General features: G+C 44.6%; 2 protein-coding genes across 2 annotated transcripts; both read left to right on the forward strand.

Moving 5' to 3' along the window:
- Positions 1 to 33016: 33016 nt before the first annotated feature.
- LOC141173162 (nicotinamide N-methyltransferase-like) lies at positions 33017 to 82507 on the forward strand. The gene is made up of 4 exons (XM_073657799.1): positions 33017 to 33165; positions 37695 to 37870; positions 75926 to 76136; positions 81322 to 82507. Exons 2-4 carry the CDS (start codon positions 37771 to 37773, stop codon positions 81743 to 81745), a joined length of 735 nt encoding a protein of 244 aa, XP_073513900.1. The 5' UTR covers positions 33017 to 33165; positions 37695 to 37770; the 3' UTR covers positions 81746 to 82507.
- A 43401-nt stretch (positions 82508 to 125908) lies between these two features.
- LOC141205027 (nicotinamide N-methyltransferase-like) lies at positions 125909 to 127334 on the forward strand. Its single transcript, XM_073664065.1, has 3 exons — positions 125909 to 126023; positions 126499 to 126631; positions 126911 to 127334. The coding sequence occupies exons 1-3, from the start codon at positions 125909 to 125911 to the stop codon at positions 127332 to 127334; spliced, it is 672 nt and encodes a 223-aa protein (XP_073520166.1).
- The last annotated feature ends 16845 nt before the right edge of the window (positions 127335 to 144179 follow it).

Raw genomic sequence — 144179 nt, forward strand, 5'->3', positions numbered from 1 at the left:
TGCGCATCCAGAAGTACCAAGTCCTTGTTGTGTTGGTAGCGAGGTAAGAATCATGCTTCCTTCCTCTGCCCTCTCCCTCCAACCTCGCACAACAGAAATGTGATCAAGGTCTCCCTCATCTGATGAGTCTTCCATGCCCATCGCCAGTTCGTCCTCCACTTCTTCCTCGGCTCCTGCACCTTCCTCAACAGTTTGGCTGCTACCATGCGCCCTGGTTAATCCCTCTCCCCCACCCTCCCATGCCTGCCGCCTTGGTGCTGCCAACCGTCTGGACCTTGGAGATGTTATCCCTTCCGCATACGACTCCTCCTCTACTTCCTCCACCTCCTCTTGTCCCACCACCTGACTCTGAATTCTGTTTAATGTGTGCTCCAGCATGTAAATCACCGGAATAGTCATGCTGATAATGGCATCGTCGTCAGCACTAAACATCTTCGTCGCCATTTCAAAACTGTGCAGAAGGGTGTGTGGCGCCCCTGAGGGTTCAGTCGCCACAGAGTTACTGCATCTCACCCAGAGGTGTGGTATCTCACCCTCAGGTAAGGAAGGCGTATGGCTCGGGACCCTGACTCCTGCATCCAACACATACCCGCAGTGGGGGTAGGGCGAGATTGCTCCTAAGGGAGAGCACAGTCCCAGGTCCCTAGCTGGTTTGAGGGTCCTATGTAGTGGGTGCTTAGGGGAGCACATGACAAGAAGAGTATAAATAGGAAACCATCTTAGAAAGAGCAAGCCAGACAGAGGAGGAAAAGTGACAGGAGCAGAGACTAGGCATGAGCTCTGCTCCGGAGGCGGGCCTAGCCTGGGACGCCCAGGACTGAAGGAGAGAAGAGAGGAGTGGGAGCTGGAAGGCTCCAGGAACCGAAGGGACCCTACGGCTACGGGCCGTGCAGAAGGCCACCCGTACTCCCGCTGCTACCAGGAGGTAGAGGGGTCAGGCCAGATAAGGGAAACCGGTCCCTCAACTAGCGGAGAAACAGCAAGGCTCAACTAGAAACCAGAGGCTGCTGCATTTCATGTACTGCAGGCCAAAGTCCACACCAGTCTCACTAAGAAGGTAGCCACATAGGACCCAGGGGACGGAACACACGTCACCCGCCAAGGCCCGAGGATACCGGATAGAAGTGTCACTGGGTGTGAGGTGAAGGGAGAAGGCCAGAGAAAGGACACACAGAAGGGAGTCCTGCTAAGTACTCCGGAGCTATCTGGGGGTGGACTGAGCCCCTCACTGAGTATGCACAGCACGACAGGGGAGATTGCTCTGGTACCTGTAATCTGGACTACAACAACTGTGAGTAATATTTTGAGACGGCATCACACGGACTCTGTGTTCATTACTAACTCCCTGCACTACAACGACCATCATCCACCCACTCTGCCCTGAAGCTACACTCTTCCTGTGGTGAGTAATAATACCGTTGCTGCAAAACCACCAGCTTCAGAGGACTGTTCCGCAGCGACGGCCCCTTTGGCCACACTCCACAGGTGGCATAGTCAGACATTATAAAATCCATATATACAAATTACCCTTGGATTGACCGCCCTGGGTCACGGACTGGGTCACCGCCACAGTGACTACAACCCCCAGCGTCTACCGGCCCGGCTCAGGGTACCCCATGGCCCAGGGGGCGCGTCAACTTCATAGGTCCCTGATCTGAGACCACTCCTGCAGCGTGATTTGCCCCACCTCTGGATCTCATTGGCCCAGGCTATAAGTCAGAACGTATTGCACCAGGGCTTGTCGGTGCTGCCACAGTCGCTGCAACATGTGCAGAGTTGAATTCCACCGTGTCGGCACATCGCATTTCAGCCGGTGAACTGGCAGGCCCAACGACTTCTGTAGAGATGTAAGTCGTTGAACTGCGGGATGCGAACGGCGGAAGTGAGCACACAGCGACCGTGCCCTCTGCAGAAGGCCATCTAGTCCGGGATAGTGGGCTAAAAATTGCTGGACAACCAGGTTCAACACGTGAGCCATACAAGGCACGTGTGTGACATTGCCCCGGCGAAGTGCCGCACCCAGGTTTGCAGCATTGTCGCACATGGCCTTCCCTGGTTGCAGGTCCAGTGGAGACAACCTTTCATGAAACTGGGTCTCCAGAGCTGACCACAACTCCTCAGCTGTGGGACTCACATTTCCCAGACATTTCAAAGTAAACACTGATGCCCTTGAGCCCTGCTGCCAGCATAGTAAGGAGGTGTGCAGGATTCCTTCTGCGCAGTTAGAAAGCAGGTGGCATTACCAGACAGGCTTTGGGTGCAGGTGGAGGACCGAGAGGAGGTTGAGGAGGCAGAAGCAGTGGAGGAACTTCGAGAAAAAGAGGATTGACGCACAACTCCTGGGGACGGTAAGACTTGGACAGCAGCCCCTTGTCCTGCTGTCACCATAGTTACCCAGTGCCCAGTCAGCGACATGTAACGCCCCTGTCCATGCCTTCTCGTCCAAGTGTCTGTGGTGAAGTGCACCCTGTCACACACAGAGTTTCTCAAAGCAGCGGTGATGTTGTGTGCGACATGCTAGTGGAGCGCAGGCACACCTTTCTTTGAGAAGTAGTGCCGACTTGGAATCTGGTACTGGGGCACTGTGACGGACATAAGGTCTTGAAAATCCTCTGTGTCCTCCAGGTGGAAAGGCAGCATTTCTGTAGCCAACAGCTTGCAGATGGTGAAATTCAACCTCTTAGCTTTCTCATGGCTAGGAGGAAATGGTCTTTTACTTTTCCACATCTGAGGGACCGAGGGCTGGCTGTTGTGCTTAGACAGGGTTGAGTAGGGTGTCCCCGGCAAACTGCTGGTCTGTGAGGAAGATGCAGGCGGACATGTTAGGTTGCCTTGATCCAAAGGTGGTGCTCTCGATGTCGGAGAGCGCTCAACACTAGCAGGTGTTTCCACTTCCCAATGAACTGACGACCTGCCAATCACACTGGCTGTTGCGGGTAAAGAGGTGGCAGGTCTGCGTCCAAAAACATGTGTGACTGCTGTCCCCCCAGTCACAGAGGATGAAGAGGCTGCGGATGCACAAGATGGGGCAGACGGTGGTTGGCCCAGCCGGCTAGGCCGCATTGTAGCACAGTGAGCTTCCCACTGCAACTTATGCTTCATATCCATGTGACGGTACATGCATGAAGTACTCAAACTATGGATTTTTTGGCCTCTACTTAGCTTTTGCTGACAAATATTACAGATAACACGAGTTGGGTCATCCTTATCGATCTGAATAAATGCCCAGGCAATGCAAGGCTTAGAGCCCATGTGACCTGAAGAGCCACTACAACTTGTGGTCAGAGGCAGAGTTGTGGTTGAGGATGCAGTTGTTGACGTGCTTCCAGTACTCCGTCTCTGTTCAGGAAGGCGCAACCTAACCTCGTCGTCAATAGCATCTGTGATGCCCCGCTGCGCTTGGTATCACAGATCCTAGAAGAGTGCATTGATGGAATCCTCCACAAGAGGCCCCCATAAACATTCACACATCTCCACCTTCCACCTCAGACCAGCAGAGGGAGCCCGTTAGGGATATAAATAGGGAAAGTGAAGCTAGGCAGTTCAGTTCCTCTGAAGAGTTCCTGCAGTAGAGAAGCCTAAGAGAGGTCAGTCTGCAGTGGAGCTCAGTCTAGTCTAGAGAACGCAGTTAATAGTTCAGCAGTGGAGCACGAGGCTCCTGCTTGCTAGATTCAGGGAGCCCAGATAGAGCTTAAGGTGTGCCGGTGCCGTAAGATCAGTGAAGCGCGGCAAACTGCCGTTAGTGTGTATAGCCTAGTGAGGGCCCGAGTAGGCCGAAGGCGAGTGGCGAGTTAGTACATAAGGGGCAGAGGAGCTTAACCAGCTCACCCCGAAGCATTTACCGGACACAGGATCCGAGCTTACAGGTATCTCTATGACCCAGTAAGGCATAACCGGAATCCCTGGAGAACTACAAGTCCCAGGATCGCTAAGGTGCTGATATGTAACAGAGCCAGGAGACGCTTAGGCCCCGCATACTGGGAGCGTGAACTCCAAGAGAAGGCCCTACCACAAGGTCAGCCAGTGCAGGACAGAGACAAAGTTAGGCCTAGCTCCAGGCAGGTCAGAAACTTACTACGCAGAGGCAAGAAACAGGAGGCCCTACACCCGCTCATTGGGGAGGATCCTGATATGCACCCTTCACCCTACAGTGCTCCGGGATGTGCCTGAATTTCCACCAGTAAAAGGTACTGAAGTGACTACCGTGTCCGTTCCCGTTCTTGCTCTGACCCAGCTGGGTCTCGCCTGTCCTGCATTCCCCCTGCATACGCTGCCCTGAGACCTAGGTCCACCTGTGGGGAGCTATACCATCGAGCTGCCTTATCACCGGCCTCAGGGGACTGCTGCAGCGCTGGTGCTTGTCACCAGATACCACAGGTGGCGTCATGAACTCTTATAAAATTAACAATTATCCACCCTTTTAAAGAGAGACCCCAGGGTACGGGCCAGGGAGCCGACCACCGCGACATCCCCAAGGCCAGACAAATGCCCGGGTACCGAGTCATCCCCATCCCCAGGGCTAGTCACATCCTCCTCCACCTCCTCTGCTGACCTCATCGACTGGCTGACTGTGGGTTGACAGTAAGTGGGATCTCCAACCTCGTCATCATCACCCTGTGTGTTATCACACCCGTCGTCCTCAGAGCCAACCTCTTCCTGCCCTGACCGAAAAGTCAAGTTGTCGCTCCAATCAGGTATTTGAGTCTCATCATCGTCTTCATCATTGTCTCCACCAACAGGAGTTACAGTTTGGGAACAAGGGTCTACATTATGCTCAGAACCTTCTTCATCTGGTCCTGGATCCGACTTATAAAGATTCTGGGCATCAGATCAGATCATTTCCTCATCTGGATTAACAGAAGCTCTGGAGCAGACCTCCGTTTCCCAGGCTATAGTATGAGTAAACAGCTGTGCAGACTCAACCATCTGTGCTACCCCATACTCAGACGGGCAGCTGGAGACTTGGGAGCTGTGAGGAAGCAAGTGCGATTGGGGTGACACCTCTGAGGACTGGAGTATTTGTGATGTTGAAATTGAGGTGATGGAGAGCCCACTTGAAGGAACACTTGATATCCGTTGAAGCACCTGCTGTTTTTGTGCCTCATTTAGAATTTGTAGCGATGGGCGTGTCCGTAAGAATGGGATCGTATCACATTGTCCACGAAAAGAAGTCGACATCTTAGTTTGGCTGGAAGATGGTCTTTCTTCTGCAGATGTTACTCCCTCCCCCACCGTGGGGGGCCTCGACCCACCGGCGGACAGGCACCAGTATTGGGATAGGGGGGCTGGCCGTCAGGGTCCACCGCGGCTCTGGCACAAACCCGGCGACACAGAGGCGGCACGGGCAGGAACGGACTGGCCGTGTCGGCTTCTCACTTTTTGGATTTTAGAAGGGCATGACATGCCTATATCTGTGTCTCCCCCTCCTTTTACTCCTCCACCTCTTTTCTTTTCGCATGACTATATGTACTTGTCACTTTTCCATGTGTTAGTTGTGTCTTCTGAGCAGTTTGTCAGCTTTTGGACACCTTTGAAGGTGTTTTCTATGTGTTTCTATGTGTTTTTGTTTGCCTGCCATTGGTTTTAACGGTGTTCGAAGGTGTTCGACGAACAGTTCGACGAACAGTTCGGCGAACACACGGGTGTTCGACGAACCGAACCGAACTCGAACACTACGGGGGTGGCTCAACACTACTCAGGACGGAGCCATGTAATCATCATACTGCAGCGTACAGCAGAGCAGACAGTGCGGAATATCACAGTACCTGGAATATAGAGGGAGAAGATACACACTGAGTACAGCAGGGAGGACATCTTTGTGACTAGCAGCGATCACTGGAGGTAAGGTGATCTGCTGATATATCAAGATGAACAAAGATATAACCAATGATTTATTTATGTAAAACAGAAGAAATGCAAACGATTTCCTTCCTGTACCTTAATTTACAAGTATGGCATTTATTTCTGTAGCTTATATAGTGACAACATATTCTGCAGTGTTGCACATATATGTATATATGTATATGTATTATGTATATATATATATATATACATATATATATTGTACTTATTGAGGCTGTCAATCTGAATTCATTATCTAAGATACATACACATTCAAATTATGTGAATCACATTTCTATGAAACTATCCAAATGTTTTTAAAGCGTGGGTGAAATCCAAGCTAATTCAGATAGGACATGCAGGCATCATGTAGAGTTAGCCCTTGCTACCTGCCTCTGGTGGTTTAAGTTTCTGTTTTGTACAAGATTGCACAGATGACTGAGTGACCAAGTTATTCAGAATTAGTGATCTCTGTAACTATTCTTGAAATGGTTGTTCACTACTGGACAATTCCTTATTATTTGCTCTGGTGCCCATCAAAAAAGAAAAACACTTGATATCTACTTCCCAGAGTGGCACCGTTCCTGTAATGTCGATATCACGCAAATCCTATTGCTGGCTTTTGCTGAATTCTATTGACTCAAACTGATGATGTCACTGTCAGAGGTAACAGACTAATATAAAAGTTGTGCAAAAAATATGTAGTCCGAGACATGATCACTTTGTGAGGCACTAACTAAATTAATCCTTTTTTCTTTCTTTCAGCAATATAGTGGTCTGCTTCTGCATGAATGTGTAATTGAAATATAGCAACCACTGATACAGCAAGCAGCAGCCGCCTGCTGTCCTTTCACTATCTCTGTCCATATCAATAGAAGCACCATTCCAGCATTTTTTTATTTTACTGATAGAGTGGTGCTTCTAATGTAAGGTCCCTGCACCTGCTCTTCAACTCATTCTCCGGTGTCTTCACCTTCTTTTGCCACCACTCCCTCGGTCTGCGGCAGTTTTTGACTTGCTGGATCGAGCCGGAGGTCACTTTTGAATATAAGTCTATGAAGACCTCATTCTGAATCTCATAGACTTACATTGAGAGCTTGTGACGTAATTTCTGACTTCCGGACATTCAGAAGTTGCGGTCATCGCGGGACCGGAGCAGAGCCAAAAGAAGGTGAAGACGCCGGATAAAACCAGGGGCAGGGATCTTACTTTAGAAGCACCACTTCAATGCAGAAAAAAAGAAAATGGTGGAGCGGTGCTTTAAATCTATGTGTTATTCTATTTTCAGTATGTATGGAATTTCTTTTTAGTCTCCCTCCCTAGCTCTTTGGCTAAGATGAAAGTGTCGAACTGTAACGTCCTTTCACTGTCCAGATTTACCACAAAATGGTGGCTGCATTTTCTGCTTTAACTGTTTTACAGGCTATGATAATCTCTCCTGACTAGCTTTACTATACCATGTGATGTGATAGCGATAAAGCATTATGAGAAAGCCTGTCAGTGATACTTTTGTCGCTGATTTAATTTTCTGCAACGTGTAAAATGTTAATGGTCATTTTTGGCAACGTGTGCTTAGAGAATCACAAACTGTTCAGATTCAACAGTTTCTGCAAATTCCTAGAGATTTAAAACAAATAAGATTTGCATTGAATCAATTTGCTCATCTCTATTTATAAAATGTGTGAGAATATGACTTTTATCTGCTCACTATATATAAATCTCAGCAGGTAAAGGAAGTTTTTGTGCAGCTCTATGTCACTGTGTGAGAAGTAATGGTAATTCTGCTCGTAGTAATGTTCTGCTTCGTCATTTCACTTATGCTAAAAGTAACATCATATGTTCTGTTTCTGAACTTAGAAATCTATTAACAATCATACTGTTCTTGCCCAATAGATAGAAAATCATGGAGTTCTTCTGGTCTACTTGATTACTAGAAAGACATCACAAGTAAGACAGCTTTAGGCTTCCTTATCTTACTAATCAATTTGCTTTCTCCACTTGAGCAGGTGATATTTCATGAGCTGACGGAGTGACAGAATGTATATGGCTTGTTTTCCATCAGCATAGCCTGCAAACTGCAATTTATTGATCCTCCAGCAACATGAAAAAGAAATCACACGAAATGCCCACATATAGGAATCGCTACCACTATGACCATCATCACAGCTTTCAGGCACTGTTGAGCCTCAACTGACTACAAAACAAGCAGATTTTGCACCCGAGGATTTTTTAGTTGCAAGTCACCTGCACTGTGTTGCACCGAGGCCAACACCATTCTCTTCAGAAGATATCTTCTCCTTATCTCCCCTGTCTTGCTCCTAGGTCTTATCCACCACAGATTCATCATCATCAACATCATCACCCCTGATTTGGCTGACAGTTTCCTCTTTGTGATTAATGGCATGAGCTCCTTTCCTCCTGCTTGAGTCTTATCTTGAGCTATTCCTTGGTTTAGAGTGCTACTACTTCTGCTAATTCCCCTATCAGCACAGCTCAAATAGTGAGCAACACATCTTGCTATTAGAATTGTGTTCTTCATCTCCATTCGCCCTATGTCATTTAAGTATAAAAGCTGACTGTTTCTTCCAATAAATCCAATGGAAAAAGTTGTTCTAGGATATGTGTTCCTTAGCCCTTGGGGTGATGTGAGTTAAAGAAGTATTAGGAAGATCAAAAACACTTATCATTTACGGAATGGAATTTGACATTCAGAGGTGGACTTGCTGGTGTGTTTTGGATCATTGTACTGCTGCATAACCCAAATGCGCTTCAGCTTGAGGCCACGAACAGATGGTTGGATATTTTCCTTCAGGATTTTTTGGTAGACCGCAATATTCATGGTTCCATTTACCAAAACAAGTCTTCCAGGTCCTGAAGCAGCAAAACAGTCTATTCTTCATAAAGTGTTACCGATCATCAAGTAGTTTTCTGGCAAAACTGAGATAAACCTTTAAATTCATTTTGCTCAGCAGTGGTTTTTGTCTTGGAACTCTGCCATGCATGCCAATTTTGCCCAGTTTCTTTTTTATGGTGGAGTCATGAACACTGACCTTAAGTGAAGCAAGTGAGGTGTCACGCAAGGTGTGTGAAAGACTAAGTGCAACACAAAGAGAAGGGGGAAAGGGAGCCCAGACTCTAGGGAAAGGGGGGAGTGGAGACCTCCTAGGATGATCTGATATCACCCTGTCTCCACTAACGTCCCTATATTGGTTCCTCACCAATTGCCTCATGCGTACCTAAATCCTGTATTTCCCTAGTGCTTGGCCCTGTATAGGGAAGGGGGGTGAGTACTAGTCGATCCCCACTACCGACTAAAGACAACCAGGTAGACAAACACGGGGGGAAAGTAGCTTAGCTTCAGCCAACTTCTGAGAAATAACTCCAAACATCCTCCTAGCACCACAGAGGAAGATAGCAGTCTGAGAGCTCCAAGCATGGAAGCATGTGAGTCTCACCAACACCTTCCTGCTGCAAAGTGAAACTATTTAATTTAGCTGCTGGGTCCTAGAGTGAAACAGCTAAGAAGGTGTCTGTAGTGCCAAACGAAGAGATCTTCTGTAACCAACTGCAGGGCGACTGTCTGTCACATCAGACACACTCGTGACATGAGGTCTGCAAGTTTTTGGATGTTGCTGTGGGGTGTGTTTTGACCTCTTGGATGTGCTCTTGGGTAATTTTGGTCAGCCGGACACTCCTGGGAGGGTTTACCACTGATCCATATTTTCGCCATTTGTGGATAATGTCTCTCTGAGTATTGCTGGAGTCCCAAAGCTTTAGAAATGGCTTCATAATATTCTCCAGACTGATAGATCTCAATTACTTTGTTTATCATTTTACATTTCATTTGGATCGCAGCATGATGTCTAGCTTTTGAGGATCTTTTGTTCTTCTTCGCTTTGTCAGGCAGGTCCTATTTAAGTGATTAATTGACTAAGAACAGGTGTGCCAGTAATTAGGCCAATGTGTGTCTAGAGAAATTGAACTCAGATTCCCAAAGATGTGATAAACCACAGTTAATTTATATTTTTAGGGGGGGACATTGACTTTTTCACACAGGGCCCTGTAAGTTTGGATTTCTTTTTCCCTTAATAATAAAGCCCTTCATTTAAAAACTGCATTTTTAGTTTACTTGTGTAATCTTTGTGTAATATTTAAATTTGTTGGGTGATTTGAAACATTTAAATGTGACAAACATGCAAAAGAATAAGAAATCAGGAAGGGGGCAAACATTTTTTCAAATCACTGAAAATGTGAATATCTTAATGTAAACATTTGTTGTATGTACCTGAAATTACACAGCTCCATCAAGTAAAATACAAAAAAGTTACACGTTATAAAATGGCAAAAATACATATTTTTTATAAAGTTCTGAAATGTTTTAACTCTTAACTAGTGTTGAGCCACCCCCGTAGTGTTGAGGTTCGGTTCGGTTCGCCGAACTGTTCGTCGGACTGTTCGTCGAACACCTTCGAACACCGTTAAAACCAATGGCAGGCAAACAAAAACACATAGAAATACATTGAAAACACCTTCAAAGGTGTCCAAAAGCTGACAAACTGCTCAGAAGACACAACTAGCACATGGAAAAGTGACAAGTACATATAGTCATACGAAAAGAAAAGAGGTGGAGGAGTAAAAGGAGGGGGAGACACAGATATAGGCATGTCATGCCCTTCTAAAACCAAAAAAGTGCGAAGCCGACATGGCCAGTCCGTTCCTGCCCATGCGACCTCCGTGTCGCCGGGTTTGTGCCAGAGCTGCGGTGGACCCTGACGGCCAGCCCCCCTCTCCCAATACTGGTGCCTGTCCGCTGGTGGGTCGAGCGAGCCCCCCTGTGGTGGAGGCAGGTCTAAGCTTTTTCATTTAAATTGTCTCTCTAATTTGAATGAATACACTTTAAATCCTTTTACAAGGATCTATTGGAGGGCAAGTCTCATGCCATCAGCCGCGTAATTCCAGCTCCAGTAGCGTCCACTAAAGCTGCTGCAGTTAAAAAGCTTTTATAAGGATCGAGATTGGCGGTCCACATCAAGGCGTCCTACCGCCAGTCCCAGCCCCTATGCCTTGGGGTGTCTCTCCGATGCTCTTCCCTGAGTGTCCCAGGGGCCAGAACCATTTCCTTTGAAAAAATTAAGTGTCCAAACTACAGGTGGTGTAGCTTGCTTAACAGCTGGGATAATCCGCTGACTAGCAGACACTGCTACTAGGCGCAAACTATTTCCTGGGCTAGATGCAGTTAAAAATTTGTAATTAGATACTCTCGTTGGATGCTGAGAAAGCACTCCATGGAGTCTCCTGGCACGCCATATATTATTCCCTTAAAAAGCTTGGGGTAGGGGTCTAGGGGACCCTTTTATAGGCAAAATCACGGCCCTGTATCGCAATACGTCACCTACGCTGAAGATAAATGGAACATTTTCATCACCTTTCAAAATCACCAATGGGACAAGGCAGGGATGTCCTCTGTCCCCTCTCTTATACATCCTAGTGACGGAGCACCTGCTCTCATCAATTCGCCATAACACCAATATTAGGTGGATTGAGGTGGGAGGCACCGAGTACAAGGGCTCTGCATTTGCTGATGATGTCCTAGTGTAACGGGTCTGGGAGGCGGAACCTCTGAGCTACTATACAAGGGAGCGGTCCTTGTAAGGGAGCGGGTGGCGACCAGGGAAGACGGGCTGGAAGTCTCAGCAGGTGAACGGGACAGTCTCTGAGTGAATGGGACAGTCTGAGTGAACGGACTGGAGGACACGGCAAGTGACCGGGGCAGTCTCTAGGTATAGGGTTGGTACGACCTGTGGCGGCTGAAGATAGACGTGAGCTCCCAGGTGAGCAGGCGAGAGTCTCTGGATGAACGGGTGGTCACAGCATGTGACGGCGGAGCCTCCAGGAAGACCAGCGGACAGGCGACAGATGAGCGCTCCCAGGTGAGCGGGCAGAAGTCTCTGGACAGGCGGGTGGTCACAGCACGTGACGGCCGAGCCTCCGGGTAGGCAAGCAGACAGGTAGCAGATGAGCGCTCCCAGGTGAGCGGGCAGAAGTCTCTGGACAGGCAGATGGTCACAGCACGTGACGGCGGAGCCTCCAGGTAGGCTAGCAGGCAGGTAGCAGATGTGCACTCCCAGGTGAGCGGGCAAGCTGGTCCATAGACAGACTGACAGGAGTTGGAAGGCAGACCGTCGGACCTCAGGCAAGCAGGCAGGTAGCTGATGTGCGCTCCCAGGTGAGCGGGCAGGCTGGTCCTTAGACAGTCCTTAGTAAGGCAGACCGTCGGACCTCAGACTAGCAGGCAGGTAGCAAGAAATCAGGCAGGAATCTGGCAGGTAACTGGCAGGTAACTGGCAACGGGACCTGAGGGCTGAAGCACAGGTGAGACACAGGTGCAAACAACATTGCTAGGGCACCTCCATTTTGGAGGAGGTGCCTTATATACGGTAAAGTCCTCCGGCCATTGGCCGGGGACTCCTTAGGACGGCGCGCGCGGCCCCTTTAAGAGGGAGGGAGGGCGCGCGCGCGCGCCCTAAGCACAGTGGCCGGGAAGGAGCGCGCGCTGCCAGCAGAGCGGGAGAGGGACGCCGGGGACGCAGCAGAGCGGTGAGGGGAACAGCGTCCCTGCCTAGCAGAGGGCAGGGACACCGGCACTACAGTACCCCCCCCTTTAGGCCCCCCCTTTTTTAGGCCAGATAGAAATTTAGCTAGGATGAGAGGGGCATGGATGTTCTCCCGGGGCTCCCACGTTCTCTCCTCAGGACCAAACCCCTTCCAATCTACCAGAAAAAAGGTCTTTCCTCTTACCCTTTTGGTGGCAAGAATGTTCTCTACCTCAAACTCGTCCTCAGCAGAAACCGGAGCAGGAGGCGTACCTGTAGACTTGGAAAAAGAGTTAAGCACTACGGGTTTGAGGAGAGATACATGGAAGGAGTTAGGGATCCGTAAGTTGGCCGGGAGTTTCAATTTATAGGCCACCGGGTTGATCTGACTGATGACCTCCAGAGGGCCGATGAACCGAGGCCCTAACTTGTAAGAAGGTATCTTGAGTCGAACATATTTAGATGAGAGCCAGACTTTATCTCCTGGACGAAATTGTGGAGGATCCAGGCGTTTTTTGTCAGCGTGTCTTTTCATACGCTCGGATGACAGAAGGAGTGCGGACCGGGTACTCTCCCATATGGAGGAAAATTTGCTAACGAGAGATTCTGCAGCCGGGTTGTCCACAGAGGTGGAGACAGGAAAAGGAATCCGAGGATGCTGACCAAAGACTACAAAAAACGGGGATTTGGAGGAGGATTCGCTCTCGTGATTATTATAAGAGAACTCGGCCCATGGTAGGAGATCCACCCAGTCAGAATGGTGGGCATTAACGAAGTGCCGGAGGTAACTGGTCAGGTTCTGATTGATCCGCTCCACTTGACCATTGGACTGTGGGTGGTAAGCGGAAGAGAAGTCCAGGGTGACATCTAGCAGTTTACAAGTGGCTCTCCAGAAACGTGAGGTGAACTGTACCCCACGATCCGACACGATGTGGAGGGGCAGGCCATGAAGACGGAAAATGTGGCGGATAAAGTCTTTAGCCAGCTCGGGTGCAGACGGAAGGCCTGGCAGGGGAATAAAGTGAGCCATCTTGGAAAAGCGGTCAGCGACCACCCAAATGACCGTACAACCGGCAGAGACGGGGAGATCAGTTATGAAGTCCATAGCAATATGCTGCCAGGGGGCAGCAGGCACAGGAAGCGGAAGGAGGCGTCCGGCTGGCAGATGTCTCGGGACTTTGTTGCGGGCGCAGGACACACAGGCAGAAACAAAGTCTATTACGTCCTTGTGCAGGGTAGGCCACCAATAGTGCCGGACAATAAGCAGGAGGGTCTTTTTCTGACCGGCGTGGCCAGCTAGCTTAGACGAATGGCCCCAGTGTAGGATCTTCTCCCGATCAGGTACTGAAACAAACGTCTTACCGGGAGGGAGACGATTTAGACTCACGGGAGCCACCTGCATTACTCTGGCGGGATCGATGATATGTTTAGGTTCCTCCTCGAGATCGGACACCAGAAAGGATCGGGACAAGGCATCTGCTTTGACGTTTTTGTCAGCCGGGCGAAAATGAAGAACAAAATCAAAGCGAGCAAAAAACAAGGACCACCGGGCTTGGCGCGGGTTAAGTCTCTGGGCATGCTGGAGGTAAGCCAAGTTCTTGTGGTCAGTGTAAATTATTACCGGATGAAGAGCCCCCTCGAGTAGGTAACGCCACCCCTCCAACGCCAGCTTGATGGCCAATAACTCTCGGTCTCCTATGGAATAGTTGCGCTCAGAAGAGGAGAAGAGTTTGGAGAAGAAGCCACAAGTTACCATTCTCCCGGAAGATGATTTTTGAGTAAGTACCGCTCCGGCTCCAGAGGAGGAGGCGTCAACTTCCAGGAAGAACTGCTTGTTGCCGTCCGGGCGATGCAGCACCGGGGCGGAAGAGAAGGCCTGTTTTAGGGAAAGAAAGGCCTCCTCTGCTTCGGGCGGCCACTCTTTGGGATTAGTACCCTTACGGGTGAGCGCGGAAATTGGGGCAGTCCGGGAAGAAAAGTGTGGTATGAAGAGGCGGTAGTAGTTGGCGAAGCCCAGGAATCGCTGAATGGCCTTCAACCCCTCCGGTCGGGGCCATTTCTCGATGGCAGACAGTTTCTCAGGATCCATTTGTAGGCCGGTCTGAGAGATAATGTAGCCCAGAAACGGAAGCGAGGTCTGCTCAAAGAGGCACTTCTCATATTTAGCGTAGAGATGGTTCTGCCTGAGCCTGAGCAGGACCTGACGAACGTCCCTCCGGTGAGTCTGGAGATCCGGAGAGAAGACCAAGATGTCGTCCAGGTACACCACTACGCAGGAGTAGAGAAGGTCCCGAAAGATGTCATTGACCAACTCTTGAAAGACGGCAGGAGCGTTACAGAGGCCAAAGGGCATTACCAGATATTCATAGTGGCCGTCCCGGGTGTTGAATGCCGTCTTCCATTCATCCCCCTGACGGATACGAACCAGGTTGTACGCCCCACGGAGGTCTAGTTTGGTGAAGATTCTAGCCCCCCTCAGACGATCAAATAACTCCGGAATGAGCGGAAGGGGGTACTTATTCTTCACCGTGATCTGGTTAAGGCCTCTATAGTCTATACAGGGACGGAGAGAGCCGTCCTTCTTTTTGACGAAAAAGAAGCCTGCTCCCGCCGGGGAGGTAGATTTCCGGATGAATCCCCTGGCCAGATTCTCCTCAATATATTCGGACATCGAGCGGGTCTCTGCAGCGGATAATGGATAAATACGCCCACGGGGAGGAGAAGTACCAGGTAACAAGTCGATAAGGCAGTCGTATGGTCTATGAGGGGGTAGTGTCTCTGCTTCCTTTTTATTAAAGACATCAGCATAAGACCAATAAGGGATCGGAAGTCCAGGTAGATTAGCTGGGGTAGGAGAAGGACGGACGGGATGGACGGGAACCAGACAGGTCTTATGGCAGCCCTGTCCCCAGCGAAGGACTTCTCCGGTCTGCCAGTCAAGAACGGGTGCATGTCTCTGGAGCCAAGGTAGACCTAGCAGGAGGGCGTGAGAGAGTCCAGGCAGAACATGGAAGGAGATACTTTCAGAATGCAGCATTCCCACCTGCAGAGTAATGGATTCGGTGATGAGTTGGATGGGGCATGGTAAGAGCCCCCCATCCACGGCAGCAACAGACAAGGGTACAGCCAGGGGTTTGGTGGGGATGCGGTATTTCTCTACCAGGGACTGTGAGATAAGATTCCCGGCTGCTCCAGAGTCAAGTTGGGCTAGTTCGAAATAACGGTTCTCCCTGTAGACGATTGAAACTGACAACAGCAGGGATGGAGAGGATTTATTCTTGTCTAGGTGGACCTCTCTGAGCGAACCTAGACACAGGCATTTCCCGACCTCTCTGGGCAGGCACGGATCCGGTGCTCCTTACTGCCACAGTAGAAGCAGGTCCCCTCGGCACGGCGTAAGTCCTGACGGGTCTTGACCATCTTGGTCTGGTCGACCTGCATAGGCTCAGGAGGGTGTACCTGGTTAGAGACAGAAGGAGTGACGGGTTTCTGAAAAGTAGGAGCTAGACGTGGTAATCTCCTCTCACGGGTGACCTCTCTGGCACGCTCCTGGAACCGTAGATCAATCCGGGTGGCAAGAGTTATTAAATCATCGAGAGTGGTAGGAATGTCCCGACCGGCAAGCTCATCTTTAAGACGGCCGGACAGACCCTCCCAGAAGACGGAAACCAGAGCGTCGTTGTCCCAGGCCAGCTCCGAGGCAAGGGTACGGAACCGTATGGCATATTGGCCCACGGTGAGACTCTCCTGACGGAGGCGTAGCAGAGATGATGCGGATGAGGTCTTCCGTCCGGGTTCGTCGAAGACTTTCCGGAAAGCCGAGAGAAAAGCAGGCAAGTTGGATACCAGGGGGTCTCCTCTCTCCCATAGAGGATTTAGCCAGGCCAGGGCCTCCCCGGTGAGATGGGACATGATGAATGCAATTTTGGCCCGGTCGGAGTTAAACTGGTGAGATAATAGTTCAAAGTGCAGGGTGCACTGATTTATGAAGCCCCGAGCCTGGGCGGAGTCGCCTCCGAAGCGAGGAGGTGCAGAAAGCCGGGGTCCGGGGTAAGATAACATGGTATTAGTGGGCAGTGGAGCTGCCGGATTGCGAGACATGGCACTGGCGGAGGTTGCTGGTGGAGCAGTCAGAGTGTCCAGGCGAGTATTGACATTCCGCAGGTGACCCAGAATGGACTCCTGTTGGGACCTTTGACGGGACAGTTCATGACACAGGTCCGAGAGCGAGGGAGCTTGGGTGCCACCGGGTTCCATGGCCCGAGCAAACTGTAATGGGTCTGGGAGGCGGAACCTCTGAGCTACTATACAAGGGAGCGGTCCTTGTAAGGGAGCGGGTGGCGACCAGGGAAGACGGGCTGGAAGTCTCAGCAGGTGAACGGGACAGTCTCTGAGTGAACGGGACAGTCTGAGTGAACGGACTGGAGGACACGGCAAGTGACCGGGGCAGTCTCTAGGTATAGGGTTGGTACGACCTGTGGCGGCTGAAGATAGACGTGAGCTCCCAGGTGAGCAGGCGAGAGTCTCTGGATGAACGGGTGGTCACAGCATGTGACGGCGGAGCCTCCAGGAAGACCAGCGGACAGGCGACAGATGAGCGCTCCCAGGTGAGCGGGCAGAAGTCTCTGGACAGGCGGGTGGTCACAGCACGTGACGGCCGAGCCTCCGGGTAGGCAAGCAGACAGGTAGCAGATGAGCGCTCCCAGGTGAGCGGGCAGAAGTCTCTGGACAGGCAGGTGGTCACAGCACGTGACGGCGGAGCCTCCAGGTAGGCTAGCAGGCAGGTAGCAGATGTGCGCTCCCAGGTGAGCGGGCAAGCTGGTCCATAGACAGACTGACAGGAGTTGGAAGGCAGACCGTCGGACCTCAGGCAAGCAGGCAGGTAGCTGATGTGCGCTCCCAGGTGAGCGGGCAGGCTGGTCCTTAGACAGACTGACAGGATTAGTAAGGCAGACCGTCGGACCTCAGACTAGCAGGCAGGTAGCAAGAAATCAGGCAGGAATCTGGCAGGTAACTGGCAGGTAACTGGCAACGGGACCTGAGGGCTGAAGCACAGGTGAGACACAGGTGCAAACAACATTGCTCGGGCACCTCCATTTTGGAGGAGGTGCCTTATATACGGTAAAGTCCTCCGGCCATTGGCCGGGGACTCCTTAGGACGGCGCGCGCGGCCACTTTAAGAGGGAGGGAGGGCGCGCGCGCGCGCCCTAAGCACAGTGGCCGGGAAGGAGCGCGCGCTGCCAGCAGAGCGGGAGAGGGACGCCGGGGATGCAGCAGAGCGGTGAGGGGAACAGCGTCCCTGCCTAGCAGAGGGCAGGGACGCCGGCACTACACCTAGTATATATCACTCAATCACATAAATCCATCCCTGCTGTTATGGCTGAAATAGATCACTTTGTTACATGGTCAAATTTTAAATTCAATGCAGCGAAGTCTGAGGCCCTCGATGTCTCCCTCCCCAAATCCATACAGGATTCCATCCAGTCCAACTTTCCCTTTGCCTGGCCCTCACAGGGTATCAAATACTTAGGAATTCGTATTCACAGAGACCTCTCCCATCTATGTTATCTTAATTTATCCAGATTGGAAGCCCAAAAAGAGCAAGGGTCCAGTGACACAGTCATTTCTTCAATGTTTACTTGGAGATACTCCTGTACCATTGTCTCTAGGTGTTGACTATGTATCAGACTTCTTGTCTCCTGTGGCCTTGCAAAGGATGGGCTAAAAAAGTGGTGAAATGACTCCGCAAAATTGATGTTACCAGCAGATACTGTGTTTCTGTTACGGTTTGAGTGCTGAACACTCGACGGTCCCACGGTTGGCAAGTTGGAACTGTGAGATTCACTACGTGCACCACTGGTGTTTTGTGGAAAAGCACATGTAAGATTCTGCAACAGTCTCTGCTGATACTCTTGCATGCGTGCATCCCTTTCTATGGCAGGAATAATTTCTGCAAATTTACTTTTGCTCCGGGGAACTAACAGTGTGGCAACCCAGTAGTCAGGATTATTTCTAATTCTCACAATTCGAGGGTCATGTTGCAGGTAGTGCAGCAAGAAGGCACTCATGTGTCTTGCGCATCCAGGAGCACCAAGTCCCTGTTGTGTTGGTGGCGAGGTAACAATCATGCTTCCTTCCTCTGTCCTCTCCCCCCAACATCGCGCAACAGAAATGAGATCAAGGTGTCCCTCATCTGATGAGTCTTCCATCAGTTCGTCCTCCACTTCTTCCTGGGCTCCTGCACCTTCCTCACTAGTTTGGCTGCTACCATGCGCCCTGGTAAAACCATCTCCCCCACCCTCACATGCCTGCCGCCTTGGTGCTGCCGACCGTCTGGACCTTGCAGATGTTAGCCCTTCCGCATACAACTCCTCCTCCTCTACTTCCTCCACCTCCTCTTGTGCCACCACCTGACTCCGAATTCTGTTTAACATGTGCTCCAGCATGTAAATCACCGGAATAGTCATGCTGATAATGGCATCGTCAGCACTAAACATCTTCGTCGCCATTTCAAAACTGTGCAGAAGGGTGCATAGGTCCCTGATCTGAGACCACTCCTCCAGAGTGATTTTCCCCACCTCTGGATCTCGTTGGCCCAAGCTATACGTCAGAACGTATTGCACCAGGGCTTGTCGGTGCTGCCACAGTCGCTGCAACATGTGCAGAGTTGAATTCCACCGGGTAGGCACATCGCACTTTAGCCGGTGAAGTGGCAGGCCCAACGACTTCTGTAGAGATGTAAGTCGCTGAGCTGCAGGATGCGAACGGCGGAAGTGAGCACACAGCGACCGTGCACTCTGCAGAAGGCCATCTAGTCCAGGATAGTGGGCTAAAAATTGCTGGACAACCAGGTTCAACACGTGAGCCATACAAGGCACGTGTGTGACATTGCCCCGGCGAAGGGCCGCACCCAGGTTTGCAGCATTGTCGCAAACGGCCTTCCCTGGTTTCAGGTCCAGTGGAGACAACCATTCATGAAACTGGTTCTCCAGAGCTGACCACAACTCCTCAGCTGTGTGACTCACATTTCCCAGACATTTCAAAGTAAAAACCGCCTGATTACGTTGAGCCCTGCTGCCAGCATATTAAGGAGGTGTGCAGGATCCCTTCTGCGCAGTTAGAAAGCTTGTGGCATGACCAGACAGGCTTTGGGTGCAGGTGGAGGACCGAGAGGAGGTTAAGGAGGCAGAAGCAGTGGAGGAACTTTGAGATAAAGAGGATTGACGCACAACTCGTGGGGATGGCAAGACTTGGACAGCAGCCCCTTGACCTGCTGTCACCATAGTTACCCAGTGCCCAGTCAGCGACATGTAATGCCCCTGTCCATGCCTACTCGTCCAAGTGTCTGTGGTGAAATGCACCCTGTCACACACAGAGTTTCTCAAAGAAGCGGTGATGTTGTGTGCGACATGCTGGTGGAGCGCAGGCACACCTTTCTTTGAGAAGTAGTCCCGACTGGGCATCTGATACTGGGGCACTGCGACGGACATAAGGTCTCAAAAATCCTCTGTGTCCACCAGGCAGAAAGGAAGCATTTCTGTAGCCAAGAGCTTGCAGATGGAGAAATTCAACCTCTTAGCTTTCTCTTGGCTAGGAGGAAATGGTCTTTTACTTGTCCACATCTGAGGGACCGAGGGCTGGCTGTTGTGCTTAGACAGGGTTGAGAAGGGTGTCCCCAGCAAACTGCCGGTCTGTGAGGAAGATGCAGGCGGACATGTTAGGTTGCCTTGATCCAAAGGTGGTGCTATCGATGTCGGACAGCGCTGAACACCAGCTGGTGTTTCCACCTCCAAAGAAAATGATGACCTGCCAATCACGCTGGCTGTTGCGGGCAAATAGGTGGCAGGTCTGCGTCCCAAAACAGGTGTGACTGCTGTCCCCCCAGACACAGAGGATGAAGATGCCGCGGATGCACAAGATGTGGCAGACGGTGGTTGGCCCAGCCGGCTAGGCCACATTGTAGCACAGTGAGCTTCCCACTGCAACTTATGCTTCATATCCATGTGTCGGTTCATGCATGAAGTACTCAAACTATGTATTTTTTGGCCTCTACTTAGCTTTTGCTGACAAATGTTACAGATAACACGAGTTGGGTCATCTTTATCGATCTGAAAAAATGCCCAGGCTATGCAAGGCTTTGCACCCATGTGACCTGAAGAGCCACCACGACTTGTGGTCAGAGGCAGAGTTGTGTTTGAGGATGCAGTTGTTGACGTGCTTCCAGTACTACGTCTCTGTCCAGGAAGGCGCAACCTGACCTCGTCATCACTAGCATCCTCCTCCACCTCCTCTGCTGACCTCATCTCTTGGCTGAATGTGGGTTGACAGTAAGTGGGATCTCCAACCTCATCATCATCACCCTGTGTGTTATCACACCCGTCGTCCTCAGAGCCAACCTGTTCCTGCCCTGACAAAAAACTAAAGTTGTCGCTCCAATCAGGTATTTGAGTCTCATCATCGTCTTCCTCATTGTCTCCACCAACAGGAGTTACAGTTTGGGAATGAGGGTCTACATTATGGTCAGAACCTTCTGCGTCTGGTCCTGGATCCGACTCATAAAGATTCTGGGCAACAGTGCAGATCATTTCCTCATCTGGATTCACAGAAGCTCTGGAGCCGACCTCTGATTCCCAGAGTATGAGTAAACTGCTCTGCAGACTCAACCATCTGTTCTACCCCATACTCAGATGGGCAGCTGGAGACTTGGGAGCTGTGAGGAAGCAAGTGCGATTGGGGTGACACCTCTGAGGACTGGAGTATTTGTGATGTTGAAGTTGAGGTGGAGGAGAGCCCACTTAAAGGAGCACTTGATATCCGTTGAAGCACCTGCTGTTTTTGTGCCTCATCTGGAATTTGTAGCGATTGGCATGGCCGTAAGAAAGGGATCTTATCACATTGTCCGCTAAAAGAAGTAGACATCTTAGTTTGGATGGAAGATGGTCTTTCTTCTGCAGATGTTACTGTTGCTTTAACACCTACCCCACGGACACAACCTTTTTTTCCCTTCCCAACACGCCTATTCCCCTTTCCACCAGCAGCAGGCCTTTTTCCACTAATTTTGGTGGATAGCTAATTCACAACTCTGGAGTTGTTTGCACAAAAAACAATGGATGGGAACCGAGCAGAACTGAGTGGCCAAACTGTGGTATTAGCCCTAAAGTATTGGCTGGGTTAGATGCAGATAAAAATTATATTGAATTTGCAACCTGATGGAGGTCAGTATAGATGGACTAATAGAACAAATCCCACACACTGCTACAAGCTGAAATATTATTTCAGAGCTAGATGCAGAAAAAAATTATATTGAATTTGCAACCTGGTGGAGCTTAGTATAGATGGACTAATAGAACAAGTCCCACACACTGCTGCTAGCTGAAATATTTTTTCAGAGCTAGATGCAGAAAAAAATTATATTGAATTTGCAACCTGATGGAGGTCAGTATAGATGGACTAATAGAACAAGTCCCACACACTGCTACAAGCTGAAATATTTTTTCAGAGCTAGATGCAGAAAAAAATTACATTGAATTTGCAACCTGATGGAGGTCAGTATAGATGGACTAATAGAACAAGTCCCACACACTGCTAGAAGCCTAAATATTTTTTCAGAGCTAGATGCAGAAAAAAATTATATTGAATTTGCAACCTGATGGAGGTCAGTATAGATGGACTAATAGATCAAGTCCCACACACTGCTACAAGCTGAAATATTTTTTCAGAGCTAAATGCAGAAAAAAATTATATTGAATTTGCAACCTGATGGAGGTCAGAATAGATGGACTAATAGAACAAGTCACACACACTGCTAGAAGCCGAAATATTTTTTCAGAGCTAGATGCAGAAAAAAATTATATTGAATTTGTAACCTGATGGAGGTCAGTATAGATGGACTAATAGAACAAGTCCCACGCACTGCTAGAAGCCAAAATATTTTTTCAGAGCTAGATGCAGAAAAAAATTATATTGAATTTGCAACCTGATGGAGGTCAGTGTAGATGGACTAATAGAACAAGTCCCACACACTGCTAGAAGCCAAAATATTTTTTCAGAGCTAGATGCAGAAAAAAATTATATTGAATTTGCAACCTGATGGAGGTCAGTATAGATAGGTTAATAGAACAAATCCCACACACTGCTAGAAGCCAAAATATTTTTTCAGAGCTAGATGCAGAAAAAAATTATATTGAATTTGCAACCTGATGGAGGTCAGTATAAATGGACTAATAGAACAAGTCCCACACACTGCTACAAGCTGAAATATTTTTTCACAGCTAGTTGCAGAAAAAAATTATATTGAATTTGCAACCTGATGGAGGTGGTCAGTATAGATGGACTAATAGAACAAGTCCCACACACTGCTAGAAGCCAAAATATTTTTTCATAGCTAGATGCAGAAAAAAATTATATTGAATTTGCAACCTGGTGGAGGTTAGTATAGATGGACTAATAGAACAAGTCCCACACACTGCTACAAGCTGAAATATTTTTTCAGAGCTAGATGCAGAAAAAAATTATATTGAATTTGCAACCTGATGGAGGTCAGTATATATGGACTAATAGACCAAGTCCCACACACTGTTAGAAGCCGAAATATTATTTCAGAGCTAGATGCAGAAAAAAATTATATTGAGTTTGCATCCTGATGGAGGTCAGTATAGATGGACTAATCGAACAAGTCTCACACAATGCTAGAAGCCTAAATATTTTTTCAGAGCTATATGCAGAAAAAAATTATATTGAATTTGCAACCTGATGGAGGTTAGTATAGATGGACTAATAGAACAAGTCCCACACACTGCTAGAAGCCTAAATATTTTTTCAGAGCTCTATGCAGAGAAAAATTATATTGAATTTGCAACCTTGTGGAGGTTAGTATAGATGGACTAATAGAATGATGCTATGCCCAAAAGGTTTTACTTCACTAGGTGCAGTTAAAAAAATTTGTATTCTATACACAGGTGGTGTAGCTTGCAACACAGATAGGAAACTCCACTGACTAACACACTCTGCAATAGGCCAAAAAGGATTTGCTTTGCTAGATTTAGCCAAATGCTGTGAAGAAAACTTACACAGCACTGGCACAGACCTGCCTGGCAAAAAGTGATAGGAACTGATGTAACCTAGCCCTGAAAAGGACTGCAATTACAATTAGTCTTTACTCCCAACCTATCTATTTAGGAGCACAGACCTGCCTGATAAAAGTCGTAGGAAATGATGTAACCTAGTCCTTAAAAGGACTGCAATCACAACTCTTCCCTACTCCCAAGCTATCTGTAGATTTGTGCGAAAATTGGCTTGAAATTAACAAACTATAGCGCACACAGCAACAGCGTTGCTGTCTAACACGCAGCTGCAGCAGTGAGAAAATGGTGGCGATGGGGAAAATGGCTGGGTCTTATAGGGCAAGGACATGTGACATACACTGCCAATGACACATGCCCTTGCTTGTGTGAAAAAAAGCAGTTCGCTCCGTGTGTGCGCTGCTGATAGGCTGACAGACTGCACCGCCCCACTGTAAATGCGGGGAAGAGAAAAAAAAATGGAGATCGTCATTATTTCTGCAGAGATCCATCCCCTGCCCCTCCCCCGCCCCGCTGTACACTCAAACTGCGTATTAACATTAATTTTCAGCATTACTGAGAAAAAATCCAGTTATGATTTTGGTGCACGAACAGTTATCGAACATAACCTCGAACAGCCAAATTTTTTTCAAATCGTTCGTGTTCTCCGAACGGCTCGAACACCGCCCAAAACAGCTCGAATTTGAGATTGGCGAACAGTTCGAGTCGAACACCGCTCATCTCTACTTTTAACTGCTAAATTGTAAAATTCAAACATTAAGTTTAGAAACAACTTAATCGAGCTGATCTGAAGGACCATCTTGCCAAGTCATTATTACCGCAAGTTAAAGCCACAAATTGAGGTTTTATTTCACCACTTCACCGCACTTGGAATTCTTTCACCTTTTCTTCAGTACCTAATGGTAAACTGAATGGTGTTATTCAAAACAATAACTCATCCAACAAAAATTAAGCCCACATACACCTATGTCAAAGTTAGAAAAAAAGTTATGACTTGTGTGGAATAAGCGGATAATAAACTTGAAAGAACAAAATTGAATAAACACCTGGATTTAAAGAGAATTTGTCAATAGGATAAGCTCTCCTAAGACGTTGATTTGGGCATGTAGGACATAGTAAGTTAAATAAAATTATACCTTGATATTTGCAATTCGATTTTTTATTCCAGAGTAATCCCCATTTTTCATAATATGTATGTTAACAGTTACAGTCTATTGGCGGGGCACAGATCTCCCTGAGGATCTGCCCCCAGAGCTTATTTTATATGAAAGAGGGTGTTACTCTGTTACTAGCATGAGACTTGTAATAACTGACAGTTTGCTCTCTTGATCTACATGTCTTACACTGGTAATGTCCTCTTTCATATAAAATTAACTTTGTAGGCAGATTCTCAGAGAGATCTTTGTCCAGCCCATAGATCTTAACAGCTCAATAACATATTTAAAAAAAAATGTGGATTTCTCTGGAATAAGACATCGGATAGCAGATATCAATGTATCATTTTATTCAAATTCTATGACCTACATTCCCATATAGACAGCTTAGGAGAGTTGATCCTGCTGACATAATCCTATTAAAGGTTTGATTTTGGATACAATTTATTTCTGATGTCTCTTTCTCTAGAATGATAACTTTGCTAAGGCTCCTTGGAATACTAATATTGATATAGGGCTAATAGTGCAGAGACATTTTTAGAAAAGTTGTTGGAAAGGCAGTTTCTTTTGTGCAGGGGAAGAAATTATACAGTGGTGGCCAAAAGTATTGGCACCCATGCAATTCTGTCAGATCATACTCAGTTTCTTCCTGAAAATGATTGCAATCACAAATTCTTTGGTATTATTATCTTCATTTAATTTGATTGCAAGGAAAAAACCCAAAAGAGAATGAAGCAAAAATCAAATCATTGATCATTTCACACAAAACTCCAATAATGGGCCAGACAAAAGTATTGGCACCCTCAGCCTAATACTTGGTTGCACAACCTTTAGCCAAAATAACTGCGAACAACCGCTTCCGGTAACCATGAATGAGTTTCTTACAATGCTCTGCTGGAATTATAGACATTCTTCTTTGGCAAAATGCTCCAGGTCCCTGATATTTGAAGGGTGCCTTCTCCAAACTGCCATTTTGAGATCTCTCCACAGGTGTTCTATGGGATTCAGGTCTGGACTCATTGCTGGCACCTTAGAAGTCTCCAGTGCTTTCTCTCAAACCATTTTATAGTGCTTTTGGAAGTGTGTTTTGAGTCATTGTCCTGCTGGAAGACCCATGACCTCTGAGGGAGACCCAGCTTTCTCACACTGGGCCCCACATTATGCTGCAAAATTTGTTGGTAGTCTTCAGACTTCATAATGCCATGCACAAAGTCAAGCAGTCCAGTGCCAGAGGCAGCAAAGCAACCCCAAAACATCAGGGAACCTCCGCCATGTTTGACTGTAGGGACCGTGTTCTTTTTTTTTAATGCCTCTTTTTTTTTTCCTGCATACTCTATGTTGAAGCTTTTTGCCAAAAAGATCTACTTTTGTCTCATCTGACCAGAGAACATTCTTCCAAAACGTTTAAGGCTTTCTCAGGTAAGTTTTGGCAAACTCCAGCCTGGCTTTTTTATGTATCGGGATAAGAAGTGGGGTCTTCCTGGGTATCCTACCATACAGTCCCTTTTCATTCAGACGCCGACGGATAGTATGGGTTGACACTGTTGTACCCTCGGACTGCAGGGCAGTTTGAACTTGTTTGGATGTTAGTCGAGGTTCTTTATCCATCATCCGCAAAATCTTGCGTTGAAATCTCTCGTCAATTTTTCTTTTCCATCCACATCTAGGGAGGTTAGCCACAGTGGCATGGGCTTTACACTTCTTGATGACACTGCGCATGGAAGACACAGGAACATTCAGGTCTTTGGAGATGGACTTGTAGCCTTGAGATTGCTCATGCTTCCTCATAATTTGGTTTCTCAAGTCCTCAGACAGTTCTTTGGTCTTCTTTCTTTTCTCCATGCTCAATGTGGTACTCACAAGGACACAGGACAGAGGTTGAGTCAACTTAAATCCATGTTAACTGGCTGCAAGTGTGATTTAGTTATTGCCAACACCTGTTAGGTGCCACAGGTAAGTTACAGGTGCTGTTAATTACACGAATTAGATTTTTCAAACAGTGCCAATACTTTTGTCCACCCCCTATTTTAGGTTTGGTGTGGAATTGTATCCAATTTGGCTTTAGGACAATTCTTTTTGTGTTTTTTCATTGAAGACAAATTAAATGAAGATAATAATACCAAAGAATTTGTGATTGCAATCATTTTCAGGAAGAAACTGTGTATTATCTGACAGAATTGCAGGGGTGCCAATACTTTTGGCCAGCACTGTATACAGTAGCTTAGAGATCTGTTTCTGAAAAATTTGCATATAAGGTAGAAAGCAACTCTGGGGAAATGAAGAGAAGTTTATATTTGGATAAAAAGAAGACTATAAATGGTTAACTATAATATGAATGGTTGGATCTCTCTTTAAATTATATAATGCTTAATATAAGATAAATTATATATGCCTTTGGTTTTCTATTTTTCCTGTTTTGGATACATTCCAAATTGAATTCTTTGTGTTGTTATTACATAAGACCTGTATTAAAAATACCAGATTTACTATCTTGCTTACCGAAGCCTACAGTATATGTCTTAAAGAATATTTATAACTTTGAAAAAGGATAAAACAAAGTTGTAGCCTAAGGTTAACAAATTCTTAGGCGTTGCTTACTTTGGCATTCTGTTTTCAGAGTATTTTCAGGAAGAGATCTGATTTCTATTTTTATGTTTACTAAGTTGCTCAATCAACTGCGTATACTGTATTTGCTCTGTAAGCATTTCATGAAGAAAATCTATTTCTGACAAATGTTAATCTTAAAGAGTTCCTTGCTGGTGGAAGGAGTTGATTTTCTATATTTTTCTATATTTTTTTAGGTGGGATTCTAAAATTGATAGATTATTTGGATGACCGATAAAGTTAGAAGTCTCAGTGGTCGAATTTCTATTGGTTATTCATCCATCAAGTCAATAAACAGAATAAGTACAAGCCACTCTGCTAATCCGGTCCCAAGAACTCAAATTTATAGCCTGGGTCTAAGAGGTAAGGTCTCTCTTTATGAAACCTTATAGGCCATGTAATGCCTAATTGGGAATTTAATTATGCAAATAGCCTCTTTGGAGAAAAAGTGAGCTTGAATTCTAGTGCCACTTGTTGGATGCAGCAATCCTACAAGTCCATATCAATCCTTAAATGAGCCTTGTCACATGACTTAGGATTAGTAGCCAAATGAGACACTCCAGTGGTAGCCTCATGTTTCAGGATGTTAACTCTCATCAGTGCAAAGCAGGAGATCTGATTTGACTAAAGAGAGGTCTCTCACATAGGGTCTAATATGGAATGTTTCTTCTTATGGCTTATGGAGAGTGCCAAGTACGTGTTACGAGACTTGTAGGCCATGTAATGGTCCTCTGGGATTTTAAATATGCAAATAGCTATTTTGGAAGGAAAGAAGACTTGAACTCTAATGCACTTATTGGCAGCAATCCTAAAAGTCAGTATCGACCCTTTAACAAGCCTTGCCATATGACTTAAGATGAGAAGCCAAACCAGACACTACATTTGCTCACGTGTTTTGGGATGTTTGCCCTCATCAATGCAAGCAGGAATTCTTATTTGGCTTGGAGAGAGTCCTTTAACATGGTGTCCAAGGGGGACCATTTTTCCTTATGGAGAGTGCAAAGCTGGCATAAGGAGACATATAGGCTACTTCCAATAGCTGGAACTTCAGTTGTAGTCCTCTTTCCCTCTAAAAAAGCTATTTATATTTTTAAGTTCCTAGAGAAGCATTGCCTGGCCTATAATTCTCCTTACACTGGCTTGGCATTCTGCCTAAGAAGAAGCATTCCCCCTTAGACCCCGTATTAGACGTCTCTCACCTAACCAAATTGGATCTCCTGCTATACGCAGATGAGGAGTAAACATCCCAAAACATGTGTCATTGAATGGAGTGTCTGATTTTGCTTCTTATCCTAAGTCAAGTGGCAAGGCTCTTTATAGGGATGATATTGACTTCTAGAATTGTTACTTCCAATCGATGCCATTAGAGTTTAATCCGTTTTCCCTCTGAAATGGATATTTGTACTTTTACCTCATACATGGATCTGTCCTTTGCTGCACAGGCTTACCAGTTGTTTCCATTGAGAAGCATCTGGCTAGTAGGCTGAATTCAGGAAGAGCTGAGTGTCAATATTTTAGGTAAGAACAAGAAGGGTAGATACAATGTGAGAATTGGATTCCAAATGTGTAGTTAGGCAATAGTCGGGTTCCATGGAAGAACGAAGTTTTGGAGTTTTATATGAATTAAAGATATGTAGAATCATCCAGGAAAGTTTGGCTATTCCGCAAAGTTTTTCTTTGATGATCTTTTTTGTCCTTGATGTTCTAAGGCTAAAGTGCCCTCTTTGAAAAATAATTGATAATATAAGAATATCCTTGACAATTTGTAATTCCATAAATCACTTTGAGACAATTTATAATTACGTAAATCACTTTGAAAAGTTGCAATATGTATGTGCAACAAGGAGCTGCGCAAAACATTTTGCAATTTTTGGCATTTTCACCCCATTTTAAAATGTAATATTTCTGGCATAAAGAACGCCACAGCTCACCATGAGATAGGTGAACTGTTTCGTCATGTTTCTGGTGGAGCTGGGGTGGGAGAGGACCATGACACAACAGCTAGCCTAACTTATGGTGAGCTGTGGCGCTCTTTAAGCCAGAAATATTTCTCCAGGTCCTTACTAGAGTAAGATTTGTAGAGTAGCTACAGAAGGTGGACGGCATTTGTTAGAAGCGTGCGCCTCTTAATCAATCAGGAGTGTCTGACTTCAGCCTGATCCTTCATTAAGACCAGAATGAACATCATCTGTCTTGATGAATAGGGGCCCTAGTCTTTAACCCTTATCTGTCCAGGAGATTTAATTTTTTTTAAGCTTTAGTCTTTTCCTTCCTTTCTTACAAAAGTATTTTTTATCTTTCCATCAACATATCTGCATGAGGGGTTCTTTTTTGCAGGACAAGTTGTACTTTTGAATGACACCATCCATTTTATCATGTGAGGTACTGGAAAGTTGGGAAAAAAATTTGAAGCACAACAAAACAACGAAAAAAGCGCAATTTTTTAATGTACAGCGCTTATCATACTGTGATAATGACCTGATAATATGATTCTCCTGGTTAGTATGATTACGGCAATACTATACATGGATAATTTTTTTATATTTATGTGCTGAAAAAAAATTGTGAAAATGTATAAAAAAAAAATTCACTTGTGTCGCCATTTTTCAAGAGTGTTATAACCCATAACATTTTACATTTTCAGGTGATGGAGCTGTGTGAGAGCTTGTTTCTTGGGACCTAAACTGACATTTTTATTGATGCTTTAGGGTAGATACAATACTTTAATTGCCTGTTATTGAATTTTATTGCACATTTGAGGTGGCTGAAAAGCAGCAATTCTGCCATTTATTGTAGATTTATTTTTCCCATTACAGCATTTACAGACTGAGTAAATGAATTTTACATTTTGATAGATTAGACTTTTATGGATGTAGAGATATCTCACATACATACATACACACACACACACACATATATATATATAGATAGAAAAAATATAAAGAGGCAGCACTCCAAGAAATTTTTGAAAAAAAATGGACTTTAATGAGCCCAAAGGCGACGTTTCGGTTCGCAGAACCTTTCTCAAGCCATATATATATACAGTACAGACCAAAAGTTTGGACACACCTTCTCATTTAAAGATTTTTCTGTATTTTCATGACTATGAAAATTGTACATTCACACTGAAGGCATCAAAGCTATGAATTAACACATGTGGAATTATATACTTAACAAAAAAGTGTGAAACAACTGAAAATATGTCTTATATTCTAGGTTCTTCAAAGTAGCCACCTTTTGCATTGATGACTGCTTTGCACACTCTTGGCATTCTCTTGATGAGCTTCAAGAGGTAGTCACCGGAAATGGCTGACTTTGGTCTTGATAAAACACAGTGGACCTACACCAGCAGATGACATGACCCCAAACCATCACTGATAGTGGAAACTTCACACTAGATCTCAAGCAGCTTGGATTGTTGCCTCTCCACTCTTCCTCTAGACTCTGGGACCTTGATTTCCAAATGAAATGCAACATTTACTTTTATCTGTAAACAACACCTTGGACCACTGACAACAGTCCAGGTCTTTTTCTACTTGGCCCAGGTAAGATGCTTCTGGCATTGTCTATTGGTCATGAGTGGCTTGACATAAGGAATGCGACACTTGTAGCCCATGTCCTGGATATGTCTGTGTGTGGTGGCTCTTGAAGCAATGACTCCAGCAGCAGTCCACTTCTTGTTAATCTCCCCCAAATTTTTGAATGGCCTTTTCTTAACAATCCTTTCAAGGCTGATGTTATCCTGGTTGCTTGTGCACCTTATTCTACCACACTTTTTGCTTCCACTCAGCTTTCCATTAATATGCTTGTATACAGCACTCTGTGAACAGCCAGTTTCTTCAACAATGACCTTTTGTGACTTACCCTCCTTGTGGAGTGTGTCAATGACTGCCTTCTGGACATCTGTCAAGTCAGCAGTCTTCCCCATGATTGTGGAGCCTACTGAAACAGACTAAGGGACATTTTTAAACGCTTAGGAAGCCTTTGCAGGTGTTTTTTGTTAATTATTCTTATTTACTGAGATAATGACTATTGTGTTTTCGTTGACTGTAAGCCATAATCATCAACATTAACAGAAATAAACACTTAAAGAAAATAAAGAGAGGAGCGCAAATAGCGCTGTTACCAGATTAAGTTGTGAGAAAATAGAAAGAGGTTTGCTCACCTTTTTCAGTTGTGAAATGCACAACACATGTAGTAGGTATAAAAGAGGACTGCAGGCAGCCCTGAATCAACAAAGGGATTAACAACGAAAAGCCAGAGAGGACAGAGTGGTGCCAAATAAAAGCTCCTCCACACAATGATAAGGAATCAGAGGATTAATTAAAGTCCATCTTTTATTTAAGGCTAAAAAAACTACGCGCTTCGTGGACATCCTGTCCATTTCCTCAGGTATATAGCCAATGATTTATTTGGCACCATCTATTGTCTCCAGAAATAAACACTTGAACTAGATCACTCTGTAATGACTCTATATAATATACGAGTTTCACCTTTTGTATTGAAGAACTGAAATAAATTAACTTTTTGATGATATTCTAATTTTGTGAGAAGCACCTGTATATACTTTGTTATGAAGCACAGTCGCACGGGGTAGGGTACAGATGACAGTGGTCCTGCCACCAAGCTTTCTTAGAGGAGTCAGGACCTCTTGATAGTGTCAATGACATTGGCCAACTCTTCAGGTAGGCTACATGGTTTCTCCTTTTTCTATTAAATTTATGGATGTCCTAGGTGAGTTGATCTTGTGTGTTTGGTGAAGATCCTCCAAACATTGAAAGGAAGTAAAAAAAAATGTCAAAGTCTGCAGGTATGCAAAGGAATTTCGCATTGAATTTAAAGATGGCCACATTGTTTTGAGGGAAGCAATCATCGCTGCAAGACAGATTAAATTCAATCTTGATTGAGTTGCCTCCATCTAAAAATCACCAATTCTCTCAACGAATTGAGCTAGCCTTAAAAGGGTTGCCCCCTTTCTGAAAATCCTAGTCCCTGGGAACAATTTATTACAAAATAGAAACCACGCTTTACTTACAATCTTAAGATTTACTGGTGAGTCTTTGCAACTTCTACCGGTATCTGGTATTGGCTGCGGAGCTGATGTCACATTGACAGTGCAGCAGCCCATCAGTGAGCTCAGCGGCTTTGAGTGGAGTATTACGTCTACACTTGCAAAGTCGCAGAGCTCACTGATTGCTCTATGCTTATAGAATAATGTTAGCGCCTTAGCCAGTAGCAGACAGTGGAAGCAGCAGACTCACCGGTGAATCCCGGAAGGGTGATTAAAGGCCATTTTGTTTTTTTATAATAACCAGTGATTTTCTGAAAGGGAAAAACACTTTTAAAGAAGGGGAATTACTGGTGCAGTTTTGTTTCAGTTAATTGGGAACATTATTGTTCAACCTCTGAAGTCAAAGAACTGAGGAGTCATTCTCTAGAGGGGTCAATTTCTACCCTGTAGCACTTATTATTGAGGTGTGTAACTCCATACAATATTTAGTCATCTCAAATCATATTACAGGCCCTAAAATACAGTGTAAAATGGTCTGAAATGTTTCACCTAAAATTAAGATTATTTGCATCAATAAAGGAAATGCTGCTGAGACATCATTTTCTTGCAATATCACTTGGCATGGTCCTAGCATTACAATAAGTAGATGATAGGTTGTTAGACAGGCAGCGTCCTGTCTTCTGCATACCATTCTGCTCTGCTTGCTCTGACTTGCACCATTAACATCCCTAGTGTAATTGCTCGCCAAATGATACATCCCTGACTTCAGCTTCTCCCTATATATAATCTGTTAGTTTCCTGGAGAGGTTCAGTTGCTCTTCTGTTTGTTTATCCTGCAAGATTTATCGACAACCTTTTTCTGAGATTGGACATCCACTCCGGTAATATCATATATGTATTATAGGGAATTTGTCAGCAGGATTTCCCACTTCAATCCATTTAATTATTTCAAATTCTTCATTCAAGCGCTGATTTATCTGTAACTGATGAACAGACTATATATAAAGGTATTGGACTTGTCTTTGAAAGAGCTACATGCACATATAAATAGATTGTGGTGTGAAACTCTACTGACAGTTTCCCTTTAATAATTTTATGTGTATTCTTTTTTAAAATTTGCTGAATTCTGATTCTGCTGCCTCAACCTCATAGCATTCTCCATTTTAGAAGTTATTTGTGGGTTCATACTTTGCATGATCTGATGTCTTTTTTCACTCCTCCTTCTTTTATATATTCTGGTGCTCTTTTCATGTGCTGATGGTGGTTCTGGTGCTGAAGTCATGTACTGATAATGGTTCTGGTGCTGTATTCATGTAGAAATGAATATGCACAGGCAATAAGTGCACCCTCACATCCACTTATTTTCACTCTAGCTCGACAAACAACCCCTCTTTTTGACTGATTACTGTGACTTTATAGAGCCAAATAAGGGCTGAGATAGAGACAAAACAAGCGAATGGCAGGTTTGCACCTAAATGTTTAGCCACATCAAGGGACCACTGAGCACCTGTGCTTGACTTGAACAGTCTGTGTTGACAGACATGCTCTAAGGGTTTGGGTATGATCTAAATCGGAAGAATAACAGCCATGTACTCACCATGAATGTTTTACTTTCCATACAGAACAGGTAACAGGTGGATTTTTGAATCTCTGTCTAGTCGCAGTCTTGCTTTAGTTTTTTCAAAGTTTTGCTAACCTCTTGTGGACAAAATTGAGCATGCAATGGAAATAATTGGCAAAGAAATCCCATGAGTAATAAGCTTTAAACAATGTATAAAAATTCTTAAAAGCCTATCACGTCCAAACCCTTAAAGAGACTGTCTCATCTAGTATAATGGGTACAGTTGTTAAAACAAACAATTCTGCAATTTATCCTTTATTAAAAATCTTCTCTATTCCTAAGAATGGAGGGATTTTTAAATTTAAAGTATACTATTTATTGTCAAGTTACCATCCACCTTTTCAGCTTATTCTGCTGGCGCAAACTGTGACTTCTAAATGGGGCTTTCCCTGAAGAAACTGCTGAAACAATTTCTTTAAGGACTCATGCTGAAATACAATGCTGACAGGTGCAGGACAGTGGCTTTAAACCTCTGCTTTAAACCCAGTACATTTGACGTATTGGTTTGTCTAACATTAGGTCCCCATCTTTGATACAGGCTCAGGCGCTGAGCCTGCATCATTTACAGCAGATGCTGGCTATAATACATAGTAAGCACATGGCTTTAATAGCAGCAAGTAGAGCTTGACTCTTGAATTGCATTAAAAATATGTGAAACAGGAGGCCTGTGGTTCCATGCTCCCATCGGCCCCATCACAACATATTGGTCCTGATGCTGTAGTCATGTACTGATGAAGGTTCTGGTCATGTATTAAAGCACTAATGATAAATCTGATGATGTATTTCTGTACAGATGTTAGTTCTGGTGCTATTTTTGAGTTCTAATGGTGGTTCTGTTGATGTATTCATGTACTGATGACAATTCTGGTGCTGTAGTCATGTAGTAATAATGGTTCTGTATTCATGTACTGCTGATGGTTCTGATAATGTATTCATGTACTTGTGGTGGTTCTGTATTCTAATACTGATAATAGTTCTGTATTCATGTACTAATGATGGCTCTGATATTCATTTACTGGTGATGATTCTGGTGCTGTATTCTTTTACTGATGATGGTTCTAGTAATATATGCATGAATTTATAATGGTTCTTGTGATGGCAGTGAGTGTGTACGAACTGTGCCACAATTCAGGTTTATCCTGGAAGGGCATAACTAAGTGACTAACTGGTCTTCACTATCGCCTCTGATGGTGGGGATTGGCTTGGACCATTCAAGTAGTCACCAGTAGAGATGAGCGAACATGTTAGGAAAACGTTAGGCAATCTCAAAGTTGTCACGAACATTGCACATTTGGATTCGTGTTCAAATTTCCGATCATTTTGCTTTAAATCGGTAAAAGGCAGCCGAGCCCAAACCCCAACATCCATGGTTTCCAATGCTGTCACCTGCGTGACAGCACTGGAAACAGGGGATTTGATTGGCTGGAAATCTAATTAACACTGGTCACAGTGCTGCGAGACCACGCTGTCTGATGTCAGCATGATCCCACAGCTGTGACTGTGACCCGTGATAAAAAGCTTACTGTGGGTCACAGGCACCGGCTGATGAGACTACTTCTCCCATCAACTGGAGCCTGCTATCTCTGTTAACAGTGAGCGCAAGCGCTGCTGATGGGAAACGAAATCTGTGCTGAAAATAAAAAAAATAAAATTAATAAATATTTATTTAAATAAAAGGAAAAAACACATTATATTCACCTACACCTAATCAGCAATGCCATTGTCCCCTGTAAAAAATAAAAAAACACCATATATTCATCTTAATTCCTATTGCCTGATGCCCATGTCACCTGTAAAAAAATTAAAAATAATAAACCACCATAATCCTCACCTATCCGATGTAATCCATGTAATCCAGATTATCCCATGGCAATCAGATCATTGATAGAACAGTCACATCCGGAGATGTGACTACTCTATCTGGAAGCCGGCGATACACTGACAGGAGCGTCATCGCTACTGCAGTGTATAGCACTGAGCTGCTGTGAGAGAGGTCACACGAGTTCATCGCTGATGAACTCATGTGACTTCAGTTATGGCACCACTGCTGCTTCACAAACACCATACCAAGAGTGCCAGAATTGGTGCATCTTATGGATGCCCCATTTCTGGGTCAGCTGAGAACTGATGTTTTTAGCTTCGGAGGGGGGGCAATATCCATGGCCCCTTCCTATGCAATTATTATCAGCCCACCTCTCTCAGCCTAGCCTTTGCTGGTTATTAATCATAGGGGGAGGCCCATATCAATTTTTTTTGAGCCTCCCATTTGAATAACCAGTAAAGGCTAAGTATGCAGATGTGAGCTGATATTAATAACCTGGGAAGCTTCATGGGTTTTCCCCTATTCCCAACAATCCAGGTCTTTTTCTCCTTGGCCCAGGTAAGACGCTTCTGGTGTTGTCTGTTGGTCATGAGTGGCTTGAAACAAGGAATGTGACACTTGTAGCCCATGTCCTAGATACATGTGTGTGTGGTGGCTCTTGAAGCAATGACTCCAGCAGCAATCCACTCCTTGTGAATGTCCCCCAAATTTTTGAATTGCCTCTTCTTAACAATCCTTTCAAGACTGAAGTTATCCCGGTAGCTTGTGCACCTTTTTCTACCACACTTTTTGCTTCCACTCAACTTTCCATTAACATGCTTGGATACAGTACTCTGTGAACAGCCAGCTTCTTTCTTTCTTTCTATCAATGACTGCCTTCTGGACATCTGTCAAGTCAGCAGTCTTCCCCATGATTGTGGAGCCTACTGAAACAGATTAAGGGACCTTTTTAAATGCTTAGGAAGCCTCTGCAGGTGTTTTTTTGTTAATTGTTCTAATTTACTGAGATAATGACTTTTGTGTTTTCATTGGCTTTAAGCCATAATCATCAACATTAACAGAAATAAACACTTGAAATACATCACTGTTTCTAAAGACTCAATATATTATAGGAGTTTCACTTTTTGTATTGAAGAACTGATAATAAATTAACTTTTTGATGATATTCGAATTAAGTGAGAAGAACTTGTACTTAGTGATAGTAGTTCTAAGAAACTCCACAGATAACTAGAGATAAGTGAATTGAATTTGCCTAAAATTTTACAAATAAAAAATCAGTTTCATCAGAATCTAAATTGCATTGCAAATTGCTTCAGGCAATGCCAGTAAAATGGTGAGGGCCAGGAAGGGGTGAAAAAAAATCTTACAGTCAACTCTTCAACACCCGCCATACTCGTCCCTTTACTTCTGGTACTCAAATTGTCCCTTCTATTTTCCTTCTGGCCGGTCTTCCAGTAACTGTGCCCCATGCTGTCGGGTGGAGTAAAAGGCATGTAAATGACATGCATAAAGCCCCATGTGACCGTATGGACCGCAATGTACATCAATGATGAGAATCATGATCCACATGATGATGGGGGGCTTAGTGAACGTAAGACGAATTCAGGAATGACAGAAAATAAAATAACTCATTGGAGGATTAACGGCAACAGAACAGGCACAGGTAGCGCCAAAGAGAATTGAGCATAAGATTTTTATTGTACCCCTTATTAGCAAATATAATTTGCATAAGTTATATAATGTGATTAGAATTTTCTACCTCTTAAATGAATGAATCTACCCTAATCAAATTTCAGGAAATTTTCTCATCTCTACAAGTAACACATATCGATCTATCATAGTGAGTGCCAAACTCAATTCTGCTTCATCTGCAATTCTTCATAAATCCTACATAAATATATACACAAATTGAGTATTTATCATGGGAAAACCATCACGTAATAATAATAATAATCATTTTGTTCTAGAAAATCTGCAAAGAAGATGACTACAATGAATTCCTGCCTAACACTGTAATATCCTAAACATGAGATCAATACCAAGATGTACCTGGAAGAATACTTCTCTCAACATGTTCCATACTCCACTTATAAGGAGTCTACAATTAACATGCAGAGATGTTTCTATAAAGCATTTACCTCAGGTAAGTGAAGAAAACTGTATCTCACATAAAAAATGTATTTAATAGAGAGAATAATTTTTTTTAAAATTTTAATTCGTCAGGGTTGACAATTTTTTTCCATATAATTCCATATAATTTGAGCTACTCCAACTGTCCTAAAAAATGTATACAACACTCCTAGGTCTCCTAGGACTGTAACCAACCCTTTTCTATCTCTTTAACCCTTTCAACCCGAAGCCTGTTATGACCTTCCTGACCAGGCCAATTTTTTTAATTCTGACCAGTGTCACTTTCTGAGATGGTATTTTCATGACAAATTGTACTTCATGATAGTATTAAAATTTATTTGATATGACTTACATTCATTTGGCAAAAATTTTGTAAGTTTTGCAATTTTCAAACTTTTAATTTTTATGCCCTCAAATCAGAGTCATGCCACACAAAATAGTTCATAAATAACATTTCCCACGTTTACTTTACATCAGAACAATTTTGGAAACATTTTTTTTTTGTTAGGAAGTTATAAGGATTAAAAATTGACCAGCGTTTTCTCATTTTTACAATAATATTTACAAAACCATTTTTTTAGGGACTAGTGTTGAGCCACCCCCGTAGTGTTCGAGTTCGGTTCGGTTCGTCGAACACCCGTGTGTTCGCCGAACTGTTCGTCGAACTGTTCGTCGAACACCTTCGAACACCGTTAAAACCAATGGCAGGCAAACAAAAACACATAGAAACACATAGAAAACACCTTCAAAGGTGTCCAAAAGCTGACAAACTGCTCAGAAGACACAACTAAAACATGGAAAAGTGACAAGTACATATAGTCATGCGAAAAGAAAAGAGGTGGAGGAGTAAAAGGAGGGGAGACACAGATATAGGCAAGTCATGCCCTTCTAAAATCCAAAAAGTGAGAAGCCGACACGGCCAGTCCGCTCCTGCCCGTGCCACCTCCGTGTCGCCGGGTTTGTGCCAGAGCCACGGTGAACCCTGATGGCCAGCCCCCCTCTCCCAATACTGGTGCCTGTCCGCTGGTGGGTCGAGCGAGCCCCCCTGTGGTGGAGGCAGCTCTAAGCTTTTTAATTTAAATTGTCTCTCTAATTTGAATGAATACACTTTAAATCCATTTACAAGGATCTATTGGAGGGCAAGTCTCATGCCAGCAGCCGCGTAATTCCAGCTCCAGTAGCGTCCACTAAAGCTGCTGCAGTTAAAAAGCTTTTATAAGGATCGAGCTCGGCTGTCCACCGCAAGGCATCCTACTGCCAGTCCCAGTCCCTATGCCTTGGAGTGCCTCCTGATGCTCTTCACTGAGTATCCCGTGGTCCCGAAGCATTTCCTTTGAAAAAATTAAGTGTCCAAACTACAGGTGGTGTAGCTTGCTTAACAGCCGGGATAATCCGCTGACTAGCAGACACTGCTACTAGGCACAAAGTATTTCCTGGGCTAGATGCAGTTAAAAATTTGTAATTAGATACTCTCGTTGGATGCTGAGAAAGCATTCCATAGAGTCTCCTGGCACGCCATATATGATTCTCTTAAAAAGCTTGGGGTAGGGGTCTAGGGGACCCTTTTATAGCCAAAATCACGGCCCTGTATCGCAATACGTCACCTAGGCTGAAGATAAATGGAACTGTAGCACCCTGAGGGCTCGGTTGCTACAGAGGTATTGCACCTCACCCAGAGGTGTGATATCTCACTCTCAGGTAAGGATGTAGTGTGGATCAGGACCCGACACCTGCATGCATTACACCACATTGCCGTGGGGCAGGGCGACCAATATGCCCCTGAGATGGGCACGACAGTCCCTGTCCCTGGCTGGAGTGGGGGGAGGGAACACTGAGGAAGGGGAACCAGGTAGTGCAGGAGCAGGGAGGAAGCAGTTCCTGGGTGCATTGAGAAGGGAGTATAAAAGGTGGGCACCATCTTAGTTCAGTGCAGAGAAGTCAGAGCAGAAGTGGCAGGGAGCAGGGGCTCTGCATGAGCTCTGCTCCGGAGGCGGGCCTAGTAACAGAGGCCCAGGCCTGGAAGAGGGAGAAGGAAGGAAGAGGAGCGGAGAAGGCTCCAGGAACGAGGAACGAAGGGATCCCAGGGGTGCGGACGGGCGAGTCGCCACCGCACGCCCGAATCCACCTGCGTGGAGGGGTCAGGCCAAAGGGGGAGACCGGTCCCCGAAACTAGTGGAGGCAGGAAACGACCCTCAGCTAGAAACAGGAGGCTGTGACATTTTATGTGGCGCAGCCCCTCGCTACACCCGCTAGGAAGGCACCACATAGGGTCAGGGAAACTGGCGCCAAGTTTACCAAGAGGAGGCCCGAGGCAGCCGGACAGAAGGGTTGGTAAGAAAGGCCAGACAAAGGACACACAAAGGGGGTCCTGTGAAGTGCTCCAAAGTTATCTGGGAGTTGTCTGAGCCCCTCACCTGGTGAGCACAGTACGACGTGGGCAGCCATTACCTGCAGACGTGGTCTGGATAATAAGAACTGTGAGTAAAGGCCCTGGACTGCATCACTGACTCCGTGTCGTTACTGCTGCTGCCCTGCACCATCACCCCCATCCTCCGCATACACTGCCCTGAGGCTATACTCCTCCTGTGGGGAGTTATGCTACGCTCTGCTGCACCCACAACACCAGCCTCAGCGGTCTGCCCTGGAGCGGCGGTTCACTCTGACCGCAATCCACGGGTGGCGTAGTCGTACATTTAAACATCAAAACCACATAAATAGTTCCGCCACTGGTTTGACCGCCCTGAGCCACGGAACCGGGTCGCCGCCACGAAGACTACAACCACCAGCATCCACCAAAAAGGGTCCGGCTCCGGGTGTCCCAAGGCCCAGGGGGTGCGTCAGAACATTTTCAACACCTTTCACAATCACCAATGGGACAAGGCAGGGATGTCCTCTGTCCCCTCTCTTATACATCCTAGTGACGGAGCACCTGCTCTCATCAATTCGCCATAACCCCAATATTAGGTGGATTGAGGTGGGAGGCACCGAGTACAAGTGCTCTCTATTTGCTGATGATGTCCTAGTATATATCACTCAATCACATATATCCATCCATGCTGTTATGGATGAAATAGATCACTTTGTTACATGGTCAAATTTTAAAATCAATGCAGCGAAGTCTGAGGCCCTCGATGTCTCCCTCCCCAAATCCATATAGGATTCCATCCAGTCCAACTTTCCCTTTGCCTGGCCCTCACAGGGTATCAAATACTTAGGAATTCCTATTCATAGAGACCTCTCCCATCTATGTTATCTTAATTTTGGGCCCTTTATTGAACAACTCCATACAGACCACGGTTGGCAAGTTAGAACTGTAAGATTCACTACGTGAACCGCTGGTGTTTTGTGGAAAAGCACATGTACACTGCGTTCCAAATTATTATGCAAAAAGTGTTTAGGAGTGATAAGGGAAGAATTTGTTTGTTTGTCAGTTAAACTCATTGATGGTGATGTGTGTCAGGGCTCTTTATATCACTGTAAGCAATTGCAGACACCTGTGCTAATTAGTTTGGCAGGTGTGTCCAATGAAAGGCAAGACTACTTAAGAAGGCTCTCTCACATTATTAAGCAGCCTACATTTTCTGCCAAAATGGGAAAGAAAAAGGATGTGTCGGCTGCTGAGAAGCAACAAATTGTGGAGTGTTTAGGTCAAGGCATGACTACAATCAACATTGTGCGATGATCAGGATGAAGTGTCTTGGCAATCAAGAAGTATGTAGCTGATTCACAGTACACACGTAAGGGCAAATTGAGGACTCTTTCCTACAGGCAATTACGTCAGGTTGAAAGAGCAGCGGCAAAAAAGCCTTGTCATAGCAGCAGACAAGTTTTTGAAGCTGCTGGTGCCTCCAACGTCCCCCGAACAACAAGATGCAGGGTCCTTCAGAGGTTTGCAGCTGTGCATACGCCATCCTGTTGACCTCCTCTATCCACTTCACACAAGCAGAAACGGCTCCAGTGGGCCAAACATTACATGAAGACTGATTTCAAAACTGTTTTGTTCACGGATGAGTGCCGTGCAGCGCTCGATGGTCCAGATGGATGGAGTGGAGGATGGCTGGTTGATGGACACCCCACGCAAACATGGCTACAGCGCCAACAAGGAGGAGGTGGAGTAATGTTTTGGGCTGGAATCATGGGGAGAGAGATTGTCGGCCCCTTTAGGATCCCTGAAGGCGCTAAAGATGAACTCCATAATGTATGTGGATTTTCTCAAACAGCACTTCCTGCCATGGTTCAAGAAGAAGAACCGTGTATTTCACAGCAAGATCATTTTTTTGCATGATAATGCACCATCTCATGCTGCACATAAAACATCTGCATCTCTGGCTGATATGGGCATAAAAGGGGACAAACTTATGGTGTGACCCCCATGCTCCCCTGACCTCTACCCCATTCAGAACCTTTGGAGCATCATTAAAAGGAGTGTCTATGATGGCGGGAGGCAGTTCACATCTAAGCAACAGCTCTGGGAGGGTATTCTGTCCTCATGCAAAACAATTGAAGCAGAAACCATCCAAAACCTGACAAATTGAATGGACGAGAGAGTTCAGAAGCTCCTTTCGAACAAGGGGTCCTATGTGAAAATGTAACATCACCTAGAATAAAGTTTTGAGTTGAAAACTGTTTGATTTCAGTTTCTAACAATCTGCTAATGCTTATAATTTCAAAAATGACCATTTTTTTGGTCTTTATTAAAATGAAAAGGTTTATCGAAAAGTTTGGGGGATCTAAGAGTGTGGCAACCCAGTAGTCATGATTACTTCGAATTCTGACAATATGAGGGTCATGCTGCAGGTAGTGCAGCAAGAAGGCACTTATGTGTCTTGCGCATCTCGGAGCCCAAAAATTATTTTCCGGGCTAGATGCAGCTAAAAATTATTATTAATTTTAAATCTGGTGAAGCTTTAGTATAGATGGCCTAATAGGATCAGTGCTGCACACTGCTACAAAGCCCAAATTATTTTCCAGTCAAGATACAGATAAACATGATTAGTAATTTTAAATCTGGTGGAGCTTATTATAGATGGCCTAATAGAATCAGTGCTGCACACTGCTACAAAGCCCAAATTATTTTCCAGCCAAGATACAGATAAACATGATTAGTAATTTGAAAGCTTAAAACGGTTGGTAGGGTGATTTTAACCAATCATCAAGCTTTTACTCTCCCCAGGATGACACAGGGGTAGAAAAGTCGTTTCGGATCCATGATTTGTTCATCTTTATGAACGTGAGTCTGTCTACATTATCAGTGGAGAGCCGCGTGCGCTTATCTGTCAGCACACCACCAGCAGCGCTGAACACACGTTCAGACAGAACGCTGGCTGCGGGGCATGACAAGATCTCCAAGGCGTAAGTGGCTAGCTCCGGCCATTTATCCAGATTGGAAGCCCAAAAAGAGCAAGGGTCCAGTGACACAGTCATGGCTTCAATGTTTACTTGGAGATACTCCTGTACCATCGTCTCTAGGCGTTGACTATGTGTCAGACTTCTTGTCTCCTGTGGCCTTGCAAAGGATGGGCTAAAAAAGTGGTGAAATGATTCCACAAAATTGATGTTACCAGCAGATACTGTGGTTCTGTTACGGTTTGAGTGCTGAACACTTGACGGTCCCACGGTTGGCAAGTTGGAACTGTGAGATTCACTACATGCACCACTGGTATTTTGTGGAAAAGCACATGTAAGATTCTGCAACAGTCTCTGCTGATACTCCTGCATGCGTGCATCCCTTTCTATGGCAGGAATAATTTCTGCAAATTTACTTTTGTACCGGCGATCTAACAGTGTGGCAACCCAGTAGTCAGGATTATTTCTAATTCTCACAATTCGAGGGTCATGTTGCAGGTAGTGCAGCAAGAAGGCACTCATGTGTCTTGCGCATCTAGGAGCACCAAGTCCCTGTTGTGTTGGTGGCGAGGTAACAATCATGCTTCCTTCCTCTGTCCTCTCCCCCCAACCTCGCACAACAGAAATGTGATCAAGGTCTCCCTCATCTGATGAGTCTTCCATCAGTTCGTCCTCCACTTCTTCCTGGGCTCCTGCACCTTCCTCACTAGTTTGGCTGCTACCATGCGCCCTGGTAAAACCATCTCCCCCACCCTCACATGCCTGCCGCCTTGGTGCTGCCGACCGTCTGGACCTTGCAGATGTTAGCCCTTCCGCATACAACTCCTCCTCCTCTACTTCCTCCACCTCCTCTTGTACCACCACCTGACTCCGAATTCTGTTTAAAATGTGCTCCAGCATGTAAATCACCGGAATAGTCATGCTGATAATGGCATCGTCAGCACTAAACATCTTCGTCGCCATTTCAAAACTGTGCAGAAGGGTGCATAGGTCCCTGATCTGAGACCACTCCTCCAGCGTGATTTGCCCCACCTCTGGATCTCGTTGGCCCAGGCTATACGTCAGAACGTATTGCACCAGGGCTTGTCGGTGCTGCCACAGTCGCTGCAACATGTGCAGAGTTGAATTCCACCGGGTAGGCACATCGCATTTTAGCCGGTGAAGTGGTAGGCCCAACGACTTCTGTAGAGATGTAAGTCGCTGAGCTGCGGGATGCGAACGGCGGAAGTGAGCACACAGCGACCGTGCCCTCTGCAGAAGGCCATCTAGTCTGGGATAGTGGGCTAAAAATTGCTGGACAACCAGGTTCAACACAGGAGCCATACAAGGCACGTGTGTGACATTGCCCCGGCGAAGGGCCGCACCCAGGTTTGCAGCATTGTCGCACACGGCCTTCCCTGGTTTCAGGTCCAGTGGAGACAACCATTCATGAAATTGGTTCTCCAGAGCTGACCACAACTCCTCAGCTGTGTGACTCACATTTCCCAGACATTTCAATGTAAAAACCGCCTGATGACGTTGAGCCCTACTGCCAGCATAGTAAGGAGGTGTGCAGGATCCCTTCTGCGCAGTTAGAAAGCTTGTGGCATGACCAGACAGGCTTTGGGTGCAGGTGGAAGACCGAGAGGAGGTTGAGGAGGCAGAAGCAGTGGAGGAACTTTGACATAAAGAGGATTGACGCACAACTCGTGGGGACGGCAAGACTTGGACAGCAGCCCCTTGTCCTGCTGTCACCATAGTTACCCAGTGCCCAGTCAGCGACATGTAACGCCCCTGTCCATGCCTACTCGTCCAAGTGTCTGTGGTGAAATGCACCCTGTCACACACAGAGTTTCTCAAAGAAGCGGTGATGTTGTGTGCGACATGCTGGTGGAGCGCAGGCACACCTTTCTTTGAGAAGTAGTGCCGACTGGGCATCTGGTACTGGGGCACTGCGACGGACATAAGGTCTCGAAAATCCTCTGTGTCCACCAGGCGGAAAGGCAGCATTTCTGTAGCCAAGAGCTTGCAGATGGTGAAATTCAACCTCTTAGCTTTCTCATGGCTAGGAGGAAATGGTCTTTTACTTGTCCACATCTGAGGGACCGAGGGCTGGCTATTGTGCTTAGACGGGGTTGATAAGGGTGTCCCCGGCAAACTGCCGGTCTGTGAGGAAGATGCAGGCGGACATGTTAGGTTGCCTTGATCCAAAGGTGGTGCTATCGATGTCGGACAGCGCTCAACACCAGCTGGTGTTACCACCTCCAAAGAAAATGATGACCTGCCAATCACGCTGGCTGTTGCGGGTAAAGAGGTGGCAGGTCTGCGCCCCAAAACAGGTCTGACAGCTGTCCCCCCAGTCACAGAGGATGAAGAGGCCACGGATGCACAAGATATGACAGACGGTGGTTGGCCCGGCCGGCTAGTCCGCATTGTAGCACACTGAGCTTCCCACTGCAACTTATGCTTCATGTCCATGTGCCGGTTCATGCATGAAGTACTCAAACTATGTATTTTTTGGCCTCTACTTAGCTTTTGCTGACAAATGTTACAGATAACACGAGTTGGGACATCTTTATCGATCTGAAAAAATGCCCAGGCTATGCAAGGCTTAGCACCCATGCGACCTGAAGAGCCACCACGACTTGTGGTGAGAGGCAGAGTTCTGTTTGAGGATGCAGTTGTTGACGTGCTTCCAGTACTAAGTCTCTGTCCAGGAAGGCGCAACCTGACCTCGTCGTCACTAGCATCTTCCTCCACCTCCTCTGCTGACCTCATCTCTTGGCTGACTGTGGGTTGACAGTAAGTGGGATCTCCAACCTCATCATCATCACCCTGTGCGTTATCACACCCGTCGTCCTCAGAGCCAACCTGTTCCTGCCCTGACAAAAAACTAAAGTTGTCGCTCCAATCAGGTATTTGAGTCTTATCATCGTCTTCCTCATTGTCTCCACCAACAGGAGTTACAGTTTGGGAATGAGGGTCTACATTATGGTCAGAACCTTCTGCGTCTGGTCCTGGATCCGACTCATAAAGATTCTGGGCATCAGTGCAGATCATTTCCTCGTCTGGATTCACAGAAGCGCTGGAGTCGACCTCTGATTCCCAGGCTATAGTATGAGTAAACAGCTCTGCAGACTCAACCATCTGTTCTACCTCATACTCAGACAGGCAGCTGGAGATTTGGGAGCTGTGAGGAAGCAAGTGCGATTGGGGTGACACCTTTGAGGACTGGAGTATTTGTGATGTTGAAGTTGATGTGGAGGAGAGCCCACTTAAAGGAGCACTTGATATCCGTTGAAGCACCTGCTGTTTTTGTGCCTCATCTGGAATTTGTAGCGATTGGCGTGGCCGTAAGAAAGGGATCTTATCACATTGTCCGCTAAAAGAAGTAGACATTTTAGTTTGGCTGGAAGATGGTCTTTCTTCTGCAGATGTTACTGTTGCTTTAACACCTACCCCACGGACACAACCTTTTTTCCCCTTCCCAACACGCCTATTCCCCTTTCCACCAGCAGCAGGCCTTTTTCCACTCATTTTGGTGGTTAACTAATTCACAACTCTGGAGTTGTTTGCACAAAAAAACAATGGATGGGAACCGAGCAGAGCTGAGTGGCCAAACTGTGGTATTAGGCCAAAACTATTGGCTGGCTTAGATGCAGAAAAAAATTATATTCAATTTGCAACCTGATGGAGGTCAGTATAGATGGACTAATAGAACAAGTCCCACACACAGCTAGAAGCCCAAATATTTTTTCAGAGGTAGATACAGAAAAAATTTTTATTCAGTTTGCAACCTGATGGAGGTCTGTATAGATGGATTAATAGAACAAGTCCCACACACAGCTACAAGCCCAATATTTTTTCAGAGGTAGATGCAGAAAAAAAATATATTCAGTTTGCAACCTGATGGAGGTCAGTATAGATGGACTAATAGAGAAAGTCCCACACACTGCTAGAAGGCCAAATATTTTTTCAGAGCTAGATGCAGACAAAAAATTATTTTGAATTTGCAGCCTGATGGAGGTCAGTATAGGTGGACTAATAGAACAAGTCCCACACACTGCTAGAAGGCCAAATATTTTTTCAGAGCTAGATGCAGAAAAAAATTATATTCAGTTTGCAACCTGATGGAGGTCTGTATAGATGGATTAATAGAACAAGTCTCACACACAGCTAGAAGCCCAAATATTTTTTCAGAGGTAGATGCAGATAAAAATTATTTTTAATTTGCAACCTGATGGAGGTCAGTATAGATGGACTAATAGAGAAAGTCCCACACACTGCTAGAAGGCCAAATATTTTTTCAGAGCTAGATGCAGATAAAAATTATATTCAATTTGCAACCTGATGGAGGTCAGTATAGATGGACTAATAGAACAAGTCCCACACACAGCTAGAAGCCCAAATATTTTTTCAGAGGTACTGTAGATGCAGATAAAAATTATTTTTAATTTGCAACCTGATGGAGGTCAGTATAGATGGACTAATAGAGAAAGTCCCACACACTGCTAGAAGGCCACATATATTTTCAGAGGTAGATGCAGAAAAAAATATATTCAGTTTGCAACCTGATGGAGGTCTGTATAGATGGATTAATAGAACAAGTCCCACACACAGCTAGAAGCCCAATATTTTTTTCAGAGGTAGATGCAGAAAAAAATATATTCAGTTTGCAACCTGATGGAGGTCAGTATAGATGGACTAATACAACAAGTCTCACACACAGCTAGAAGCCCAATATTTTTTCAGAGCTAGATGCAGAAAAAAATTATATTCAATTTGCAACCTGATGGAGGTCAGTATAGATGGACTAATAGAATGATGCTATGCCCAAAAGATTTTACTTCACTAGGTGCAGTAAAAAAATTGGTATTCTATACACAGGTGGTATATCTTGCAACACAGATAGGCTACTCCACTGACTAACACACTCTGCAATAGGCCAAAAAGGATTAGCTTTGCTAGATTCAGCGAAATGCTGTGAAAAAAACTTGCACAGCACTGGCACAGACCTGCCTGGCAAAAACTGATAGGAACTGATGTAACCTAGTCCTGAAAAGGACTCCAATTACAATTAGTCTTTACTCCCACAATCTATCTATTTAAGAGCACAGACCTGCCTGATAAAAGTCGTAGGAAATGCTGTAACCTAGTCCTTAAAAGGACTGCAATCACAACTATTCCCTACTCCCAAGCTATCTGTAGATTTGTGCGAAAATTGGCTTGAAATTAACAAGGTATAGCGCACACAGCAACAGCGGTGCCGTCTAACACGCAGCTGCAGCAGTGAGAAAATGGTGGCGACGGGGAAAATGGCTTGGTCTTATAGGGCAAGGACATGTGACATACACTGCCAATGACACATGCCCTTGCTTGTGTGAAAAAAAGCACTTCGCTCCGTGTGTGCGCTGCTGATAGGCTGACAGATTGCACCTCCCCACTGTAAATGTGGGAAAGAGAAAAAAAAAATGGAGATCTTCATTGTTCCTGCAGAGATCCATCCCCTGCCCCTCCCCCCACCCCGCTGTACACTCAAACTGCGTATTAACATTAATTTTCATCATTACTGAGAAAAAATCCAGTTATGATTTTGGTGCACGAACAGTTATCGAACATAACCTCGAACAGCCGAATTTTTCTCAAATTGTTCGTGTTCGCCGAACGTCTCGAACACCGCCCAAAACAGCTCGAATTTGAGATTGGCGAACAGTTCTAGTAGAACAACGCTCATCTCTATTAGGGACCACATCACATTTGAAGTGATTTTGAGGGGTCTGTGTGACAGAAAATACCCAAAAGTGACAAAGATTCTAAAAACTGCTCCCCTCACTGTGCTCAAAACCAAGAAGTTTACTAAAGCTTCACATACTCCAAAAAAGGGCAATGCCATTAAATGTCTCAACAGTAAATTGAAGATTTAATGGGAACCTGTCACTACTTTGGAGCTATCAGACCTCTACTATGGGCATACAGGGTATAGAAAAGTAACTCTATACATACCTGTATGGCCCATGGTAGAGGTCTGAATGCACAGTGCTCTATTGCGCAGGCGCCCGGATGTCCACAGTGAATCCCCGGTGCCTGCGCAATAGAGCACAGTGGCACTGTGCTCAGCTAAATGGACCCGGGAGAAAACAAAGTGCGCTCCCTGTGAGCCGCGCTTTGCACATGCGCCGGGAGGTGAGGGAGTGGACCTGTGACGAGCGGGGAGGGGGAGAATATGGTAAATGTGGACATAGGCGGGGAATTGGTGGAATAATAAGCAGAAGGGCGGGGATAGCTTGGCGTCCGAGGGGACGCCAAGCCTGTGAAAAACAAAGGAGATAAAACTACGTACATTTCTCTGCATTCAGACCTCTACCATGGGCCATACAGGTATGTATAGATTTACTTTTCTATATCCTCTATGGCTTAGTAGAGGTCTGGTAACTCCAAAGTGGTGACAGATTCCCTTTAAGGACTTGTTAAGATAATTCCTAAACAAAGAGATAACATTTGCTTGCTTAGTGTCACCAACCTGCCAAATCATGATCAAATCATCAATTCGATATATCTTCCAAACCACCTAATAGATGTAAGAAAGGACTTATGTAAAGAATATATGAAATCAGATTCCCACCATGACATACTATATATACACTGTGTTCCAAATTATTATGCAAATAAAAACTTTATTCTAGGTGATGTAACATTTGCACATAGGACCCCTTGTTCGAAAGGAGCTTCTGAACTCTCTCATTCATTGAATTTGTCAGGTTTTGGATGGTTTCTGCTTCAATTGTTTTGCATGAGGACAGAATACCCTCCCAGAGCTGTTGCTTAGATGTGAACTGCGTCCCGCCATCATAGACACTCCTTTTGATGATGCTCCAGAGGTTCTCAATGGGGTTGAGGTCAGGGGAGCATGGGGACCACACCATAAGTTTGTCCCCTTTTATGCCCACAGCAGCCAGAGATGCAGATGTGTTATGTGCAGCATGAGACAGTGCATTATCATGCATGAAAATGATCTTGCTGCGGAATGCACGGTTCTTCTTCTTGAACCATGGCAGGAAGTGCTGTTTGAGAAACTCAACATACATTATGGAGTTCATCTTTACCCCTTCAGGGATCCTAAAAGGGCCGACAATCTCTCTCCCCATGATTCCAGCCCAAAAATTACTCCACCTCCTCCTTGTTGGCGCCGTAGCCGTGTTTGCATGGGGTGTCCATCAACCAGTCATCCTCCACTCCATCCATCTGGACCATCGAGATCATTTCATGCATGATAATGCCCCATCTCATGCTGCACATAACACATCTGCATCTCTGGATGCTGTGGGCATAAAAGGGGACAAACTTATGGTGTGGCCCCCATGCTCCCCTGACCTCAACCCCATTCAGAACCTCTGGAGCATCATCAAAAGGAGTGTCTATGATGGCGGGAGGCAGTTCACATCTAAGCAACAGCTCTGGGAGGGTATTCTGTCCTCATGCAAAACAATTGAAGCAGAAACCATCCAAAACCTGACAAATTCAATGAATGAGAGAGTTCACAAAATCCTTTCGAACAAGGGGTCCTATGTGCAAATGTTACATCACCTAGAATAAAGTTTTGAGTTGAAAACTGTTTGATTTCAGTTTGTAATAACCTGCTAATGCTTATAATTTCAAAAATGACAATTTTTTTGTTCTTTATTAAAATGAAAAGGTTGAAAACTCTGCTGCGCATAATAATTTGGAACATGCATTTTGAGTGCAGTTTGAGTGTTTTATTTTTTAAAAAATATACTGTTATCATAGGCAGTTTGTACAAAAACCTTTTAATTGTACTCTAATAGTTATTTGACTGGAAGATTACAATGACTGCAATTCATATACGTAATTTGGGAAAATCTGAGAAAATATTATTTGCATAATAATTTGGAACACAGTGTAGATTAGCAAGTGCCGGTGAATAATTTCCTAACGATAGCATATCCCCAAACCTGGAAGAAAAAGGTGTCATGAAATGAAAAAAAATATTTTTCAATAGAAACCTGATTACAGTAAGAATATTATGACATAAAATATCAGAATATTCTTTAAACCTCTTAAAATGATAATTTAATGTACAGAGGGATAAATCATGAGGAATGGAAGAATACAATAAGGAAACATCAGAAGTAACCCTAAAAGAGTTATTTCCGTATTTTTCGGACCATAAGACGCACTTTTTTTCCACCAAATTTGGGAGGAAAATGGAGGGTGCATCTTATGGTCCGAACATTGCGTACCTGCGGTGGTGGTGGAGAGGGATCGCGGGCCTCCCTCCTTCAAGAACCAAGCGGGGGTGATGGTGGTAGCGGCAGCAGCAGAAAAAGAGGCAAGATCAATGCAGCACACTAAAAACTACACCATCGCCTAGTCTGCACAGTCTGCGATTGCAGTACAAAGGTCCTTGAAGATCCATGACTTGTTCATCTTTATGTAAGTTAGGCAGTCTACACTTTCAGGGGACAGCCGCATGCACTTATCCATCAGGACACCACCAGCAGCGCTGAAGACACGTTCTGAGAGAACACTGGCTGCCGGGCATAATAAAACCTCCAAGGCGTGACAGGCGAGCTCAGACCACTCTTCCATTTTTAAAGGCCAAAATGTAAATAGGTCCAAACCCTCCCTGATGGCAGTCATTCACTACGTGTCAGACTTGTACTCTGTTGTGCTGGTGAACAAGCTGGTCTAAAAAATGTGTGAAATGACTCACAGAAATTGCTTCTGCCACTTTCGCTGCTGCTAATGTAATAGCGTTGATGAATTAATGTTACCGAGGTTGGAAGTCTACAACTGTGATGCACACTGTGCCTCACTGCTGACTTGGGGAAAACCACTTTTAAGGTTGTCTATAAGCTTGTTTCGATACTCCAGCAAATGCGCGTCCCTTTCCAGGGCGAGAAGCATCTGGCAAAATTTACTTTTGTATCATGGATCTAACAGAGTGGCAACTCAGTAGTCAGCACTATTTTGAATCCTAACTATACGGGGATCATGTTGGAGATAGTGCAGCAAGAAGGCACTCATGTGTCAGGTTCTTCCATGAGGTCCAAGTCCATGGTGTGCTGATTGCGGGGTAACACTGAAGCGTGCTTCCTCCACCCCCTCCCAAAACCCATGGAAAACTGAGGGAGGATCTTTATCCTCTTCATCTCCTGACTGTTGCGCGCCCATCACCTCTTCCTCCTCCTCTCCGCCATTTGTTCCTTGGCTCCTGCACCTGCATTAACAGTTTGTCTGGTATCACGAGCCCCCCTCATTTGCTGTAATCCTCCCTCCCTTGGCACCCGCCTGTACGATGACAGTCTGGAACTTAAAGATATTGTTATTCTTTCTGCATCCTCCTCTGCTTCCTCCTCTTTCTCTGGGACCACCATCTCCTCCTGCAGACTATTAAAATTGTGCTCCAGCATGTAGATGACCGTAATAGTGATGCTTATGATGGCATCATCAGCGCTAACCATCTTTGCACCCTTCTGCACAGTTTCAAATTATCTGCTGAGGTCCTTTATCTGTGCCCACTCCACAAATGTGATTTTCACCATGTCCGTACTGCTTTGGCCCAGGCTGTGCAACATGACATACTGCGTCATGGCTCATCGCTGCTGCCACAGTCACTGCAACATGCGCAGAATAGAATTCCACCGTGTCAGCACATTTCATATCAGCCAGTTAACCAGTATGGCCAAAGGCCTCTATAGCAATACAAGTCGATGACCCACAGGGTGCGACCGGCGAAAGTGCACGTGCTTTCTGCAGCAGCGCATCCAGGGTGGGATAGAGGCAGAGAAATTGCTGGACCACAAGATTGAGGATGTGAGCCACGCAAGGCATGTGTGAGACATTGCCCTGGCATATGGCCACCACCAGGTTCACACTGTTATCACACACGGCATTCCCTGGCTCCAGGTTCATTTGAGTCATTGCTCAAACTCGGCCAGGATAGCTGTAAACAACTCAAGCTGTGTGACTGAGATCTACATGGCATATTCATTTTAAAACTGTTTGATTAAGGTGAGCCCTAGCTGTGCAGACAGACATGGGGGGATTCTCTCTGCACTGTTGGAATGGGTGTCTCATTAAGGCACAGGTTGAGTGCGCAGGTGGAGGCACTAGAGGAGGAGGCGTAGGCAGAAGCAGTGGAGGAAGTGGAGGAGAGGTTTGTCCCGCAAACCTTGGGGATTCCATGACTGGTGGAGCAGCCCATTCCCCACATTGCCCCCACAACCACCAGCGTCACCCAGTGCCCAGTCAGTGAGATGCAACGCCCCTGGTCATACTTGCTCATCCAGGTGTCAGTAGTGAAATTCAACCTGGCAGACATAGATTTTTTCCAGGAACGGGTGATGTTGTTTGTGACATGCTGGTGTAGTGCAGGCACAGCTTTCTTAGAGAAGTAATGGCGACTGAGGAAGTGGTACTAGGGGACTGCGGTGACCATCAGCTTTCAGAAACTGTCTGTATCCACCAGGCAGAAAGACAGCATTTCCATGACCAACAGAGCTTTGGCATGTGTAGCACGGCAAACTGCTGGACTGTGAGAGAGGTGCATGCGGAGATGGATTGAGAATGATATGGTGTGCTCGATGGAACAAAAACAGCAGGCATGTCCACTTCCCTAACTGCTGACAGGATCTCACTTACCCTGACTGGAGTGGGTAAACAAATGGAGGTCCTGCATCCAGAGACCTGTGTGAGAACACTTGGCATGGTGATGGAGGAGGAAGAAGTAGCAAATGCGGTTGATGGGGCAGCTGTTGTTTGGTGAGGCCCGCTAGTTTGCATTTTAATGCAATGAGATTCCCAGACTAACGCATGTCGATCGCGCATGTGCTTGTAGCAGCCAAATTATTGCAATTTTTCCTTCTACTGAGTCTCTTTTTGCAAAGTTAGCAGATAACATGAGTTGGGTCATCATTTGTGGTGTCAAAAAATGCCCAGGCTAGGCAACCCTTGCCACCCCTGCGAACTGCAGATGTGCGACCGCTGCTGGCCACAGCCACAGTTGTGGCTGAGGATGCAGTGCTTGTTGTGGTTGAATAACTACGTGTCTGTACGGGAGGCCGCAGCGTAACCTCTTCACCTGCCTTCTCCTCCACCTCCTCTGCTGAGCTACTCAGCTGCGGGGCTCTGGGCTCACACCAAGTGGGATCTACAATTGTTTCATCATCCATTCCATTCTCCCACTCCTTGCCCTGAGAGTCATCCTATTCCTCTTCCTGCCCTGACAGCATAGCAGCACAGTACAATACGCATGTTTCTCAGGTATCCGAGACTCATCAGGATCACCCCCCTCCTCAGGGGTTAACATTTGGTGACAAGGGTTTGGATTGTGCTTGGACCCTAGTTCATCCGGCCACGGATCAAACTGAAAAAAAATTTGGGCATCGGTGCAGATGCTTTCCTCCTCTTGAGTCTGTGAATCTTTGGAGCAGACCTCTGATGCCCATGACATAGAATGTGTGAACATCTCTGCAGACTCGCCCATCTGTGGTTCCCCACAGTCAATTGGCCGGTTGGAGAGGAGTTGTGACGTGGGGGAAAACAAGGATAATTGTGGTGTCACCTCCAAGGACTGAACTGTGTGTGATGTTGAGGTGGAGGAAGAGAAGGAGAGGCCACTTGATGCAGCGCTTACCATCCACTGCAGCTCATGCTCTTTCTGGTCTTCATCTACAAGGCGTACAGCTGTGTGGCTGCCAAAGAAAAGGAGTGGAGTAGCCTGTTCAGTAACAGAAGTTGTCAGTTGTCTTTGAATAGGATGTGACAGTGTTTGTTCATTAGTCCTCTCACTAACATTACCACCTACCCCACGTACACCTTGAACACCAAGTCTATTTCTCCTTCCACCATGACCTTGCTTTTTCCCACTCATGTAAGATGTACCCTTCCCCTCTTGTAACCAGCTGTTTCAGAATCCAGGCCCACACCTGTCAGTCACCTGTCATTAAATTACCACTCAATATTTATTTGCTCAGATAGTGTGGCTGGAGCATGCTATCAGCAACAAAAATTTAGATCTTAAATGTGAACTCCTGGAGGGAGCAGAAGCTCAGCACAAAATAATTACAGGCTCAGATGTAGCCTGTTTTATGTAGCACGGTGGTAACAGAAAAAAATGTATTTTGTACTTTGGAGCCCTGGATAGAGCAGAATGTCAGTGCAAAACAATTACAAGCTCAGATGTAGCCTGCTTTATGTAGCACACTAGTAACAGAAAAATATTAGAGCTTCAAAGGTGTACTCCTGCATGGATCACTATATCTGCAAAATGGAATTCTATGGTGAAATGTGGCCTGGTGTCTCTGTCTGTACCACACTATTAGCAAAAACTATTGATCTGCTGGAAGGTTAATTTAACAGCCACACTGGATCCTACCTATCAAAACTATCTGACTTACAAGCAACTGCCTAGCTAACTCTCTCACTATCCGGGAGCAGCAGCAGGATCAACCTTTCTGTGCTGTTACACTGTCAAAATGGTGCTAAAAGCAACACGCTCTTTATATGGAGAGGGACATGTGACTTCGGCAGCCAGTGACACAAGCCCTTGTGTCTGGATGTTGTGGATGGTTCCTGGGCCCTGATTGGCTTGCTGGAATCTCCACACATTAAGTTAAGAAAAAAAAATTAAGAGTAACAGTCGGCCGCTCCTCTCACCTCTCTCCACCCACTCCCCTCATCAAACACGTCCCCCCACTCATCACACAGCATCACTATCCTAGCCAAAGACCTAAAAAATACACTAGTGGAAACGCGATTATTTACCACGCTTTGGCCGAATTTTGCAGATTTTGAGTAAGAATACTCGGGGGTCCAATCACGAATCTGAATGTGCAATATTCATGCCAAATTTGAAATTGGTGAATGTTTTCCGAACATGTTTACTCATTTCTAGTGATATCCGATAAAAAAGACATGACCTCATTTATGTAGGTCTTTGTCAAAAAATGACTAATGATTAGAGATGAGCGGTGTTCGACTAGAACTGTTCGCCAATCTCAAATTCGAGCTGTTTTGGGCGGTGTTCGAGTTGTACGACGAACCCGAACGATTTGCAAAAAATTCGGCTGTTCGAGGTTATGTTCGATAACTGTTCGTGCACCAAAAGCGTGTCCTGCATGTCTGGCGCTATTTAGAGCACCAATCATGCAGAGATTGTCTGCCACTCACTGTAATGCCACAGCCATGGTGGTTGTGGCATTACAGTGATTGCCCAAATCGATGGGAACAGTGCCAACAGTGAAACATGAAAAGCCGGCAATTCATCAGCGGCATACACCGGTACCCGACAATTTAGAACCGAAAGAATAGAGCTTCACACATAGATTAGATAGATAGAAACATGTCAGTCACACATATAAGAAGCACAGTGACAGTGTTGCTTAATGTACTTGTCATTTAGTGTAAAGGATTTATCAAAAAAAATAATAGTGTTTTCCGTCTCTTTAAAAAAGCCGGCCGGCAATTCAGCAGCGGTACCTGACAATTTATAACAGACAGAATAGAGCTTCACACATAGATTAGATAGATAGAAACATGTCAGTCACATATATATGAAGTACAGTGACAGTGTTGATTACTGTACTTGTCATTTAGAGTAAAGGATTTATTAAAAAAAATAATAGTGTTTTCATGCACCGTCTCTTTAAAAAAGCCAGCCGGCAATTCAGCATCTGTACCCAACAATTTAGAATAGAAGGAATAGAGAATCACACATAGATTAGGTAGATAGAAACATGTCAGTCACAAATATATGAAGTACAGTGACAGTGTTGCTTACTGTACTTGTCATTTAATATAAAGGATTTATTAAAAAAAATAATAGTGTTTTCATGCACTGTCTCTTTAAAAAAGCCGGCCGGCAATTCAGCATCTGTACCCGACAATTTAGAATAGAAGGAATAGAGAATCACACATAGATTAGATAGATAGAAACATGTCAGTCACATATATATGAAGTACAGTGACAGTGTTGATTACTGTACTTGTCATTTAGTGTTAAAATAAAGGATTTATTTAAAAAAAAATTGGCGTGGGGTTCCCCATAATTTTAGGCTCTAGCGGAGGTTAACCAGACGGCTGGGGCAGATGTTTGAAGCCTGGGAAGGGGGTAATACCCACGGAGCTTCCCAGGCTACTAATATCAGCCCCCAGCGGAATACCTAGCCTTTACTAGCTATTAAAATGGGGGACCCCCCAAAAAAATGACGTGGGGTCCCCCCTATTTTAATAGCTAGCAAAGGCTAGGCAGACAGCTGGGGGCTGATATTAATAGCCCAGGAAGGGAGCCATGAATATTGGCCCCCTCCCAGGCTAGAAACACCAGCCGTCAGCCGCCCCAGAAATGGCGCATCCTTAGGATGCGCCAATTCTGGCACTTAGCCTTGCTCTTCCCACTGCCCTGTAGCGGTGGCAGTGGGGTAATAGGGTTGGGGTTGATGTCAGCTTATAATGCCAGCTGACATCAAGCCCAGGTTAGTAATGGAGAGGCGTCTATAAGACACCGCCATTACTAACCCCATAGTCAAAGTTAAAAGAAAACACAAACACCCAGAATAAAGTCCTTTAGTTGAAATAAAGACACATTCCTTTATTGTTCTAAATTAAACCATACTTACCATCACGCCCATTCCAGCTGAAGCCAACGATCTCCTGCAATAAAAGAAAAATAATAAAGCAACCTCATCCTTACCTTTCCATGGTTTCCACGACAGCTTCAGCTCTGCTACATCGAGATAACAGGCTGGACCGCAGCAGAACGCTGCCATCCAGCCTGTCATCCCGCAGACACTGAGAAGAGCAGGCATGCTTGCGCTCTGCAGTGTCTGGCTGTGACGGCATAAAGATGAGACGAGTTCATGTCCAATGAACTCGGCGCACCTCATGCACGTCACTGACAGCGTGGGAAAATTCTCCTGCACTCAGCACTTCAGCGTGAAAATTCTCCCACGCTGTCAGTGACGTACATGAGGTCAGCTGAGTTCATTGGACATGAATGAGCTCACCTCATGCACGTCACTGACAGCGTGGGAGAATTCTCACGCTGTAGCGCTGAGTGCAGGAGAATTTTCCCACGCTGTCAGTGACGTGCATGAGGTGAGCTGAGATCATTGGACATGAATGAGCTCACCTCATGCACGTCACTGACAGCATGGGAAAATTCTCCTGCACTCAGCGCTTCAGCGTGAGAATTTTCCCACGCTGTCAGTGACGTGAATGAGGTGAGCTCATTCATGTCCAATGAACTCAGCTGACCTCATGTACGTCACTGACAGCGTGGGAGAATTTTCACGCTGAAGTGCTGAGTGCAGTAGAATTCACCTACGCAGTAAGTGACGTGCATGAGGTGCGCCGAGTTCATTGGACATGAACTTGTCTCATCTTTATGCCGTCACAGCGAGACACTGAGGAGCGCAAGCATGCCTGCGCTTCTCAGTGTCCGCGGGATGACAGGCTGGATGGCAGCGTTCTGCTGCGGTCCAGCCTGTCATCTCGATGTAGCAGAGCTGAAGATGTTGTGGGAACCATGGAAAGGTAAGGATGAGGTTGCTTTATTATTTTACTTTTATTGCAGAAGACATTGGCTTCAGCTGGAATGGGCGTGACGGTAAGTATGGTTTAATTTAGAACAATAAAGAATTGTGTGTTTATTTCAATTAAAGGACTTTATTCTGGGTGTTGTGTTTTTTTAAATACTTTACTAGAAATTCATGGTGGTCATGTCTAATATTGGCGTGACCCCATGAATTTCGGGCTTAGGGCCAGCTGATAATGCCAAGCTGGCCTTAACCCCTTTATTACCCAGTGAGCCACCGCACCAGGGCCCTGGATGAGTTGGGTACAGCGCCAGAAGATGGCGCTTCTATGAACGCGCCATTTTCTGGGGCGGCTGCGGACTGCAATTTGCAGCGGGTGGGGCCCAGAAAGCTTGGGCCTCCCTGCGCTGCGGATTCCAGCTCCCAGCTGCCTAGTTGTACCTGGCTGGGCACAAAAATAGGGCGAAGCCCCACGCATTTTTTTTTTAAATTATTTCATGAAATTTATGGAATAATTAAGAAAAAAAGGGCTTCCCTATATTGTTGTGTCCAACCAGGTACAAATAGGCAGCTGGTGGTTGGGGGCAGCCCGTCCCTGCCTGCTGTACCTGGCTGGACACAAATATAGTGCGAAACCCCACGTCAATTTTTTTTTAATTATTTCATGAAATAATTTTTTTAAAAAAGGGCTTCCCTATATTGTTGTGTCTGGCCAGGTACAAATAGGCAGCTGGTGGTTGGGGGCAGCCCGTTCCTGCCTGCTGTACCTGACTGGACACAAATATAGGGCGAAGCCCCACGTCAATTTTTTTTAAATTATTTCAGGAAATTCATGAAATAATGAAAAAAAAATTGATGTGGGGCTTCGCCCTATATTTGTGTCCAGTCAGGTACAGCAGGCAGGAACGGGCTGCTCCCAACCACCAGCTGCCTATTTGTACCTAGCCGGACACAACAATATAGGGAAGCCCTTTTTTTCTTAATTATTCCATGAATTTCATGAATTTAAAAAAAAAATACGTGGAGCTTCGCCCTATTTTTGTGTCCAGCCAGGTACAACTAGGCAGCTGGGGGCTGGAATCTGCAGCGCAGGGAGGCCCAAGCTTTCTGGGCCCCACCCACTGCAAATTGCAGTCCGCAGCCGCCCCGGAAAATGGCGCGTTCATAGAAGCGCCATCTTCTGGCGCTGTACCCAACTCATCCAGGGCCCTGGTGCGGTGGCTCACTGGGTAATAAAGGGGTTAAGGCCAGCTTGGCATTATCAGCTGGCCCTAAGCCCGAAATTCATGGGGTCACGCCAATATTAGACATGACCACCATGAATTTCTAGTAAAGTATTTAAAAAAAACACAAACACCCAGAAAAAAGTCCTTTAATTGAAATAAACACACAATTCTTTATTGTTCTAAATTAAACCATACTTACCGCCACGCCCATTCCAGCTGAAGCCAATGATCTCCTGCAATAAAAGTAAAATAATAAAGCAACATCATCCTTACCTTTCCATGGCTCCCACGACAGCTTCAGCTCTGCTACATCGAGATGACAGGCTGGACCGCAGCAGAACGCTGCCTTCCAGCCTGTCATCCCGTGGACACTGAGAAGTGCAGGCATGCTTGCGCTACTCAGTGTCTGGCTGTGACGGCATCCAGATGAGCCGAGGTCATGTCCAATGAACTCGGCTCACCTCATGCACGTCACTGACAGCGTGGGAAAATTCTCACGCTGAAGCGCTGAGTGCAGGAGAATTTTCCCACGCTGTCAGTGACGTACATGAGGTGAGCCGAGTTCATTGTCGGCTCATCTGGATGCCGTCACAGCCTGACACTGAGGAGCGCAAGCATGCCTGCGCTTCTCAGTGTCTGCGGGATGACAGGCTGGATGGCAGCGTTCTGCTGCGGTCCAGCCTGTCATCTCGATGTAGCAGAGCTGAAGCTGTCCTGGGAACCATGGAAAGGTAAGGGTGAGGTTGCTTTATTATTTTTCTTTTATTGCAGGAGATCGTTGGCTTCAGCTGGAATGGGCGTGATGGTAAGTATGGTTTAATTTAGAACAATAAAGAATTGTGTCTTTATTTCAATTAAAGGACTTTATTCTGGGTGTTTGTGTTTTTTTTTTAACTTTGACTATGGGGTTAGTAATGGGGGTGTCTTATAGACGCCTCCCCATTACTAACCTGGGCTTGATGTCAGCTGGCATTATAAGCTGACATCAACCCCAACCCTATTACCCCCTGCCACCGCACCAGGGCAGCGTGGAAGAGCGAGGCTAAGTGCCAGAATTGGCGCATCCTATGGATGCGCCATTTCTGGGGCGGCTGACGGCTGGTGTTTCTAGCCTGGGAGGGGGCCAATATTCATGGCTCCCTTCCTGGGCTATTAATATCAGCCCCCAGCTGTCTGCCTAGCCTTTGCTAGCTATTAAAATAGGGGGGACCCCACGTCATTTTTTGGGGGGGGGGTCCCCCATTTTAATAGCTAGTAAAGGCTAGGTATTCAGCTGGGGGCTGATATTAGTAGCCTGGGAAGCTCCGTGGGTATTACCCCCTTCCCAGGCTTCAAATATCTGCCCCAGCTGTCTGCTTAACCTCCGCTAGAGACTAAAATTACGGGGAGCCCCACGCCAATTTTTTTTAATAATAAATCCTTTATTTTAATACTAGATGACAAGTACAGTAACCAACACTATCACTGTACTTATTATATATGTGACTGACATGTTTCTATCTATCTAATCTATGTGTGAAGCTCTATTCTGTCTGTTATAAATTGTCGGGTACAGATGCTGAATTGCCGGCCGGCTTTTTTAAAGAGACGGTGCACGAAAACACTATTATATTTTTTAATAAATCCTTTACACTAAATGACAAGTACAGTAAGCAACACTGTCACTGTACTTCATATATATGTGACTGACATGTTTCTATCTATCTAATCTATGTGTGATGCTCTATTCCTTCATGTCTAAATTGTCGGGTACCGGTGTATGCCGCTGCTGAATTGCCGGCCGGCTTTTTTAAAGAAAGCGTCTTCTGAGCAGTTTGTGAGCTTTTGGACACCTTTGAAGGTGTTTTCTATGTGTTCCTATGTGTTTTTATTTGCCTGCCATTGGTTTTAACGGTGTTCGACGGTGTTCTAAGGTGTTCGATGAACAGTTCGACGAACAGTTCCTCGAACATCCCGGTGTTCGATGAACCGAACCGAACCCGAACACTACGGGGGTGGCTCAACACTACTAATGATCTCCCTTTATCAGAAGGACGTATTATGTTGTTCGCATTGTGAGATAATGCATGTAAGGCCTGCCACTCATAATGGCGCAGATTACACACCACCTGTTTATTTGACTCAAGAAAATTTTTGATTTCTCTTTCAAGAATATTTTGTTAAGCGTCCATAGCAGGAACTCGTGCTGCTATAGAATAAAAGTCAGGATTCGGTAATCTGTATTGACCAATAGTGGATTGTAATTGTGTGGAGACAACAGATTCATGTTCTAAGTCCATTAAAGTAAATGTAGAAATTTGATCAGGAAGTTCCATAGAGATACAGAGAGATACATAAAATGCATGTACACTAATGCCAGAAACCTCACCAACAAAATGAAGGAATTAGAATTAATTTTGTTGGAAAATAATTATGACATGGTGGAGATATCTGAGACGTGGCTGGACGAGAGCCATAACTGGGCAGTTAATTTAAAGGGCTATAGTCTGTTCAGAAATGACCGTACAAACAAGCGAGGGGGGGGTGTGTGTTTATATGTAAAATCATCCTTAAAACCCATCTTGCGGGAGTATATATGTTAATCTAATGAAAGTGTAGAGTCCCTGAGGGTGGAGATAAAGGGAGGGGGAAAAAATAATAAATTAATGATAGGGGTTTGTTATAAGTCTCCAAAAGTAATGGAAGTAGCGGAGAATATCCTCGTAAAGCAAATAGATGAAGCAGCGACTCAAGGAGAAGTCATTATTATGGGAGACTTCAACTATGCTGAAATACATTGGGGGACATGTATTTCAAGCAAAGGTAATAGGTTTTTGACAACTATGAGAGACAATTACTAGTGTTGAGCCACCCCCGTAGTGTTCGGGTTCGGTTCGGTTCGTCGAACACCGGGATGTTCGAGGAACTGTTCGTCGAACTGTTCGTCGAACACCTTAGAACACCGTCGAACACCGTTAAAACCAATGGCAGGCAAACAAAAACACATAGTAACACATAGAAAACACCTTCAAAGGTGTCCAAAAGCTCACAAACTGCTCAGAAGACGCTTTCTTTAAAAAAGCCGGCCGGCAATTCAGCAGCGGCATACACCGGTACCCGACAATTTAGACATGAAGAAATAGAGCATCACACATAGATTAGATAGATAGAAACATGTCAGTCACATATATATGTAGTACAGTGACAGTGTTGCTTACTGTACTTGTCATTTAGTGTAAAGGATTTATTAAAAAATATAATAGTGTTTTCATGCACCGTCTCTTTAAAAAAGCCGGCCGGCAATTCAGCAGCGGTACCCGACAATTTATAACAAACAGAATAGAGCTTCACACATAGATTAGATAGATAGAAACATGTCAGTCACATATATATGAAGTACTGTGACAGTGTTGCTTACTGTACTTGTCATTTACCGCAAAGGATTTATTAAAAAAAATAATAGTGTTTTCATGCACCGTCTCTTTAAAATAGCCGGCCGGCAATTCAGCATCTGTACCCAACAATTTATAACAGACAGAATAGAGCTTCACACATAGATTAGATAGATAGAAACATGTCAGTCACATATATAATAAGTACAGTGATAGTGTTGGTTACTGTACTTGTCATTTAGTATTAAAATAAAGGATTTATTATTAAAAAAAATTGGCGTGGGGTTCCCCGTAATTTTAGTCTCTAGCGGAGGTTAAGCAGACAGCTGGGGCAGATGTTTGAAGCCTGGGAAGGGGGTAATACCCACGGAGCTTCCCAGGCTACTAATATCAGCCCCCAGCTGAATACCTAGCCTTTACTAGCTATTAAAATGGAGGACCCCCCCCAAAAAAATGACGTGGGGTCCCCCCTAATTTAATAGCTAGCAAAGGCTAGGCAGACAGCTGGGGGCTGATATTAATAGCCCAGGAAGGGAGCCATGAATATTGGCCCCCTCCCAGGCTAGAAACACCAGCCGTCAGCTGTCCCAGAAATGGCGCATCCATAGGATGCGCCAATTCTGGCACTTAGCCTCGCTCTTCCCACTGCCCTGTAGCGGTGGCAGTGGGGTAATAGGGTTGGGGTTGATGTCAGCTTATAATGCCAGCTGACATCAAGCCCAGGTTAGTAATGGAGAGGCGTCTATAAGACACCCCCATTACTAACCCCATAGTTAAAGTTAAAAAAAAAACACAAACACCCAGAATAAAGTCCTTTAATTGAAATAAAGACACAATTCTTTATTGTTCTAAATTAAACCATACTTACCATCACGCCCATTCCAGCTGAAGCCAACGATCTCCTGCAATAAAAGAAAAATAATAAAGCAACCTCATCCTTACCTTTCCATGGTTCCCAGGACAGCTTCAGCTCTGCTACATCGAGATGACAGGCTGGACCTGCAGAACGCTGCCATCCAGCCTGTCATCCCGCAGACACTGAGAAGCGCAGGACTTTTTTCTGGGTGTTGTGTTTTTTTTAAATACTTTACTAGAAATTCATGGTGGTCATGTCTAATATTGGCGTGACCCCATGAATTTCGGGCTTAGGGCCAGCTGATAATGCCAAGCTGGTCTTAACCCCTTTATTACCCAGTGAGCCACCGAATGAGCTACATCGAGATAACAGGCCGGACCGCAGCAGAACGCTGCCATCCAACCTGTCATCCCGCAGACACTGAGAAGCGCAGGCATGCTTGCGCTCTGCAGTGTCTGGCTGTGACGGCATCCAGATGAGCCGAGGTCATGTCCAATGAACTCAGCTGACCTCATGTACGTCACTGACAGCGTGGGAGAATTCTCACGCTGTAGCGCTGAGTGCAGGAGAATTCTCCCACGCTGTCAGTGACGTGCATGAGGTGCGCCGAGTTCATTGGACATGACCTCGGCTCATCTTTATGCCGTCACAGCGAGACACTGAGGAGCACAAGCATGCCTGCTCTTCTCAGTGTCTGCGGGATGACAGGCTGGATGGCAGCGTTCTGCTGCGGTCCAGCCTGTTATCTCGATGTAGCAGAGCTGAAGCTGTCGTGGGAACCATGGAAAGGTAAGGATGAGGTTGCTTTATTATTTTTCTTTTATTGCAGGAGATCGTTGGCTTCAGCTGGAATGGGCGTGACGGTAAGTATGGTTTAATTTAGAACAATAAAGGAATGTGTCTTTATTTCAATTAAAGGACTTTATTCTGGGTGTTTGTGTTTTCTTTTAACTTTGACTATGGGGTTAGTAATGGGGGTGTCTTATAGACGCCTCTCCATTACTAACCTGGGCTTGATGTCAGCTGGCATTATAAGCTGACATCAACCCCAACCCTATTACCCCACTGCTACCGCTACAGGGCAGTGGGAAGAGCGAGGCTAAGTGCCAGAAATGGCGCATCCTAAGGATGCGCCATTTCTGTGGCGGCTGACGGCTGGTGTTTCTAGCCTGGGAGGGGGCCAATATTCATGGAACCCTTCCTGGGCTATTAATATCAGCCCCCAGCTGTCTGCCTAGCCTTTGCTAGCTATTAAAATAGGGGGGACCCCACGTCATTTTTTTGGGGGGTCCCCCATTTTAATAGCTAGTAAAGGCTAGGTATTCCGCTGGGGGCTGATATTAGTAGCCTGGGAAGCTCCGTGGGTATTACCCCCTTCCCAGGCTTCAAACATCTGCCCCAGCCATCTGGTTAACCTCCGCTAGAGCCTAAAATTATGGGGATCCCCACGCCAATTTTTTTTTAAATAAATCCTTTATTTTAACACTAAATGACAAGTACAGTAATCAACACTGTCACTGTACTTCATATATATGTGACTGACATGTTTCTATCTATCTAATCTATGTGTGATTCTCTATTCCTTCTATTCTAAATTGTCGGGTACAGATGCTGAATTGCCGGCCGGCTTTTTTAAAGAGACGGTGCATGAAAACACTATTATTTTTTTAAATAAATCCTTTACACTAAATGACAAGTACAGTAAGCAACACTGTCACTGTACTTATTATATATGTGACTGACATGTTTCTATCTATCTAATCTATGTGTGATTCTCTATTCCTTCTATTCTAAATTGTCGGGTACAGATGCTGAATTGCCTGCCGGCTTTTTTAAAGAGACAGTGCATGAAAACACTATTTTTTTTAATAAATCCTTTACACTAAATGACAAGTACAGTAAGCAACACTGTCACTGTACTTCATATATATGTGACTGACATGTTTCTATCTATCTAATCTATGTGTGATTCTCTATTCCTTCTATTCTAAATTGTCGGGTACAGATGCTGAATTGCCTGCCAGCTTTTTTAAAGAGACGGTGCATGAAAACACTATTATTTTTTTTTAATAAATCCTTTACACTAAATGACAAGTACAGTAAGCAACACTGTCACTGTACTTCATATATATGTGACTGACCTGTTTCTATCTATCTAATCTATGTGTGATTCTCTATTCCTTCTATTCTAAATTGTTGGGTACAGATGCTGAATTGCCGGCTGGCTTTTTTAAAGAGACGGTGCATGAAAACACTATTATTTTTTTTAATAAATACTTTACACTAAATGACAAATACAGTAATCAACACTGTCACTGTACTTCATATATATGTGACTGACATGTTTCTATCTATCTAATCTATGTGTGAAGCTCTATTCTGTCTGTTATAAATTGTCGGGTACCGCTGCTGAATTGCCGGCCGGCTTTTTTAAAGAGACGGTGCATGAAAACACTATTATTTTTTTTGATAAATCCTTTACACTAAATGACAAGTACAGTAAGCAACACTGTCACTGTGCTTCTTATATGTGTGACTGACATGTTTCTATCTATCTAATCTATGTGTGAAGCTCTATTCTTTCGGTTCTAAATTGTCGGGTACCGGTGTATGCCGCTGATGAATTGCCGGCTTTTCATGTTTCACTGTTGGCACTGTTCCCATCGATTTGGGCAATCACTGTAATGCCACAACCACCATGGCTGTGGCATTACAGTGAGTGGCAGACAATCCCTGCATGATTGGTGCTCTAAATAGCGCCAGACATGCAGGACACGCTTTTGGTGCACGAACAGTTATCGAACATAACCTCGAACAGCCGAATTTTTTGCAAATCGTTCGGGTTCGTCGAACAACTCGAACACCGCCCAAAACAGCTCGAATTTGAGATTGGCGAACAGTTCTAGTCGAACACCGCTCATCTCTAACAATTACCTTTCACAACTGGTTCAGGACCCAACAAGAAAGGGGGCACTGCTAGACTTAATATTAACCAATAGGACAGACCGCATATCAAATATACGAGTTGGGGGTCACTTGGGTAATAGTGATCACAAAATAATACGTTTTCATGTAACCTTTGATAAGATGTGTAGTAGAGGGGTTACAAGGACACTAAACTTCAGGAAGGCAAATTTCCAATGGTTGAGAGATGATCTTAGTGCAATAAACTGGGACGATATCCTGAGACATAATGCTACACAAAGCAAGTGGGAGACATTTATTAACATGTTGAATAGTACCTGTGCACAATATATACCCTTTGGGAATAAACATGCTAGAAATAGGAGGAAACCACTATGGCTAAATAGAGCTGTAAGGGGCGCAATAAGTGACCAAAAGAAAGCATTTAGAGAACTAAAGCAAGTAGGTAGTGATGAGGCATTAAATAAATATAGAAAATTAAATAAATTATGTAAAAAACAAATCAAGGCAGCAAAGATTGAGGCAGAGAGACTCATTGCCAGAGAAAGCAAAAATAACCCCAAAATATTCTTTAACTACATAAATAGTAAAAAGCTAAAAAATGATAGTGTTGGCCCCCTTAAAAATAGTCTGGGTGAAATGGTGAATGAGGATGAGGAAAAAGCCAATATGTTAAATGATTTTTTTCAACCGTATTTACACAAGAAAATCGCATGACAGAAAACATGATTAGTGATAACAAAAATTCTCCATTAAATGTCACTTGCTTAACCCAGCAGGAAGTACGGCGGCGTCTAAAAATCACTAAAGTTGACAAATCCCCGGGCCCAGATGGGATACACCCGCGAGTACAGCAGGAATTAAGTAATGTCATAGATAGACCATTATTTTTAATCTTTAAAGATTCCATAATAACAGGGTCTGTACCACAGGACTGGCGTATAGCAAATGTGGTGCCAATATTCAAAAAGGGGACAAAAACCGAACTTGGAAATTATAGGCCGGTAAGCTTAACCTCTACTGTGGGTAAAATCCTGGAGGGTTTCCTAAGAGATGCTATACTAGAGTATCTGAAGAAGAATAACCTCATAACCCAATATCAACATGGGTTTACGAGGGACTGTTCCTGTCAAACTAATCTGATAAGTTTTTATGAGGAGGTAAGTACGGAACTGGACCAAGGAAATGCAGTGGATGTTGTGTATATGGACTTTTCAAAAGCTTTTGATACGGTTCCACACAAAAGGTTAATACATAAAATGAGAACAATGGGGAATGGGGAAAATATATGTATGTGGGTTAAGAATTGGCTCAGTGATAGGAAACAAAGGGTGGTTATTAATGGAAAAAACTCAGACTGGGTCTCAGTTAACAGTGGGGTACCATACGGGTCAGTATTGGGCCCCCTTCTTTTAACATATTTATTAATGACCTTGTAGGGGGCATACAAAATAATATTTCAAAATTTGCAGATGACACTAAACTCTGCAGGGTAATCAATACAGAGGAGGACAATTTTATATTGCAGGAGGATTTATGTAAACTAGAAGCTTGGGCTGATAAATTGCAAATGAGCTTTAATGGGGATAAATGTAAGGTAATGCACTTGGGCAGAGGAAATAAAATGAATAATTATATGCTTAATTGTAAAACACTGGGCAAAACTGTAACTGAAAAAGACCTGGGTGCATTGGCGGACGACAAGCTCATGTTTAGTGGCCAGTGTCAGGCTGCTGCTGCAAAGGCAAATAAAATAATGGGATGCATTAAAAGAGGCATAGATGCTCATGAGGAGAACATAATTTTACCTCTCTACAAGTCATTAGTGCGACCACACGTAGAATACTGTGTACAGTTCTGGTCGCCGGTGTATAAGAAAGACATAGCTGAACTAGAGTGGGTGCAGAGAAGAGCGACCAAGGTTATTAGAGGACTGGGGGGTCTGCAATACCAAGACAGGTTATTACACTTGGGGTTATTTACTGTGGAAAAAAGAAGGCTTAGGGGTGATCTTATTACTATGTACAAGTATATGAGGGGACAGTACAAAGACCTTTCTACTGATCTTTTTACTCTGAGGCCTGAGACGGGGACAAGGGGGCATCTTCTACGTCTGGAGGAAAGAAGGTTTAATCATAATCACAGACGCGGATTCTTTACTGTAAGAGCAGTGAGACTATGGAACTCTCTGCCACATGATGTTGCAATGAGTGATTCACTATTAAAATTTAAGAAGGGCATGGATGCCTTTCTTGAAAAGTATAATATTACAGGTTATATATACTAGATTCCTTGATAGGGCGTTGATCCAGGGAACTAGTCTGATTGTCGTATGGAGTCGGGAAGGAATTTTTTTCCCCAATGTGGAGCTTAGTGTTAGCCACATGGTTTTTTTTTGCCTTCCTCTGGATCAACATGTTAGGCTATGGGTTGAACTAGATGGACTTAGTCTTCCTTCAACCTTAAAAACTATGTATGTTACTATGTATATATGTAAGGGAATTTTCCAAGAGTATTCATTATCAATTGCATCGGAATTAGAATTGTTCTAATTCAGAGCCAATTCCGAGCTAATTCTGAGCCACCAGGACAGCACAGTGGCTCAGTGGTTAGCATGGCAGCCTTGCAGTGTTAGGGTCCTGGATTCAAATCCCACCAAGGACAACATCTGCAAGGAGTTTGTATGTTCTCCCCGTGTTTGTGTGGGTTTCCTCCTGGTTCTCCGGTTTTCTCCCACATTCCAAAGACATACTGATAGGGAATTTAGATTGTGAGCCTGATAGAGACAGCGATGATTATGCCTGTAAAACGCTGCAGAATATGTTAGCGCTATATAAAATAAAGACTATCATTATTATTCTTTGAATCAGTTGTATAGAAATGCCTCTTCACAGTAAGTAACCATATAAACTTATTTATGTCCTTAATAGTATAAAACAGATTGGCTCTGGTTGTAGAAATAAAATTCAAACCTTTTTCCAATAAGTCTATTTGGGTGGTAGAAAAAATGTGTGCAGACAAATTGATGACACTGAATGATGATGACTCCTCAGTAGTGGTATCTATTTGCGGCATCGCATTGAATATCTGCGTTTTGCGTTTGTGTTTGCGGCCGACTCAGTGGCTCCAGTGTTTTTTGAAAATGAAGTATTGGTGATGTTCTGGATGTGACAGGAGACATTTCGCTATGTACTAGCAAATTAAAGCTGAAATCAGAGATATCTGAAAAGCTGCCTGAAATATAATTTTCTGGAGACGTGAAGCTGACTTTCCTATTAAATTTACCCATAGAATTTGAAGGAGTTTTTCTAAGACTCAAACAAGGTTTTCCAACTGTTTTATTGGAATAAACATAATCTGATTCATAATCACAACAATTCTGTTCAAATTTAAATTTTTTTTATACCAACAATAGTATCCTCAATCAAGTTGATTTTCTTATGTAGCTTGTTGGTATATGTCATATAATTTGAATTATTAGACAATTCTTTGATCCTTCCTATCGGAGTGATTCACTTTGATGCAACGTACTCTGTCAATAGATACTTTCCAAAAAATACTGCCATGTGGACAGGGCCTCCTTCAGGGCATTACTGCCCTTACTGGTGTATGTGGCCCAGTGAACAGAGAGGCCCGAACGGGGCCCTCCCTCTGCTCACCAGGCCCAAGCGAACTGAGCTTGCATCCTCAGACACAGGTTCACATTAAATCTATTTTAGTAGACTCCCGCATGGCAATAGTTAACAGCCGCCAGCCAATTACAGGCCAGCGGCTGACGTCAGGGCGCATGTCGCTGGCATATGACATCACTGACGGCCTGTGACTGTCTGGCATCAGCGCCTCAGATTGACGAAGGAGAGTCGTCGCTGGAAAGGAAGCAATGTAAGGAGAACTTTTTTTTTTTTACTGTTTTTGTAAAGCCGCAGCATGGAGATGACATGGGGCAAAAATGGAGACATGGGGGCAGCATGGGAGATGACATGGGAGCAGAATAGGAGATGACATGGGGTCAGCATGGGAGATGACATGGGAGCAGAATAGGAGATGACATGGGGGCAGCATGGGAGATGACGGGGGCAGAATGGGAGATGATATGGGGGCACAAAGGGAGATGACGTGGGGACAGAATGGAGATGACATCGGGGCAGAATAGAGATGACATGGGGGCAGAATAGAGATGGTATGGGGGCAGCATGGGAGATGACCTGGGGTCAGAATGGGAGATGATATAGGGAATAATGAGAGATGACACGGGGGCAGAATGGAGATAACAGGGGGGCAGAATGGGAGACAATATGGGGCACATTGAGAGATGAGACGGGGGGCACAATGGGAGATGACATGGGGGCACAATGGAAACATGAGGCAGCATGGGAGATGACATGGGGCTGCATGGGAGATGACATTGGGGCAGAATGGAGACATGTGGCAGAATGGAGTGACATGGGGCAGAATGGCAGATGACATCGGGGCACAATGAAGACATGGGGGATAATGGAGACATTGGAGCACAATGGAAAATGACATGGGGTCACAATAGAGATAAGGGGGCACAATGAGAGACGACATGAGAGCACAATGGGAGATGACCTGGGGACAGAATGGAGAAAAATAGGGGCAGAATGGATAGACATAGGACAGAATGAATAGACATGGGGCAGAATGGGAGATGACATGTGGGCAGAATGGGAGATGACATGGGGGCAGAATGGGAGATGACATGGGGGCAGAATGGGAGATGGCATGGAGCCCGAATGGTAGATGATATGGGGGCAGAATGGGAGATGAAATGGGGGCACAATGGGAGATGACATGGGGGCAGAATGGAGATGACATGGGGCAGAATGGAGATGACATGGGGCAGCATGGGAGATGACATGGGGCAGAATGGGAGAGGATATTGGGCACAATGATAGATGACACGGGGCAGAATGGAGATGACATGGGGCACATTGAGAGATGAGATGGGGGGGCACAATGGGAGATGACATGGCATGGAGCCCGAATGGTAGATGATATGGGGGCAGAATGGGAGATGAAATGGGGGCACAATGAGAGATGACATGAGGGCAGAATGGAGATGACATGGGGCAGAATGGAGATGACATGGGGCAGCATGGGAGATGACATGGGGCAGAATGGGAGAGGATATTGGGCACAATGATAGATGACACGGGGCAGAATGGAGATGACATGGTGCACATTGAGAGATGAGATGGGGGGGCACAATGGGAGATGACATGGGGGCACAATGGAAACATGAGGCAGCATGGGAGATGACATGGGGGCAGCATGGGAGATGACATGGGGGCAGAATGGAGAGATGTGGCAGAATGGAGAGACTTGAGGCAGAATGGCAGATGACATGGGGGCAGAATGGAGATAACATGGGGCACAATGGGAGATGACATGGGGGCAGAATGAATGGTGATATGGGGCACAATGAGAGATGACACGGGGCAGAATGGAGATGATATGGGGGCAGAATGGGAGATGATATGGAGTTGAATGGAGATGACGTGGGGGCACAATGGAAAATGACGTGGGGGCACAATGGAAGATGACATCGGGGCAGAATGGGAGATGACATGGGGGGCAGAATGGGAGATGATCTGGGGGCAAAATGGGAGATGACATGTGGACCAAATGGAGAGACGACATGGGGGCTGAATGGAGAGGACTTTGGGACAGAATGGAGACATGACATGGAGGGAAGAATGGGAGATGACATGGAGGGAAGAATGGGAGATGACATGGGGGGCAGAATGGGATATAACATGGGGGCAGAATGGGAGATGACATGGGGACCGAATGGAGAGACGACATGGGGACCGAATGGAGACAAATAGGGGTGGAATGAATAGACATAGGGCAGAATAGTTAGACATAGGGCAGAATGGGAGATGACATGGGGGAAAATGGGAGATGACATGGGGCAGAATGGGAGATGACATAGGGACAGAATGGAAGACTACATGGGGCAGAATGGGAGATGACATGGGGTAGAATGGAAAATGACATGGGGCAGAATGGGAGATGACATGGGGCAGAATGGAAAATGACATGGGGGCACAATGGAAGATTACATGGGGGCAGAATGGGAGATTACATGGGGGGAAGAACGGAGATGACATGGGGGCAGAATGGGAGATGACATGGGGGCAGAATGGGAGATGACAGGAGGCAGAATGGAAGATGACATGGAGGCAGAATGGGAGATGACATGGGGCAGAATGGAAAATGACATGGGGGCACAATAGAAGATGACATGGGGGGCAGAATGGAGAGACGACATGGGGGAAGAATGGAGACAAATAGGGGTGGAATGAATACACATATGGTGGAATGGATAGACATGGGGCCGAATGGGAGATGACATGGGGCACAATGGGAGATGACATGGGGGCAGAATGGGAGATGACATGGGGCAGAATGGAAAATGACATGGCAGAATGGGAGATGACATGGGGCAGAATGGAAAATGACATGGGGGCACAGTGGAAGATGACATGGGGCAGAATGGGAGATTACATGGGGCAGAATGGAGATGGCTTGGGGACAGAATTGAGACAAATAGGGGCAGAATGGATAGACATGGGGCAGAATGGCAGATGACATGGGGTGGGGGCAGAATGAGAGATGACATGGGGCAGATTGAAAATGACATGGGGCAGAATGGAGACAAATAGCGGCAGAATGGAGTGACATGGGGGCAGAATGGAGATTATATGGGGGCATAATGGTGAAAAATAGGGTCAGAATGGAGAGACATGGGGGCAGAATGGAGACATGGGTCAGAATGGGAGATGACATGGGGCAGAATGGGAGATGACATCGGGCAGAATGGAGACAAATAGGGGCAGAATGGAGAGACATGGGGGCAGAATGGAAATAATATGGGGACAGAATGGAGACAAATATAAGCAGAATGGAGAGGCATAGTGGCAGAATGGAGAGACATGGGGGCAGAAAGGAAAGACATGGGGGCAGAATGGAGAGACGACATGGGGACAGAATGGGAGATGACATGGGGGCAGAATGGGAGATGACATGAAGGCGGAATGGAAGATGACATCGGGGCAGAATGGGAGATGACATCGCTGCAGAATGGGAGATGACATCGGGGCAGAATGGAAACAAACAGGGGCAGAATGGAGACAAATAGGGGCAGAATGGAGATGACATGGGGCAGAATGGAGACAAATAGAGGCAGAATGGAGAGACGGGGGCAGAATGGAGACAAATAGGACCAGAAAGGAGAGACATGGAGGCAGAATGGAGAGACATTGGAGCAGAATGGGAGATGACATGAAGGCAGAATGGAAGATGACATGAGGCAGAATGGGAGATGACATCAGGGCAGAATGGAAACAAATAGAGGCAGAATGGAGAGACATGGGGCAGAATGGAGATGATATGGGGGCAGAATGAAGACAAATATGGATAGAAAGGGGAGACATGGGGGCAGAATGGAAGATAATATGGGGCAGAATGGGAGATGACATGGGGCAGAATGGGAGATGACATGGGGCAGAAGGGGAGATGACATGGGGGCAGAATGGGAGATGACATGGGGCAGAATGGGAGATGACATGGGGGCAGGATGGGAGGTGACATGGGGCAAAATGGGAGATGACATGGGGGCAGTATGGGAGATGACATGGGATCGAATGGAGATGACTTGGGGGCAGGAGACAAATAGGGGCAGAATGGATAGACACGGGGCAGAATGGGAGATGACATGGTGGGAGAATGGGAGATGATATGAGGGCAGAATGGGAAATAACAAGAGGGCAGAATGGGAGATGACATGGGGCAGAATAGAGAAAAATAGGCGGAATTTGTTCCTTGTATGTAGTATTATTTGGTGAAGTGATGGTAATATGAGGTTCGGTCATGGTGTGATGGTATTTACCCCTTGTATGTTGTATTATTCAGTCACTATCTTGTAATATGTGGTCTGGTCATGGTGTGGTGGTATTTGTTCCTTGTATTTGGTATTATTTGGTCACTATGTGATGGTAACATATGGTCTGGTCATAGTGTGACGGTATTTGTCCCTTGTATGTGGTATTATTCGGTCACTATGTGGTGGTAATATGTGGTCTGGTCATGGTGTGACAGTATTTGTTCCTTGTATGTGGTATTATTGGGCCATTATGTGGTGGTAATATGTGGTCTGGTCATGATGGGATGGCATATGATCCCTTGTATGTGATATTAATGGTCATTTTTAAAAAAATGTATGTGATCCATTCCCATAAAGAAAAATATAACTAAAAAGAGTATTGGGTATTATAAGAAATGTTTAATAGGTTAGAGTAGAGTAGGGCCAGAAGAGTCTACCTTGTTGTGGTGGCGGCCTAAAATCTCTTTTGGACAAAACACAAGGTTCGAGAGGAGGAGGCGGAGCTGGGGTGGAGACGGAGCTATGGTGGAGCCTGGGCAAATGTTGCCAGTATGGGGCCCTGAAATTTCTAGTGGCAGCCCTGCATGTGTATAATCCCAATAAATAAATGGTCTATATCTTGTGGATCCATGAAAATATAGATATTGCATAGGCTGGTGGAGAAAACAGTAACAAGTTGTTGATCTTGTTCAACCACAAAGTCAAAAAGGTAAATTTGATCACCCTAATGAATTTTCAGAAGAAGTGAAGCTATTTTTTGTCTCCATAGTGGTAATAGGAAGCAATAAAAATTCAAAATAATTTATTGAGCCAACATATACTACCTAAGATAGATGAGGTTTTGTTAAATAAAATAGAAAATTGGAAATATTTTAAACTGGAGTTTTCTCTGTTCACAGGTTTGGTTAGTGGAAAAACCCTGATAGACTTCAGTATTGGTCCTATTATCATGCACCTTATTTCGGTCTGTGAGTTCTTCGAAGAAATTTCAATGATAAAAGTTAATGATGCCTCCATTAAAGAGATTGAACTGTGGAAAAACAAAGATCCCAAGGCCTTTGACTGGACACAAACTTCAAAACTCTTCATGGAGTTAAAACAGTTATGCAGGTCTAGTATGATATATAATTCCTTTCTCCATTGTTTTTTACAACTGTATGACCCAACATACAGATGGGCAATCAATGAGTTACGGATGATGTTCTGGGGGTCAGAGGCATTTAGCAGGATGAAGAAAGGAATCGTAAAGGGATGGTCCAGTACATAAAATGCCCTATCTATCTTTACATCCTAATAATTTTTGAACTTACCTTTATTATAAAATACTTTACAGTTCTCCCTCTCTAGATAATCCCTAAATGCTATTTTTTTTCTCACTTCAATTCTTGTGATGTTTCATTTTAGCAGAGTCTCAGACAGGACATTACAGGAGGCTGGGGCTGCAATCACTTCCCTGCAGTGTCTATCGCCCCCCCTGGGACAGGACTTCATCAGGGGGCAGCGCTGAAGCTACTTACTACAGTTTCTTGCATTACCACCCTCTGAAGATGCCCTGGAACCATGACAATGACAATAGAATCCATGGGAGATGTGATTGCAGTGCCAGCACTCAGTTCTATCTCTGATGCTGCAGCTTCTAATTGTAAAAGAAGACGTTGTCCGAAGGCAGAGATAGAAGCAGTGAGTAACACTAGCACTGCCCCATAGCTTCTAGCATCAACCTCAAATGAATCATCATCAGGGGGCAGTGAGAGAAGCAGTAAGTGACAACAGCACTGCCCCACAAATTCTTGCACTGCCTTCAAATGAATTATCATCAGGGGTGGAGATAGAAGCAGTGAGTGACACCAATGATGCCCCCGATGGCAATTCATTTGAGGGCAGTGCTAGAAGCTGTGGGGCAGTGCTGAAACACTCACTTCTTCTTTCTTCATCCCCTGAAGACAACCTTACAGATTTACAAGATGCGGTGGTGGAGATAGAGGCTGAGAGCGGGCCCTGCACTCACATCTCCCACAGATTCTAACGCCATGAATATCAATTCAGAACATCGTCAAAGGACAGTGATGCAAGAAACTGTAGTAAGAACCTGCAGCACTGCCCTCTGATCAGTGTTGCCAACCATCCAAATATTTCAGGACCTTCTGTAAAAATTGGTAACTTTTTTGCCTTGTCCATAAAAAAAACTTAAAGAATCTGTGATTTTTTTTTGAGGCCGGAGAAGCTGAATATAGTAGCATCATTTTGGACCACATATTACTTTGGGATTTCTTTTTATTGCATATTGTTTAATTAATGAGCTGACCGATAAATTTGATTTCAGCTGTTACAATATTTTTTTTCTTTAATGCTTTATCTTTATGGGTGAATTAATTTTATATTTTGAAAAATTGGACTGTTATGGATGTCCAATACTACATACCAACATACTAAACATACTATATATATGTGTATATATATATATATATATATATATATATATATATATATACAGTACAGACCAAAAGTTTGGAAACACCTTCTCATTTAAAGATTTTTTTGTATTTTTATGACTATGAAAATTGTACATTCACACTGAAGGCATCAAAACTATGAATTAACACATGTGGAATTATATACTTAACAAAAAAGTGTGAAACAACTGAAAATATGTCTTATATTCTAGGTTTTTCAAAGTAGCCACCTTTTGCTTTGATGACTGCTTTGTACACTCTTGGCATTCTCTTGATGAGCTTCAAGAGGTAGTCACCGGAAATGGTTTACACTTCACATGTGTGCCCTGTCAGGTTTAATAAGTGGGATTTCTTTCCTTATAAATGGGGTTAGGACCATCAGTTGTGTTGTGCAGAAGTCTGGTGGATACACAGCTGATAGCCCTACTGAATAGACTGTTAAAATTTGTATTATGGCAAGAAAAAATGCAGCTAAGTAAAGAAAAATGAGTGGCCATCATTACTTTAAGAAATGAAGGTCAGTCAGTCCGAAAAATTGAGAAAACTTTGAAAGTGTCCCCAAGTGCAGTTGCAAAAACCATCAAGCGCTACAAAGAAACTGGCTCACATGAGGACCGCCCCAGGAAAGTAAGACCAAGAGTAACCTCTGCTTCTGAGGATAAGTTTATTCAAGTCACCAGCCTCAGAAATCGCAGGTTAACAGCAGCTCAGATTAGAGACCAGGTCAATGCCACACAGAGTTCTAGCAGCAGACACATCTCTTCAACAATTGTTAAGAGGAGACTTTGTGCAGCAGGCCTTCATGGTAAAATAGCTGCTAGTAAACCACTGCTAAGGACAAGCAACAAGCAGAAGAAACTTGTTTGGCCTAAAGAACACAAGGAATGGACATTAGACCAGTGGAAATCTGTGCTTTTGTCTGAAGAGTCCAAATTTGAGATCTTTGGCTCCAACCACCGTGTCTTTGTGAGACGCAGAAAAGGTGAACGGATGGACTCTACATGGATGGTTCCCACCGTGAAGCATGGAGAAGGAGGTGTGATGGTGAGGGGGTGCTTTGCTGGTGACACTGTTGGGGATTTATTCAAAATTGAAGGCATACTGAACCAGCATGGCTACCACAGCATCTTGCAGCGGCCTGCTATTCCATCCGGTTTGCATTTAGCTGGACCATCATTTATTTTTCAACAGGACAATGACCCCAAACTCACCTCCAGGCTGTGTAAGGGTATTTGACCAAAAGGGAGAGTGATGGGGTGCTACGCCAGATGACCTGGCCTCCACAGTCACCAGACCTGAACCCAATCGAGATGGTTTGGGGTGAGCTGGACCGCAGAGTGAAGGCAAAAGGGCCAACAAGTGCTAAGCATCTCTGGGAACTCCTTCAAGATTGTTGGAAAGCCATTTCCGGTGACTACCTCTTGAAGCTCATCAAGAGAATGCCAAGAGTGTACAAAGCAGTCATCAAAGCAAAAGGTGGCTACTTTGAAGAACTTAGAATATAAGACATATTTTCAGTTGTTTCACACTTTTTTGTTAAGTATATAATTCCACATGTGTTAATTCATAGTTTTGATGCCTTCAGTGTGAATATACAATTTTTATTGTCATTAAAATACAGAAAAATCTTTAAATGAGAAGGTGTGTTCAAACTTTTGGTCTGTCCTGTAACTCCAAGTAAATTAAACTTCTGTGAAATAAAACTGTCAACTTAGGAAGCAACACTGATTGACAATCAATTTCACATGCTGTTGTGCAAATGGAATAGATAATAGATGGAAATTATTGGCAATTATCAAGAAACACTAAATAAAGGAGTGGTTCTGCAGGTGGGGACCACAGACCACATCTCAGTACTAATGCTTTCTAGCTGATGTTTTGGTCACTTATGAATGTTGGTTGTGCTTTCACACTCGTGGTAGCATGAGACGTACTCTACAACCCACAGAAGTTGCTCATGTAGTGCAGCTCATCCAGGATGGCACATCAATGCAAGCTGTGGCAAGAAGGTTTGCTGTGTCTGTTAGCGTAATGTCCAGAGGCTGGAGGCGCTAACAGGAGACAGGCCAGTACACCAGGAGACGTGGAGGGGGCTGTAGGAGGGCAACAACCAAGCAGCAGGACTGCTACCTCCGCCTTTGTGCAAGGAGGAACAGGAGGAGCACTGCCAGAGCCCAGCAAAATGACCTCCAGCAGGCCACAAATGTGCATGTGTCTGCACAAACGATTAGAAACCGACTCCATGAGGGTGGTATGAGGGACTGAAGTCCACAGATGGGGGTTGTGCTCACAGCCCAACACCGTGCAGGACGCTTGGCATTTGCCACAGAACACCAGGATTAGAAAAGTCGCCACTGGCGCCCTGTGCTCTTCATAGATGCAAGCAGGTTCACACTGAGCACAGACATGATAGAGTCTGGAGGCGCCGTAGAGAGCGATCTGCTGGCTGCAACATCCTTCAGAATGACCACTTTGGCAGTGGGTCAGTAATGCTGTGGGGTGGCATTTCTTTGGAGGACCGCACAGCCCTCCATGTGCTCGCCAGAGGTAGCCTAACTGCTATTAGGTACCGAGATGAGATCCTCAGACCCCTTGTGAGACCATAAGCTGGTTCGGTTGGCCCTGGGTTCCTCCTAATGCAGGATAATGCCAGACCTCATGTGGCTGGAGTGTGTCAGCAGTTCCTGCAAGATGAAGGCATTGAATCTATGGACTGGCCCGCCTGTTCCCCAGACCTGAATCCGATTGAGCACATCTGGGACATCATGTCTCGTTCCATCCACCAACGTCACGGTGCACCACAGACTGTCCAGGAGTTGGCGGATGCTTTAGTCCAGGTCTGGGAGGAGATTCCACAGGAGACAATAAGCAACCTCATCAGAAGCATGCCCAGGCGTAGTAGGGAGGTCATACAGGCACGTGGAGGCCACACACAATACTGAGCCTCATTTTGACTTGTTTTAAGGACATTACATCAAAGTTGGATCAGCCTGTAGTGTGTTTTTCCACTTTAATTTTGGGGGTGACTCCAAATCCAGGCCTCCATTGGTTAATAAATTTGATTTCCATTGATGATTTTTGTGTGATTTTGTTGTCAGCACATTCAACTTTGTACAGAACAAAGTATTCAATTAGAATATTTCATTCATTCAGGTCGAGGATGTGTTATTTGAGTGTTCCCTTTATTTTTTTGAGCAGTGTATATATATATATATATATATATATATATAGTTTATTTTCATTTTCATTACTTTTGATTTGGAGAAAGAGGGATGATTTGATGATTTTAACTTTTAGTTAGTTTACTTTGTTTTATGTTGTTTTTAACTTTTGCTTTTTACATTAATTATTCGATAGCTTGTGCAGTAAACTACCACACTTTAGTATTGTATTATAATAAGTATATATTTAATTTTCTCCATTGAAGCCCAGCCACAGGTGTTTGTTATTCTATGGAAGCCTATAGGGTAAAAAATATGACTTTTGGCAAACCCCATTAACTTTATAATTATATCTATTGTCAATTTTTAAGAGCAAAAACATCAAGCATCCTTTTTGTTGTGTTTTTTTTATTTCCTGAATACATATTTTACCTCAGAATTGAGGGTTTTGATAATGACTGATTAATTCTGTCAGAAAAAGAAGCAGATTTCTCAAATAAGATATATTACAAAATTGCTTATTTTCACGTGTACTACTGATTTATGAAATAAAAATTAAAATGACGGTTACTTTTTAAGCAGAAATCACTGAGAGTTTCTACACATAAGATTGCAGGTGTAGTTGAATTGTCTTTGATCAAGCGCTAATTACTAATATCATGAAATGTTTGTATTTTACAGCGATGGGTGGGAAGAAGAAGAGGAAATTCTAAGAGGGAAAATAAAGGAGATTTTAAAATTGGACCTTTGCAATGATGATCTTTTGAACTCACTGTCAAAGTTTGACTGTGCCACGAGTGTTTGGGGTCTGGAAGCGATCAGCAAGGACCACAAGGATTATAGAAGAAACCTGAGGAAACTCAACAATTTAATCAAAATCGGAGGATATCTGTTATGTTATGCAGATGTTAATGCTTCCTATTTTAAAATTGGAAATGACAAGTTTCACTTGTTACCCTGTGATGAAAGTTTCTATAGGAAGGTGATAAGTGAGGAAGGGTTTGAAATAAAGCATTATGAGAATCTGGAAAAAATAATGATCTCTGGCGCTGTTGACCATGAGAATGTGGTGTTCATCGTTGCCCAGAAAGTCAGGGAGACCTAGAACTGGGGACGTCATCGCCATGAATGTATTTCTGTAGAGGTATCTTCTGCTTCTGCTATAAGCTATGAAATAGTCCATGTTATTAATCATGAAAAATGTGTTTCATCCAAGAAATATTACACAATCGATTATTTGCATTAACACTTTCACTAGATGTAGTTACTCACTATTAAGAACTTGTGCTTCAATCCAAGAACTTGAACCCAAGATACTCTCATACTAAAGCAAAAAGTGCATGGCCAATTTGTAATAATCACCTTAGTGGCTTCGTTGCACAGTGCGTGCACAGTGTGTGCTGTCAGGATTCTCCGTTGCTGGGAGTGGGCAGTCATATGTCTGCAAGTATGCGATTTGCATACTTCCAGCAGCTTTATGACTAGATGTTGCCAGCCTTGCTCAATCCACTTGTGTTGAGTGCGGCGTGTGCATCTAGTTGGCATGTGTCCGCATAAATGCAAATCGTATAATTGCGGTCAAGCAATCGTCTGCTCCCGACACTGGAGGATCCTGACATCGCGCACACTGCACACTGTGAGGAGTCATGGAGAGTTACTGTAGACTTGAATTTCAAGCTTGGACAATTCCTTTAAGCATAACTAATAAATTAGGGGACAATCTCTTTAAAGCTAATTTATAGGATAAGCAGACACATCATGTCTAGTTTAGTTCTGGAGTTTAACATTTTATTTTCTAGTTCTGATAAGTTATTATTTTCCACAAGCTTTTATAATGTTGCTGAATTAATGGACCATAAAGTGTGATATAAATACTGTTTATTTCTCTCCATGTTCAATTCTAATACAATAAATTGTATGAATTCAAAGCATTGCGGGTATTTACTACTAAACAGAGAACTTTATTTTGACCTTCTTTACATAAGCCTTCGACCCATATAAAGGATATATACAGACACATGTAATGTGCAATATGCTGAATTTTATGAAATGTATTCATGAATTTTATTCAGTGTGCTCTCAGTGGTAGTCATGTGAATACTCCAGTGTCTCAATACTGAATGGGTTGTTCTCTCTGTCCTCTACACAAGAAATCTCAGCACTAATTCAACCAATCAGCTAAGTAAATCCACAGTTTTAGGCTTCATACACACGTCCGCGTTGCACGTGTGTCATGCTCCTGGATTTGACTCCTTGAGTTTGCGTTATGTGATTGGCTTCTCTTTCTGCTGAGCTACAGGAGACATACCTAACTTTTCTCTTGGAGTTTGGATTCTGCTTTTCTGGCTGCAGTCTGCTTAGCTTAATACAGGTGTTTTCATTTGTGTGCATGTCACCTTTGGGGTGCAGATTTATATTCTGTCCCCCTGCTGGCATTTCCTGCTGGTGGTAGATTCATTTGGATGTTCTGACATCTTATTGATGTTTGATGCCAGTCTGTGAGATTCCAGCTAAGGGTTTTTGCTTTGCCATTTCTTTGCTATACTTTGCACTTATCTTCTTTTTATCATTAGGAAGTAGTTAGTATATTTATTAACAGTGCTTGCTTTATTCTTTGTTTGGCATTTCATCATTTACTTTACTCACTCTGGGATCTTTCCTTTCTTTAGCACACTTCTCTTCTAGAAGGTAATCCACACTTTGCTCTGCCCTCCAGTTCTTTAGGAGGAACAGAAGCAACTCATCAGCCTCTTAGACAGTTTTGGCCAGAGTCGCCATCTCCTAGTCTGTGGTTAGGTCTATCTCTGCACCCTCAGGGACTGTGGAGTCAGGATATCTAGTCTGTTCAATTACCAGAAGGGTCAGTTGCAGTTTTTAGTGAATAAACAATTTTCACAAGTGAGTCGCTACACAGGCATAGCTGTATTAGGAGCTGTTAGGAGCATTCAGGTTGTTCTGAGTGTGGGCGAAATTGTGTTATCTTATGGTGCCAACCTCTGCAGTCAGGTAGGGATAGACCAGGGTCAGAGAAGGGCTTTTACTAGTCTAAACAGGGATCTATCAGGTTCAGGTATTTGTCCCCCTGGTTTGCACACTGCTCTAAAAAATAAAGAGAACACACGAATAACACATCCTAGATCTGAATGAATGAAATATTCTCATTGAATACTTTGTTCTGTACAAAGTTGAATGTGCTGACAACAAACTCACACAAAAATCATCAAAGGAAATCAAATTTATTAACCAATGGAGACCTGGATTTGGGTTACCCCCAAAATTAAAGTGGAAAAACACACTACAGGCTTATCCAACTTTGATGCAATGTCCTTAAAACAAGTCAAAATGAGGCTCAGTGTTGTGTGTGGTCTCCACGTGCCTGTATGACCTCCCTACAATGCCTGGGCATGCTCCTGATGAGGTTGCGGATGGTCTCCTGTGGGATCTCTTCCCAGACCTGGACCTAATGGCAGTCAGGCTACCTCTGGTGAGCACATGGAGGGCTGTGCGGCCCTCCAAAGAAATGCCACCCCACACCATTACTGACCCACTGCCAAAACAGGTCATGCTGAAGGATATTGCAGGCATCAGATTGCTCTCCATGGCGTCTCCAGACTATGTCACGTCTGTCACATGTGCTAAGTGTGAACCTGCTTTCAGAATATAACTCCAAGCATATCAAACTTCTGTGAAATCAAACTGTCCACTTAGGAAGCAACAGTAATTGACAATCAATTTCACATGCTGTTGTGCAAATGGAATAGACAATGGATGGAAATTATTGGCAATTATCAAAACAAATTCAATAAAGGAGTGGTTCTGCAGGTGGGGACCACAGACCACATCTCAGTACCAATGCTTTCTGGCTGATCTTTTGGTCACTTTTGAATGTTGGTTGTGCTTTCACACTTGTGGTAGCATGAGACGGACTATACAACCCACAGAAGTTGCTCAGGTAATGTAGCTCATCCAGGATGCGACATCTATGCGAGCTGTGGCAAGAAGGTTTGTTGTGTCTGTCAGCGTAGTGTCCAGAAGCTTGAGACAGGCCAGTACACCAGGAGACATGGAGGGGGCCGTAGGAGGGCAACAACCAAGCAGCAGGACCGCCTTTGTGCAAGGAGGAACAGGAGGAACACTGCCAGAGCCCAGAAAAAATTACCTCCAGCAGGCCACAAATGTGCATGTGTCTGCACAAATGGTTAGAAACCGACTCCATGAAGGTGGTATGAAAGCCCGACGTCCACAGATGGGATTGTGCTCATAGCTCAACATCATGCAGGACGCTTGGCATTGTCCACAGAACATCAGCATTGGCAAAGTCGCCACTGGCGCCCTGTGCTCTTCACAGATGAAAGCAAGTTCACACTAAGCACAAATGAGATCCTCAGACCCCATGTGAGACCATATGCTGGTGCAGTTGGCCCTGGGTTCCTCCTAATGCAGGACAATGCCAGTCCTCATGTGGCTGAAGTGTGTCAGCAGTTCCTGCAAGATGAAGGCATTGAAGCTATGGACCGGCCCACCCGTTCCCCAGACCTGAATCCGATTGAGCACATCTGGGACATCATGTCTCGCTCCATCCACTAATGTCACATTCGTTGCACCACAGACTGTCCAGGATTTGGCGGATGCTTTAGTCAAGGTTTGGGAGGAGATCCCACAGGAGACCATCGCAACCTTACCAAGAGCATGCCTAGGCATTGTAGGGAGGTCATACAGGCACGTGGAGGTCACAAACAATACTGAACCTCATTTTGACTTGTTTTAAGGACATTACATCAAAGTTGGATCAGCCTGTAGTGTGTTTTTCCACTTTAATTTTGGGGGTGACTCCAAATTCAGGCCTCGATTGGTTAATAAATTTGATTTCCATTGATGATTTTTGTGTGATTTTGTTGTCAGCACATTCAACTTTGAACAGAACAAAGTATTCAATGAGAATATTTCATTCATTCAGATCTAGGATGTGTTGAGTGTTCCCCTTATTTTTTTGAGCAGTGTACATTATTTTTCATCTTTTGGCACATTTTCCATTTCTTGCAGGATGCAGCCAGACCCTTTATTGCTGGGTGGGTGAATTGGGGTGTCTGTCCTGTGTGGTGCACGTATACAGTGCCGGGCAGTCCGCTCAATTTAAAATTATGGGCACTATTAATAGGCTTGTAAGCCGGACAAAGTCCACCACACCTATCTGTGTGACTGGCGTACTATATAAGCTGCATTTGTGTGCATTGGTAATACTACACAGCCACTCATATATCTGCCAATTCACAGAGGGGGTGGCTGTCGTATCAGTATTTCGCACCTGTGCGGCCCCCGTCTTTATTATAAGAGTCTGCCGTGTCCTGCTTGTGCTTTGGTAATCTGACCTGGTGTTGTTAAGGCTGTTTTTTTCCTGTGATGTTTTTTTTTTATTTTTGTCCTTTTCTGTTAATTGCTTCAATGGGGACTGTGAAAAATTGAGGTTGTGGGTAGTATTAATCACCTAGAAAGGTTAACAATGCAATTATTTTTATTTCTTCTGTCCACAGTCTTATAGCAACTCTGGATAGATGTCCACAATGAGATGCCCCCAGTCCACAAGATACCAACCCGGAACCGGTAGTTCCACTTCCCCCATACCAGGTGATATCAGCTGTCTCCCAACTTTTGGTTGGACCACAGCTTGTGTATCTCCCGCCGGTATAGTTTCTAGATTACAGATACCGTGACCGTAGTGCATATATCCATCTTCAGCCGGTAACAACCCCCCATTCCCTCGTCAGTGTCTTAAGTACCCCAAGCTGCCCCACAGGATCAAGCCTCAGGAAACACACCCCCCTGCAAAGCTAACTGTGCATTGGTGGAAGTATTTTCCTGAGGCTCAGCCCCTCACTTGGGACTGCATATGAGACCCCCTGATGGCTGGTGACGGCTCCTTTGGGTCTACTATCCCCATCTACATAACGGGACTAGTGGCTGGGAGAACAATGGCTTAATTGAGGCCCCTGAGACACTAATGAGAGTAATAGAATGATTGCTTTACCTAACTTCAAATCTCGTGTCTGGCCCTATGTATTCATAAGACCCAGCCCGCATATCTCCATCTCATGGCTCTCGGGTCTGGATGAGCATAGTGTGTGTACGTGTGAACTGTGTCTTCCACGTTCATTAACATTTTATTGTGTACCTTAAACTAATGAGCAAGCAAATCTCTAATAAAACACATCAATAGGATCGATGTAATTAGTGCTCCGTGCTGGTAAAAGTCGGCATCCCTTAGAGCCGTGGAATCTGCTCTACCTCCATTAGTCCAATAGTCTTTCATTTGTGGCCAGCTCCTCATAGGGACCAAAGTAAGTTTTCCATTTTTCTTTCTTTTTGTAAGTTTTTTGGCTGTCCTGTTTCATCTGGAAGTTAGAATCAACGTGTGGGTTTGTTCTGTCGTTGCTCCTTGGAGATTCTCAGGCTTGGACATTTTATCTGCCTGAGGATTATCCAGTGCTTTCCTGAGTAGATTGGCCATGGCCAGTTGGATGAGGCCATGTCACTGGCAATGCGTTTGGACAGACATCTTGAAGATAAGAAAACGTTTGAGGGTGTTTAATTGAACAATGACAACGGTACCATTTTTTCACATATGTCTTTAAACACTGACGTGTGAATGAGGTTTTATGAGCCAAGAAAACGTAATCAGACTCCTCATATTACATCCCATGTAGAGATAAGCAGATCGATCCACAGAGGATTGACTTTGAGGTGAATTTCTTGAAATTTGCAGGTCTTCGTGAATTCAAAATTCCTGAATTCAATTTGTAAGGACTGTAAAAATAAATGTCCGCTTTCATTTCACACACTGCTGAAGACTCAGACCTCAGGAGCAGACGCATAGGCTTCCCCATAATGCTTGGCAGCAGTCACATCACATGGTCTAGGGCAGTCAATCAGGGGTGACTACGACAGTCACTATAAAAGATGGGGGCTGCTAAAGCAATGTCAATTTATACTTGTACAGTGTGGGGATATGAGGTCAGAGCGCGCAGCTTATATACAGTACAGACCAAAAGTTTGGACACACCGTCTCATTTAAAGATTTTTCTGTATTTTCATGACTATAAAAATTGTACATTCACACTAAAGGCATGAAAACTATGAATTAACACATGTGGAATTATATACTTTACAAAAAAGTGTGAAACAACTGAAAATATGTCTTATATTCTAGGTTCTTCAAAGTAGCCACCTTTTGCTTTGATGACTGCTTTGCACACTCTTGGCATTCTCTTGATGAGCTTCAAGAGGTAGTCACTTCACAGGTGTGCCCTGTAAGGTTTAATAAGTGGGATTTCTTGCCTTATAAATGGGGTTGGGACCATCAGTTGTATTGTGCAGAATTTAGGTGGATACACAGCTGATAGTCCTACTAAATAGACTGTTAGAATTTGTATTATGGCAAGAAAAAAGTAGCTAAGTAAAGAAAAACGAGTGGCCATCATTACTTTAAGAAATGAAGGTCAGTCAGTCTGAAAAATAGGGCAAACTTTGAAAGTGTCCCCAAGTGCAGTTGCAAAAACCATCAAGCGCTACAAAGAAACTGGCTCACATGAGGACCGCCCCAGGAAAGGAAGACCAAGAGTCACCTCTGCTTCTGAGGATAAGTTTATCGAGTCACCAGCCTCAGAAATAGAAGGCTAACAGCAGCTCAGATTAGAGACCAGGTCAATGGCACACAGAGTTCTAGCAGCAGACACATCTCTACAACAATTGTTAAGAGGACACTTTGTGCAGCAGGCCTTCATGGTAAAATAGCTGCTAGGAAACCACTGCTAAGGGCAGGCAACAAGCAGAAGAGACTTGTTTGGGCTAAAGAACACAAGGAATGGACATTAGACCAGTGGAAATCTGTGCTTTGGTCTGATGAATCCAAATTTGAGATCTTGGGTTCCAACCACTGTGTCTTTGTGCGACGCAGAAAAGGTGAACGGATGGACTCTACATGCCTGGTTCCCACCGTGAAGCATAGAGGAGGAGGTGTGATGGTGTGGGGGTGCTTTGCTGGTGACACTGTTGGGGATTTATTCAAAATTGAAGGCATACTGAACCAGCATGGCTACCACAGCATCTTGCAGCGGCATGCTATTCCATCCGGTTTGCGTTTAGTTGGACCATCATTTATTTTTCAACAGGACAATGACCCCAAACACACCTCCAGGCTATGTAAGGGCTATTTGACCAAGAAGGAGAGTGATGGGGTGCTACGCCAGATGACCTGGCCTCCACAGTCACCAGACCTGAACCAAATCGAGATGGTTTGGGGTGAGCTGGACCGCAGAGTGAAGGCAAAACGGCCAACAAGTGCTAAGCATCTCTAGGAACTCCTTCAAGATTGTTGGAAGACCATTTCCGTTGACTACCTCTTGAAGCTCATCAAGAGAATGCCAAGAGTGTGAAAAGCAGTCATCAAAGCAAAAGGTGGCTACTTTGAAGAACCTAGAATATAAGACATATTTTCAGTTGTTTCACACTTTTTTGTAAAGTATATAATTCCACATGTGTTAATTCATAGTTTTGATGCCTTCAGTTTGAATGTACAATTTTCATAGTCATGAAAATACAGAAAAATCTTTAAATGAGAAGATGTGTCCAAACTTTTGGTCTGTACTGTATATAGGGAAAAACACTAGTGTTGAGCGAACATGCTCGACACTGCTCGGTATTCGCCTGAGCATCGCGCTACTCGGGATGTTCGGCGAGCACCGAGCATTTCCGGGTTACTCGGGCGGGAGCTCGGGTCTCCACCCTGCATGTTTGGCGTTCTTTCCAGAGCCAATGAACATGCAGGGATTGCCAGCCAGTCACTGTAATGCCGCAGCCATGTTGGTTGTGGGCATTACATTGATTGGCTGGCTGCACAGCATCACCTCGAGTATTTAAAACCAGGTGCCGCCATCTTGTACACAGTCGCTCCGGATCAGCTAGTGTAGGGAAAGCGCTGCTGAGCTAGGGAGAGATTTAAACTGCACAATAGTTAGTGTAGGGTCTGTAAAGGCTGCCAAATCAAACAAACAGTCCTTCACAGGACTAATATCCACCCCAAATATCAGGCAGGCAGGCAGGCTGTATAGGAGATGCAGTGGTTATATCAGCAAATGCTGCATTACAGTCCTGTGTGCTTCTGTTGCTAAAATTGCTGGACTTAGCTCCAGGTCCTGGGGGGCCAGGAAAAATCCTTTTTTTTTTCATCTAAATCCTCTTTTTTTTCCCTCCTTCACACTGTACAAATACCCGTCTTATTAACCATTTGGTGACCCCCCCCCCCCCAAAAAAAAAGGTGTGTCTGTGACAGTTCAGACAGAAATATATTTGTTTAAAATAGTCTGGTGTAGGACAGAGAAACAGAAGTGTGGTTTTGCAGTTCCAAGGTTCAAACCTCTGTATCATCCACTTTTGGGCCATTTTTACCTAAAAAAAAACAGTTTGAGTGTGTCGCTCACTGTTCAGCCGCAAATATATATATTTAAAAAAGTCTGGTATACACCAGTAAATTATAACTGTAGTTTTGCTGTTCCACGGTAAAAAATCTCTATTATCCTGCTTTTGGCATTTTTTGCCGTAAAAAAAAAAATAATAGTGTCTCCCTGATTGTTCAGACACAAATATATCTGTTTAAAATAGTCTGTTGTAGGACAGAGAAACAGAAGTGTGGTTTTCCAGTTCCACGGTTCAAACCTCTGTATTATCCACTTTTGGGCCATTTGTATCTAAAAAAAAACAGTTTGAGTGTGTCGCTCACTGTTCAGCCGCAAATATATATATTTAAAAAAGTCTGGTATACACCAGTAAATTATAACTGTGGTTTTGCTGTTCCACGGTAAAAAATCTCTGTATTATCCTGCTTTTGGCATTTTTAGCCGTAAAGAAAAACAGTAATAATGTCTCCTGATTGTTCAGACACCAATATATCTGTTTAAAAGAGTCTGGTATACACCAGTAAATTATAACTGTGGTTTTGCCGTTCCACGGTAAAAAATCTCTATTATCCTGCTTTTCGCATTTTTTACCAAAAAGAAAAACACTAATAGTGTCTCCTGATTGTTCAGACACAAATATATCTGTTGAAAATAGTCTGGTGTAGGCCCGAGAAATAGAACTGTGGTTTTGCAGTTCCACGGGTCAAATCTCTGTATTATCCTGCTTTTGGCATTTTTTGCCGTAAAGAAAAACAGTAATAGTGTCTCCTGATTGTTCAGACACAAATATATCTGTTGAAAATAGTCTGGTGAAGGCCAGAGAAATAGAAGTGTGGTTTTGCAGTTCCACTGTTCAAACCTCTGTATTATCCACTTTTGGGCCATTTTTACCTAAAAAAAAAACAGTTTGAGTGTGTCGCTGACTGTTCAGCCGCAAATATATCTATTTAAAACTGTCTGGTATATCCCAGTAAACAATAACTGTGGTTTTGCCATTCCACGGTAAAAAATCTCTATTATTCAACTTTTGGTATTTTTTCCGTAAAGAAAAACAGTAAGGCTATAGGTGCCCACAATGCAGAAATGCTCAGGATTTTTCCTGAGCGTTTCTGCATCTCCCTGGCAGAAAAAAATGCATGCAGATTGTACATGCGTTTTCCTGCCAGGGACATGTGGAAATGAAGCGCTATTCACTGACATTTCCGCATGCGGATTGACAAGCGCTTTCCAAGCGATTAGCATCACTTGGAAAGTGCTTGTGACAACTAGGTCACACTATATAAATCCATGCAAACTGCATGGATTTATATAGTGTGACCCGAGAGAGTGGTTAAAAATAAAAAAATAAATATATACTTACCCTCCGATGGCCCGCGCTGGCTTGCTTCGCTCGGTGCCGGCAGCAGTGGATTGAAAGACCTGCCGCAGGTCCTTCAATCCACTGCAAAGTGCCGGGAAGCAAGTAGAAGCGCAGCCGGAAGGTAAGTACACATTTATTTTTTATTTTAGTCTTTTTTTTTACAGATTTTTTAATGGTACCTGGGTGTGGAGGAGACTCTCCTCTCCTCTACACCCGGGTACCATCTGCACATTAGAACGTGCCAATTATGCAAGTACAGATGCAGTCTTGTGGAATTGGCGCGTTCTAATGCAAGTCAATGACGGCAAAAACGCAGCATTTCCGCAAAATAATTGGTAGTGCTGCGTTTTTTTCCGCAATGATAATCCGCAGCGGAAATTTCCGCAGCATGTGCACAGCACATGCGGATTATCATTGGGGAACATTGCTGCCCTTCAACCATGCATATTTAATGCATTTCCGCAGCGTTTCTGCAGCTGCAAAAACGCTGCAGAAAAGCATTAAAACGCATAGTGGGCACACAGCCTAATAGTTTCTCCCTGATTGTTCAGATTATTTAAAAGAGTCGGGTGTAGGCCAGAGAAATAGAACTGTGGTTTTCCTCTTCCACGGTTCTAATCTACTTTTTATTACCCTTTTTCCATTGATAGTGCGAGTGTCAGCAATTTTACTTCCTTTACAATGGGCAAGGCGTGTGGTAAAGGACGTGGAACTGGACGTTCTGGTGATGGTGCGTGCAGAGGACGGGGCCGTGGCCAAGGTGAAAATGTGCCACTACCAACAGCCACATCTTCTCGCTCCCACTTCTTGACCGAATTACTAGGGAAGCACAGAACAACACCAGTATTGCGAACTGATCAGTGTGAACAGATTATTAATTGGATAGCAGATAATACTTCCAGTTACCTGGGCACCACCACCTCCGGTCTGTCTTCCACACGGTCAAATCTTAGTAGCCGTGAGTCTCGACCGCATACTCCTCCTCACCTTGATGCTCCTTCCTCCCACCATGCCAAGTGTCATCAGACAGCAACTGATCCCACACTTCGACACTCTGAAGAGCTGTTCACTGGTCCATTTCCAGATTTGTGCCCCTCGCCTGCTCTGCTTGAAGTGGTGGAAGAGGAGATCCCATGTAGCGATGCCCAAATATTTGAACAGCCACGGCCACAGGAAGTTGACGCTGACAATTTGTCACAAGAGGTGGACGATGACGAGATACAATTGCCAGGAAGTGAGGAGGAGGATTGTGGTGCGCAAGTGGGAGAGGAGGAGGTGGTGGATGATCTAGTAACTGACCCAACGTGGCAGGAGGACATGCAGAGCGAGGCCAGCAGCACACAGGGTGAGGGAGGCATAGTACCCCAACAGGCAGGAAGAAGCAGTGTGGTGGCTGCACACAGAAGGCAGGCAACAGTTCCCCGTAACACCAACACGAGGGACGTTGCCAGTACAACCTGTAGGTCTTCCAGAGTCTGGAATTTTTTTAAAGACTCTGCTGATAACCCCAAAAAGGCCATTTGTACCACATGCCATGCCAGCATCAGCAGGGGTGACAAAACTACCAGCCTGACCACCACCAGCATGATCAGGCACATGGCAGCAAAGCACCCGACTTTGTGGGGCGAACCACAGGGTCCACGACCAGTGTCAGCGGGTGTCACCACTGCTTCTTCCGCTGTTGTGCGTGCAATAGAACCCCCTGTTGTGTGTGCAAGGCAATCCACTGTCCATACTGCATGCAAAGATGCCCCCTCCTCTCAGTCTTCACTTGTTATGGCAGTTTCTCAAGAAACAGCATCAACGTCCACGCCCCACCGCTGTGTTCAATTGTCCATATCCCAGACCTTTGAACGAAAGCGGAAAATTCGCAGCTAACGCCCCACAGGGCCACAGTCCTAAGTTCGCACATTTCATAACTGCTTGCGTTGGAAATGCTGCCTTTTAGGCTGGTGGAGATGGAATCCTTCAGCAACCATATGGTGGTGGCAGTCCCTTGGTACTCGGTCCCCAGCTGACACTATTTTGCCCGGTGTGCCATCCCCGCACTACACAAGCACGTGTCCCAAAACACCTGCCGTGCCCTCAACAACGCAGTTACTCGGAGAGTCCACCTGACAACGGACACGTTGAAGAGTGCTTGTGGCCAGGGACGGTACATCTCCCTGACGGCACACTGGGTAAACATAGTGGAAGCCGGGACCCAGTCGGACCTTGGGACAGAACACATCCTCCCCACACAGAGGATTGAGGGCTCTATGTCAGTCAGAGTTGCCCCTACAGTGTACAGCTCCTGCGCATCATCCTCCTCCTCATGTTCAGACTCAATCTCAGATATCACCACATCAGTTAAAAGCTGGAAGCACTGCATTACTACCTCAGCCAAGCGGCAACAGGCTGTGCTGAAACTCATAAGCTTAGGTGATAAACCTCACACTGCTTGTGATTTGTGGACAGCTGTGAAAGAGCAGGCAGATCTGTGGCTGACACCGCTGAACCTACATCGAGGCATGGTCGTGTGTGACAATGGCCGTAACCTGGTGGCGGCTCTGAGGTGAGGCGAGATCACACACGCCTGGCTCATGTGCTTAACCTCGTGGTTCAGCGGTATCTTAAATCGTACCCTGAGTTGCCAGATCTGCTCGTCAAAGTACGCCGCCTGTCAGCTCATTTTCACAAGTCTGCTACAGCTTCCGCCGCCCTTGCTGTGTTGCAGCAGCATTTGCAGCTTCCAGCACACTGACTGGTGTGTGATGTCCCCACACGTTGGAACTCTACCCTCCACATGTTGCAAAGGATTTGTGAGCAGAAGAGAGCAGTTGTGGAGCACCAGCTGCAACAAGGCCGTCGATATTCAGGTCAGACTCCACACATAAGACCTCAGGAGTGGACCTGGATGTCTGACATATGTACCATTTTGACAAACTTTGAGGAGTCCACCAAGATGGTGAGTAGCGATGACGCCATCATTAGCGTCAGCATTCCACTTGTCTGTCTTTTGCAATGCTCTCTGCAGAGAATTAAAGAGGAGGCATTGCAGCCAGAGTATGATGAGATGGATCAAGAAGCCGTAGCGGTCGATTACACACAGCCCAGCCTCATCTCATACCAACGTGCATTGGGGGACAATGAGGGAGAGGAGGAGGAGGAGGAAGAACAGGAGCTTGTATCATGCGCTGTAGACGGTAGTACCTTTACAACTGTCATACCGTCGGTTCAGCGTAGATGGCCTGAGGACAGGGGAGAGGAGGAGGAGGAGAGCATGGTCAGTTGTCATCTTGGTAAAGACACGGAAGTCTTACCCGTTACCAGTCTGGCACGCATGGCTGACTTTATGTTAAGCTGCCTTAACCGTGACCCTCGCATTGTCAAAATGTTGGGTGACAGTCATTACTGGTTGGTGACACTTTTAGACCCCCGCTACAAGGAGAACTTTCACTCTCTTATTTCTGAGGCGGAGAGGTCTACAAAAATGGGGCAGTACCAGAAGGCCCTTGCTGCAGAACTGTTAAAAAAATTCCCATCTGAACACGCTAGCGGCAGAGGTCACAGTTTGTTGCCCAACCAAGGCATACATGCGAGAGAGACGCAACTCCAATCCAGCAGAGGCAGGGGAACACTGTCAACGTTCTGGGACAGTTTTCTCAGACCCTCCCTTCGGACAGACCCTGAAGCGCGGGGTACTCTCACAAGGAGTGGAAAGTTTCAAAAGATGGTGAGGGAGTACCTTGCCAACCGCACCAGAATCCTCCGTGATTCCTCTGTGCCTTTTAATTATTGGGTATCCAAGCTGGACACTTGGAATGAACTCGCTCTGTACGCCTTGGAGGTCCTGGCCTGCCCTGCCGCTAGCGTGTTATTGGAGTGTGTTTTTAGTGCCGCTGGGGGAATTATAACTAATAAGCGTACTCGTCTGCTGACAAGCTGACCCTTATCAAAATGAACAAGGGCTGGATTGGGCCAGACTTCTCATCACCACAAAATGACAGCAGAGTAACATCAAGTCAAATCCACTGTGTTATTATGGGAGGTGTATTCACATGCACCGCTTCACACCCACACATGGGTATACGCTTCCTCATTTAGGCTGTTTTATGTTCTTCTCCTTATCCTCAGCCTCCACCACCACTATACCACCAAGGTGACCGTGGTCCGTGTTGCCATTATTGATAGTTCCTCTGTCCTTATTTTTGTCAGCTTTTGCTTGGAAGGCATAAGCAAAGACTATGGGAGATCCACTCCCCAATAATGGGAATAATATTTTTAAGATGCTGTACTGTATGGCTCTTGTAAGGGGCATCAAAACCATCTTGTCAAGCTACTATGACCTCCACGTCTCTTCTGAGGGGCATTAAAACCGTCTTGTTAAGCTACTGCGACCTCCACCACTTCTCCAAGGGGCATCAAAACCGTCTTTATAAGCTACTGCGACCTCCACGTCTCTTCTGAGGGGCATTAAAACTGTCTTGTTAAGCTACTGGGACCTCCACGTCTCTTCCGAGGGGCATTAAAACCGTCTTGTTAAGCTACTGTGATCACCACCACTGTTCCAAGGGGCATTAAAACCGTCTTGTTAAGCTACTGCGACCTCCACGTCTCTTCCGAGGGGCATTAAAACCGTCTTGTTAAGCTACTGGGACCTCTACGTCTCTTCCAAGGGGCATTAAAACCGTCTTGTTAAGCTGCTGCGACCTCCACGTCTTTTCCAAGGGGCATTAAAACCGTCTTGTTAAGCTACTGTGACCTTCACCACTTTTCCAAGGGGCATTAAAACCATCTTGTTAAGCTACTGGGACCTCCACGTCTCTTCCAAGGGGCATTAAAACCATCTTATTAAGCTACTGCGACCTCCACCACTTTTCCAAGGGGCATTAAAACCATCTTGTTAAGCTACTGCGACCTCCACCACTTTTCCAAGGGGCATTAAAACCATCTTGTTTAGCTACTGTGACATCCACCACTTTTCCAATGGGCATTAAAACCATCTTGTTAAGCTACTGTGACCTCCATGTCTCTTCTGAGGGGCATTAAAACCGTCTTGTTAAGCTATTGGGACCTCCACGTCTCTTCCGATGGGCATTAAAAGCATCTTGTTAAACCACTCTGAACTCCACAGCTCTTCCAAGGGGCATTGAATTGTTGTTTTTAACTAACTCTAACCTCCACGACTCTTCGAACTGGCATTGCATTTCCTCCTAATTTTTTGCAGCTTTTGCTTGGAAGGCATAGGCAAATACTTTGGGAGACCCACTCCACAATAATGGGAATAATGTCTGTAATATGCTGTACTGCATGGCTCTTGTAAGGGGCATTGCAAGTTCCTCCATCCTAATTTTTGGCAGCTTTTGCTTGGAAGGCATAGGCAAAGACTATGGGAGACCCACTCCCCAATAATTGGAATTATGTTTGTAATATGCTGTACTGCATGTCTTTTGTAAGGGGCATTGCAAGTTCCTCCGTCCCAATTTTTGGCAGTTTTTGCTTGGAAGGCATAGGCAAAGACTATGGGAGACCCACTCCCCAATAATGGGAACAATGTTTTTAATATGCTGTACTGCATGGCTCTTGTAAGGGGCATTGCAAGTTCCTCCATCCTAATTTTTGGCAGCTTTTGCTTGGAAGGCATAAGCAAAGACTATGGGAGACCCACTCCCCAATAATGGGAATAATATTTTTAAGATGCTGTACTGTATGGCTCTTGTAAGGGGCATTAAAACCGTCTTGTTAAGCTACTGCAACCTCCACCACTTTTCCAAGGGGCATTAAAACCGTCTTGTTAAGCTACTGCGACCTCCACGTCTCTTCCAAGGGGCATTAAAACTGTCTTGTTAAGCTACTGCGACCTCCACGACTCTTCCAATGGGCATTGTATTTCCTCCTAATTTTAGTCAGTTTTTGCTTTTCAATGCATAGGCAAACACTAAGGGAGACCCACTCCACAATAATGCGTAGAAGGTTTTTAGTATGGTATAATCCACGTCTGTTTCAAGGGGCATTGCAGTTCCTCATAATTTTTGGAAAGCCTTCCATTCACTGCTTAGGCCAACAGTGTACAGGAGACCCAGTTGCTATAAATGGAAAAAATGGTTTAGTTAAGGCCCTCTGACCCCCATGTCACTTCCAAGGGGCATTGGAGTGCCTCTAAATTTTTGACAGGCATTGCACTCACTGTATGCCCTATAACTGTGTAGCCGAACCGCTCCTTTTGGTACAGAAACATATCCTACAAGAAATGTGTGGTTGACTGGCCTGATATTGATGTGAATGGTCCCTGTTCCTCCTGCTCTTTCTCCTTTGCCACCACCTCATCCATCATTTATCACATGAAGCTTTGTTTTAACAGGAGTCATAGAACTGGGATAGTAGCAGGAAAACACCCAGCAATCCTCGGAGGAGGTAGGATATGCGCCAAAACGCTGACCACCTTAGGCCTATCCGCTACTACATACATGCGCTTGCATTCCAAGAAAACAAAGCAGATGCTAACTTCTATCATCATCATGCTCCTCACCTTGGCACTCACAACTCCCCTGATGGAGAAGCCAGGGCCCACCGGAGGAGTCTGGTTCTTTGGTGGGCTCGTCCAATGCTGCCCTAAAGCAGGCCAGGCTAAGAAAAGTGTGTGGGAAGGTAACAGGAGAAATAGGGGCGGCTGGGGACCGTTTATGGACACTCGGCCACCCCCAGGCGGCTGGGGACCGTGTGTGGACACCCGGCCGCGGGGCAGCTGGGGACCGAGTATGGACACCCGGCCGCCCCCTGGTGGCTGGGGATCGAGCGTGGACATCTGGCCGCTGGACGGCTGGGCACTGAGTATGGATACCAGGCGGCCGACGCAACCATGACATGGTGGCCGGCGTCTCCCTCCACATGCCTAAAAGGCCCAATTTCAAGTGCAAGCAAGTTAGCAGTATGGTATTGCAGCCTGGGGGTGGGTGGGTGGCAGGCTGCATACTTGCGCTTGCATTGCAAGGAATGGGAGAGGTACAATTGAACACTGCCCTGGGACAAGGACTTGAACGGGGATAGTTACAAGTCTGCAACGACAGGTGCAGGGTGGGAGGCATCTTCGCATGTACCATGAACAGGGGTTTGGCTTGCACACACTACAGCGGAATAGGCTGTCCTTCCCACTAAATGCACTGGTTAGGGCACTGGTAATGTTTTGTTATGCGCGCTTAATCTTATGTGTAAGGCACACCGGGAAAAATAGGGGCGGCTGGGGACTGAGTTTGGATACCTCGCTGCCAAAGCAGCCATGAGGTAGTGGCCAGCTTCGGCCTCCTCCAAACTAAAAGGCCCCATTTCAAGTGAAAGCTAGCAGTATGGTATTGCAGCCTGCGTGTGGGTGGGTGGTTGGTTGGCTGCATATTTGCGCTTGCATTGCAAGGAATGGGGGAGGTACAACTGAACACTTCCCTGGGACAAGGACTTGCACGGGGATAGTTGCAAGTCTGCATCTTCTGATGCGGCAAGGATCACTTCTGATGGGCACACTTTTAGGCAGTGACCTGGGTGTCAGAGATGCTTCCAGGGGTCTTCCCTATGTTGTTCCCATGTCTTTTCAGCACTGTATGCATGTGTCATACAGCACATGGCCAGATAAGATTGTAAAATGTTAAAATGACATTTCCCGATGAATGCATTTGTCACGGTTGAAAGCAATACAAAAGTGCAAAAACACATAAAAAATGCTACTTGTGAACATAGCCCAAGTTGTGGAGGAGTATTTTTTGGGGGGGTTATTTATTTTACCTTCTACACAAGTCTTTACCCTGGAAAGCAACTTCCTTAACATATTTCACAGGAAAGCAGTTTCAGTTTCGTTTTTGAACGTTTTATTATGAGCCCGTAAAAGTGGCTTAATACCTCTGACCACGTTGTTGACAGCAGTGACCTGGGGGTCAGGAATGCTTCCTGGGGCGATCCCCATGCTGTCCCCATGTCTTTTGAGCACTGTCACTATCATTTTGGGCACTTGTTAAGCTTTAAAAAGACTGCCGGGGGTGCCGCCGCAAAAATGCTCGGGTCTCCCATAGACTAACATTGGGCTCGTTGCTCGGGTCGAGCACCCGAGTATCACGGTGAGCTCGGCCCGAGCTTCGAGCACCCGAGCATTTTAGTGCTCGCTCAACACTAAAAAACACCTATTGTGTGTACTACTCCAGTGCTCATACAGATGGAAAATGGGAGTGGTAGTCTCAGTCTGTGAATAACAATCCCTGGCATACCAGCCTAACCAAAGAGCTGTGACGCGCCTCCAGGGTTGCTGAGCGTAGATGGAAAAGGTCCCACTCTAATGAGCACTTCATCGCATTCAAACAGTCCCTCATTACCTTCAAATCCACACTCACTGCTGCAAAACAAACATACTTCTCATCTCTCCTATCCTCCCTGTCTCACAACCCTAAACAATTATTCAACACCTTCAATTCTCTCCTAAGTCCCCCAGTGCCTCCCCCACTCCTCTCATCTCAGCTGAAGACTTTGCCTCATTCATCAAGCAGAAGATTGACACCATCAGAAAAAGTTTGTGCCTAAAGTTCCCCCAGCCCCTCCTCACACCGATTCAATCCTCCTCCTCCAAAACCAGCTTCTCCACCATTACAGAAGACCAATTTTCCTCTTTACTCTCCAAATCACACCTCACCACCTGTGAACTTGACCCAATCCCGTACCATCTCATCCCTAACCTTACCACAGTCTTCATCCCAACTCTTACCCACCTTTTCAACCTGTCGCTAATAACTGGTGTCTTCCCCTCATGCTTCAAACATGCCTCGATCACACCCATCCTCAAAAAGCCCTCCCTTGACCCATCCTCTCTGACTAGCTATCGCCCCATATCTCTTCTCCCTTTCACCTCAAAACTACTGGAACAACACATCAGAAAAAGTGGCATCAATTGACCCACAGTACAAATAATATAATTATTATTTTTTTTTTATTATAGCTCCATTTATTCCAATGCATTTTATATGTAAAAGGGCAAATAAAGAAAAGACTAAGGGCACTACCAATATATAGATGGGATCACTGATTACACACCAAAAAAATATCGCAATGCATAAGAGAAGAAAGAAGTGTGTATATGAACAATCAGGATCACTAATATACAAGTGAGTAATAGTATGCAAAAAATTTTATTGAACAATGATAAAAGCGACACAATAAAAACATTTAAAAAGCCAACATTGGCTATATTAGAACCGAAGACTGAGATATTCACTGATCTCTTGTCATTATCATGCCTTGACTTTGCAAAACTACCTCCTTTATCCCTTATGTAATTTTCTCCTTTAACATTTATTTGTTCAATATTTTGTGTTTCATGTTTTTTTCTAGTTTTATTGTTCTCATCATAATCAATTAATAAAGTAACTTGTATACTATTATTGCCTGTCTCTTGAATACGTTGTTTTAGATTATACACATAATGACTGACAGTCTCCTCTCCTGATCTACATGTCTCACAGAGGAAATGCCTCCTTTCACTTATGATAAGCTCTGGAGGAAGATTCTCGGGGAGATCTATGTCCGGCCCATAGATCTTAACAGCTCATTCACATATTAAGAAAAAAACGTGTATTTCTCTACAATGAGCCATTGGATCGCACATATCAAGGTATCATTTTATTCAGCTTCTTATGACCTACATTCCCAAATAGACGGCTTATGAGGGTTGATCTTACTGACAGATTCCTTTGAAAGGGTTGATATTGGATGAAATTTATTTCTGATGTTTCTTTATGGGAATGATACCTTCGATAAGGCTCCTTAGAATACGGGACTAATAGTGGAGAAACATTTTTAGAAAAGTTTATGAAGAGGAAGACATTTCATAGCTTTAGAGATCTGTTTCTGAGAAATGCGCCTGTAAGGTAGAAAGCTACTCTGGAGAAATTAAGAGAAGTTTATCTTTTGATAAAAAGAAGTCTATAGATGGTTAATTGTAATAATAATGGTTGGTCCTTGGAATAATATAATGCTTTATATAAGATAAATTAGATGTGTCTTTGGTTTTAAATTTTTTCTTGCTTGGGATTCATTCCATATTTAATTTTGTGATTTATCATCTGATTATTATAGAAGCCTACGGTATATGCTTCCATTACTCTTCAGAACTCGGAAGAAGTATAAAACAAAGTTGTAGCCTAAAGTTAACAAATTCTTTGGCGTTGCTTACTTTAGATTTCTGGTTTCTGGATATCGGGTAGAGATTTGATTTATCTTTTACTGTCAACTAGGTTGTGCGATCAACTACTTATACTGTATACCAAAGACGTGTGGCGCCTACCCCGACGCGCGTTTCGGCGTAACACCTACGTCAGGGGGTAGGTGTTACTAAGGTGTTACGCCGAAACGCGCGTCGGGGTAGGCGCTACACGTCTTTGGTAAAGTATATGGATATGAGCATATTCAATGCTAATATAGGGACCAGCCGGCTTGTCGGCGACATTTTAGTTGTAATCCATATAATTACTTATACAGACTCTGTATCATAATCATTGAAGAATTGTTTGTGTAATTCTGCTATTTTGCCTAATTTTTCTGTATCAAATTGAACATGAATTGTGATTGTATCCCTTCTTATGCACTATGTGAATAACTAGGGTGGATGCACTTTTTTGGATACTGATGTGCCACAATAATTGCTTTTCGCTATATGTACATAGCAGGTGATATCATATATATATATGGACATAATATCCATCCCTACTAAGGTTTACCTTTAGCTATATTATGCATTTGCATGGCATTTCATCTATCCACTATTTATTGCACTTAGACACTTTTCCTGACTTGAGGTCAGCGATACCAGCTTGGATGTATTATGAAATTATTTATGTATATGGATCCCTTGATATAAATATTAGGTTATTGGTAACAATTTCCATAATTTGAAATTATGTATAATGTTCTTACTATCTGGTTATTGTATTGAGAAATATATTATGTTTCATATCATATAAGGACATTGTATTCCCCTTAACATATATGTATATATCTATCGTGTGTGAGCGTCTCTCTATGCAGTGCCATTGTTTGGCCAAACCATGATTCATTAAAGGTTTTTTAAGTAACTCGTTTACCTTTGATCTTTTTGTTCGGTAATCCTCTGCTGGTCTATTGTCATTGTCCGAATTGATCAAGTCCTATGCATAAGTTGTTTATATGAGTAATAATGATACATATAGGAAATCTGACTATTTCAGACCTATTATCAAGTATAATAATCTAGGTGTATACAATGGTAGAGCTGTTGACAGTAGTCTAGTAGAGCTTTATTTAGAATGTTTTGAGGAATTTCATATTATTTCTCCTGGAATGATCTTCACAATTAGCATTTTTTTCCTTAGTTGCTCCACTATGTTGTCTAGGTCACTATGAGCTGGGGCAATCATATGATGAGAGGTTGAAAAAGTTGAGCTTGTTTAGCTTAGAAAAACGACACCTTAGAGGAGATCTCATTTGCATGTATAAATATATGTGTGGTCAGTACAAAGGTTTTGCCCATGACTTATTCCCGCCAAAGACCATACTAAGGACCATGGGGCACTCATTACGGGTGGAAGAAAGGCGATTCCAGCACCTAAAAAAAAAAACCATGTGGCAAACACTAAGCTCCACATTGGGGAAAAAAATTCCTTCCTGACTCCATACGGCAATCAGACTAGTTCCCTGGATCAACGCCCTATCAAGGAATCTAGTATATATAACCTGTAATATTAGACTTTTCAAGAAAGGCATCCATGCCTTTCTTAAATTTTAGTAGTGAATTACTCATTACAACAATCATGCGGCAGAGAGTGCCATAGTCTCACTGCTCTTACAGTAAAGAATCCCCGTCTGTGATTTTGATTAAACCTTCTTTCCTCCAGACGTAGAAGATGCCCCATTGTCCCCGTCTCAGGCCTCAGAGTAAAAAGATCAGTAGAAAGGTCTTTGTACTGTCCCCTCATATATTTGTACATAGTAATAAGATCACCCCTAAGCCTTCGTTTTTCCACAGTAAATAAACCCAAGTGTAATAACCTGTCTTGGTATTGCAGACCCCCCAGTCCTCTAATAACCTTGGTCGCTCTTCTCTGCACCCGCTCTAGTTCAGCTATGTCTTTCTTATACACCGGAGACCAGAACTGTACACAGTATTCTAAGTGTAGTCGCACTAGTGACTTGTATATGTTCTCCTCATGAGTATCTATGCCTCTTTTAATGCATCCCATTATTTTATTTGCCTTAGCAGCAGCTGCCTGACACTGGCCACCAAATGTGACCTTGTCATCCACCAATACACCCAGGTCTTTTTCAGTGACAGTTTTTCCCAGTGTTTTACAATTAAGCATATAATTATACATTTTATTTCCTTCGCCCAAGTGCATTACCTTACATTTATCCCCATTAAAGCTCATTTGCCATTTATCAGTCCAAGCTTCTAGTTTACATAGATCCTCCTGTAATATAAAATAGTCCTCCTCTGTATTGATAAAGCTGCAGAGTTTAGTGTCATCTGCAAATATTGAAATACTACTCTGTATGCCCCATACAAGGTCATTAATAAATATGTTAAAAGAAGAGAGCCCAATACTGACCCCTGTGGTACCCCACTGTTAACTGAGACCCAGTCTGAGTGTGTTCTATTAATAACCACCCTTTGTTTCCTATCACTGAGCCAGTTTTTAACCCACATACATATATTTTCCCCTATCCCCATTGATCTCATTTTATGTATCAACCTTTTGTGTGGAACCGTATCAAAAGCTTTTGAAAAGTCCATATCCACTGCATCCACTGCGTTTCCTTGGTCCAGTCCGGAACTTACCTCCTCATAAAAACTGATCAGATTAGTTTGACAGGAACGGTCCCTCGTAAACCCATGTTGATACTGGGTCATGAGGTTATTCTTCTTCAGATACTCTAGTATAGCATCTCTTAGGAAACCCTCCAGGATTTTACCCACAGTAGAGGTTAAGTTTACTGACCTATAATTTCCAAGTTCGGTTTTTGTCCCCTTTTTGATTATTGGCACCACATTTGCTATACGCCAGTCCTGTGGCACAGACCCTGTTCTTATGGAATCTTTAAAGATTAAAAATAATGGTCTATCTATGACGTTACTTAATTCCTGCAGTACTCACGGGTGTATCACATCCGGGCCCGGGGATTTGTCAACTTTAGTGATTTTTAGACGCCGTCGTACTTCCTGCTGGGTTAAGCAAGTGACATTTAATGGAGAATTTTTGTTATCACTGATCATGTTTTCTGTGATGCAATTTTCTTGTGTAAATACGGTTGAAAAAAAATCATTTAGCATATTGTTTTTTTCCTCATCCTCATCCACCATTTCACCCAGACTATTTTTAAGGGGGCCAACACTATCATTTTTTAGTTTTTTACTATTTATGTAGTTAAAGAATATTTTGGGATTATTTCTACTTTCTCTGGCAATGAGTCTCTCTGTCTCAATCTTTGCTGTTTTAATTTGGTTTTTACAGAATTTATTTAATTTTCTGTATTTATTTAATGCCTCATCGCTACCTACTTGCTTTAGTTCTCTAAATGTTTTCTTTTTGTCACTTACTGCGCCCCTTACAGCTCTATTTAGCCATAGTGGTTTCCTCCTATTTCTAGCATGTTTATTCCCATAGAGTATATATGTGCACAGGTCCTATTCAGGATGCTAATAAATGTCTCCCATTTGCTTTGTGTAATGTCTCAGGATATCGTCTCAGCTTATTGCACTAAGATCATCTCTCAACCATTGGAAATTTGCCTTCCTGAAGTTTAGTGTCCTTGTAACCCCTCTACTACACATCTTATTAAAGGATACTTGAAAGCTTATTATTTTGTGATCACTATTACCCAAGTGACCCCCAACTCGTATATTTGATATGCGGTCTGGCCTGTTGGTTAATATTAGGTCTAGCAGTGCCTCCCTTCTTGTTGGGTCCTGAACCAGTTGTGAAAGGTAATTGTCTCTCATAGTTGTCAAAAACCTATTTCCTTTGCTTGAACTACAGGCTTCTGTTCCCCAATGTATTTTAGGGTAGTTAAACCCCCCCATAATAATGACTTCTCCTTGAGTCGCTGCTTCATATATTTGCTTTATGAGGATATTTTCCGCTGCTTCCATCATTTTTGGAGACTTATAACCAACCCCTATCAGTAATTTATTATTTTTCCCCCCTCCCCTTATCTCCACCCACAATAAGTTTCACATATATTCTCACACAAGATAGGTTTTAAGGATGGTTTTACTAATAAACATACACCCCTCCCCCCTTTTGATCCAGGGTTCTTGTACTGATCGCCTTTCTCAGGGTCAAGAAGGAATTTTTCCCCGTTATGCAAATTGGCTGAATGTATCCTGGCATTTTTGCCTTCTTCTGGATCAACAGATTTAGGCATAGGGATTTTAGTAATACCATAACAGTAATACAAAAATAAAACGGGTTAAAGAATTATAAACTGGTTTATTTGTAATTGTAATAGTGTATCAATAATAAAAATGGTAATTCATTTGTGAGGCCTAGCTCCAGTAAGTTAGTGTAGTGTTAGTGTAGGGAGTACAATTGGGGGAGAAAGGTTGAACTTGATGGACCTAGGTCTTTATTCAACCTACATGACTATGTTACTGTGTTGTAATTTTCTGAGATTTTACAAATTAATATTACACTTTTTTTTAAGGAAGGATGGATGGGTGCAGACAAATCTCTTTTTGGAGATTCTCTTAGTGCTTGATGCATATTCTGGGAAGGCTTCTGAAACCATTTCCTCAGTTGATAGGCATTAAATGGGAGCTGATGAAATTTTTGGCATTTTGACGCCAGCTTTGACCAGCTGCACTAGAATGTAAAGAGCTGAGACGAGACCGGGACGCAATGTCAGAGCTCTTCTAATTCACGATGTGCTGCGACGTTCCTTGTGGAAGAGGTCTTCCTGCGGTTCCTTATTAGAGGAAGATTTGTGGGGCAGCTCACGGAGGAGCATGCCACTTGTCAGAAGCGTGCCCCTCTTAATAAATAAGGAGTGCCTGACTCTAGCATGCTCCTTAATCAAGACCAGTGTGAACATTGCCAGCCTTGATAAATAGGGTAAATACGGGCCCAAGTTTTCAGCCCCTTACCAACTTTGAGACTTTTGCTTTCTGCCCTTTTGTTTTTTCCTTCTCTTCTTAAAAAACTCATAGCTTTTTTTACTTTTTCATCAACATATCCAGGAAGGTTATAGATTCCAAAAAAATGATCAGCTCCGAAATATAGGATCATAATTCATATTATATTAATGGAGACGACAATTTGTGCAACATCAAATTTTGTCCACTGAAAGGAACACATTCAACGTATACAAGTTAATTGACATTCACATTTTACACTTTGAAAATTAAGAAGGAGCAAACTCAGGTGTTTTTTTGGGTGTTACCCTTGGGAGTAACCCCACCCAAAAGCAATAATACCAAGTTCAAGTGCTTTGTCAGCTATAAGGTCTCATATACACCTGATGAAGGCACTATGAGCAGAAAAGTGATGTGTGATTTGATACCCCCCCCCTTTTTTTTATGTATCACAGCGTTCTATATAGAATCGCACTTTTAGAATAATTCCTCAAGTTTTTAACCCTTTGTGGTCTATTTTGCATTTGGACAGTACAAAACATCACAAGGCTTAGAAAGCAAGTGGGAGCTCCTCCTCATACGGGAGCGCCTCCAGGATTCAATTGTTTCAATCAACATAGCCATATGATGGCTTGTTTTTGCAGGACAAGTTGTACTTTTAAATGAACCCATCCATTGTATCATGTGGGGCACCAGACAGTGGGAAAAAAATTCTAAGTGCAGCAAAAAAAGTGAAAAAAGAATGTTGCAATTGATTTTTGGGTTTTTAATTACAGCGATCGTTATACAGTAAAAATGATCTGACACTATGACTCTCCAGGTCAGTACAATTATGGCAATACCAGACATGTATAGTTTTTCCATTATTTATATAATAAAAAAAAAATTGAACATTAAAAAAAGAATTAATTTGTGACGCCAGTTTTCAAGACATACTTATATTGTGAGCCCCAATGGAGACAGCGATGATGATGCATGTAAAGCGCTGTGGAATATGATGGTGTTATATAAGCAAAGCACAATAAATTAAACAATTATAATAAATAGACCATTTGTGCTTCTAGAAGATGTCCAGTCACCTCCATACACATCATAAATCATCGTATATACTGTATTATGATGCACAGTCAAAAGGGCTAGAACACAGCTGACAGTGTTTCTACCATCAAGCTTTCTTAGTGGGCTCAAGAGCTCTTGTTGGTGTCCGGGACAGTTTCCAACTCTTCGGGGAGATTAGGAGGTCTCTCCTTTTTCTAAATGTCCCAGGAGAGTTGACCTATATGCATTTGGTGATGATCCAAATATTGAAAGAAAGTCAGAAATGCCAGAGCCTGACGGTAATTTGGCATTGATTTTTCTTTTTGTGTATTTTAAAAGGCTTTTCTAGGGATATATATGGCCACATTTGTTTCCAGGAAAGATTGTTAATTAAGATTGTGTCAATTGGACTTACGATTGATGGATCGCCTCCATCTATAAATCACCGACGCCGTCTACCAATCATGCCAACCTTTAAAAAGGTTGTCTCTTTTCAGAAAAACATGGTCCCTGGTTTGTTAGAAAAAAAAGGAAATCACACTTTGCTCAACATCCCAAGCTCTACCGGTGAGTCTTCGACATTTCTACCAGTGTCTTGTATTGGCTGCGGAGCTGATGTCACATCAGTGAGCTCAGCGGCTCTGAGCGGGTTGATCAGTCTACACTGGTAAAGCGGCTGAGCTCACTGATTGGTCCACGCTGACAGAATGGTTTTAGTGCTTCAGCCAGTACCAGGCACTGGGAGCAGTGGACTCACCTGTGAACTCGGGAAAGGTGAGTAAAGTGCTGTTTGGTTTTTTATAATAAATTGTGGCCAGGGACCAAGAAAAAACACTTTTAAAGCATGAGAGTTACTGGTGCAGTTTTGCTTCAGTTTATTTGCGGGATCTTTGTTGTTCATCTTCTGATGTGAAAGAGCTGAGGGATCATTTCCTAGAAGGGTCAGCTCCAGTTACTCAGCACATATTATTGAGGTCCGAACCTCCATACAAGGAGAACCTCAAATGATATTACAGGCTATAAAATACACTTTAAAATGGTCTGAAATGTTTCACCTGAAGTCAAGATTATTTGTTTGAAGCTATTAAAAAAAAATGCTTCTTAGACATAATTTTTATCTATATCACCTGATATGCTCTTAGCATTTACAATAAGGATATGATAGGCTGTCAAGCAGGCCGTGTCCTGTCGTCTGCATACCATTCTGCTCTGCGTAATTAATGACTTGTATCACTGAGGCCCCTTCTTTGATTGCTCGCCAAATGACACATCACTGTCTTCAGTACATATATATATAGTATATATAATCCGATAGTTGCTTGGAGGAGTTCATTTATTTTGTTTATTCTGCAAGATTTGTCAGCAGCCGTCTTCTGAGATCGGACAGCAACTCCGGTAATGATATAAATGTAATAAAGGGAATCCGCACATGAAACTATTCATATGTGCATGTTCTCTTTCAAAGACAAGTCCAGAAATATCTTTCCATAGTCAGTCCATTCCTCCATTACTGAGAAATTAGCATTTGAATTGATATGCAAATGAGGCTGTAGATTTGAGGCCTCTGTCACTCCAGATCTATTCCCCACCCAGCGCCGCATCCTTCATTCAAACGCTGATTTCTCAGTAACAGATGAACGGATAGGCCATGAAAAGTTATTGTTGGACTTGTCTTTGAAATAGCTAAATGCAGATAAAATAGTTTGTGGTGTGAAATCTTTTTGATTTTATATATATTTGTTTATTAGTTTGTATTAATGACTTTATGTGTAATTTTATACTATTTGCTTCAACCTCATAGTATTCTCCATGGAAGGAGATATTTGTATCTGTGGTATCTCCATGAGCCTGATATAATGGGAGCTTATAGTAAGCTGTCAATGCTTCCTTTCTGTTTAAAAAAAATCTATCAACACAGAATGACTGTTCAAACCAAGCACTCAGTGAACATTTGGTGTGTCCAAATATTTAAGTGCATCTTCCTATCTACTTGTTTTCTCCTTTTTTTAGATTGTCATTATAGAGCCAATGAGGGGCAGAGATACGGTACACAGAAAACAAATGAGCGGGAAGGTTTCACTTAAATGTTTGGGTCCATCTTGCACCTTTGCTTGGTTTGAACAGTCATTCTATGTTGACAGACAAGCTTTAATGGTTATTGTCTGATTTAAATCACAAGTATAACAGCCGTATACTCATCATATATGTTTTGCTTTCTGCACAGAACAGGTGACAGGTGGATTTCTGAATGTCTGTTCCGTCTCAGTTTTGCTTTGTCTTTTGCAAAAATTTACTGACATCTTGTGGATAAAATTGAGAATGCAATGGAAATGATTGGAAAAAAAGTAATAAGCTTTAAACAATGTGCAAGAATTCTTATAAATCGATCACTTTTAAGCCATTAAAGGGGCTGTTTATCTGGTATAAAGGGTACAATTGTAAAGTAATTGTAGGAACAAGGAACTTTGCAATCCCTCATTAAAACTCTCTGTTTTCAAGAACGCATGGATTTTTAATTTTATAGTATACTATTTATTGTCAAGGTTAACGGCCACCTCTGTAGTTTATTTTGTTGGTGTAAACTGTGACTGGTGACTTGGGCTATGTCCAGTGTCGAGTTCCCATGCCTGATGCAGACTCAGGAGCTGAGCCTGCCTCATATACAGCAGATGCTGACAATGTTACACAGCCAGCATTTGTTATGATCTGCAACATGAACTAAGGAAAGATAGGGGAAAGCTGTCCCTACAGTAAGACTAAGCTGAATCCCTACGATGTAGCGGGCTGCCTGTTCCTAGCGAACAGACCCGCCTTAGTTCTCGGCTAGTCTGAACGAAGACCTATAGCATTAAGGGAAGGGTCCCTAAAAGAACTAAGGACTGGGACAAAAATGGTACACCTCCTAAACAGAGAAGTAGTTGCAGAACACAAAAAGACAAACCGACAAAAAGGTACTAGAGGTCCCAGAAGGACCAAGCGAACTGACAGAGAAAGGCACCAAAGCACCTGGCTAGAGACACAGTCAAACACTGAAGTCCAGCACAGCCAGAAGGGCGGAGCTGGAATATAAAGGCAGATGGTCATGTGACCGCAAAACACAAGATGGAAAAAACAAATAGGAGGGTTCTAACAGTACCCCCTCTTCTATGAGGATCCTCCGGATCCTCCAGGCCCAGGCCTATCCAGAAACCTCCTGTGGAAAGCTTTAACAAGCCTAGGAGCAGAGACACCATCCGTCCTTACCCAGAAGTTGTCTTCAGGACCGAAACCCTTCCAGGAGACAATATACTGTCATCTCCCTCTATGCCATCTAAAATTCAAGATATGAGAAATTTCATATTTGCCGTCTTCTACCACAGGAGGAACTGTGACAGTGGTGTCCCTATCATATACATCAGCCTTTTTCAACAAGGAAACATGAAACACAGGATTAATCTTCCAGGAAGTAGGGACATCCAACCTAACAGCAGACGGGTTAACAACCTGAAGCACTTTAAATGGACCCACAAACTTAGGACCCAGTTTTTTAGAGGGAATCCTCAACCGCAGGTTCTTCGAGGACAAACAAATCATGTCACCCACAGTAAACAAAACCTCCTTACGTTTCCTGTCAAAAAACTTCTTGGACTTCTTGTTAGCCTCTTGAAGGTTGCAACGTACATTAGTCCAAACTCTCTCCAAATTACCAGAAAAATTCTCCTCCTCCAGCACCGCCGACCCCAATTTGGAGAACGAACCAAAAGACGGATGTCTCCCAGTACAACAAAAAAAAGGAGAACACCCAGTAGAGGAGGATGTATGATTGCTAAGAGCAAATTATGCGAGAGGCAGAAACTCAGACCACACCTCTTGATTGTCCGCCACAAAACAACGCAAAAACTGTTCAAAATCCTGGTTCTTTCTTTCAGTCTGTCCATTAGACTCAGGATGATAACCAGACAAAAATGACAAATGGACTCTCAACCTGTCACAAAAAGCACGCCAAAAGCGAGCCACAAACTGAGGTCCTCTATCAGAAACAATATCCGTGGGAACGCCATGGAGCTTGACAATCTCCTTAACAAACGCTTAAGCGAGTTTCTTGGCACAGAGCAGCTTAATGAATGGAACCAAATGACACATCTTACTAAAACGGTCCACGACCACCCAGATGACAGTAAAACCCTCGGACACAGGAAGATCAGTAATAAAATACATTGTGAGATGCATCCAAGGCGCACTAGGAACCTCCAGAGGACAAAGCAACCCCGCAGCAGGAGTATGTGAAGCCTTTGACCTAGCACACACAGTACACTGACGCACCTACTTGATGACTTCCTTCTGCAATCCAGGCCACCAAAAACTGCGACTGATAAGACTCTTAGTCTCTGAAATTTCCTGGATGACCTGCCAATCGAGACTCATGACAATCCACAAACAAATCTCTCCTAAAGGCTCTAGGCACGAACAACCTCCCATGGGGAGTGTTAGATGGAGCATCATCTTGAGCTTTCACAATCCCATTCTCCAAAACGGAGTCCAATGCCGTCACCACAACTCCTTTCTGTAAAATGCTCTCCTCCTCCTCGGCACCGACCATAGGAGAGAAGCTGTGAGATAAAGCATTGGCTTTAACATTCTTAGTACCAGGGATATAGGTAACAGAAAAATGAAACCGAGAAAAAAAAAGTGCCCACCTAGCTGAAGCGCTTGGCAGCATCCAGATAGATCAAATTCTTATGATCTGTGAAAACCTGAATAGGAAATCTAGCGCCTTCCAAAAAATGACGCCAATGTTCAAACGCGAGTTTAATAGCCAGCAACTCTCGATTTCCAACATCAATTCAGTTCGGTTTCCGAAATTTTTTTCGAAAAGAAGGCACAAGGATGTACTCCACCCTTGTTCTCCTGAGACAAAACTGCTCCGACCCCCACAGATGACGCATCGACCTCGACCAAAAAAGGCTTGGTCGCATCAGGCTGCATAAGGATAGGGGCAGAACTGCACCTCTCTTTGAGATACTCAAACGCTTCAATGGCCTCAGTAGTCCACTGAGCCATATTCGCACCTTTCCTGGTGAGATCGGTCAGCGGCTTAACAATTATAGAAAAATTCTTAATGAATTTCCAGTAATAATTGGCAAAACCCAAAAAATCTCTGTATAGATTTTAAACCAATAGGCCTATGCCATTCCTGCACAGCCTGAACCTTCACCGGGTCCATCTCAAAACCCTCGCTGGAGACAATGTAGCCCAAAAAACAAATTTTCTGTAGAGCAAACTCACATTTCTCTAGCTTAGCAAAGAGTGAATTATCACTCAATAACTGCAAAACTTCACGTACACTCTGCCAATGGGACTCTAGATCTGGTGAATAAATCAAAATGTCATCCAAATACACAACCACATTCTTACCAATCAAAGGTCTCAGGATGTCATTAATAAGGTTCTGAAAAAATGCAGGTGCATTGGTAAGACCAAAAGGCATCACCAGATTCTCAAAATGACCTACCGGAGTGTTAAAAGCAGTTTTCCATTCATCACCCTCTTTCACTCGTAACAAATTGTATGCCCCCCCCCCGGAGATCAATTTTAGAGAACAACTTGGTCCCCTCCAACTGGTTAAACAAGTCAGGAATTAATAGCAATGGGTAGGAGTTGCGTATGGTAATCTTATTAATTTCACGAAAATCCAGACATGGACGTAAACCCCCGTCCTTTTTTTTAACAAAGAAAAATCCAACTGCCACAGGCGACTTAGTAGGTCTAATGTGACCAGCAGCCAGGCTAGTCTGTATGTACTCCTCCAAGGTTTTTCTTTCAGGAATAGTCAGATTAAACAAGCGACTTTGGGGAAGAGTAGCTCCAGGAACAAACTCAATGGTGTAATCATAATCCCTATGAGGAGATAAAATTTGCGACTCCTCCTCCGAAAAAAACCTCCAAAAATCTTGAATAGGTACAGGTAATTCCTCTTTTTCCACAGCCGCAATGCGACCATTACAACATTTATCATATGTAAGGCAGCGCTAGTCATCATACTGGGGGATACTCGCTGCACCGGGTGAATTAAAGCACACCAGCCACGTTTTCCAGTTTTCACACTCCAGCAGTTTATTATACACCATAACTGCTATAACCGAGTCCAACTCAGTGGCTCGCCGACATATTACATATAATGTTCAGGAGCCTTTCAAGTGGCAGACAGGCCCACTTGGCTCCAGTTACAGCCCCCAGCAAAGTCACTTATAGAAATGTCCACATCAAGCAGTGTTTTACCTTTGCCGGGTTTTAGCTGCTTCAGACTTGTTCTGCCACCACTGTGGCTTTACGGCTTCAGAGATGGGGGTCTCCAGCCATCATTCCTTCAAAGGCTACTGGTATGTGGTCTCACCTCACATCCAGCCTTTGCCTTCCAGGACTCTTGCCTTCCAAGCCTCTGGCCCTCCAAGACTACTGGGATCGCTTACACCTAAGGATCCAGCCTCCGCCTTTTAGGCTTCACAAGGCTTAACTAGGCTTCAATAGGCCTCACTAGGCCTCACACCTTACACACCCTGTCTCAAAACTATCAGGGTTTATATATCTTCCAACGCACACAGGACCTGTGCTGATGTCACAGTCATGTGATCAGACATTCTGTGAGCACAGGACCTGTGCTATGTCACAGTCATGTGACCAGTCACCTGAGGGGGAGGTACATGGTCAGCCAAAACACATTCTGGACCATTACCGTAATGCCGCAAGTCGCTGCATTACACATAGCACTTCGGACTCCAAGACTTAATCACATTAGTGGACCAGTCCAGTAAAGGATTGTGCAGTTTTAACCAAGGCAATCCTAGAACGACTGGAGAGGGTAAATTATCTAATACAACCAAGTCCAAAATTTCTGGGGCGGCTGACGGCTGGTGTTTCTAGCCTGGGAGGAGGCCAATATTCATGGCACCCTTCCTGGGCTAGTAATATCTGTAATGCACACACCCGGGCTGAGCGGCGTGTGCGTGTGATTCCACTGGACCGTGCCGGAGAGTGAATGCCTGGAGGGGCGTAACTAGGTATTCACCCGATCCGACCAGGGTCGAACGACGGCATACGACGCCAGTGCACCAAGGAGGAACCGAGCAGAGGGACCAGGTGCTACTCCAGGACAGACCCCGGACACGGCTGTTGACCCACACAGGGAAATACAGGAACAGACTGGTTAAGCTGGCACACAGACTGGTGGGAAAAGGCAGGCACGACTGGTATGCAGGCAGGCGGGTATGCAGGCAGGGGGGTACAGGCAAGCACGGCTAGAGTGCAGACAGGAAGGCACTAGCAGGTAGGAACACAGGCGGGATAGGACCCAGTACACACTGGGACTCTGGAACAGAACCACAGATGTGGCGGACAAACACAGCAGAGTGAGGCAGCCCAGAGAGGTGAGCGAGAGCAGGGCAGGACGAGACCGCCCGGAGCGGTGAGCAAGAGCAGGGCAGGACGAAACCGCCTGGAGCGGTGAGCAAGAGCAGGGCAGGACGAGACCGCCTGGAGCGGTGAGCAAGAGTAGAGCAAGACTGCCGGAGCAGTGAGCAAAAGGATAAGAGCGGAGCGAGACTGCCGGAGCAGTGAGCAAAAGGGTCAGAGCGGAGCAAGGCTGCCGGAGCAGTGAGCAAAAGGGTCAGAGCGGAGCAAGGCTGCCGGAGCAGTGAGCAAAAGGGTCAGAGCGGAGCAAGGCTGCCGGAGCAGTGAGCAAAAGGGTCAGAGCGGAGCAAGGCTGCCGGAGCAGTGAGCAAAAGGGTCAGAGCGGAGCAAGGCTGCCGGATCAGTGAGCAAAAGGGTCAGAGCGGAGCAAGGCTGCCGGAGCAGTGAGCAAAAGGGTCAGAGCAGAGCAAGGCTGCCGGAGCAGTGAGCAAAAGGGTCAGAGCGGAGCAAGGCTGCCGGAGCAGTGAGCAAAAGGGTCAGAGCGGAGCAAGGCTGCCGGAGCAGTGAGCAAAAGAGTCAAAGCGGAGCCAGGCTGCCGGAGCAGTGAGCAAAAGGGTCAGAGCGGAGCAAGGCTGCCGGAGCAGTGAGCAAAAGGTGTCAGAGCAGGCTAGAACCGCCGGAGCGGTGAGCAAAGGAGTCAGAGCAGGCTAGAACCGCCGGAGCGGTGAGCAAAGGAGTCAGAGCAGGCTAGAACCGCCGGAGCGGTGAGCAAAGGAGTCAGAGTAGGCTAGAACCGCCGGAGCGGTGAGCAAAGGGGTCAGAGCAGGCTAGAACCGCCGAAGCAGTGAGCAAAGGAGTCAGAGCAGGCTAGAACCGCCGGAGCGGTGAGCAAAGGAGTCAGAGCAGGCTAGAACCGCCGGAGCGGTGAGCAAAGGAGTCAGAGCAGGGGAGACAGGGCTCTGTTCACACGGAACAGACAGGAAGGGAAAGGCAGAGCCAGATACCCACAGGGTACTTGCAGTGAAGTAGCGAGTGGACCACAAACTCACAAACGGGAGTACAGAGACAACAAGCAGGAGTTAGGTACGAGTTCAGACTCTGCAGAAAAAGGAAAGGAACGGACATAGAGAAAAAACAGGTAAAAGATAGGAGAGAGTTCAGACTGGAACTGAGTGTACGGAGGAGACCGACACTGCAGCGGGATACAGGAGCGGGTCTTGGAATACGGCCCCCAGAGAGGCGGGACGAACAGGCAAGGAGCGTGTTCAGACAGGACAGACAAGATACAGGAGCGGGTCTAGGTAATCGGCCCCTAGAAGGCGGGAGGAACAGGCTAGGAGCGTGTTCAGACAAGATACAGGAGCGGGTCTAGGTATTCGGCCCCTAGAAGGTGAGAGGAACAGGCTAGGAGCGTGTTCAGACAGGCCTGGAAATACAGCCTCCAGGATAGGCAGACAAGAGAACACAGAACGGGACCTGGCACCTTCAGAGTGCAAGCACACACTGAATGAAACACTATGCTCAGGCAGGGATTGATTGGAGCAGCTGGGTTATATACCAGGTGACAGACAGCAATAGGCTGAGGACGCACAAGGGGTGTGACCCACAGCAGGTACAAAAAGCAGGAAGTGATCGGGCGCCGCCCTTAAGCAGCAGAAACAGACACAAACAGACAGCATGGAGGGAAGCCAGAGAGACATTCTGGACTGGAGATCAAGTGCGCGCTCTTGCACAGTGGGAGATGGACCACTATGCAAGGACGCCGCCAGGTATGTTACAATATCAGCCCCCATCTGTCTGCCTAGCCTTTGCTAGCTATTAAAATAGGGTGGACCCCACGTCATTTTTTGGGGGGATCCCCCATTTTAAAAGCTAGTAAAGGCTAGGTATTCAGCTGGGGGCTGATATTAATAGCCTGGAAAGCTCCGTGGGTATTATCCCTTCCATGGCTTCAAAAATCTGCCACAGGCATCTGCTTAACCTCCGCTAGAGACTAAAATTACGGGGAACCCCACGCCAATTTTTTTTTAAATAAATCCTTTATTTTAACACTAAATGACAAGTGCAGTAATCAACACTATCATTGTACTTATTATATATATGACTGACATGTTTCTATCTATCTAATCTATGTGTGATGCTCTATTCTTTCTGTTCTAAATTGTCCGGTACCGATGCTGAATTGCGGCCAGCTTTTTTAAAGAGACGGTGCATGAAAACACTATTATTTTTTTTAATAAATCCTTTAACACTAAATGACAAGTACAGTAACCAACACTGTCACTGTACTTCTTATATATGTGACTGACATGTTTCTATCTATCTAATCAATGTGTGATGCTCTATTCTTTCTGTTCTAAATTGTCGGGTACCGATGCTGAATTGCCGGCCGGCTTTTTTTAAGAAAGTGTCTTCTGAGCAGTTTGTCAGCTTTTGGACACCTTTGAAGGTGTTTTCTATGTGTTTTTATTTGCCTGCCATTGGTTTTAACGGTGTTCGACGGTGTTCGACAGTGTTCTAAGGTGTTCGACGAACAGTTCCACGAACATCCCGGTGTTCGACAAACCGAACCGAACCCGAACACTACGGGGGTGGCTCAACACTAATAGTGAGGGGAAATGCAGCAACCTTGTGCGTAATACATTTCAAGGGAGTGTTATCAATTGCAATCACAGAAATAGGTGATGACAAAGGTTTGGATTTCAATGTAAGGTTTTCCAAAAACCCTTTATCAATCACATAAAGTGTTGAACCACAATCCACAAATACCTGAAATTCAATCAAATTTTCCTGCAAAGTAGTACTCCCATAAAGAAATACTCCTGCAGAGAATCAACAATCTATACGGGCGTAACTGACTTTTTTTTTTCTTTACTTAAACGAAGCTCACAATACTTAATCAAATAGTCAGCTTTACCACAATAAAGACACAATCCCTCGGCGAACCTACGGTCTCTTTCCTGAGAGGAGAGCGACTTTGCCCCCACCTCCATCGGTTCTCTGCCATCAGAGAAGATTTTCTGGGGACTAGGACCTGACATTACAGAAGTCTTTACCTCATTCACCCTGGACCTCAGTCTCCTGTCCGAACAGCTAACTGCATGGCATCCTGCAGAGTCTCAGGTGCGGGGAATGCAATTAACAAATCCTTAACCCTTTCACTCAGACCAGCAAGAAATAAACATTTCAGCGCAGGATCATTACATTTGACTTCTGAAGCCCATCTCCTGAAGTGTGTGCAATAATTTTCAACATCACCTGACCCCTGATTCAAACGCCTGAGCTCTGCCTCAGCAGATGAGACTCGGTCAGGATCATCATATAATAGACCCATAGCAGAAAAAAAAAATTCTACAGACCTTAAACACAGATCATTAGGTTGGAGAGAAAAGGCCCACCCCTGTGGTTCATTGCGCAAAAGTGACATAATAAAACCAATGCGTTGTGATTCATTCACAGAGGACCTTGGTCTCAAACAAAAATATAACAAACAAGCATTTCTAAAGGAAAAAAAATCTTGCTGCTTACCATAAAAAACATCAGGCAGTCGTACCTTAGGTTCAACAAAATGCGCTCCAGAACAGCTACTCACATGTTGTTGAAGCTTGGCCACCTCCAGAGACAATCCCTGCAGGCCTTGAGCCAAATCCTGGACGGAAACCATACTGATCCCCGAATTTCTTTAATTTTAGTTTTTTGGGTTGGACTTACTGTTATGATCTGCAACAAGTACTAAGGAAAGATAGGGGAAAGTTATCCCTACAGTAAGACTAAGCTGAATCCCTACGATGTAGCGGGCTGCCTCCTCCTAGCGAACAGACCCGCCTTAGTCCTCGGCTAGTCTGAACGAAGACCTATAGTATTAAGGGAGGGTTCCCTAAAAGAACTAAGGACTGGGACAAAAATGGGACACCTCCTAAACAGAGAAGTAGTTGCAGAACACAAAAAGACAAACAGACAAAAAGGTACTAGAGGTCCCAGAAGGACCAAGCGAACTGACAGAGAAAGGCACCGAAGCAACAGGGTAGAGAAACAGTCAAACACTGAAGCCCAGCACAGCTAGAAGGGCGGAGCTGGAATATAAAGGCAGATGGACACGTGACCGCAAAACACAAGATGGAAAAAACAAACAAGAGGATTCAAACAGCATTTGCCTCTAATAACTGAAAGCAGAGATGAACTCTGCTCGCTGCTCTTAACCCCTTAAATGTCACTGTCAACATCTGACAGTGGAAATGAAAGTGCGTGATCCAGAAGGTGTGCCATTCCACACAATCCATTGGCCATTCCACAACATGATCGCGAGGTGCCAGTGGCTTGCACTGGTAGCCCTGGGTATGCTGAAGGCTCCATGCCTGTATGATGGTACTGTAGTGAACAAACAAAAACAGCAGCCTCTGTGTGCTCTAAGATGTCTGCAAGCATTGGATATATGAAATCTAACTTGCATTAGTGCTATGTAGAATATACTTATAACATGAAGGTGTTTAGTGCACAATACTTACATATTTGATAAAAAACATAACCATGCTAACCTTGTTTCACATGATTTGTTTTATATATATATATATATATATATATATATATATATATATATATATATATATATATATATATATATATACATACAGCTAGGTCCACATAACCCCAAACAACTATTCAACACTTTCAACTCTCTCCTCCGCCCTCCACTGCCCCCTCCAACCTCCATCATCTCCGCTGAGGAGTTTGCAACACACTTCAAAGACAAGATTGACCAAACACGGCAAGTCTTTACCGTCCGACCACCACAACCCCTCTGTCTTCATCACCACTTCCCCACCACTATAACCTCCCTTCCCAACATCACGGAAAGAGAACTTACTCGTCTCCTGTCTAAATCACACCTCACCACATGTGCACTCGACCCCATCCCATCCCACCTCCTCCCTAACATCACCCCCACACTCGTCCCATCCCTAACCCATCTCTTCAACCTATCACTATCCTCTGGTACCTTCCCTGCTGCCTTCAAACATGCCACAATCACACCCATCCTCAAAAAGCCATCCCTCGACCCAACCGCCCTGTCCAGCTATCGCCCCATATCGCTGCTCCCATTTGCCTCCAAACTCCTTGAGCAACACGTTCACGCTGAACTTTCCTCCCACTTTTCATCTAACTCTCTCTTCGACAACCGACAATCCGGCTTCCGCCCCCACCATTCCACCGAAACTGCCCTTAACAAAATCACCAATGACGTACTTACAGCCAAAGCTAACAGACAATTCTCTGTACTCCTCCTACTTGACCTGTCTTCTGCTTTCGATACAGTTGACCACTGCCTCTTACTGCAGATCCTCTCTTCCTTTGGCGTCAAAGACCTTGCTCTATCCTGGATCTCCTCATACCTTTCTAACCGCACATTTAGCATCTCCCACTCCCACGTCACCTCCTCACCCATCCCCCTCTCTGTTGGAGTCCCTCAAGGCTCTGTCCTAGGACCCCTACTCTTCTAAATCTACACTCTTGGCCTGGGACAGCTCATAAAATCCCATGGCTTCCAGTACCATCTGTACGCTGATGACACCCAGATTTACCTCTCTGGCCCAGACGTCACCTCTCTGCTGTCCAGAATCCCAGCATGTCTAGCAGCCATATCCTCCTTCTTCTCCTCCCGCTACCTCAAGCTCAATGTGGACAAAACTGAACTCATTATCTTTCCCCCATCTCACATATCTTCCCCACCTGATCTATCCATCACAATAAACAACATCACTCTTTCCGCTGTACCGACAATCCGCTGCCTCGGAGTAACCCTTGACTCTGCCCTATCCTTCAAACCCCACATCCAAGCTCTCGCCACCTCCTGTCGCCTCCAGCTCAAAAACATTAAACTGCTTGTGCATGCCCTCATCATCTCCCGCCTCGACTATTGCAACATCCTCCTCTGTGGCCTCCCTGCTAACACTCTTGCACCCCTCCAGTCCATCCTCAACTCTGCAGCAAAACTCGTTCTTCTCTCACCTCGCTACTCCTCTGCTACCCCCCTTTGCAAATCGCTTCACTGGCTCCCAATTGCCCAGCGCATCCAGTTCAAACTACTAACACTGACCTACAAAGCCATCCATAACCTCTCTCCTCCATACATCTCTGAACTAATCTCCCGATATATTCCCTCACGTAACCTCTGGTCCTCCCACGACCTCCTTCTCTCCTCCACACTTATCCGTTCCTCACTCAATCGCCTCCAAGATTTCTCCCGAATATCCCCCATCCTATGGAACTCTGTGCCTCAACACGTCCGATTATCCACCACATCCGGATCCTTCAGACGGAACCTGAAAACCCATCTCTTCAAGAAAGCTTACAGCCTGCAATGACCCCGCTGCCACCCCAACAAAGCTGAAGCTTCTACTACTGCAACCCAACAACCTACTGTCTCCCCCCTATTCCCGTAGAATGTAAGCCCGCAAGGGCAGGGTCCTCTTCCCCCCGTACCAGTCTATCATTGTTAGTTTGTCTACTGTAGTGATATTCTCATTTTGTATGTAACCCCTTATGTACAGCGCCATGGAATCAATGGCGCTATATAAATTATTAATAATAATAATAATAATAATAACATATATTTGGACAGAGACAACATTTTTCTAATTTTGGTTCTAGACATTACCACAATGAATTTTAAGCAAAACAATTCAGATGCAGTTGAAGTTCAGACTTTCAGCTTTCATTTGAGGGTATCCACATTAAAATTGGATGAAGAGTTTAGGAGTTTCAGCTCCTTAACATGCGCCACCCTGTTTTTAAAGGGACCAAAAGTAATTGGACAAATTAAATAATTATAAATAAAATGTTCATTTCTAGTACTTGGTTGAAAATCCTTTGTTGGCAATGACTGCCAGAAGTCTTGAACTCATGGACATCACCAGACGCTGTGTTTCCTCCTTTTTGATTCTCTGCCAGGCCTTCACTGCCGTGGTTTTCAGTTGCTGATTGTTTGTGGGCCTTTCTATCTGAAGTTTAGTCTTTAACAAGTGAAATGCATGCTCAATTGGGTTGAGATCAGGTGACTGACTTGGCCATTCAAGAATATTCCACTTCTTTGCTTTAATAAACTCCTGGGATGATTTGGCTTTATGTTTTGGGTCATTGTCCATCTGTAGTATGAAACGATGACCAATCAGTTTGGCTGCATTTGGCTGGATCTGAGCACACAGCATGGCTCTGAATACATCAGAATTCATTCGGCTGTTTCTGTCGTGTGTCAAATCATCAATAAACAGTAGTGACCCAGTGCCACTGGCAGCCATGCATGCCCAAGCCATCACACTGCCTCCGCCGTGTTTTACAGATGGTGTGGTATGCTTTGGATCATGAGCTGTACCACGCCTTCGCCATACTATTCTCTTTCCATCATTCTGGTAGAGGTTGATCTTGGTTTCATCTGTCCAAAGAATGTTCTTCTAGAACTGTGCTGGCTTTTTTAGATGTTTTTTAGCAAAGTCCAGTCTAGCCTTTTTATTCTTGATGCTTATGAGTGGCTTGCACCGTGCAGTGCACCCTCTGTAGTTACTTTCATGCAGTCTTCTCTTTATGGTAGATTTGGATATTGATACGCCTACCTCCTGGAGAGTGTTGTTCACTTGGTTGGATGTTGTGAAGGGGTTTCTCTTCGCCATGGAGATTATTCTGCGATCATCCACCACTGTTGTCTTCCGTGGGCACCCAGGTCTTTTTGCATTGATGAGTTCACCAGTGCTTTCTTTCTTTCTCAGGATGTACCAAACTGTAGATTTTGCCATTCCTAATATTGTAGCAATTTCTCGGATGTGTTTTTTCTGTTTTGGCAGCTTAAGGATGGCTTGTTTCACCTGCATGGAGAGCTCCTTTGACCGCATGTTTACTTCACAGCAAAATCTTCCAAATGCTAGCACCACACCTCAAATAAACTCCAGGCCTTTTATCTGCTTAATTGAGAATGACATAACAAAGGGATTGCCCATACCTGTCCATGAAATAGCCTTGGAGTCAATTGTCCAATTACTTTTGGTCCCTTTAAAAACAGGGTGGCACATGTTAAGGAGCTGAAACTCCTAAACACTTCATTCAATTTTAATATGGATGCCCTCAAATGAAAGCTGAAAGTCTGAACTTCAACTGCATCTGAATTGTTTTGTTTAAAATTCATTGTAGTAATGTTTAGAACCAAAATTAGAAAAATGTTCTCTCTGTCCAAATATATATGGACCTAACTGTATATATATATATATACAGTACAGACCAAAAGTTTGGACATACCTTCTAATTTAAAGATTTTTCTGTATTTTCATGACTATGAAAATTGTACATTCACACTAAAGGCATCAAAACTATGAATTAACACATGTGGAATGATATACTTAACAAAAAAGTGTGAAACAACTGAAAATATGTGTTATATTTTAGGTTCTTCAAAGTACCCACCTTTTGCTTTGATGACTGCTTTGCACACTCTTGGCATTCTCTCGATGAGCTTCAAGAGGTAGTCTCCGGAAATGGTCTTCCAACAATCTTGTAGGAGTTCCCAGAGATGCTTAGCACTTGTTGGCCCTTTTGCCTTCACTCTGCGGTCCAGCTCACCCCAAACCATCTCGATTGGGTTCAGGTCTGGTGACTGTGGAGGCCAGGTCATCTGGCATAGCACCCCATCACTCTCCGTCTTGGTCAAATAGCCCTTATACAGCCTGGAGGTGTGTTTCGGGTCATTGTCCTGTTGAAAAATAAATGATGGTCCAACTAAATGTAAACCGGATGGAATAGCATGCCGCTTCAAGATGCTGTGGCAGCCATGCTGGTTCAGTATGCATTCAATTTTGAATAAATCCCCAACAGTGCAACCAGCAAAGCACCACCACACCATCACACCTCCTCCTCCATGGTTCATGGTGGGAACCAGGCATGTAGAGTCCATCCGTTCACCTTTTTTGCGTCGCACAAAGACACGGTGGTTGGAACCAAAGATCTAAAATTTGGACTCATCAGACCAATGCACAGATTTCCACTGGTCTAATGTCCATTCCTTGTGTTCTTTAGCCCAAACAAGTCTCTTCGGCTTGTTGCCTGTCCTTAGCAGTGGTTTCCGAGCACCTATTTTACCATGAAGGCCTGCTGCACAAAGTCTCCTCTTAACAGTTGTTGAAGAGATGTGTCTTCTGCTAGAACTCTGTGTGGCATTGACCTGGTCTCTAATCTGAGCTGCTGTTAACCTGTGATTTCTGAGGCTGGTGACTCGGATAAACTTATCCTCAGAAGCAGAGGTGACTCTTGGTCTTCCTTTCCTGGGTCGGTCCTAATGTGAGCCAGTTTCTTTGTAGCGCTTGATGGTTTTTGCAACTGCACTTGGGGACACTTTCAAAGTTTTCCCAATTTTTCGCACTGACTGACCTTCATTTCTTAAAGTAATGATGGCCACTCGTTTTTCTTTACTTAGCTGCTTTTTTCTTGCCATAATGCAAATTCTAAAAGTCTATTCAGTAGGACTATCAGCTGTGTATCCACCAGACTTCTGCAGAACACAATTTATGGCCCCAACCCCATTTATAAGGCAAGAAATCCCACTTATTAAACTTGACAGGGCATACCTGTGAAGTGAAAACCATTTCCGGTGACTACCTCTTGAAGCTCATCAAGAGAATGCCAAGAGTGTGCAAAGCAGTCATGAAAGCAAAAGGTGGCTACTTTGAAGAACCTAGAATATAAGACATATTTTCAGTTGTTTCACACTTTTTTGTTAAGTATATAATTCCACATGTGTTAATTTATAGTTTTGATGCCTTCAGTGTGAATGTACAATTTTCATAGTCATGAAAATACAGAAAAATCTTTAAATGAGAAGGTGTGTCCAAACTTTTGGTCTGTACTGTATATATATATATATATATATATATATACATACACACAAAGCATACACCCAAAGTAAAAAATCAACAATGATGTATTACCATATTTGTACTCCAAAGTTAAATGGAAAGGTAGTACAACTAGACCCGTATAAAACAAGGACATTTTAAATATAATTTACCTAAGAATTGAATAGTTATGACAGAATAGATAATGTTTGCCAGAAGACAACAAACTTTTGTCCCTTTAGGGGTTAATACTTTTCTGATTTAAAGGAAGGTGAAAACTTAAAAAAAAATAAAACAAAGTCTGTCAAAGTCAGAAAATGACGCAGGGAGGAGGAAGAGCGAGGTGAGATATATCCATAATCTTCTTTATGTAACTTCAAAAAAGGTAACAAAAAGGCATTTTTAAACATTACAAATAAAAATGAAAAATATACTATCAACATCTAGCTTTTTTCCTTAGCTAATATCCTAAATCACCCTAAAATGGCTGCTGCATCACCTGTCAAGCCTTTTTACTGGCGATGCTAGTCCTTCCTGATTGGCTGCGTTATACCCTGTGATGTGATAGCTGCAAGGCATTATGGGGAAGCTTGCATAATCTAGCTGTAGATCATTTCAGCTTTCTGTGACAGATCTATAAAAAGGTAACAGGCATTTTCCTTTTTGTGATTTGCACAAAACGAACACTGTTCGAATTTGCCATGACCAGCAAATTTCATAAAATTCTACTTGCTTGTTATTTGCATTGAATCACTTTGATCATTTGTAGTATTTAACCTTCACTCCATTCTTGATCTTTAAAAAATTAATAAGTTCACCACTGGTTCCACTTCAATGAGCAAATCTAGAAGATCTGAGGCACCTGGATTAGTTACCAACCATTAAATCCAAACCTTTTCCAGTTCTGCCGATCTTCTGAATTTGACTGAAGCAAATAACTGGTAGAATGATCTTCTGATATGTCTTACATACTGTTGAGAAGATTATATTTCTCAGGACCTACAGAATTATAGGGCACTTAAGACCTTTAAATATAAAGTTCATCCAAATGTATCTCAAAAACCTTCAAAGATACTATGAGACTCTGAGAATGGTTGTCATGATCACTAGATCACTTTATGATCTTCAAATTTCTTGCCAAAGCCAGGAGCTGATCCTAGAAAGTAGGAGAACCCTTGCTATCAGAGTGCTTTTCCAATTTCACTGTGATGCAATAGACACTGGACAAAAATACTGCCATGAGGATAATCCCAATAGATAAATGGTCTATATCTTGTGGATCCATGACTATTCTGAAAAACTCTTGGTATAACCTGACATCCACAGCTAAATATAGATTGGTCAACATGAGGAACATGTAGGCATTATATGGACTAGTGGAGAAAACAGTCACAATTTTGTTGATATTTGTCACCTTGGTAGACCTTTTATAGTTTCATCTACAACAGTCAAAGCCGAAAAGGTAAATTTGGTCACCGTTATGAATTTTCAGACTAAGTGAGTCTAATGTGGTAATAGGAAGCAATATAAATCTAAAATAAGTAATAGAGCTAACATATACTACCTAAGATAGATAAGGTTTTGTAGAATAATGTAGAAAATTGGGAATTTTTAAATTTAAATTTTCTTTGTTCACAGGTTTGGTTAGTGGAAAAACACTTATAGACTTCAGTCTTGGACCAATTATCATGCACCTCATTTCGGTCTGTGAGTTCTTCGAAGAAATTTCAATGCTAAAAGTTAATGATGCCTCCATTAAAGAGTTTGAACTGTAGAAAAACAAAGATGCCAAGGCCTTTGACTGGACTCAAACTTCAAAACTCTTTCTAGAGTTAAAAGAATTAAGCAGGTCAAGAATGAAGTATAATTTCTTTCTCTGTGGTTTATGTTTGACAACTTTATAACTAAACATACAAATGGGCAATGGATAAGCTATTGATGTGTTCTCGGGGGTCACAAGAGAGTTTCGACACATAAGATTCCAGGCGCAGTTGACTTGTCTTTGATTAAGCGCTAATCACTGATGTTGTGAAATGTTTGTATTTTACAGCGATGGGTGGCAAGAAGAAGAGGAAATTCTAAGGGGAAAAATAAAGGAGATTTTAAAACTGGACCTCTGCAATGACGACCTTATGAATTCACTGCCAAAATTTGACTGTGTCACTAGTATATGGGGTCTGGAAACGATCAGCAAGGACAACGAGGATTACATAAGAAACCTAAGAAAGCTCAACAATTTAGTCAAAATCGTGGGATATCTGTTATTTTATGCAAGTATTAATGCCCCATATTTTAAAATTGGAAAAGACAAGTTTCACTTGTTACCTTGTGATGAAAATTTCTATAGGAAGGTAATAAGTGAGGAAGGGTTTGAAATAAAGCATTATGAGAATCAGGAGAAATTAATGATCTGTGGTGTTGTAGACCATGAGAGAGTAGTGTTCATCGTTGCCCAGAAAGTCAGAAAGCCCTAGAATTGGTGGACGTCATCACCAATGTATTTATGTAGAGGTACAGTTAGGTCCATATATATTTGGACAGAGACAACATTTTTCTTATTTTGGTTCTAGACATTACCACAATGAATTTTAAACAAAACAATTCAGATGCAGTTGAAGTTCAGACTTTCAGCTTTCATTTGAGGGTATCCACATTAAAATTGGATGAAGGGTTTAGGAGTTTCAGCTCCTTAACATGTTCCACCCTGTTTTTAAAGGGACCAAAAGTAATTGGACAGATTTAATAATTGTAAATAAAATGTTCATTTCTAGTACTTGGTTGAAAACCCTTTGTTGGCAATCCCTGCCTGAAGTCTTGAATTCATCGACATCACCAGACACTGTGTTTCCTCCTTTTTGATGCTCTGCCAGGCCTTCACTGCGGTGGTTTTCAGTTGCTGTTTGTTTCTGGACCTTTCTGTCTGAAGTTTAGTCTTTAACAAGTGAAATGCAGGCTCAATTGGGTTGAGATCAGGTGACTGACTTGGCCATTCAAGAATATTCCACTTCTTTGCTTTAATAAACTCCTGGGATGATTTGGCTTTGTTTTTTGGGTCATTGTCCATCTGTAGTATGAAACGACGACCAATCAGAAAGCTGTATTTGGCTGGATCAGAGCACACAGCATGGCTCTGAATACAACAGAATTCCTCCGGCAGATTCTGTACTGTGTCACATCATCAATAAACACTAGTGACCCAGTGCCACTGGCAGCCATGCATGCCCAAGCCATCACACTGCCTCTGCCGTGTTTTACAGATGATGTGGTATGCTTTGGATCATGAGCTGTACCACTTTTCTCTTTCCATCATTCTGGTAGAGGTTGATCTTGGTTTCATCTGTCCAAAGAATGTTCTTCCAGAACTGTGCTGGCTTTTTTAGATGTTTTTTAGCAAAGTCCAGTCTAGCCTTTTTATTCTTGATGCTGATGAGTGGCTTGCACCATGCAGTGAACCCTCTGTATTTACTTTCATGCAGTCTTCTCTTTATGGTAGATTTGGATATTGATACACCTACCTCCTGGAGAGTGTTGTTCACTTGGTTGGATGTTGTGAAGGGGTTTCTCTTCACCATGGAGATTATTCTGCGATCATCCACCACTGTTGTCTTCCATGGGCGCCCAGGACTTTTTGCATTGATGAGTTCACCAGTGCTTTCTTTCTTTCTCAGGATGTACCAAACTATAGATTTTGCCACTCCTAATATTGTATCAATTTCTCGGATGGGTTTTTTCTGTTTTTGCAGCTTAAGGATGGCTTGTTTCACCTGCATGGAGAGCCCCTTTGACCGCATGTTTACTTCACAGCAAAACCTTCCAAATGCAAGCACCACATCTCACATCAACTCCAGACCTTTTATCTGCTTAAATGAGAAAGACATAACGAAGGGATTGCCCACACCTCTCCATGAAATAGCCTTGAAGTCAATTGTCCAATTACTTTGGTCCCTTTAAAAACAGGGTGGCACATGTTAAGGAGCTGAAACTCCTAAACCATTCATCCAATTTTAATGTGGATATCCTCAGATGAAAGCTGAAAGTCTGAACTTCAACTGCATCTGAATTGTTTTGTTTAAAATTCATTGTGGTAATGTCTAGAACCAAAATTAAAAAAATGTTGTCTCTGTCCAAATATATATGGACCTAACTATATCTGCTGCTTCTGTTATTTGCATTAACCCTTTTACTAGGTGCAGTTACTCCCTATTAAGAATTTGTATTTCAATCCAAGAAATTGAACCCAAGGCACTCCCATAGTAAGGCAAAACTCGTGCAGCCAAAAACTGATAACACAGGTCCACAAAAAATCTATATATTTTTCAGGTGCCATGGTTTTTTGAATGGATTTAGGGTATTTTGAGGGTGCTGAATTAAAAAATCCCATTACTTTTGCTGAATTGGTTTTAGTTATTGAGATAATTCATCAAAGAAAATAATGCATTCCGCCAATGTGACTTGTGTGTGATAACAAATGTAATAGTGTCACGATTCTATCGGGTATCTGTCGGGTATCCCGGGACCAGGGGCTCCTTCCTTGGCCATAACGCTAGGGGTGCCAGAACTATTCCTGTTTCACAGATTACTTCTAATGATGAAGACACCGGGGCCACGTACCTTGCTGAGTTCCAGAATCTGCCCTCAGTCTGTTCTTTCACCCCACCCAGAGAAGAGGGGAGTAATAGTATATGGCAATACACCAACTAGACTAACATGGTAATACAAACAGGGATAAAGGAAACTACCAATCATACAAATATACTCAGATAAAAAAAGGGGAAAACACTGGGGAGTGAAGGATGGGAAAAAAAACAACAGTAGGAGGATTTGCACACAACCAAAACAACGCAACAGTTCTACATAAATCCAACAAACACCTCCTCCAACACCAACACTCCACCAACTCCTGAACCATGCAGCATTGAAGCTAACTCTGACATTTCCTGACGCCGCAGGACCGGAGCGGTGTCGATAAAAGGTGAAGCTGCGGGAAAGTGAGTATAAGAAGGGGGCTTACATTTAAAGCTCCACTCCAGGGCTGAAAAAAACCCGCTGGAGTGGTGATTTAAACAAACTTGGCACATTAAATACAAGTAGTAAAGTAGGGGCAATCTCTTAAAGGTTAAATTATTGGATAGGCAAACATCATGTATAGATTTCTTCTGGAGTTCACAATGTAATTGTTTAAATCAGATAAGTTCCAATTTTCCTCAAGCTTTAATAATGTTGCTGAATTAATGGACATAGACTGTAATATAAATGCTGTTTATTACTCTCCATGTTCAATCCTAATCCAATAAACTGTATGAACACAAAGCATTGTGGGTATTTAATACTGAACAGAGAACTGTATTTTGAGTTTCTATGCACAAGCCTTCTCCCCAGATGAAGGACATATTCAGACATTTATTGTACAGTACAATAAGCAAAATTTTCTGAACAATGAGAAAGAAGGTGTGGTGCCCCTGAGGGTTCAGTCACCACAGGGGTACTGCACTTCATAAAGAGGTGTGGTATCTCCTCTTCCAGGTAAGGATGGAGCACCACACAGGACCCCAACTTCACACTCAACACTACACCACTCCAGTTCTGTAGGGGGCCTAAATGCACCAGGGTGCTGCCCCGGGCTGGAATAGAGGAGTTGGGGGGAACAAAAGTGAGGGGTAACCACGTAGTGAGTGAGGATGGAGGAACCACTTACCTAAGCACATTAGCACATTCTATAATACTGGAGGCCATCTTAAGTTCAAGGTCTTTGGTTGTGGGTCTTCAGTCGGGGTCCAGCTGAGCCTGTAGCTGGCTGGAGGTTCGCGGTCCTCGGTCTCAGGTCTCGAGACGAGGAGCGGGTGGAGTGATTGGCGGTGGAGTATTGGTGCCTCCGCCCCAGCCAGGGTCCCAGAGCAAGAATGCCAAGGCGGGGAGCAGAGGAGAAAGCTCCAAAGGCGGGGAGCAGAGGAGAAAGCTCCGAAGGCGGGGAGCAGAGGAGAAAGCTCCAAAGGCGGGGAGCAGAGGAGAAAGCTCCGAAGGCGGGGAGCAGAGGAGAAAGCTCCGTAGGCGGGGAGCAGAGGAGAAAGCTCCACAAGAGGGGTGACCGGTCCCCAATATCTAACTTTGTACTTCATGTCACTGTTGGAAAAGTCCGGAGGCTTAGTGGATCCCAGGGGGATTCGGACGGAGCGGAGTCGCCACCTGTATACCCTAATCTGAGTTTATCCAGAGGGACCCGGCCTTATACCACGCTCTCATCACAAGTCACCAAAGAGGGACATTGCATTACTCGTACGGGACTAAGTGGTGGACACAAGGCGGGAGAAGACAAGCAAGAAAGGAACACATTAGAGCGGGGTCTTGACAGGTGCTCCTGAAATACCTGGGAAGTACTGAACCCCATCATGGCAGCCGCAGCTCACTGTGAGACAGCAGAGAGATACTTTGCGGCTGATAAATCATCAAAGTGAGTAAAGACCTGGATGACTTCACCTACCGCCTCTGTCTGTTCTTTACTATGCAGCACTGCACCCTCCATCACACTACACATCACACTAATCTGCCCTGAGGCCTACTCCACCTGTGGGGAGTAATACCAACTGAGCTGCTTGAACACCGGCCTCAGAGGACTGATGCAGCGCTGGTGATCCTCACCAGGCACCACAGGTGGCGTCACGAACTTTCCCTTTCCCTTTTTCCTACAATTCCAAAAACCCCATCAAGCTCTTTGCTGACCACCCTGGATTACAGACCGGGCCAGCGGCCGTGACATCCCTCTTCCCCATCACACCAACAGAGAAGGCCCATGTCTCTGAGTACCCCACGGCCCAGGGGGCACGTCAAGCTTTGGAATCATGAACAGGATTTCGTGCCCGCGGCAACGGCAGAAGTCTATACCCATTGCCACCAGGTACTGTGCGCCTTTCTACAGAACTGAACAGGCGCCATTATGTGCAGGGTAAACGACAACATCAAAAGACCTCCCATTGTGGGCCCGGATCTACAATGGCGCCAAAAGAGCAGACCTCCCCTTCCAATAGAGACTGTCCGTATAGTTCTGTCCGTCAAGACGGATGGGACATCTCAAGGAGTGACCGTCATCCAGCAGCCACCGAACCACCCCCGAAAGAGGAGGCGAATAAGAGGGAGACAAGGTGTGTTCTGGACAAGTCTAGACAGACCGCACCCTGCCGCCGCGATGGAAGGAGATCAGGATGTGCCCTCAGTCGCTGACCCACCAGCCACCACCTCCCTCACTCTGGAGGGATACAGTATACAATTGACAGCGGAGGAGGCCGAGTTCCTCTGTGGCGAGATGCAGGGCCTGACCCGCCAAACCGAGGAGGCCCAGCGGATGGCGGTCGCCGCGTGGAGAGAGGACCTGCTTGGGAAGCTTGTGGCCTGACGCCAGAATACTCGCGCCCCGTCAGTGATGCCCCAGCCCTGGCGGAGAAAGAGGAGTCGCAGGAAGCCGCGTGCAGCCCAGGAGTGGGTAAGGAAGAACCCCTGTCTGGGTGCGGAGTGCGCCGATTTACTCCTGGACCTTCTACCGTCACCTCCATCCCCGGGCGCCACCGTTTGGGAGCAGTTACTGGCCCCGGAGCCCGAGGCCCAAACCGCTGCAGCATCCGGAGGCCTGCTACCCCTTCCACTCCCGGAACCGTCAGCTCCTGCCCTCGCCTGGGTGTACGCACACCCAACTCCGGACTGGTCCACGAGAGTGGAGGACCAACAGCGGCCCCCATTAACACCGTTGCCAGCACCCCCGGTGGCCTGCCCAGGAGGGGAGGAATTTGTATGGGACAACCAGGGGGGGGATCTTATGTTTCCCGGGAAGACCCAGGCTGAAGCCCGGAGGCTGAACTTCCAGTTGTTTGTTTACTTTATCTTTGATATCTACCATGTTTTCTAAAGACATTTGTCCCTGTGGAAGTTGAGCAGCAGACAGACTTAACTGTAAATAGTTGTGCCTATTGAGGTGCCACCTATTGGTTTTATACATCACAACCCCAGACCTCAGAGCAAAAACACGTCTGGCGTGGCTCTGCTGGAGTTCCAACTCAGGATCACCATGCCCTGCAGCCACCCCAGGGCCTACGTTGAGGGTTTGGGGCAGGTCCCTCATGCTGCTGAACTTGCACTTACATCACCTTTTCTACAATATTTTCTACTGTTTTATATATATATATATATATATATATATATATATATATATATTAGTGTTGAGCGAGCACTAAAATGCTCGGGTGCTCGAAGCTCAGGCCGAGCTCGCCGTGATACTCGGGTGCTCGACCCGAGCAATGAGCCCAATGTTAGTCTATGGGAGACTCGAGCATTTTTGCGGTGGCACCCCCGGCAGTATTTTAAAAGCCTAACAAGTGCCAAAACCATAGTGACAGTGCTCAAATGACATGGGGACAGCATGGGGATCGCCCCAGGAAGCATTTTTGACCCCCAGGTCACTGCTGTCAACAAGGTGGTCAGAGCTATTAAGCCACTTTTACAGGCTCACAATAAAACGAAAGTGAAACATTTTTCCTGTGAAATATGTTAAGGAACATCCTTTCCAGGGAAAAGACTTGTGCATAAGTTAAAATAAATGACCAAAAACAAAAATACTCCTCCACACCTTCAGCAATGTTCACAAGTAGCATTTTTTATGCGTTTTTGCACTTTTGTATTGCTTTCAACTATGACAAATGCATTCACCGGGAAATGTCATTTTAACACTTTACAACCTTATCTGGCCATGTGCTGTGTGACACATGCATAAAGTGCTGAAAAGACATGGGAACAGCATGGGGAAGACCCCTGGAAGCATCTCTGACTCCCAGGTCACTGTCTAAAAGTGTGCCCATCATAAGTGATCCTTGCCGCATCAGAAGATGCAGACTTGCAACTATCCCCATGCAAGTTCTAGTCCCAGGGCAGTGTTCAATTGTACCTCCCCCATTCCTTGCAATACAAGCGCAAGTATGCAGCCTGCCACCCACCCACCCACCCCCAGGCTGCAATACCATACTGCTTGCTTGCTTGCACTTTAAATTGGGCCTTTTAGGCATGTGGAGGCGGAATCTGGCCACCACGCAATGGCTGTGTCGGCGGCCTGGTATCCATACTCAGTCCCCAGCCGCCTGGTGGCCGGGTGTCCCCGCTTGCTCCCCAGCCTCCAGGGGGTGGCCGTGTGGCCATACTCGGTCCCCAGCCACCCCTATTTGTACCGGTAACCTTTCCCACACTTTTCTTAGCCTGGCCTGCTTTAGGGCAGCATTGGCCGAGCCCACCGGACTATCAGACTCCTCCGGTGGGCCCTGGCTTCTCCATCAGGGGAGTTGAGAGTGCCAAGGTGAGGAGCATGATGAGGATGATAGAAGTTAGCATCTGCTTTGTTTTGTTGTAATGCAAGCGCATGTATGTAGTAGCGGCTAGGCCTGAGGAGGTCAGCGTTTTGGCGCATATCCTACCTCCTCCGAGGAATGCTGGATGTTTTCCTGCTACTATCCAAGTTCTATGACTCCCGTTAAAACAAAGCTTCAGGTGATAAATGATGGATGAGGTAGTGGCAAAGGAGAAAGAGCAGGAGGAACAGGGACCATTCACATCAATATCAGGCCAGTCAACCAGATATGTCTTGTAGGATATGTTTCTGTAACAAAAGGAGCGGTTCAGCTACACAGTTATAGGGCATACAGTGAGTGCAATGCCTACCAAAAATTTCGAGGCACTCCAATGCCCCTTGGAAATGACATGGAGGTCAGAGGGCGTTAACTAAACCTTTTTTTCCATTTATAGCAACTGGGTCTCCTGTGCACTGTTGGCCTAAGCAGTGAATGGAAGGCTTTCCAAAAATTATGAGGTACTGCAATGCCCCTTACAAGAGCCATGTGTGGCACCCCAGGGGTCTGGTCACCACAGTAATAGAGATTACGTCGGAGAGCAAGTGGGAGGTTTCCTGGTCAGGATCCCTTAAACATGCAACATCCTCCTGCCCCAGTCCTGGGAGGGGAGAATTCTGCCCTTATAAACAGGATCTGGGGTGGGGTTGAGTGAGTCAGAGAACAGAGAACAGTCAGAGTCAGAGTGAGAGCAAGGGAAAGTAACAGCAAGGAGCTCTGTAGGAGCTAGGAGCTAAAGATGAGGGGCTGGAAGCTGAGCAGAGCTCGCCCTGGCAGAAGACAATAGGAACCGGACACAGGAGTCCGAAGCTGTGAGGACTTATATATCCAGCAGCAGAAACCAGCCGGCAGGGGATTTCAGGTCCTCTGGCCATAGAAGCCCGGAGGCTCAGTCACAAGCAAGGGACCAGCACCGCCGTCGTGGAGTGGAGGCTAAAAGAAGGCCCCAAGTCACCAGCCATACGGGTGAGCACTACACGCTACACTCAGGGATGTGGGCTACTTCTACCCGCTTACAGCAAGGTTGCCAGGAAGAGTGCAGACAGACGGGGAGGCCTACAACTCCACCTGGCCAGGGGAACTCCTGCTTGCTCACAGACTGACCAGGCCTCTTATGCTAGCCAGTACTCCCGGGAGGGTCTACCTTATAATCATCAGTAAAGACCCTGAACTGCACTGCAAAGACTCTGAGTCATTCCTGCTGCGCTCGTGCACCATCACCCCCATCATCCACACTCACTGCCCTGAGGCTATACTCCTCCCGAGGGGAGTTATCCCATTTTATGCTGCGCACACAACACCAGCCTCAGCGGTCTGCCTCGCAGCGGTGGTACTCCCTGACCGCAATCCACGGGTGGCGCAGTCGAACAATTAACCTCAAAACCTAAGAAAGATTGCCACTGGTTTGACCAGCCTGAGCCACGGGACCGGGTCACAGCCACGGAGACTACAGACCCCAGAGACCCGGCACCGGGTATCCCACACGCATGTACACATGGCCCAGGGGGCGCGTCACATGCAGTACAGCATATTACAAACATAAGTCCCATTATTGGGGAGTGGGTGTCCCATAGTATTTGCTTATGCCTTGAAAGCAAAAGCTGCCAAAAATTAGGACGGAGCAACTTGCAATGCCCCTTACAAGAGCCATGCAGTACAGCATAGAATCATAGAATCATAGAATGGTAGAGTTGGAAGGGACCTCCTGGGTCATCTGGTCCAACCCCCTGCTCAAAGCAGGATTCACTAAATCATCTCAGACAGATGTTTGTCCAGCCTCTGTTTGAAGACGTCCATTGAAGGGGAACTCACCACCTCTCGTGGCAGCCTGTTCCACTCATTAATCACCCTAACTGTCAAAAAGTTTTTTCTAATATCTAATCTGTGTCTCCTCCCATTTAGTTTCATCCCATTGCTTCTAGTCTTTCCTTGTGCAAATGAGAATAAAGATGATCCTTCTACAATGTGACAGCCCTTGACATATTTGTAGACAGCTATTAAGTCTCCTCTCAGTCTTCTTTTTTGCAAGCTAAACATTCCCAAATCCTGCAACCGTTCCTCATAGGACATGGTTTGCAGACCAGTCACCATTCTGGTCGCTCTTCTCTGAACTTGCTCCAGTTTGTCTATGTCTTTTTTAAAATATGGTGCCCAAAACTGTACACAGTATTCCAGATGAGGTCTGACCAAAGAGGAGTAAAGACCGATAATGACTTCACGTGATCTAGACTGTATGCTTCTGTTAATACATCCCAGAATTGTATTTGCCTTTTTTGCTGCTGCATCACACTGTTGACTCATGTTCAGTCTATGATCTATTAGTATACCTAAGTCTTTTTCACATGTACTGTTGCTTAGCTCTATTCCTCCCATTCTGTATATGCTTTTTTCATTTTTATTGCCCAGATGTAGTACTTTGCATTTTTCCCTGTTAAAAACCATTCTGTTGGTTGCTGCCCACTGCTCCAGTTTTTTTAGGTCTTTTTGAATCCTCTCTCTCTCTTCAATAGTATTAGCTATCCCTCCTAGCTTTGTGTCATCAGCAAATTTAATCAGTTTACCCTCAATTCCTTCATCTAAATCATTGATAAATATGTTGAACAATACAGGTCCCAGGACGGAGCCCTGTGGTACCCCACTTGAGACATTCATCCAGCTGGATGTGAAGCCATTTACAACCACCCTTTGAGTCCGATCACTAAGCCAGTTATGAATCCACCTAACAGTTGCCTGGTCCATTGCATACTTGGTCATTTTTTCAATAAGGATGATGTGAGATACTTTGTCAAATGCTTTGCTGAAGTCAAGATATACTATATCTACAGCATTTCCCTGATCCACCCAGTCAGTGATTCTGTCATAGAAGGAAATTAAGTTAGTCTGACATGACTTGTTAGTTACAAACCCATGCTGACTCTGGTTAATCACTTCATTCTTATCCATGTACTTATATACATGTTGTTTAATAATTTGTTCAAAGATCTTTCCTGGTATAGAAGTCAGACTCACCGGCCTATAGTTCCCTGGGTCCACCTTCTTCCCCTTTTTGAAGATAGGAACAACATTTGCTCTTCTCCAGTCTTCTGGGACTTCTCCTGTTCTCCAAGAATTTTCAAAGATTATGGAGAGTGGTTCTAAAATTTCTTCTACGATCTCCTTCAGTACTCTGGGGTGTAATTCATCTGGACCTGGAGACTTGAACTCATTTATGTTAGCTAAATATTCCCTCACAATCTTTCTGTTTACAGATAACTTGGATTCCTCTATTCCTTTAAAAGGACAGTGAAGATCAGTTGATGTTACATTTTCTTTCTGAGAGAAAACAGATGCAAAATAGGAGTTAAAAAGTTCGGCCTTCTCAACATCCTCTCTTACCATTTCTCCATTTTCATCCTGTAAAAATCCTATAGCATCTTTGACTTTTTTTTTACTTTTGACATACCCCCAAAATCCTTTTTTATTGCTTTTGACATCTCTTGCAAGCCTTAATTCATTGTCAGCTTTAGCTAACCTGATACGTGCCCTGCAGGATCTGCAGACTGCATATTACAAACATAAGTCCCATTATTGGGGAGTGGGTCTCCCATAGTATTTGCTTATGCTTTCCCAGCAAAAGCTGCCAAAAATTAGGACGGAGCAACTTGCAATGCCCCTTACAAGAGCCATGCAGTACAGCATATTACAAACATAAGTCCCATTATTGGGGAGTGGGTCTCCCATAGTATTTGCTTATGCTTTCCCAGCAAAAGCTGCCAAAAATTAGGACGGAGCAACTTGCAATGCCCCTTACAAGAGCCATGCAGTACAGCATATTACAAACATAAGTCCCATTATTGGGGAGTGGGTCTCCCATAGTATTTGCTTATGCTTTCCCAGCAAAAGCTGCCAAAAATTAGGACGGAGCAACTTGCAATGCCCCTTACAAGAGCCATGCAGTACAGCATATTACAAACATAAGTCCCATTATTGGGGAGTGGGTGTCCCATGGTATTTGCTTATGCTTTCCCAGCAAAAGCTGCCAAAAATTAGGACGGAGGAACTTGCAATGCTGGCACCCTGGTGGTATAGTGGTGGTGGACGCTGAGGATAAGGAGAAGAAGATTAAACAGCCGAAACGAGGAAGTGTATATCCGTGTGTGGGTGTGAAGCGGTGCATGTGAATACACCTCCCGAAATAACACAGTGGATTTGACTTTATGTTACTCTGCTGTCATTTGGTGGTGATGAGAAGTCTGGCCCAATCCAGCCCTTGTTCATTTTGATAAGGGTCAGCTTGTCAGCATTGTCAGTTGACAGGCGAGTGCACTTATCAGTTATAATTCCCCCAGCGGCACTACAAACACGCTCCGATAACACGCTAGCGGCAGGGCAGGCCAGGACCTCCAAGGCGTACAGAGCGAGTTCATTCCAAGTGTCCAGCTTGGATACCCAATAATTAAAAGGCACAGAGGAATCACGGAGGACGCTGGTACGATCGGCAAGGTACTCTCTCACCATCTTTTGAAACTTTCCACTCCTTGTGAGAGTACCCCGCGCCTCAGGGCCTGTAAGCTGGGCGGGTGTCAGAAAACTGTCCCAGAACGTTGACAGTGTTCCCCTGCCTCTGCTGGATTGAAGTTGCATCTCTCTCGCCTGTACGCCTTGGTTGGGCAACGAACTGTGACCTCTGCCACAAGCGTGTTCAGATGGGAATTTTTTTAAGAGTTCTGCAGCAAGGGCCTTCTGGTATTGCACCATTTTTGTAGACCTCTCCACCTCAGGAATAAGAGAGTGAAAGTTCTCCTTGTAGCGGAGGTCTACAAGTGTCACCAACCAGTAATGACTGTCACCAAACATTTTGACAACGCGAGGGTCACGGTTAAGGCAGCGTAACATAAAGTCAGCCATGCATGCCAGACTGGAAACGGGCAAGATTTCCGTGTCCTCACCAAGATGACGACTGACCATGCTCTCCTCCTCCTTCTCCTCTTCCTCCTCCCCCCTGTCCTCAGGCCACCCACGCTGAACCGACGGTATGACACTTGTACAGGTACTACCGTCTACAACGCATGATAGCAGCTCCTGTTCTTCCTCCTCCTCCTCCTCCGCTCCCTCATTGTCCCCCAATGCATGTTGGGATGAGATGAGGCTGGGATGTGTGTAATCGCCCGCTACGGCTTCTTGATCCATCTCATCATACTCTGGCTGCAATGCCTCCTCTTTAATTCTCTGCAGAGAGCGTTGCAAAAGACAGACAAGTGGGTTGCTGACACTAATGATGGCGTCATCGCCACTCACCATCTTGGTGGCCTCCTCAAAGTTTGTCAGGATGGTACATATGTCAGACATCCAGGTCCACTCCTGAGGTCTTATGTGTGGAGTCTGACCTGAATATCGATGGCCTTGTTGCAGCTGGTACTCCACAACTGCTCTCTTCTGCTCACAAATCCTTTGCAACATGTGGAGGGTAGAGTTCCAATGTGTGGGGACATCACACACCAGTCGGTGTGCCAGAAGCTGCAAACGCTGCTGCAACACAGCAAGGGCGGCGGAAGCTGTAGCCGACTTGCGAAAATGAGCTGACAGGCGGCGTACTTTCACGAGCAGATCTGGCAACTCGGGGTACGATTTAAGAAACCGCTGAACCACAAGGTTAAGCACATGAGCCAGGCATGGTACGTGTGTGATCTCACCTCGCCTCAGAGCCGCCACCAGGTTATGGCCATTGTCACACACGACCATGCCGGGATGTAGGTTCAGCGGTCTCAGCCACAGATCTGCCTGCTATTTCACAGCTGTCCACAACTCACAAGCAGTGTGAGATTTATCACCTAAGCTTATGAGTTTCAGCACAGATTGTTGCCGCTTGGCGGAGGCAGTACTGCAATTCTTCCAGCTTGTAACTGATGTGGTGATATCTGAGATGGAGGCTGAACATGAGGAGGAGGAGGAGGATGCGCAGGAGCTGTACACTGTGGGGGCAACTCTGACTGACATAGGGCCCGCAATCCTCGGTGTGGGGAGGATGTGTTCCATCCCAAGGTCCGACTGGGTCCCGGCTTCCACTATGTTTACCCAGTGTGCCGTCAGAGAGATGTACCGTCCCTGGCCACAAGCACTTGTCCACGTGTCCGTTGTCAGGTGGACTCTCCCAGTAACTGCGTTGTTGAGGGCACGGCAGATGCTTTGGGACACGTGCTTGTGTAGTGTGGGGATGGCACACCGGGCAAAATAGTGTCGGCTGGAGACCGAGTACCGAGGGACGGCCACCGCCATAAGATTGCGGAAGGATTCCGTCTCCACCAGCCTAAAAGGCAGCATTTCCAATGCAAGCAGTCGTGAAATGTGCGAATTTAGGACTGTGGCCGTGGGGCGTTAGCTGCGAATTTCCGCTTTCGTTCAAAGGTCTGGGATATGGACAACTGAACGCTGCGGTGGGACGTGGACGTGGATGCTGTTTCTTGAGAAACTGCCATAACAAGTGAAGACTGAGAGGAGGGGGCATCTTTACATGCAGTATGGACAGGGGATTGCCTTGCACACACAACAGGGGGTTCTATTGCACGCAGAACAGTGGAAGAAGCAGTGGTGACACCCGCTGACACTGGTCGTGGACCCTGGGTTTCGTCCCACAAAGTCGGGTGCCTGATCATGCTGGTGGTGGTCAGGCTGGTAGTTTTGTCACCCCTGCTGATGCTGGCATGGCAGGTGGAACATATGGCCTTTTTGGGGTTATCAGCAGAGTCTTTAAAAAAATTCCAGACTCTGGAAGACCTACCGCTTGTACTGGCAACGTCCCTCGTGTTGGTGTTATGGGGAACGGTTGTCTGCCTTCTGTCTGCGGCCACCACACAGCTTCTTCCTGCCTGTTGGGGTACTCTGCCTCCCTCCCCCAGTGTGCTGCTGGCCTCACTCTGCATGTCCTCCTTCCACGTTGGGTCAGTTACTAGATCATCCACCACCTCCTCCTCTTCCACTTGCGCACCACGATCCTCCTCCTCACTTCCTGGCAATTGTTTCTCGTCATCGTCCACCTCTTGTGACAGATTGCCAACGTCGACTTCCTGTGGCCGTGGCTGTTCAAATATTTGGGCATCGTAACATGGGATCTCCTCTTCCACCACTTCAAGCGTATCAGGCGAGGGGCCCAAATATGGAAATGGACCAGTGAACAGCTCTTCAGAGTGTCCAAGTGTGGGATCACTTGCTGTCTGACGACACTCGGCATGGTGGGAGGAAGGAGCATCAGGGTGAGGAGGAGTATGCGGTCGAGACTCACGGCTACTAAGAGTTGACTGTGTGGAAGACAGACCGGATGTGGTGGTGCCCAGGTAACTGGAAGTATTGTCTGCTATCCAATTAATAACCTGTTCACACTGATCAGTTCTCAATACTGGTGTTGTTCTGTGCTTCCCTAGTAATTCGGTCAAGAAGTGGGAGCGAGAAGATGTGGCTGTTGGTTGTGGCACATTTTCACCTTGGCCACGGCCCCGTCCTCTGCACGAACCATCACCAGAACGTCCACTTCCACGTCCCTTGCCACGCGCCTTGCCCATTGTAAATGAAGTAAAATAGCTTACACTTGCACTATCAATGGAAAAAGGGTAATAAAGAGTAGATTAGAACCGTGGAAGAGGAAAACCACAGTTATTGTTTACTGGGGTATACCACACTTTTTTAAATAGAGATATTTGCGGCTGAACAGTGAGCGACACACTCAAACTGCTTTTTTTTTTAGATACCAAAGGCCCAAAACTGGATAGTACAGCGATTTGACCCGTGGAACTGCGAAACCACACTAGGATGTCGGGCCTAGACAAGACTATTTTCAACAGATATATTTTTGTGTCACAACAGTCAGGAGACACTACTGTTTTTCTTTACGGAAAAAACTACCAAAACTTGAATAATAGAGATTTTTTACCGTGGAACAGCAAAACCACAGTTATAATTTACTGGTGTATACCAGGCTTTTTAAAATATATATATATTTGCGGCTGAACAGTGAGCGACACACTCAAACTGTTTTTTTTTTAGATACAAATGGCCCAAAAGAGGATAATACAGAGGTTTGTACCGTGGAACTGCAAAACCACACTTGTATTTCTCCGGCTTACACCAGACTATTTTCAACAGATATATTTGTGTCTGAAAAATCAGGGAGACACTATTTTTTTTTTTTTTTTACAGCAAAAAATGCAAAAAGCAGAATAATAGAGATTTTTTACCGTGGAACAGCAAAAGCACACTTCCGTCTCTCTGGCCTACACCAGACTATTTTCATCAGATATATTTGTGTCAGAAAAATCAGGGAGACACTATTATTAATTTTATACAGCAAAAAATGCCAAAAACAGGATAATAGAGATGTTTTACCGTGGAACATCAAAACCACAGTAATAATTTACTGGTGTATACCAGGCTTTTTAAAATATATATATATTTGGGGCTGAACAGTGAGCGACACACTCAAACTGTTTTTTTTAGATACAAATGGCCCAAAAGTGGATAATACAGAGGTTTGTAGCGTGGAACTGCAAAACCACACTTGTATTTCTCGGGCCTACACCAGACTATTTTCAACAGATATATTTGTGTCTGAAAAATCAGGGAGACACTATTTTTTTTTTTTTTACAGCAAAAAATGCAAAAAGCAGGATAATAGAGATTTTTTTACCGTGGAACAGCAAAAGCACACTTCTGTCTCTCTGGCCTACACCAGACTATTTTCAACAGATATATTTGTGTCTGAAAAATCAGGGAGACACTATTATTATTTTTATACAGCAAAAAATGCCAAAAACAGGATAATAGAGATGTTTTACCGTGGAACATCAAAACCACAGTAATAATTTACTGGTGTATACCAGGCTTTTTAAAATATATATATATTTGCGGCTGAACAGTGAGCGACACACTCAAACTGTTTTTTTTAGATACAAATGGCCCAAAAGTGGATAATACAGAGGTTTGTACCGTGGAACTGAAAAACCACACTAGTATTTCTCGGGCCTACACCAGACTATTTTCAACAGATATATTTGTGTCTGAAAAATCAGGGAGACACTATTTTTTTTTTTTTTACAGCAAAAAATGCAAAAAGCAGGATAATAGAGATTTTTTACCGTGGAACAGCAAAAGCACACTTCTGTCTCTCTGGCCTACACCAGACTATTTTCAACAGATATATTTGTGTCTGAAAAATCAGGGAGACACTATTATTATTTTTATACAGCAAAAAATGCCAAAAACAGGATAATAGAGATGTTTTACCGTGGAACATCAAAACCACAGTAATAATTTACTGGTGTATACCAGGCTTTTTAAAATATATATATATTTGCGGCTGAACAGTGAGCGACACACTCAAACTGTTTTTTTTAAATACAAATGGCCCAAAAGTGGATAATACAGAGGTTTGTACCGTGGAACTGCAAAACCACACTAGTATTTCTCGGGCCTACACCAGACTATTTTCAACAGATATATTTGTGTTTGAAAAATCAGGGAGACACTATTTTTTTTTTTTTTACAGCAAAAAATGCAAAAAGCAGGATAATAGAGATTTTTTACCGTGGAACAGCAAAAGCACACTTCCGTCTCTCTGGCCTACACCAGACTATTTTCAACAGATATATTTGTGTCTGAAAAATCAGGGAGACACTATTATTATTTTTATACAGCAAAAAATGCCAAAAACAGGATAATAGAGATGTTTTACTGTGGAACATCAAAACCACAGTAATAATTTACTGGTGTATACCAGGCTTTTTAAAATATATATATATATTTGCGGCTGAACAGTGAGCGACACACTCAAACTGTTTTTTTTAGATACAAATGGCCCAAAAGTGGATAATACAGAGGTTTGTAGCGTGGAACTGCAAAACCACACTTGTATTTCTCGGGCCTACACCAGACTATTTTCAACAGATATATTTGTGTCTGAAAAATCAGGGAGAC

Source organism: Phyllobates terribilis, unplaced genomic scaffold, assembly GCF_046119375.1.
Source record: "Phyllobates terribilis strain yellow unplaced genomic scaffold, ASM4611937v1 Scaffold_1__5_contigs__length_1240528914, whole genome shotgun sequence".
NCBI lineage: Eukaryota > Metazoa > Chordata > Amphibia > Anura > Dendrobatidae > Phyllobates > Phyllobates terribilis.

Excerpts from the sequence above, each read along its gene's own strand:
- LOC141205027 (XM_073664065.1), top strand. The coding sequence starts at position 125,909 with ATGTATCTCAAAAACCTTCAAAGATACTATGAGACTCTGAGAATGGTT. Across the intron at positions 126,024-126,498 it reads CCAGGAGCTGATCCTAGAAA|GTTTGGTTAGTGGAAAAACA; the intron begins GTAGGAGAACCC and ends CTTTGTTCACAG. Across the intron at positions 126,632-126,910 it reads TCCATTAAAGAGTTTGAACT|CGATGGGTGGCAAGAAGAAG; the intron begins GTAGAAAAACAA and ends TGTATTTTACAG.
- LOC141173162 (XM_073657799.1), top strand. The coding sequence starts at position 37,771 with ATGTACCTGGAAGAATACTTCTCTCAACATGTTCCATACTCCACTTAT. Across the intron at positions 37,871-75,925 it reads CTATAAAGCATTTACCTCAG|GTTTGGTTAGTGGAAAAACC; the intron begins GTAAGTGAAGAA and ends CTCTGTTCACAG. Across the intron at positions 76,137-81,321 it reads GAGTTAAAACAGTTATGCAG|CGATGGGTGGGAAGAAGAAG; the intron begins GTCTAGTATGAT and ends TGTATTTTACAG.